General features: G+C 36.0%; 8 protein-coding genes, 2 long non-coding RNA genes, 1 other non-coding gene and 1 pseudogene across 13 annotated transcripts; 2 read left to right on the forward strand and 10 right to left on the reverse strand.

Moving 5' to 3' along the window:
• Positions 1-1,034: 1,034 nt before the first annotated feature.
• Positions 1,035-2,926, forward strand: LOC107782615 (uncharacterized). Of its 2 annotated transcripts, XM_016603514.2 has the most exons (6): positions 1,035-1,140; positions 1,327-1,575; positions 1,679-1,755; positions 1,941-1,977; positions 2,064-2,175; positions 2,386-2,926. In XM_016603514.2, exons 2-6 carry the CDS (start codon positions 1,329-1,331, stop codon positions 2,798-2,800), a joined length of 888 nt encoding a protein of 295 aa, XP_016459000.1. In that variant the 5' UTR covers positions 1,035-1,140; positions 1,327-1,328; the 3' UTR covers positions 2,801-2,926. The 2 variants fall into 2 exon arrangements, with proteins under 2 accessions (XP_016459000.1, XP_016458998.1); XM_016603512.2 differs by having other exon boundaries at positions 1,065-1,575.
• A 4,568-nt stretch (positions 2,927-7,494) lies between these two features.
• On the reverse strand, positions 7,495-10,952 carry LOC107782617 (uncharacterized). 2 transcript variants are annotated; one of them, XR_001647273.2, is made up of 5 exons: positions 10,855-10,952; positions 10,058-10,221; positions 9,288-9,393; positions 8,038-8,394; positions 7,495-7,718 (listed from the first exon to the last, which is right to left on the reverse strand). It is a non-coding gene; the product is annotated as an uncharacterized LOC107782617 (long non-coding RNA). The 2 variants fall into 2 exon arrangements; XR_001647274.2 differs by having other exon boundaries at positions 10,058-10,216; positions 10,855-10,947.
• Positions 10,953-12,114: 1,162 nt separating this feature from the next.
• Positions 12,115-12,188, reverse strand: TRNAI-AAU (transfer RNA isoleucine (anticodon AAU)). Its single transcript has one exon. It is a non-coding gene; the product is annotated as a tRNA-Ile (tRNA).
• Positions 12,189-25,079: 12,891 nt separating this feature from the next.
• On the forward strand, positions 25,080-29,164 carry LOC107820270 (ammonium transporter 2). The gene is made up of 4 exons (XM_016646530.2): positions 25,080-25,794; positions 26,580-26,865; positions 27,403-27,506; positions 28,441-29,164. Exons 1-4 carry the CDS (start codon positions 25,153-25,155, stop codon positions 28,876-28,878), a joined length of 1,470 nt encoding a protein of 489 aa, XP_016502016.1. The 5' UTR covers positions 25,080-25,152; the 3' UTR covers positions 28,879-29,164.
• Positions 29,165-29,396: 232 nt separating this feature from the next.
• On the reverse strand, positions 29,397-32,767 carry LOC107820269 (uncharacterized). The gene has a single exon (XM_016646529.2). It carries the CDS (start codon positions 32,757-32,759, stop codon positions 29,754-29,756), a length of 3,006 nt encoding a protein of 1,001 aa, XP_016502015.1. The 5' UTR covers positions 32,760-32,767; the 3' UTR covers positions 29,397-29,753.
• Positions 32,768-60,527: 27,760 nt separating this feature from the next.
• LOC107811355 (putative mitochondrial protein AtMg00820) lies at positions 60,528-60,944 on the reverse strand. Its single transcript, XM_016636262.1, has one exon. The coding sequence runs from the start codon at positions 60,942-60,944 to the stop codon at positions 60,528-60,530; it is 417 nt and encodes a 138-aa protein (XP_016491748.1).
• Positions 60,945-66,605: 5,661 nt separating this feature from the next.
• On the reverse strand, positions 66,606-67,985 carry LOC142178252 (uncharacterized). The gene has a single exon (XM_075247582.1). It carries the CDS (start codon positions 67,983-67,985, stop codon positions 66,606-66,608), a length of 1,380 nt encoding a protein of 459 aa, XP_075103683.1.
• An 882-nt stretch (positions 67,986-68,867) lies between these two features.
• Positions 68,868-69,284, reverse strand: LOC142178253 (putative mitochondrial protein AtMg00820). The gene has a single exon (XM_075247584.1). It carries the CDS (start codon positions 69,282-69,284, stop codon positions 68,868-68,870), a length of 417 nt encoding a protein of 138 aa, XP_075103685.1.
• Positions 69,285-74,975: 5,691 nt separating this feature from the next.
• LOC142178254 (ATP-dependent DNA helicase RRM3-like) lies at positions 74,976-78,495 on the reverse strand (annotated as a pseudogene).
• A 113-nt stretch (positions 78,496-78,608) lies between these two features.
• LOC142178255 (uncharacterized) lies at positions 78,609-80,479 on the reverse strand. The gene is made up of 5 exons (XM_075247585.1): positions 80,410-80,479; positions 80,273-80,305; positions 79,980-80,171; positions 79,645-79,891; positions 78,609-79,551 (listed from the first exon to the last, which is right to left on the reverse strand). The coding sequence occupies exons 1-5, from the start codon at positions 80,477-80,479 to the stop codon at positions 78,609-78,611; spliced, it is 1,485 nt and encodes a 494-aa protein (XP_075103686.1).
• A 6,116-nt stretch (positions 80,480-86,595) lies between these two features.
• LOC142177963 (uncharacterized) lies at positions 86,596-87,336 on the reverse strand. The gene is made up of 4 exons (XR_012706489.1): positions 87,212-87,336; positions 87,038-87,122; positions 86,819-86,954; positions 86,596-86,734 (listed from the first exon to the last, which is right to left on the reverse strand). It is a non-coding gene; the product is annotated as an uncharacterized LOC142177963 (long non-coding RNA).
• A 3,915-nt stretch (positions 87,337-91,251) lies between these two features.
• Positions 91,252-93,837, reverse strand: LOC107780860 (receptor-like protein 35). The gene has a single exon (XM_016601463.2). The coding sequence runs from the start codon at positions 93,544-93,546 to the stop codon at positions 91,564-91,566; it is 1,983 nt and encodes a 660-aa protein (XP_016456949.2). The 5' UTR covers positions 93,547-93,837; the 3' UTR covers positions 91,252-91,563.
• Positions 93,838-144,179: the final 50,342 nt, after the last annotated feature.

Below are 144,179 nucleotides of genomic sequence, written 5' to 3' on the forward strand. Positions count from 1 at the left end.
CTAAATTGGATGGGCCAATGAGACAATTAAACGAGAAAGGGAGATTTTGGAAAATAAATTAATAAAAGCTGCAATATTCATGTTGGAATCTTTTGATAATGATATTATATAAAAATTGAAATTTTTTAATCTTCATTAGGGTGGTCCCAAGACTTGTTTCTATAACTAAAACGACAAGAGTAACAAAAATTTTACCCTGAACTTAATTGGACTCAATCAATAAACAAGAGTATTTTAAAGTTTTACTGGCCTTTGTAATCAGAAAGTGGTGGAGAGTTATGTTTTCAATGGTGTTGAAGCAGTCCACAAAATTGCCTAAGTACTTGTTTCAGAATTTTTACGCAACACATTTAATGTATATTCCAATTAGTATCTACTATAGCTGTATTTATAAATAGGTTAAATTTAAAGTGTTATGGAATGATATACGAAAATATTTTCGTATGACCATTATTTTTCTTCTAAAACTATTTTGTACATTTTTCAGTGTTTCTTGAGTTATTAAGGTAAGTTACTTATACTAATCGTAGAATGTGTTGGTATGTGGTATGGAGATAGTGTTTGGTGATAATTTTAGTATTAATTAAACATTATTAATATTTACGTCTGTTTAAGAAAGTGTTGTGGAGTAAGAGTCAAGATAGTCAAAATAGTCCTATTGAAAAATGAATTATTCACGTAAATTAACTTTGTTCATTGGTTGGAAATATTTTCAACAACCACAGAATAAAAAAATGATTCAGGGAAGACATTTTGGACCATATCAAACAGAGGCCGAGCTGCTTTTCTACAGAAGCTGTACAAAGAAGAGCTGGTCTCACATGATTAGTTTCATATCTTTTTTTCCTTTTTTTTTTTGCGTCAACATATATGTGGATTTACGTGAATCCAATAGCTATATATATTAAAAATTATTAAATATCTATAAATATTTGACCGTTGATCTAATTATTATTGTATATTTTTACTTGAGGTAGCACGAAATAACTTATACACTTCAAATTCTAGACTCATCTCTATAGCGTACTTATTACATCATGGAGGAATGGTTGCATTTACTATATATTCATATGCATGAAGAGTTAGATAGATAATTGGAGAGAGAGAGAGAGAGAGAGAGAGAAGTTTTCAATCTTCTAGGTGAAGTCCAGGGTTTGATTTTCAATTGTTTCTATGTAGAATATTTTTCTTGTATAGTTAAGTTCACTTCAAATAGAAAGAAGAACAAGTAAAGTTGTGCAGTTTACATAAGTCATAAAAAATTTGATCATAGGCGATGCATTTACTTTTTTCTTTCTTTGTTCCCTATTTGTAATTATATTCTAGGAATGATGGAGGATAGTGATGACACTGTATGTTCCAAGAGAAGCCCTAATTATTCAGAAAAAAATGAAGAAGAGGGCAATAACAGCTCGATCAAATTGCCTAAGGATGGAGGAAGTTCAAGCAACAGTAGTGTTGAAGTGGGCGAGAAGGTGAGGCCTTATGTTCGATCCAAGATGGTTAGACTTCGTTGGACAACTGATCTCCATCGCCGTTTTGTTCATGCTGTGGAAAGACTTGGTGGACAAGAAAGTAAGTTTCTACAATTTCCTTGATTGTTTTTTTGGAATTTTCTGCTTTTATTCACCTTTGTTTAAATGTTTATGTTTCTTCTTTTCTTTCTTTTTTGGCGCAGGAGCAACACCCAAATTAGTTCTTCGATTGATGGACATAAAAGGACTCAACATTGCTCATGTCAAGAGCCATCTGCAGGTAAATTTAGGTGCCTAGCTAGAACAAAACCAAGTATATCTAAAAGATTTCGTCATTCATATAAATTCAAGAAACAAATAATAAGGTTATTTTCAATGAATATAAAAAGTTTTATATAACTGCTTATCCTTTTATTTTTATTTTTCCGATTAGTATGTTTTCTTATCTTGGTTTGTTTCTAATAGATGTATAGAAGCAAGAAGATTGATGACCCAACACAAGGTATGCTTGTTATCCGATCCTTTTATCTTTTTAATTTTTAAATTTAGGGGTAATAAATTCACTAATTTCAATTCCTTACCTCACAGGTGTTGCAAATCATCACAGGCTTTTTATGGAAGGTGGAGATCCAAACATCTACAACTTGAATGAACTCCCAATGCTCCCAACCTTTAATCAAAGATTCAATTCCACTTTTAGGTATGCAAATTTATTGTGCTCATTATAGGCTTCTTACCTTTCCTTTTGCTTTTCTAATGGGCGCACAACAACAACAACAACAACTGCGCCTGAATTTCAAGCAAGTTGTAGACGGTTGCCTATATGAATCTTTACCGTTTATGTCGCTCTATTTAAGTTCGTCTCAATCCAAATTAAACTGATATGAGATATTTTTACTCTTTTACCCAGATATGGAGATGCTTCAAGGAATTGTCTACAAAGCACAGCTGAGAGGATTTTTGGCAATAATCATAGTAGGGCAGTTGATCAAGATTCCATTACTGGGATTCCTTCTTTCATTAGTGAAAGATCCACTTGGAGAATAAACGAAATGAAAAAGCTAACTCCATTATTCCAGAGAGCTGCAAAAGCTAAAGCAAGATTGAGTCTTTTGAAAAGGAAGGCTATAGATTGTGACCTAATTGACCTGAATTTATCTCTAGGAGTAAAGCAAAAGAATAACAGCCACAATCATGACGATGGGAGTACCATATCATTGTCATTAACCTCAGCAATATCTCCTTCAAGATTGAAAGAAGATGCTCATTGTGCTACAAAAGAAAATGCAAGAAGAGGGGCAAGTACTCTGGATCTGACTCTATGAATGGGACATGATTCTAAGTGAGATCTTGAGGTACTTGTTTCTGATTAGAATGCATTTTGTTGAGAATCTCTTAATATGTACCATTTACCAAGGTAATATTACTAGTCCACAATAGTATTTGTTCTAGTATCTTTGTCAATACTCTCTTCGTTCCATTTTATTTTAAGCTATTTTCTTACTAGTCTGTTTCAAGAATCTTTGTCAATACTTTGTTCGTCCCATTTTATTTGACACTATTTTCTTACTAGTCTGTTTCAAGAAAAATGATACATTTTTATATTTCCTGAATATGAAACTTTTATAACCATACAAATATTATATTATATTTTAGATCACAAGTTTCAAATGTCCTATGACCACACAAATATTATAGGATATTTAAGATCATAAATATTATAAGTTCTTATTTCTTTTTTAAATTCCGTATTAATCAAACTATATCAAATAAATTGAGACAAAAGGATTATTTGTTTTGCTAGTATATTACTTCATCTTTTTGGGTGCTTCTCCAAATTACAAAGATTATCTTTAAGAAGAAAGTGACAAAGTGAATAAGGGATAGGATGACCAATCTTGATAGGAGGAAAGTTATGGGTACTTGTGCAGGAATAGTGTCTAAACCTTTGCATAAGGGGTGTGTAAGTTAACATGAAACTATTCCCTTCTGCTGATAATAATTCCAAAATACTAAGTAACCTACAAAATTCATCTTTCCAATCTGAAACTTCCAAGGAAAATAAAAAAATTCTTTCAAAGACGGTTTTTGTTGCTCGAGCCGTGACTATTGGAAGAGCATTTCTTGGGTCAGAACATGATGTTTGTATGGAAAAGGACAAAATATTCAACCACATGGTACTTCACTTCTGAAGTTGTAATTCCAAGATTACAGGTAATGTCAGCAGGAATCTTTCTTATATATAATACATTGCCTCTTATATGGACTCAAACTTCATGAATACCATATAAGAGAAACAAAGAATTTCTTTGAACAAAGGGTATTGACTGTGATGGCAATTTTAAATATATCCATGGGCGAAGAATCTCAGCTTACCATGTCAAATCTTAGCTAACCAACATTAATACTCCCTATATGTCTTACTTCGACTTGACATGAAGTTTAAAAATATATAAAAAAAAATTGATTCTTGTGGTATTAAGCTAAAGGTGTGCATATCAAAAATATCCTTTGATGTGAAAAAATAAAGTTGATTTTTTGGAAGAGTAAAAATTATAGATAGTTAGAAGAGTTTCTAGAAAGTTATGGAGTAATATCTTTAATATTTGTTGTACTTAAGAAATATCTAGATATTCTAGAGTCTTGGATATTTAAGGAAGATATTAGTAGAAGATGATAGAATTGTCTAGATTAGTTTTGTATCTAGAATTATCCCTAGATAAGTATAAATAGGAGTAGTCTTAGGCATTTGTAACGAAGCCAAAAAAATCAAAAAAGCCTTCTTTCCTAACAAAATTTTCCCCTCCAAAACTTTCCTTATCTTTTCAAAACTTCCTGTTCTTTAGTTGAATCTTCCTATTTTTATTTAACGATCCTGGGCTAGCATAAGATCTCCAAATAATACTTTTCTTCTGCTATTCTTCACATGGTATCAGAGTCAAAGTTGGCTTCTAGATATATTTGCAAGGTCGGGTTAGTGGTTGATTCAACTGGTTTCTCTAAATGGATTTGGGTGATCGTGCTAATGGACTGGGGATGGAGTTGTTGAACCAGTTCAACTACAAGGTATGGAAGACTTGTATGGAGTCATACCTTGTTGGTGAGGATTTGTGGGAAGTTTTCAATGGGAGTAACACAAGTTCTCCTGCTAACGCACCGAAAAATAGCAATGCGCATAAGAAGTGGAAGCAGATTAATGTGAAAGCGGAGTTTATCCTAAAGAGGTTTATCTCTCCTAATTTATTTGATCATATTATAAGGTGTAAATCAACTCATGAATTATGGAGGACCTTCGATCGGCTGTTCAACAAGAAGGATGAAGCTCGGCTACATATTTTGGAGAATGAGTTAGCTAACACCACTCAAGGTAATCTCTCTACCGCCGAGTATTTTTTGAAGGTTAAAAATTTGTATTCCGAAATTTCTCTATTGAATTCGGACCAGACTATCTCTGAAGTATGAATAAGAAAAATTATTATCCGTGGTTTAAAGCCAAAATATATTCCCTTTGTTACATCGATTAAAGGATGGGTTCAACAACTATCTTTGGAAAAAATTGAGAATTTGTTGTCGTCACAGGAGCTACTAGCCAAACAGATGGTTGGTGTATCTATCAAAGAAGGGGAAGGAAATTCTCTTGTCGCCGATAAGAGGAACTTTAAAGGGAAATCAAGAGATAACATGCACTTTCTATCCTCAAGTGGTTTAAGCTCGCCAGGAAAGAAGGGGAGTCTTCCAGTAACGGTAAAAAGACTTTAAAATATTATAGTTGTGGTAAAGTTGGACACATAAGAAGATATTGTCGAGCCAAAGAGAGCAATATGGCTCAAACCAAGAAAGCTGGTGAAGAAGAAGAAAAAGAAGAAGACTGGGGAAAGTACTTTGCAGCGGAGACTCTATCAATAAATGACATGGCTTCAATAAATTTTGAAAGAGACTGGATCGTGGATTCAGGATGTGGACACCATCTCACTGGACATCAATCCAAATTCTCCACCTTTCGTGAATACAACGAATATGATGTCATTATTACAGCAGATAATACAATCCATAATGTGGAGAAGGAAGGCACTCTTGTGATCAACGAGAAGCAAAAATACACTATCACCCTCAACAGTGTCTTTCATGTTCCAGGTATGAAGAAAAATATTTTCAATTGCAAATGTTGTAGATGCTGGAAACTATTTGCTATTTGGCCCACGTGATGTGAAGTTTCTCCGAAATATTAAGGTGCTCAAGGGAGATATCATTCACTCAGGAAGAGAGTTAATGATTTATATGTCTTATCTGCCTCTAATTCATATATTGAGAAGATGAGTAGCAATGATAACACACATCTTTGGCATGCTAGACTTGAACATCTTAGCATGGATAAATTAAATATAATAAAAAGATTGCCTAACTTAAGAAATTTTGGTGGAGGAGAGGTTTCTGAAGGATATCAATATGGAAAGGCACATCGTCTTCCATTTGACAGATCCTTGTCAATGTGCAATGCCCTACTAGAACTTATTCAAAGTGACTTGATGGGGTAACGAGAACTCCTTCATTCTCCGGCTATTCTAATTTATATGCTAATTTTCATTGATGATTTTACTAGATTCACTTGGGTTTGTTTTGTGAAGCACAAGTCATAAGTTTTCAATAAGTTTGTGGAGTTCAAAGAAACAGTTGAAGGCGAACTCGATTCCAGAATAAGGCAGCTGCGAACTGATAATGGCAGTGAGTTCATTTCAGATGAATTTCTTTCCTTTTGTCGTCGACATGGCATTAAAAGAGAACTCACATGGACTAAAAGTATGTCATTCTTTTTTGTAAGAATACTAGCTGCGATAAGCCCGGGCTGTGGCCGGGCCCAAACTCACGGAGAAAAGTGGTCCTTTTGTTTTAATTTTTGTGACATTTTTTGTTTCTCAATAGTCTATTTGATTAACCTTTAAAATTAAATAGAATTAGATCAACAGAATATTCTAAAATTAAAATGCAGATATTTAAACACTATATGAAAAAATCACAGTTGCAATTCTATAAGAAAATATTTTTAAAATCTCGATCAAAATTTATATAATTTGAATTTCGAAAAAAACGAATTATGCCACACCAATTGAGTTAGGGAGTAATACTTTTGTTTGGAAAAGAATAATTTGCATCACGTTCTTAAGTTTCCACCAAATTTCTTATTCCACCAAATTAACTAAATTTCTGTATATCTTGTTTTGATATTTGACACGGGCAAAAGCTGAGAGCATAATAAATGTGCTCCCTCGGGTCCGTTATAATTATCATATTTATCTCTTGCACACCCCTTAAAAAAATATTAACTAAAAGAATAATTTGACTAAGTTATCCTTATTTATTTTTTGATCTTAAATACTTTTCTTTCTTTCATCAAATTTATCTCTAATGTGAAGAAAATTACTTTCTCCCTCAAACTATTTTTTGTGTTTCTCTTTCATATGTCTCTTCTAAATATTAATTAGGAGTTTTTTTTTTTATAACTATTTTACTCTTATTAATTATATCTTAAAATATAATATCTGTTCATTGAATATTTAAGCTATCTATGCGTCTAATTGAGGTGTTTGCGGTCTTCAAGAACAATTACTACTAAGGTTAAAAAGGAAAAAATAATTAAGTTGTCTTGAACTTATAAAATAACAAATAATTTAAGACAACTATTTTTTAAAATCTCAACAGTTAATTTGAGAGAAAAGAAAGTAATTAATCCTATTGATTTTTAGACTATCAAACACTTACACTACCAATTTGTTTGTAGTAAATCATGACAATAAAATGAACTGAAAATAGTACTTTGATAGAGTAAAGGACTACTAAGGACACGTGGCTTTCAAATGTGCTCCTCAAACCTCTGCTCTTGTTGTGGAGATAGGAAAATACAACATGTTGGGCCGTGTTCGTCTTTCCCTTTCGTACACCCAACTCCCGTTTCTAATATACACGGGCCCAACACAGTTAACATACGTTTCTGAATTCTTCTAGTAAAAAATTATACACAACCTTTTGAGAACACCATATTATTGCATGATATAAAAAATTATTTCATGTACCATTAGTAAGTTATAATTACACAAAATTTGAAAGTTTAAAAACCAAATATATCTTCTAAAGTTAATGCAACACTGTGTTCTGTCAATCTGAAACCGTCATCTGTTTGAAATCTCAAATAAATGTGATGAAAGCTTTTTAGGATAAGGTAGAACTTTTTCTCCTTTGCTAGAGTACCTGCAATGCATTTCAAATAAAAATTATCCAAACCTTTTTTTACATTATATGTAGGAAACAAACCAAACAGTTATACGGTCTTAAGCCAAACATCATTCTGAAAGAACCAATATCACAAAAAATTTAACTTGACAGTAAGAATTAGAAATGCACATGGTCAAAGCAATACACAGACCAATATTTTATGTAAAACACTAAATAAAGCTTCTTGTTTATTCCTCCTTTTTTATCATCATACAAACCAAAATCACATTTTATTTAATACCACTAAAACCATGGAAAAGTAAGCTGGGAAGTTATAGATTTAGGCAAGCCTCACCTTCAACCAGAGCTCTATCCCTTCCCACTAACAAAGAGAGAAACAATGCCCTCTCAGTTATCAAAGTAATTCAAAATCCTCCGTCTCTTCCATGGATGAGGAAGGCTCTTCTTGTACACCAATTTTACTTCTTCTCCATTTTCTAGCTCTATTGACTTCCAAGCAGATCAAAAGCTCAATAGTTCATGGCCCACCCAAGAACCATACAGCCTCCAATGTTGCAACAGCTTATTCCGAGTAAGGTTCAGAGATATTGTCTATGAAAACACAAGAGTAGTTCATATAGCTGATAATTCCACAGAAAAGCAACAGTTCTAAAGAAGAAATCTTCTCATGAGTAGAGGTGTCTTGTGAGCTCTGCTATATCAAAAGACAATTGTTAGTTCCACTCACGCTACTACTCCTTGAGGCATGCAATTTCGGAAGGTCCCTCGATGTTAAGAGTGTCACATGATAAGTTAGTTCGAGCAAGTAGGCAGTATGATAATTTCACTATATGAACACTATCGTCAAATCTTTTCCATCTTCTTCTTTAGTTTCACTGTAAATTTGTGGTTATACAATGAAAGTGTGGTTATACAATGAAAGTTTAACGACGTATTGATTAGTAAACTAAAATTGAACCACAGATACCCTCTCCCCAAGGTCAACTATATGTGACTTCCGCGAATCTGGAGAAGTTTTTCCAAAAATTGAGAGCTTGAAACATCATTAGGCAGTTATATATGCTGGTAATCTTTTTTTTATCCTTTATGCTATTTTTTCCTCGTTCACTTTTCGAAATACTGTCCCACTTTATTTAGATCCTGAGATTTAAGTCCATTTCTTTTTTATTTTCTTTCCTTGGAAAAATCACCCCTTGGCAGAAACAGATTTGTTGATATTCTACAGAATCAAATCAAAGTACAGGAAACGGTCTCCATATGCGCATGCTCAACGTAGATAGTCCATCTTGGATAAAAGAAAAGAACCAATAGAGAGCTGCAAGACATAGTTAATGGAAGATAGTCTCAAAGGAAACTAAGTGTTTAAGTATCAAAACCAGCTCCATTCTACCACATTATTGTAGAATAAAGAGACAACAATGAAAACTACGCCTTAGTTCCAAACAAAGTTGGGATCGGTGAATATTATACGACAAAGACAATATCTCCAAAAATAAATTAGAAATATACCAATACATCAAGAATCAAGAGCAAAAGAAAAGTAGTGCATGTACTTGTATGAAGAAGTAAGGTTAATGCATTGACCTTTTAATAAATTTTTTGCTCGTTTTTCCCTGGAAGACTAAATTAGACATTGACAGTGCTGCTGCAATTTCAGAACGTCTGGGCTCCACGAAGCCAATAAATCTACCTTCAATTATAATCCAATCACCCAATCAAATAAATTAGATATTTAAAGAAAAGATGTTACCGTAGAAGTTGGTATATTCAAAGACTCAAGTAAGGTGAGACCTTTTATTATACTTGGTAACAATTGTATTGATCATGAAAATAAAGACCACAATTGCATTTGAGCACCACTATCTTAGTAAATAATTAACGAAGGTACAAGTTATATAATTCTGCACTTCGTTTTCAATGTGCTTAATCACAGAAAGAGTTGATTCTTTTTACAGTTTGACCTTCAAGCATAAATTTAGGCTCCCCCACGATTTAATATTAGCTACACAATCAAATTTAAGAAAACTTAATGTAACAAATAGAAAAAATATAGTTCTTCTGAATGATAAATTTCAGTCACAACTGATCATCAGCTAGAGGAGCGCGCATCAATCTCTTCCAATATTGGCAGAAACTGATAAAAAGGCCATGCTACTTTGCAAATTTTACTTCACCATAAATTCCGAAAAAGCAATAGAGCAAAATGCACAAACAACTAAATTCATTGTTTAAAGACAGAAGGCTGCAATTGAAAGAGAAATTGCCATATATCTAAAATTGACTTGCATGCAACTTCAGGGAATCTCTAGAAAACAAATAACACCTACAATCGTTAATGATTCTAAAAGGCTCACCTTGCACTTTTGTCTCAGAGAATCTCTGCAGCACCGTCGTCATCGGACGAACTCAAAATATCAGGAGTAACATCACCAGAAGTTTTTCATCTCTAGCTATGGAATTTCAATGACTTAGTGTCAAAGGAGTCGGCTTTCTTGGCCTTTGGGTCAGCAGAACTAAACTAATAGAAATAAGAAAGAGAAAAAAATTAAAAGAAATTGATAGAGACAATCAAGAAAGATGAAGTGGAGGAATGAGAGAAACAAATGAAAATTCAATGAAATGCAACAAAATGTTGTTACCATGTCGACCATGGTAACTACATGCTCCCAGAATCCACCCGTGGAAGGTCGAAATACAACGCATTGTTACTTCACAGGGAAATAATCAAAACTTTTCATCATGAATTAGATCTTTACCAACACGTTTAATCTCAATATGGCGTTCAATTCTTTGGACCAACTCTGAGGTAAAACTTTGATTGAATGCTCAAAACCTTAAGTTCTAACCCTAGGTCAAATTACCAAATTCCTTAATGAAAATATAAGGCAATTGAAATTAGTTACAATTAGTGACATGCATGAGCAATTTCTTGCTAGAAATTCATTCAGAAGAATATAAACTATTATATACCCAACAATCCAAATTACCAACAAAGGAACTGAACCAAAATAAAGAAAAATTATCAAAACAGAGAGTTCAATCCAGAAAATAAATAGAATAAAGATAGACAAACATTGAAATAGTGAGACCCATATTCTAATTACTGATAAAAAGGTGCAAGAAGCAAAGAGAGATTGCAGAAAAAACTCACCAAAGCGAAAAGCTTCACTGAAAGAGTGGAGTAGAAAGAGGAGGAGAGGAAATGTGAAAATGGGAATGGAACGAAAATGAGAGAGAATAGTTCTAAATGTGTTACTATGAAAATTTGTGTAATTATATATTTAACCCTAATTATAAGCATAATTTCAGGTATACCCTTGTTCGTATACCCTTGTTCGTCCCCCAAGTCCCGTTTCTATATTATATTATAAAAAGTATGTCATTCTTTTTTGTAACATAGACTAAAAAAGCAAGACACATAAACTACTGAAACAAAGGGAGTATCTAGTATTGGTGTTGCCAATTCTCACGAGGCCATTGGATACAAGTAACAACTGAGTTTTCCTCTACGTGCCATAGAGAAGGAAAATAATGGTAGTATTCAAGTCCATTTAATCAACAAATCATGTATTCACATCTTTTCTGGATATTCAATCATTTGGAAATGTCTCTGACTAAAGAAACCATCAGCATTACGAAGCATATGTTCCATCTAGATTCATTTTTTTAAAGGAATTTCAGCGAAACTAAGTTTCATCCGTGATTACTTTACTAAAAGCTTATGCATTTCTTAAGAAGCTTTCAAAATTCAACAAGTAATCCTACTGGAAAAGTGATCAACACTCCCCAAGTGATTGCATAAACAAAAGCTTTTCATATTATTTTGATTTTAAAGAAGTAATGAGTAACCAAGTTAAAATATATACTGCATCGTTGTTACCAATTGACACTCATACGCACAAGGAAAAGGTTTGGTTTTTCACTCAAATATGTTGCTAATTCATAGGTGTCTGTTCTTCGATCCAAACTGGTAATTCACTGCATTAATTTTAGTAGTTTCCGCGAGTATTAATGAATCTACAGTGACATAGCTCCAGACATGGGCTTCTTCCCTACATTATATGGCTAGCCGGATGTTTATAGCAATAGGGTACCATTACTTAAGTAACTCGGCACTTGGGCATAGTATAGGTTTGCCACTTAATCCACTATCAATGTATCAATGGTGGTGTAAATATTTTCTTTTAAAAAAAGCATCAGATTTGAAAATCCACACCTTTGTATATACGAACTGCTTAGGCTGTATCAAAAACGAACTGCTTAGGCTGTATCAAAAACGAACTGCTTAGGATTTCATTCCGCCCCTCATATTGCAAAGAGAAAAGTAACAAATTAATGGTGGAAGAAAACATTGGAGGAGTGGAACCGTTTTATCTACCCACTCTTCGGCCAGAACAAAAAAGAACATTTTTGGCCCATGCAGGTCTCAAACCTGCGACCTTCGCGTTATTAGCACGACGCTCTAACCAACTGAGCTAATGGGCCTTTTACTTTAAGTGTCAATTTAATTCTACATAACCGCATCGTATTGTTGGTTGCCATCGAAGCTTGCAATATTTTAGTACTTTTGTGAGACTAACAATACTTTAATAGGGAATGTTATAAATTTCAAAATTCAATTGATCATCCAATAATATCAAAGGTGACTTTAGTTATCAAATGATTGAAGATCGAGTTGGATTCTATTTTCTTATTTGGAATTTGGAAAATGAGATGGAAATCTACTCCTTAATTTTATTGATGAACGTACTAATCTTGTTGTTATGAACTTATGATACATATCGCCGAAGCCCCACATGTATGTAAATAGTTGATTCTCTAATAATCAAAAGTCTGGAGCAAAAACATTTCATGTACAGATGATAGGTTTTGAGAGTTTATAAGTGGTCGAACTTTATTCTAACTTCACTGATTCATTAAGAAGTTGGTCCGGCGGCGGGTTCACTAAAACACTACTTCATGTTCAGATTATGTATACATAAGCACAAAAAAATAAATACAAAATTAAATCTATAATATAATTTAATGACATTTCGTAATTAAGATCTGCAAAATGGGCATGACGACAGTTACTTTTTTTGACTTGGCATGTGAGAGACATAGTAAAATTCCTCGTAAGAATCCTACAGAATTACTTTGTATTGCCGTCTGACTTAATAATGAACAAACAAAGCCAAAAACAAAAAAGGATAAAAAAGAGAGAATAAGATGGTTGATGCACCTAGTCGATCACAAATTGATGTATTAACTGAGCAAATATAACAGCATATATGCTAGAAAAATTTTCTTACACCGTCTTGATAATAAATTTAATCTAAACGACATAGCTTTGAAGCCTTAATAAATTATATTCTCACATATAGTACAGAACATTATTGATAGCCTCAAATTTATTCCCCATTTTGAGTGATAGGACTTAGGAGCCACACATCGACGCAAGTTCTTGTCCACTAGGCTAATTAACAAAATTACAGACTGTGAGTAAATCAGTTTCCCGGAAAGATTAAGAACAGCCTCAAATTTATTTACACGACAAAGAAAATAACTGAGTCTTAGTATGCCTTAAAACAATACTCCAGAATATGGAGTCATTTCGAGAAGACCTAGGAACGACTTAAATATATATTTTCAACAATCAGATTTTTAGCGAAGTTTAATCAAAGGCTCTATGGGGGCTCATAGGCATAAAACAGATAATATTTGAAAACTATTACAAGAAAATATGAGTTCCACACCTGGTACGTGCACTATCAATCTCACTTATAGTCTGTTTGGTCAAACTTCTAAAAAAATATTTTTTTTTCCTTTTAAAATTGAAGTGTTTGGCCAAACATTTAGAAGAAAAAAAATACTTTTGAGTAGAAGTAGAAGCAGTTTTAGAGAAATAGAGTAGTTGATCTTCCCAAAAGCACTTTGAGAATAAAACACTAAGAAGCTTGGTCAAACACTAATTGTTGTTCAGAAGTGCTTTTTGAATTAATTACCTAAATACAACCTGCTTCTCACTAAAAATAATTCTAAAAAAAAACGCTTTTGAGAAAAATCCTTTTTCAAAATAAGTTGATTTTAGAAGATTGGCCAAATAGGCTATTAGGGCGATACAAGGGCTTACTTGACATGGGAAAACGTTGGTGGATATGTCGATGGAACGACCTCCTCCGGTGGATTCATGTTGGATTTGGCAGTACAATTGAGATGTAAATGCTTCATACACAGCAATAAAATCATAGACAATAGAAAAATGGTAAAGAGCAATACAAGTACGAGCAACATAATTTGGCCATGAAGAGCAAAACTATGATTTCCAGAAAATAGCAGCCTATCATCCTTCCCTGAAAATCCATCTGGAGCTATGGATGGTGTTTCTTGAAAGGAAGACATTTCAGCTTCGTCACTTTTATTTAAATACGTAACTGCTTATTATAATAAATCAGCTCCAACAAGCTTCTTATTCGTCTAATCCAAACGGGCTAGCTCAATAATTATGAAGAATTTATTTGGTGTACCTAGTAATTATTATTTCTTGGTACTCATTAGAGATAAAATATAAGTGCAGCTCTAGAGATGGTGAGGTTATTATAATGTTCTAGTTTCTTGGCTTGTCATGCAGTGGGATGGTTTATCATGAGTTTTCCATTTTCTTGAAATAACAACTCATCTGATTTTGACGCAACTTGGAGGATTTTCAGAAAGAATATAGTCTGAAATAAAATAAATATAAAAGAAGAAGAAGAAAGTACGTGAAAGTGGTTTCATTAATTAAAATTTAGGAAAAGGACTAAAAGGAGGTCAATGTCACCATAGAATTGGGCCATGATAAGGTACGTCAAAGCAATATGATTTCTACTGCTGTATATGGTACTAAGGTATCAGACAAATGCGGGAAATATATATATAATGAAATATCAAATCTGAAGCTTGGATGTCGAGAAAGAAAACAAGACAGAGAAGAGGAAACTGATGTTTCTAAACAAATTTATGTACACACGGTAGCTAACATCAAACCTTTCTATAACAGCCCCATTTATTATGATATTTTTTGACTGCTACAGTAAAGTATTGTTATATAAACGTACATTATAACATAACGGGAAAAAATAATTCCAAATAAAACTTGACCGTTATAATGAAATGTTGTAATAGAGGATAATTGTTATAGAGAAGTTTGACTGCATCTAAAAATATCTACCTCATTACAAGTCCCGTATAAAATATTAAAAAAAATAATCCTACAAAAATCTCATATATTTTTCTTTTATTGATTAAAAAATTATGTTACTTTTTAATGATCTTCTATTTAAATGGTCATATAACTAAAATATCATTTATAATGAACTGCAAAAACCAAATTTTACCACGATACTATAGCTGAAATAATAAGATACAATATCATTTTTTCTTGCTACAAAATTAGACGCAGGATGTTAACCTCTATATAAATATTAGGGCAAAGATTACTATTATATATATATATTGTATATTTTTCGGCTATATTTCGAGAGCTGCTGAACAGTGTTATTTTCCCTAAATATTGACTTGGAGGTTTGGACTAATTCTAATGGGCTGCTTCACTGGGCTGCTTCAGCTGTAGGCCCAAAACAGCTTCGCCATATCTTGTGGGCTGGCCACGTTTCTTTGAAAAAATGGCATAGTATGACAACCCATCAAGAGAATTGATAATTTTTTAGCCTTCTTTTATGTTTGGCAAAGGCAGCACCAAAAAATTAGAATTACATAGCCAAATCCTTAAAAACCCTAGTTCCTTATTTATTCTCTCTCCCCGTATATCTTCTTCACTTTCCCCATATTTCTTTTTCAATATTTTCTTCTTTTCTCTTCCCGTATTCTTCTTAAAGTTGTACAACCCCATCAACCAACTCATTGCTTTCAAACGAATCACTCAGCAATTCAAATTACTAAAATACATTCCATCGAAAAGCTTGTTGAATACACCATCAGATCCTTAAACGAAGAAATACACATAATCAGGAAAGAGAATTTCTTTAGGCTCAAGTTCAAAAAATACAACACTACTTCACTGGGGCTTTTCAGTCAATGACCTTAATAATGATATTATGACGTGAATTATATATGAAAATAGGCTCACTCCAAGACATTCCCTCTTCTTCTCTTTCTTTTTCAAGAATCGGATTCCAATTTTTTTTTCCTCTTTTTTTAATTGTGGGAAAAAAAATATGTGTGTTTGAGATGGTGTACATCTATGTATATCACCATGTATACCTATGTGTATATTATATTATATATCATGATATACATTATTGGAATTGGTACTATAAGGTTAAATCGTTCAATTTGATTTTAAGAGGGCGAAATTCATTCCGAATAAACTTACTTCAATTTTGTTCGTGATCTAAGAAGGAAAATAAATTTTTGATATAACATGTTTAGAGCAAGCTGTGAGAGTAAATAATTTTTTGATATACAAAGAAGAAAAATAAATTCTTGATATACACAAGGAAGGAAAACAAATTTGTGATATCCATTTTGGTATACACATATTCGATGTGTTATACACTACGGTATATAAATAATATAATTATTTTTATGTGATATATATACATTGATATAGAGACAACAATAAATTTTAAACAACAATATTTATAATTTTATATTTTAGATAAACAAAGAATGAAAATAAAATTTTATATACATTTTGATATACACAAAGAAATAAAAATAAAGTGTGGTATATACCTTTTTATTGTGATATACATTTATTGGCTACTTGGTGCCAATATTTAAAAGTAGGGTTTTTTTCTGCTAATTATGTGAGTATGTTGTCATACCATGCCAAAAACCACTTTTCTTTGTATCCGGACCGGAGAATTCGAAAAGGGATTTTTACCTTCCTATACTACATATGAAACTTTATTACCCTCCCTAATCAAGTTTTGTTTAATTACATGGCCATATATAATTTACCAATTATATACAAATTAGTTTTAAATGAGTATCCCTTTAAATTAGGAATTGAATAAGGATTCGGTTATTTCTCATCCTTGTTCTCTGTTTCTCCGGCGCTCTCTCTCTCCGTCTCTCTCTCATACGCTCTCTCTCTCCGTCTCTCTCTATCTCTCATTCTCTGTTATTTTCTCAATTTTTCTTCCTCTGATGTTCTCTACTTTTTATCCTTTCATGTTGTATATATTTTTAATAGAATTCATCAATGAATTTCAATCGTTTTACTATAAAGTTTTAACTTATCAATTTTCTTTCATGTGTGCATAATTGGTGTTCAAATTGAAATTGCCAATCAATAAATTTTGAAGGTGTTTGACTCTCCACCATTGACAGCCATTAAAAAGCTTTGAAGCTTTAAAATCGAATTTGGGTTTTCGAAAAATCATTATTTGTTTGGATTGGGTGTTGTTGCAAATAATTAAAATTATTGTTTGGAGTTTATACCTCAATTTTGAGGGTGTTTGGTGAAGATTAGACTTGATTTTGGCTGAATTTCAGATTGAAACTCGAAGAAGAAGAAGAAGAAGAAGAAGAAGAACACGCGACATACAATATTCTTACGAAATTGTAGTAAATTATATTATAATTGTATGTAAATTATATTCTGTTACAGTTATGTATTATCTAAGGCAATTTCTTGTAAATTATATATATATATATATATATATATATATATATATATATATATATATATATATATTTATTTGAATGTTGTATGAAAGTTGAAAAATAGTTGTATAATGTATGAATTGTTGTATAAAATTTGTATTTATATTATCAATACTATATTTTTACATAAATTTATTAATATGTATCAAAATTGTATTAAGAGAGTAAGTTTTGATTGGAATTTTAGAGAGGAAGAAGCACACACCACATACAAAATATATACAAATCAGATACAAAATATACAAAAGATATATTGTATAAAATTTGCATGAAAATTATATTTAAATTGTATGATATTGTAGTTGTATTCAACTGGGTAAGAAGGATGTATAAAAGTTGTAGATAAGTTGCATATTGCATAATTAGTTATATGAAACTTATTTTTATTATGTATGTTGTTGTAGATATTTCAAATTTTGTATTAAATTTGTATGAAATTTATTTTTAATTTATATGATGTTGTACCATGCATTATTCTTTTCTTAAAATAGGTAATTATGACAAAGAGAGAGAAGAGTATAATGTATTCAACAGCTTCTCAATTTGCAGCTTTTTCTTGTCAAGGTTGTTGAAGTTAATACTACTTCTCATTCTTTAGCACAATTAAGATCTCATCAGCTGCCGCAATTACAATGTTGAAGGGTTGTTCTCCACACAAAAGATACTGAATTATAGAAAGCATGGTTTTATAAGCAGTCCTAGTTCCCTTTGTTTTTGGTTGGTAAACTCCCCATCCTTCCTTTGTTTCCAAAGTAAGAACACTTTTTTCATGAATCCTCCGTCTCTTCTCAGTGGGCTCAGAGACAAATGGATATTTTCGTTCCTTCTTCTGAATTTTCTTGGGAGGCTTGCTCCTATAAACTCGATCCCCATAAGTTTTGGGGGCAATTCTTCCATATAGAGACTCTGCTTCACTAGAGGTTGAATTGTCCAATATGTAATTGTAGGTTTTCATTGGCTTGGTGGTTAACACCAGGAATAAGGTTATGTACGATTTCCTCTTCATTTTGCTATTTTTCGACTTTTAGTATCTTTATTAGAATATATTGTGCAAATGTTATAGGGTTCAGGGGTTGTTTTGTGTCAGTGTCATTTTATTTGGTAATTGGCTTTATTAGTGCAGTTTCTCTATATTAATTTCAATACTCCTGTGCTACATAATTATAAAGTTGAATTTGTTCTTATTGTTAATTATAATACTCTTGTGCTTCATTATCATGGAGTTGATTTATTCGTATTATTTGTTGTAATTTCAATTACAGATTGGGCTAAATTTGCTGCTTACTATTTATGTCTGAATAAGGGCCTAGAAGTGGAAATTTCTTTGAGATGACTACTCCAACGGGTTCAGGAAACATAAAGCTTAGGAAGAAACTAAAACGGGAGCTGTTATTGCCACCATCAGTTACTCAAACGTGGCGTGATGACCCAAAATATTATCTTTAAATTTAATAATTAATTATGTGATCTAAGAACTATTTACCATTACTCGACTTACGTGCGCAGCCCGTAAAATTTTTCGGAAAATTTTCAGGTAAAAAATGGATTAAAATATGAATTAGATGTTTAAAACACAACTGAGTTGACTTTGTTCAATACTTTGAGAAAACGGACTCGTATCAGTATTTTGACAGTTCTGGTAGGTCCATATCGTGAATTGCGACTTGGGCGTATGCCCGAAATCAAATTCCGAGGTCCCTAGCCGAAGATATGGAATTTTGATGAAAAATTTAAAGTTTAAGTTCAAATGGTGACCGGATATCGAATTATGTGCAAACGACCCCGGAATAGAATTTTGATGATTCCAACAGCTCCGTATGGTAATTTTGGACTGAAGAGCGTGATCAAAATTTTATTTGAAAGTCCGTAGTGAAATTAGGCTTGAAATGGCTAAAATAGGAATTTAAAGTTTGGAAGTTTGATCGGAGAGTTGACTTTTTGATATTGGGGTCGAAATTCGATTCTAAAAATTTTTATAGCTTTGTTTTGTCATTTATGACTTGCGTGCAAAATTTGAGGTCAATTGGACTGGATTTGATAGGTTCCGGTGTTGTTTGTAGAAATTGAAAGTTTCAAAGTTCATTAGGCTTGAATCTATGTGTAATTCGTGATTTTAGCGTTGTTTGATGTGATTTTAGGTTTCAAATAAGTTCGTATGATATTTTAGGACTTGCTGGTATATTGGGTTGAGGTCTCGAGGGCCTCGGGTGAGTTTCGGATGGTTAACGGATCAAAAACGGTACTTAAATAGCTGCTGCAATTTTCTGTTGAAAATGCTGTCAAAATCGAACTTCCTGAGGATCAAAGGCAGGCTCGAGATCCATGATCGATGGCAGGCTCGAGAGCCATGATCGAAGGCCACTGATCGAAGGCCCAGGATCGAGAGTTATGACCAAGGTCAGTGATCGAAGGCCATAAAGATCGAAGCCATGATCGATAGCCAGGATTGATGGCTGTGATCGAGCCCCAGGGTCGAGGGCTATAATCGAAGCTATGATCGAAGGCCATGACCGAGGTCCATGATCGAGGACCATGATCGGACTCCCCATGATCGGACTCCCATGATCGAGGTCCAGGATCGGACCCCACGATCGAGGTCAGCCTGGTCAGATCCGTAAGTTATAAAAACAGGGGGGCTTTGTCCCATTCGCCATTTTTAACAACTTGGAGCTTGAGCAGATGCGCTTTTTGATATATCTTCAAGGAAAAAAATTGGGGTAAGTGTTCTTAACTCAATCTTGGTTAGATTACCCGAATCCATCACTGTTTTTAACATTTAATTGGTGATTTAAGTTGGAAAAATTTGAAAACCCTCTTGGATAGATTTGTGGATGTGAGGGTCGAATCGTTATTGGAATTTAGTCATTTTGATATGGTTAGACTTGTGGTTGAATGGACGTTCATATTTCGTAACTTTTGCCGGATTCCGAGATGTGGGCCCCACTGGCCATTTTTGAATTAATTTTAGATTTTTAAATGAAAAATGTAGTATTTTCTTATAGAATTAATTCTATAATTTTTGTTGACTGTATCGAATTAATTATGACTAAATACGAGTCGATCAGAGTCGAAAAATCGAGGAAAAAGCATAATACTTGACTAAATTGGAGCAAGTCGAGGTAAGTGACTTGTCTAACCTTGTGTGGGGGAAATTTTCCCTATAATTGATATTAATGTGATTATTGAAATATGTTGAAAGTGGTGTACACGAGGTGACGAGTGTGTACACGGGCTAAATGTGACAGATTATATTTTTAAATTGTGTAGATCATTGTTGCGCATTTATTAAATTATTTTATCTTGTTATATTCTTCATCATTGATATGTGATATATATTTTTAATTTGTTTGCCTTTTTTCTGCTAATTGTTTTACCTGTTTAATTGAAACTTGGTTTCTTTTATACTGTGCATTATTTGAAGGTTGATTTTCTTTAAATTAAATATTATTAATATGAAGTATTTGACATTTTTAAATTTTATATTGAAGCAACGTATTAAAAATTTAAAATATTATTTTCCTGAATTATTTATTCTTGAATATTTTCGTAAGATTTTTTTGGATTATTCTGGCATGAGCCGTGAGCTCTTTATTATTGAAAAATATTGTTGTTGATTTTTTTGTGGAAAATTAAAATATTGGGCACTTGAGGTGCAAATTGTGATATATTGTGATATTGATACGCATGCGGTAGTATAAGGTCTGGGTATTGAAACGCATGCGGTGAGATAAGGGTGGCTTGATACGCGTGGCTAGTAGGGGTGACTACTAAAAGTCATGCGGTGTGATAAGGGTGGCTAAAACGCGGGATGCTATTTCGGGAAAAATATTTTCTTTAAATAAATTGTGAAGGCTCTCGCGGTGATATAAGAAAATGAGATATTGTGAAATTATTTATAATTTGGGACTACGAGGCGGTACCTCGGTAGTGCCCTTGTTGATATTGATTTATGGCCATAGTTCCTTTCGATTAATTGTTGTGATTTTCATAAAGTTGAAGGAAATTCTGTTTTGATTCCACGAGATATTATTTGTAATTATTTGGTGTCATTAAATATGACATACTATTTGATTCATTTCCAATGTCATTCTATTTTACTACATTGATAAACATTTTACCATGCCATTATTATATTCCAGTAGGGCCTCACCTGACCTCGTCACTACTCTACTGAGGTTAGGCTTGGCACTTAGTAGGTACCGCTGTGGTGTACTCATACTACGCTTCTGCACATCTTTTTGTGCAGATCCATGTACATTTTACCAGCCTAGACGTCAGTGAGTTACCTGCGCACAGAGACTTCGAGGTATATCTGTCAGCGTCCGCAGACTCTGGAGTCCCCTTCTATCATTTTATGTTGCTTCCTTATATTTTTTTTAGACCTTGACATATAGAGACATTGAGAATAAATACTTAGAAACTTGTGATTTATTTCTACCGGGTTTTGGGAGTTGAAATTGTTTGAATTGTAGTTTATTTATTTCAGATATTTATTATTATTCCGCATTGATAGGCTTACCTAGTATTAGAGACTAGGTGCCATCATGACATCCTACGGAGGGAAATTGGGGTCGTGACACGTGGTTAACACCATTATTCCCTCCAGTTATGCTTTTTTCCAAGCAAAGAATCTCCTAATTTAAGTCACTAATAATGGATTGTATATAATTTGTGAGTAATCCTTGTTTAGGATGGGTAATATACAAAATTAGAACAATTTTAATAAATAAGTTTCAAATATTGTATAGTAAGGAAAAAATCTCACTCGAAAATTCTATAATCTACCAATCAAATAACGCAACACCAAAATATCCATCAGCACGATTAAATACAAACTATTCACAAATAAATGTTATTTTACGGTTTAAGTAAGTTAAATGTTTATTTCTTTTGCAGTGATTTTAGGTTTTAGATTTTAGATTTTAGGTTTAGTGTTACATTACAATTTGTTTTAAGTTTAATTAGCTTTTTTAGTTGACATGGAAAATTCAGAAGAATATTATATATCGAGACCATTCCAATAATTTTATTAACAACCAATCAAACAATACGTACCACCAAAACATACAGCACCTCGAATCACAAACCATTCAATGATCATCCCCACTCCAATCAAACCATTCAATAGTCATTATTTGTCGTTTTGATTATTCATTAATTACCAACACCTAGAAGAGAAGAAGCTAGAAGAGAAGACCAGCTACATTTAGGTGATTTGTTTAGTCCTATATTTGTGAAAATGAGTCGAGCACAATAATATACATGTCGTGCTTAGATACGCCTCTTATCTATTATGTCGGCTCAAAATTTATAATTTACAAAATTTACACTAAGATATTAAATTAAAGAGGACTAGGTACCTAATGCGGAGAAAATTAAATGCATATAAAAAGCAAAGTAAAACTGAAGAAGAAAACTTTTCAAACATATTGAGTACTATATTCTACCAAAGTCACATACCACTTTTATTTTTTTTACTCTCTCTGTTCCAATTTATTTCAATTTATGTGAATCTGTTTGATTGAGCACGTAGTTTAAAAAAAAATAATTTTTTTAGAATTTGTGATACTAAACAATTCAAAAAGGGCCTAGAATATTTGTGTGGTTATAAAAACTTTTCATTAAGGGTAGAATTGTAAGTTTAAGCAAAATTATTTTCAAATTTAGAAAGAGATCATTCTTTTTGGAACAGACCAAAAAAAAATAGGTTCAAAAACGGAAGTAGTACGATAATAACTTTTCTCTTTTTCTGTTGTCTCAAAATAAAAGATAATCGTATGGCCTCATGTTTTCCCTATCTAATGCTCTATTTTAATGATTATATAATTATATAATTAGAAAGCAAGAATTATTATTATTTCAAACTGAGAAAAGTTTACGCAAGTCAGTATCGATTACTCAATCGTTGGCAAAGGATAACTAGTAGGAATGTTCCTTAAAAGAATAGTCAAAGCAAATGTACAAAATTTGACTTCTCAAATTGAAGCTTCCTCATCACTTTCATTCTTCCGATTCCACACCTGTCTGCGTAGCAGTGAGGGTCCACGACTACTTCATCACTCTTTCTCACCAATTTCTAAACTTATTCTAGCAGTTGTGCATATATATATATATATATATATATATATATATATATATATATATATATATATATATATATATATATATATATTTTAAGAAAATGTGTTTGTCCATAAAATTTTGTAAGTTTTGAATTTTTTTAAAATTTTGTAAGTTTTGAATTTTTTTTTGAAAATTCAAAATTTTCAAAATAGGTTTTTTTCTCACTCACAAATTACAATATTTTTTCAAGTGAAATGTATGTCCAAATATAATTTCAAATTTCAAATACTATTTTTCAACTTAACTTCAAATACTACGTTTTTTCCTTCAAAAATTATAATTTTTATGTCCAAAACGCCTACTTATTCTCAGAGGCGGAGGCACAAGCCGGCTTACGGGTTCAACTGAACCCAATAATTTTTGCTCAAACAGTATATTTGGTGTCTTGAATTTATAAAATATGTATAAATATTAAATCTAGAACCCAGTCATTAATACTTGAAATTGTGATCCTAAAATGCAGAACTCATAAGGTTAAAATTCTGTTCCGCCTCTACTTATTCTATTACTTACCTAGAACTTTTCTATATTCTCATATGCACCGGCAGTGTAAACAATTTTTCATCTATTATTTATATATGCAACTTAACTTGCTAAAACAAGCTGTTATTTTATTGCAAGTTACCATATTGAATTGCTTTGAAGAGAAATATGGTAACTTTAGCCAACTTAATTTGATAATAATGTAAGAAATTTATACGCTATTATTGTATAGAACTTCAATTATATTCGGGGTTTGCTCGTGGGTCAAACGACTACGTCCTCACACTTTCGCACCAAATTTTGTACTTACTCTAGTAACTTACCTACCATTTTGTTTACGTCCTAAAGAATTGGAATTATATACACTAATAGTTTAAAATATTTTATACGTTTAATAGGTCAAAAAGTTTGTTTACTATTTTTCAGATTATCGTATATATCGACTTGATGTAAGAAATTAGTACTCCCCCGTTTCTATTTATGTGTAAGAAAGATTTTTTTTTTTGAAACTTTATAGTATGAAACAAATAATAGATATTTATGTAGTTATAAAATAACCTCGTTAAGTATAAAATTGGAAGTTTAAGATAAAATTAATTTAAATATAAAAATATATCCTTTTTTTGATCATGAACCGAAAAGAATATACCACATAAATTAAGAGTATATGTTATTGTAAAACAATGTAATTAACCTGGTGATTAAAAAACTTATAAACAACGAGTGTCCAAAATTAAGAGGATGTTTGGCCAAACTTCTAAAATCAACTTATTTTGAGAAGTATTTTTTATCAAAAACTTTTTTCTCATATGTGAGAAGCAGTTTGTGTTTGACTAACTAATTTAAAAAATACTTTTGAACATCAATTAGTGTTTGACAAATCTTTTAAAAAGTATTTCTAAGTGTATTTTCCTCGAAAGTGCTTTTTAAAAAGTGCTTTTGAAAGAAGCTATTACTTTTTCCGCTTCTCTAAAACTGTTTCTTCTTTTATTCAAAACTTTTTTTTTTTTCTTCCAAAAGTTTGGCCAAATATTAAAACATAAAAAAAAAAAAAAAAAAAAATGTTTTGGCCTTGAAAGAAATCTGGCTATTAGTCAACTCTAGTTTCTCCACTTAACAACACATTGATATAAAACAGAAGAAAAGACATAATTTGATGAAGAATTATTGAGGCCTCTCTGAAACAAAAGCCATGTCCATACCAGGAGCATATCAAACAGACTTACCTGCAGTACCGCCATGGCTAAACAAAGGCGACAACGCATGGCAAATGACCGCCGCGACCCTCGTCGGCCTTCAAAGTATGCCCGGACTCGTCATCCTCTACGCTAGCATAGTAAAGAAAAAATGGGCAGTTAACTCTGCTTTCATGGCTCTTTACGCTTTTGCAGCAGTTCTCATCTGTTGGGTTTTAGTTGGCTATCGTATCGCCTTTGGCGATAAGCTTTTACCCTTTTGGGCAAAAGGGGCTCCAGCTTTAGGCCAAAAGTACTTAATCGGACGTGCAAGAGTACCTGAGACAACACACTATTATAGCAATGGGAATATTGAATCTCCTATGCTTGAACCTTTTTATCCTATGGCTGCACATGTTTATTTTCATTTCACTTTTGCTGCAATTACGATGATTTTATTAGCTGGTTCTGTTCTTGGTCGTATGAATATTAAAGCTTGGATGGCTTTTGTTCCTCTTTGGCTTATTTTTTGTTATACGGTTGGAGCTTTTAGCCTTTGGGGTGGTGGTTTTCTTTATCACTGGGGTGTTATTGATTATTCTGGTGGCTATGTTATTCATCTCTCTGCTGGAATTTCTGGATTCACTGCTGCTTATTGGGTAATACAGCCTTCTAATACCATATTTTTTTTCTCTTTTCTCTCCTTGATTCCTTCTATATAACTCTGTTTTACTATGTTATGACACATGATTGGCCGAGTATCCAAAATTTAAAAGTCAAAATTTTTCCTAGTTAGAGTGATCAGTTTATTAGGAGTGGGTATGATTTAGAGGTTGATTCACAATTTAAATTTGATGAATTTGCACTATCTTTTACTACTAATTAAACTCATTACATTTTGATAATAATATGTTCAATTTTTTTTATGTAAGAATTTTAGTGACTTTTTACATATATATATATATATATATATATATATATCCGAAAAGTGCTTCAGTTCAGCCTGTTGATCTCATGCTCCATCCAATTTTAAAAAAAATTGTATATAAGTATACATGGTTCGAACTGAAAGTAATTGATTATGTTCAACTCGAAATCGACTCCTCCTCTTATTCTTGTTTCCTATATATGTTTCTCCAACATTTATATATGTGGAAGAATAGAGTCTTATAGACTTTTGAAGTTCCAAAATTTACCAATTAGTGTTATTGTTCTTTCTTGCCATTACTCACTCTTTAATCGCATTTCCAACCGAATGCCTATCGGAAACAGTATCTCTTCCCTTTCAAGGTAAAGGTAAGATTGCGCATATCTTACCCTTCCCAGACCCCACTGTGCGAAATCACTGGATTTGTTGTTGTTGTTGTTGATGTTTGTTTGTTATTGTTCTTTCTTAATCTTCTATTAGTTATCTTACTCAATTGGTTGGATATATTGATCTCAGGTTGGGCCAAGATTGAAGAGTGATAGGGAAAGGTTTCCACCAAACAATGTGTTGCTTATGCTTGCAGGAGCAGGGCTACTTTGGATGGGTTGGTCAGGTTTCAATGGAGGAGCACCTAATGCTGCAAATGTAACTGCTCCTTTGGCTGTTTTAAACACAAATATTTCAGCAGCTACTAGTCTTCTTGTTTGGACAACCCTTGATGTTTTTTACTTCGGCAAACCATCGGTCATTGGAGCTGTTCAAGGAATGATGACTGGCCTTGCCTGTGTAACTCCTGGAGCAGGTAATTTCAATTCTTTATGATGCTAAAAAAAAAAGACGAGTTCAAGTTCTATATACTAACTGGCCGTATTTAGCTCGTAAACACTAGTCAGGAGACTCACGAATTTCTCCTGGCGGAAGCGGATCGTCTGTAGCAACCACGACACGAATTAGTGGTCGCTGGGAATCATCACAAGACAAATGAAATCCCTTGTTTCCACAACCTACCAATCTCTTCGATGAATACAAAGAATATATAATCTTAGCCGTCTTTAGTCTAGTGAAAAACGTCCATTTTCAACACCCATAGTGATGCTTATATATGCTCGTACTAGGATTTTAGAAGGTGCAGTAGCTAATGGGTTAACAAACTAATTAGCACCTCTTATGGGTGGACCCGACCTAATAACAATTTTCCAACACTAACAATATAAATGATATTTACACCCCATAATGTCAGGTAATTAAAGCTACATCTCTATGATTAGATTAATTGATATCCTGATAAAAACATAACTAAGCTATTATAATATGTTCTTATTATTGCTTGTTGATGTAGGAGTGGTACAAGCTTGGGCAGCCATAGTAATGGGAATGCTTTCAGGTAGCATTCCATGGTTTTCCATGATGATCCTCCACAAAAAGTCTGCTTTTCTACAGAAGGTACTATATATTGTACTTTAGTATTCCATTCTAAAGACTTATCCTAGAAAAAAATATAATAAAGAATTTAATATTTCATTCTAATGACTTGTCCTAGAAAAAAATAAAATAAAGACTTGACTTAGAGTTGGTAATTGTATTCATATATGGTTGTTGAAATTGAATAGTCTTATGTCAAAATAAGTTGCTATATCCAACTTTCCCCTGTCCCTACGACTCTTACCATGTCATACTCGAATGAAGGAGAAAAGTAGGTCAGCACTAATTAAGTACTTCACGTGTGAACAAGGCGGAGTCAGCATTAGCTACAAGTTCAGCTTGAACCAATAGCTTTAGCTCATATACTTTATTTGTGTTAAAGAAGTTTATTGAATATGGATAAATAGTCTATTTAGAACCTAATAAGTATTATGGTCTAAAATCCAAAAACTAAAAATCCTAACTCAGCCTCTATGGACAACTTTTTATTTTATTTTATTAGGTACACAAGCAAAATCTATAGTATAACAACACCCATCATACTCCACTCCGTTTACTTGCTGGTCCAATACTTTAAGTCTATTGTGACCATTGGAAGATATTTGTTCACACCGGATATTTAGGTCAAATCATATTAATTTATCATGTTTAAATGATAAATCAAGTAAAAAAACATGTTAATTAGTCATAGTTTAATGATAAAAGTTTATGCGCAGACACATGTGAAATAGGATTTAGCTTTTACACAGTACAATATAAAGAAATTTTACCCAATTAGTGTATCTTAAACGGTTGTTGACCGTCTTATTTTACTAGTTGCTAATCCCACTTGTTATAGACGATTACCAAATAGTTATTTTTTAAATCATAACATGATAGTATACAAATTCTTTTACGCAGCAAGTGTAGCAGATTGTGTATCTGTGTTGATAATTTCGTTGTTGTATAACAACAGGTGGATGATACACTGGCTGTGTTTCACACACACGCTGTAGCAGGACTTTTAGGCGGTTTATTAACTGGTCTTCTAGCAGAACCAACTCTTTGTAGTATTATTCTTCCAGTGAGCAACACAAGGGGTGCATTTTATGGTGGAAATGGTGGAATGCTTTTCCTTAAGCAAATAGTTGCAGCTCTCTTTATCATTGGTTGGAACATAGTTGCAACGACAATAATTCTGCTCGCGATAAGGTTGTTCATCCCGTTAAGAATGTCAGATGAGCAGCTAATGATTGGGGACGACGCGGTACATGGAGAAGAAGCCTATGCCCTTTGGGGCGATGGCGAGAAATATGATCCCACAAGACATGGTTGGCATGGCTCAGATTCTCCACAAGAAACAATACCAACTGGTTTTGTCAATGGAGCGCGAGGAGTAACAATTAATTTATAATTAACATGTTACATCGATTGACAAGGACTTCAAGACTTTAGTTCATACATTTCTCCATTGGCATTTCATTTGGCGCCCTGAGACACATACGTCTAATGGTTTACGCATTACAGGATTAGATTTGTATATTTTATATTTTATAAGGTGCATATGGAAATTAGTGGAATTTTAGAGAAGGCATCTGGTTGTGAGTAAAAGTGAGTGCAAGATATCCTGTAAATATCCTTGAAATCCCCTCAGTTTGTACACTATTCCTTTTTATAGGATATTTCATGATTTGCGGTTCTGTAATATTCCCATTCCCTTAGGCCTTAGCTATTATTATCATTCCTTTTTTTTCCTCCTAAATTCTCAATCATCACATTTAGAAGGGGCCGAAGTTCTGAGACTTTGATCTGAGTAGCTTTGGTACTTCATTTCTTCAATAACAAAACTTTAAGAAAGTGTTATTGGTTAACCTTTCTATTTAACCAGCTAGCTAGCAAAATCAGAATAAAGTAAAAGAGCTAATTTGTTTTACAGAAGCCAAGTAGCTGAAAAATGATAAACACGTCGTCATCACAATCCTCTGAAAATTATTCCTTAAATTCTAAATTCAAACACCCATTCCTCAGTAGGCACTATGTCTACGTGGAGGAAATTCAAGAAAACAACCCCTTCCCCATACAGAAAACAAAGCAAAAACAATATGAACAAAGTATTATAAACTCCTTCAAACAGAATGTAAAAGATCAAACTTCAAAGCTTTTATAGTTATACTTATCTTGACCTCCTTTGGTTTGTAATCCTGCCACTCTTGTTGTGCTGACCAAAAATTCTGAAGAGAAGCCCGTCAACGAGCTCATTGTATCTTTGGCTATACAAAAGAAGCCAGGTTACGATGCGAGCTCATTGTATCTTTGGCTATACAAAAGAAGCCAGGTTACGATGCCAAAACACGCAAATGATCCCAAGGCAAAACTTATGTACTTCTCATCAATTTCATGTTCAGAATGGCTGCTAGGTCGTGACAATCCATTCACTTTGGTGTCACTACATGTTTTCTTTAAAGGAAAATCACACAACCCCGTGTTCCCTTCAAAGGAATCTGCTGAGAACGTCTGAAGTTGGTTGCCTCTTGGAATCCTACCAGAAAGTTGATTAAAAGATAGGTTCAAGAAAGAAAGGAATGTGAGACCTACAAGCTCATCTGGAATTCTCCCACTTAACTGGTTAACTGAAAGATCTAAGGATCCAAGTTGAGCCAACTTTCCAAGGGCCTTTGGTATTCTTCCCATCAAAGCATTGTATGATAAGTTAAGAAGGTAAAGCGATTTGAGATCACCCAATACATCTGGTATTTCTCCTTGAAGGTTATTGTTAGAGAAATCAATGGATGTAAAAACTTCAAGAATATTCACAATTTCCATCTCCCAACCTTTGAGAGTTAAAGTAACTCTGGCTTGATAATATATGCTCAAATGTTCAACATTCAAGTACTCGTGCTCGGGCTTTGGATTGCTACTCTGCATCATGCCTTCCCAGTTCGAGAAGTATTGTGGTATCAGAGCTCCCCTGAAATTATTGGAAGAAATATCTACAATTTGAAGCCTTGACCAGGTTTGATTCGCTATAGGACACTGGAGATTCCCATTGAATTTATTCGACCTTAAAACTAAGACATGCAAACTGGGTAATTTCGACAACATGCATGGGAATGTATCTCGAATCTTGTTCTTTCCAACGTCCAAAACCTTCAAAAATGCACATCTTTCCAAGGATCTCGGAACTTTTCCTTCTAAATTATTGCTGCTGAGGTCTAAAATTTGCAAACTGCAACTCAATGGAAATGTATCAGGAATACTTCCACTTAGATTGTTTCTACCTAGATTCAGTACCTTGAAATAGTCAACTTTTTGGAATAGACATGGAGGTATTTTGTTGTTTAAGGCGTTGTTTGACATATCGAGGATTAAAAGCTGATCAAGATTGCATATGGTAAAGGGTATTGATCCGGTAAATCTATTATTGGCAAGTGAAAAGTAGACAAGAGAAGTAGAGAGGACGGGGGGATCTCCTTTGATTCTGTTGGAATGCAAGTCAATGATCTTAAGAGTGGTAGATATGGGGTAAGGTTTTTCAAGAGAATCCAAGAGATTGTAAGAAAGATTCAAATGAAACAGATCTTCATTTCCTACTCTCCAAATCCACCTTGGTATTTCCCCTTGAATGTTGTTGACTGAAAGGTCTAATTCTGACATCCTCGACTGGTTTTTAAGATCCGGAAACTTCTGCAACTTGCAAAAGGCCAATCTAAGTACTCTCAATTGGGGAAAGGGAAAGGATGTCGAATTACTGTCTTGTACATCAATTCTCAAGTTGTTGTAAGAAAGATCAAGCACGGTTAATCTAGGAAGCCCCTTGATCATTTCGATACTAATGCTCCCGCCAAACGAGTTGGACAAAAGTATTAGTTCTGAAAGCCTTTTGAGTTTGAAGATAGACCGAGGGATCGATCCATTTAGATGGTTATTGCTCAAATCAAGTGTTTCCAGAATAGAAGAGGATGCATTCACAAATTCATGGAGTTCTCCACTGAAGTGATTATTCTGAAGTTGAAGTACCTGCAATGAAGGGAGGGAAAGGAGAAATGATGGTACTGTCCCACTGATGGAATTCTTTTCTAACTTTAGATAACCAAGGTCTAAAAGGCCTTCAAAATGAGCAAAAGAAAGTGGACCTGTTAGATTGTTATGAGAAAGGTCAATGTAATATAGCTTCTTTGCCTTATGAAACAGTGGGATTAAACCAGTAAAACTGTTGAATGACAAGTCTAAATAAGATAGGTTTGTGAGATTTTCCACTGTTAATGGAATATGTCCACTAAAATTGCATGCACGTATGTCAATCCTGGTCAAGGTTGTGAGGTTAAAAATTGAATCTGGAAGTGAACCGGTGAAACTCGTGTAGCTAAGGTCTACATCCCTTAATAAACCATCCCTCGGAAATTCAGGTAAAATGCCAGTGAGGTTTTCATTATCATATAAATCAAGCTCCTGTAAAGTTGGTATTTGAAAGATTTTACTTGGAAATACACCTCGCAAGTTGCACTTACTAAGACTGAGAGTTGTCAATTTTGTAAAATTTGCTAGAAATTCTGGAACGACAGTGGATAACATGTTATAATCGAGATGAATGATTTCAAGGAAACGAAGATTTACAAGGGCGGGATCAAGAGGTCCTGAAATGTCACAACCTATCATGCTTAACACTGTTAACTGAGGGAGAGATGAAGATAAAGCCGAGCACCAATCACTCCCCTTCAATGAAATGTTCACGCCGTTAAGATAAAGTTCTCTAAGATTTGATAGGTTTCCGACCAATGTTTTCAGATCTGGGCTGTCAAGCTTTAACTTGATGCTAGAAAGGTCAAGGAACACTAACTTTGTCAATCTTGACAATTCCATTGGAATCTGCCCAACAAAACCAGCATATGACAAATTCAGGTACGTCAAGTTTGTGAGCTTATAAATTTCTGTTGGTATTTGAATAGAGTACAAGTAATTATAAGCCAAATTCAGCTTTTCAAGATACTTAAGATCAAATAGACTGGCTGAGTTCTCAAATCCAGAAGAAATTGTTTCGTCATCCACTTCCAGAACAAGCACATGACCTTCCTGATCACAACTTACACCTGGCCACTGGCAACAGTCCGCGTTTTGATCCCACCTGACTAGTTTGGTTGACAAAGAAGAATCGAAGGTAAGGCTATTCTTGAGTTTAAGCAACAAGGATTTTTGATCCCCCGAACATTGGCCATATACTCCAGAAATATTAATACTGATCAGAAATACCACTAGTGTGGTGATGAAAAAACGTTGTAGCAAGAGTGCTATTTTCATAGTGAGGCAATAATATGAAGTGTAGTAATGAAATTTAATGATAGGCTGCCTTTATATAAATAGAATCAGGGGGTGACAGATAATCTTGCCCGGCACTCGCAAAGAAATATGAAGCAAAAGACAAGGAATAAGCAACCAAAAGCAAGGAGTTGCTGATTTTTTCAAAAATTCAAGACAGCATCACCATTTTTTCTTATTTCAGACATTTTTAAGTCTGAACAAAGTTGATGTTTCTGTTTTTTCTCTTCTTTAGTCCTTAGTCTCTAACAAGACAAATTCCAATTTGGTTTACTCTCTGTAGTTTTCTGTTGACTTGATTTGTGCATGTGCAAGTCAACCTAAAGGAGTATCATGCATGAAACTTAATTATTCTTAATTAGGTAGAGGAAATAATGGTTTTCTTGAATCGAAATGACAGTAATAATGTACATATTACATGCAAATCACATAAATACCATGTATTGCTCCCAAACTATTTTAATTCTATCACTTAAATTACCCTCCTTTCACCCATAAGCAAATACTACTCCCTCCGATTCAGAATATTAGTCCTCTTAAAAAATTGAATTAGTTATAGAAGGACAGCAAAATGTTGATTCTGTCACAAAGTAGGAGTAACACCTTAAAACTAGCAGAACAACAATGACGGGAAATGGACCAATACCAACTGATTTCCAGACATTTTAGAAGTTGCCTCTCAAAGCCAATCATTCAGCTACTCGTTTGATGGATTTTAGCCTGTTTGAATTTTCTGATAGTCGAAGTCATAACATTATATTTCATTGCTACTTCACCTAGAGCAGGGTAGAGCAAATAGAATGGAACACTCATACTTTGAGTTAGAATACTCAGATTAGCTGCCATATTTCCAGGGAAATTAAATCTGAATATTGCTAACCCTGGAAACACCTAACACTCCAATTTCAACTAGGATACACCTATGGACCAAATATCATGAAGGATTAAACTTATACGCACTGGCAGTGTAAAATTTACTATCAGTGTATTTTAACAGGTTATAGCATGTCGCCTGCCTTAGTTTTGCTGTCAGTAAGACAATTCAGCTATGAACTGGAAGCCTATCTTATGCACTGATCAGTGCGAGGGGTGAGAAACAATTTAAAGGTGAGGATGAGAACAAAATGATTGGATTAATTCCATTACCTGAATATAAGCAGGTTCACATCTACAAAACAATTGTGAACGATGTGGAGAAAAAACACACACAAAAGATTGAATTATCAAAACCGCTATTAGAACTGCTTTTAGAATCATACATTTGCCAGAGATGAGGTGAAGAATACAAAAATAAGTCATTTGAGCATATTTAGTCTTAACTTAGTTCTAACCAACACTTCTATAAGGTTTAAACCTGTATGTTTACTCAGTCATCAGTACGCAGTCAAAAGGGTAATACTTAATCTGTTGGTAGTTGAATGAATTTGACTAAAAAATAATCTCTATTGCACCTAAAAATTGTGTATTCTGTGCCAGTTTTTTTATTTAATAGTGCAATTGGTTCCTAGAATTTCAACTCCTTATGCACTATTCACAATAACCTGCCGATTGGCATGGCGTAGTTAGTTAAACTGAACTGATATTTGGAACAACGATCATCTACTTTTCATAAACAATAAAATATTTGAGGTTATATAAATTAACAAAACTAAGATTTTGATCTAGCTTGCTACTTAATTTCTTCAGTAACAGAACTTTCAGCAGGTGTTATTTCTTAACCTTTCTTTCTAAACAGCTAGCTAACAAAATCAGAATAAAGTAAAAGAACTTGTTTATTTAGTAGGAATCCTAATAACTGAAAAATGATAATCACATTGTCATCCCAATATTCTGAAAATTATTCTTTAGATTCAAACTTCAAATACACTTTCCTAAAAACATTCAACAGGCACTAATTTCACACTAAGAAATCTTAAGGAACACATCCGGCCCAGGCCTTTACAGAAAACAAAGAAAAAGAACAAAGTTAATTGAGTTTTATGAACTCCTCCAAACATTAATGTTGGCCCAAGAAAGAGAATAGTTTTGAAGATTGACAAAAGAACTCAGATATGAACCAAGTCCATCACTGGCAGACATAGACACCGGCAGAGTCAAGGCACGTGAGGTGCACATGCAGGAGATAAGCGTATTCTGGTAGAATGAGATATCTCCTGATCGAAAAGATTGCAAAAACGATAAGGAGAAGGACTCCTTATTCAGTAAGAACAGTATCTAAGATAAGGAAGGATTTAGGAGTTGAGTTTAACTAGAACTCTTCCACCAAGGAAGAGTAGCATTAGGATTCTAGTTAATTCTTTATCTACTAACTCCTATATATTGCAGAATGTTCTTATTGTATAGTGACGCACAAAACCAGAAGTTAAGCAAGAATTGAGAGACAAACAGCGAGGCACTTTTGCAAGCAGTTCGAGTGATATTTGAGTGTGCGAATCTGACGCTACTTGAACCAGCTAGAAAAACCAGTTCCAACTGTTGTCTTTTAGTCTAGTTATTTATAGTAGGTGGTTTTAACTTGTACCTTTTTTAGCTTAATCTAGAAGCGTCTGTAATAGGTACTTTGTATTTTCAAGTTAGAGTTAACTTGAAGTTTGTCGCAAATAGCTAGAGGCTAGTTTGCTACAAAGGGTTAGAGGTAATCCTAGGTTTATAAAAGAGTATTTATAAATGCTGTTTTGGCTCACTGATTTAGTAAAGAGTTTTGGAAAAATCCTACTGGGAAGTAGGTCATGTTTTTTTCACCTTTTGAGCCAAGTGTTTTTCACGTAAAAATCTCTGTGTTATTTATTTTCTGTACTTATTATTCTGCAACAGTAGTAATTGGAACACATAGAAGAACTAGGTCCTTCTATAATCTGTGCACGCGAAAAATTAGACACCACACAAATCACCCCCCTCTTGTGTGGTATTGACGTATAAAACATCAATTGGTAACAGAGCAGGCTATCCTTGAATAGGCTAACAACTTAGGAGAAGATCAAGATGAGTGTACCACCTGAAAACTGGGAAGGGCAATCCAGGCCACCACTCGTCAATGGCCAGTACTACTCCTGGTGAAAAACTAGAATGAGAGACCACATCATAGGAGAAGACTATGAACTATGTGACATTATCACAGATGGTCCATTGGCTACCATGAAGATAAATGCCGAAGGAGAAGAGGTCCCAAAAATAAGAGCTGACTACACTGCTGACGACTTAAGGAAATGGGAGAAGAATGCTAAGGCCAATAAATGGCTTGTGTGTGTACTTGGTCCAGACGAGTATAACAGAATTCAAAGTTGTACTACTGCTAAGGAGATTTGGGACACCTTACAAGTGGCTCATGAAGGAACTGCTCAGGTGAAGAGGTCCAGAGATACTTTACTATATTCTCAATATGAGAATTTCTCTATGAAGGAAGGAGAGACTATCCAAGAGATGTATACAAGGTTCACCACATTGACTAATGAACTGAAGTCTCTTAGAAGGACTCTTCTTGAAGAAGACAAAGTTGAGAAGATTCTGACTAGGGTTCTACCAGTTTCTTGGGAAAGAAAAATCACTGCAATTCAGGAAACTAAGAACGTTGCAACTCTTAGGTTGGATGAGCTAATTGGAAATCTCACTGCTTATAAACTTAGAAGGCAGACCATGAAGATGGATGTGCCTAAGAAGAAAAGGAGTATGGCACTCAGAATCACTGAAGGTGCTGATCTGGAGGAAGATGAAATGGCTATGATCACCAAGGATTTCAAGAAATACCTTATGAGAAGAAAAGGTTCTTCAAGAGGTGGAAATTACAACAAAGCAAGGGTTCCTGAAAAAATGACCAATAAGGGCTGCTATACGTGTGGGAAGACTGATCTTCACATCAAGAACTGCCCTCAATGGGAAATTTATTGGAAGAAGGAAAGATCCGAACGAAGGAACAGGAAGAAGGAACAAGTTCATCCCAAGAAGAACAAAGGATCAACAAAGGTTATGGTTGCTGCTTGGGGAGAAAGTTCAGATGAGGAATCATATGATGAAGATGAAGATGAACAAGCACTTATGGAAATTGGAGAATCAGATGAGGAATCTGAGGTAAGTATAATTCATCTTAAAGACAAGATTAAGTTTTTGTCTAAAGAAAAACTCTCTGAATTATTGCGATTTCATTGATGAATCTGAGCTAATAAATAAAGAAAAACAACAACTGTCTAAGGATTGTGTGATTTTAAAAGTAAAGTGTAAGAACCTGGAGCTCAGAGTTAGTGAGACTGTGAGTGAAAATACTACTCTGAAGAACCAGGTTCATACATTTGAAGCAAATGTTCTTGAGTTAAAATCTGAAAATCTAAAACCGAAACTAGGAACCAGTAAGAAGACAATTGATTGCACACAACTAACTTTAGAAGAAAATTTAGGCAAACTGAAAGATGAGTTGTATAGGAAGAATGAGCAGGTAAGAGTGCTAAAGGAGGATCTAGGCAAGGTCAAGCATGAACTAGACAAAACTAGAAAATGGAACAGGTCCTCCGATGCTTTGTCATGGCTACTGGAACATCATAGTAGCAATAGAAGAGGATTTGGCTTTGGGAATCAGCTACCTAAGTGGGACCCTAAAAGCAAGTACCTCACTCTTTCTGATAACAAGATTTGTACTCACTGTGGTAAGACTGGTCACTATAAAAGTGAATGTAACGCAAAAGAAAGGGCTAGTCAAAAGAACAAAATTTTGTTCAAGGGAAGAATTGGTTACCAAGTTGGGCTAAAAAGAATTTAATTCATCCTTTTGCTTATAGAAAGGGACCCAAACTAGTTTGGGTTCCTAAGACTAACCCCTGATTTCCTTTTGTAGGCTCAAGTGAAGGGGAGCAGCCAAATATGGTACATGAACAGTGGCTGCTCAAAGCATATGACAGGAAGCAAGGACCAGTTCCTTTCACTTGAGGACCTCAAAGGAGGAAATGTCTCCTTTGGAAATGGAAAGAAAGTTTAAATCATTGGGGTTGATAAGGTAGGTAAGGATGACTCTCATTCCATTGAGAATGTCTACTTGATAGACGGCTTGAAGTATAGCTTAATCAGTGTGTCACAATTGTGTGATAGAGGTAACTTGGTAGCATTCACCTCTACTAAATATTTTATGATAAATCTTATCACTAACAAGATTGTTTTGCAGGGTAAAAGAGTGAATAATATATATATTATAGATCTGTCCACACTCTCAGAGAATGAAATAGCTTGCTTAAGTGTGCTGGATTGTGATCTCCTCCTTTGGCATAAGAGGCTTGGACATGCAAGTCTAAGTCAACTCAACAAATTAGTCTCCAAGGACTTGGTGATAGGACTGCCTAACATTAAGTTCAAGGAAGATAAAGTTTGTGAGGCTTGTGCAAGGGGGAAGCGGGTAGGATCCTCTTTTAAATGCAAGAAAGTAGTAACTACCACCAGAACGATGGAACTGGTTCATATGGATCTCTGTGGTCCAATGAGAACATTAAGTAGAGGTGGTAAGAGGTATGTGATGGTTCTTGTTGATGATTATTCTAGGTTTACCTGGACACTATATTTAACATCTAAAGGTGAAGCATTTGACATGTTCACTTCCTTTGTTAGAAAAACTGAGAAACAATTAGGAAATCAACTTGCATCAATTAGGTATGATCATGGTACTGAATTTGAAAATGCTAAATTCGCTGAATTTTGTGATGTGCATGGCATAGATCATAATTTTTCTGGCCCTATAACTCCACAACAAAATGGAGTAGTTGAAAGAAAGAATAGGACTCTTGAAAATATGGCTAGGACTATGCTTCTTTCTAGTAAGCTGCCCCACAACTTCTGGGCAGAAGCTATATATATTGCATGCTATATCATAAATATGTGCATGACAAGACCTCTAGTAGAGAAGACTCCCTATGAGTTACTTAAAGAGAGAAAATCAAACATATCCCATCTTAGGGCATTTTGATGCAAGTGCTTTATGCACAACAATGGTAAGGACTCCCTAGGTAAGTTTGATCCCAGAAGTGATGAGGGAGTATTCTTGGGATATTCTTCACATAGTAAAGCTTATAAAGTTTATAACAAAAGAACTATGTGTGTTGAAGAAAGTGTACATGTGGTTTTTGATGAAACTAACATTCTTTTTGAGAGACAGGAACAAGATGATGAAGCAATTGGGCTGGTTAAACACTTAAATGAAACCACAACCCAGGCTGAAGCATCTCTGGAGGAAGGAATAGGTGATAGAACATGTTCATCTATCCCCGACAACATAACAAGGGGGAATAGAACAAAACAATTCTCAAACTTCAGTGGAACCGGTACCTGAACGTGTTCCACAACAACAAAGTTTATCAAAGTTTATGAACCAGCTAGATGAACCAGTTCCAACTATTGTCTTTTAGTTTAGTTATTTGTAGTAGGTGGTTTTAACTTGTACCTTTTTAGCTTTATCTAAAAGCGTCTGTAATAGGTATTTTGTGTATTCAAGTTCGAGTTAACTTGAAGTTTGTCGCAAATAGCTAGAGGCTAGTTTGCTACAAAGGGTTAGAGGTAATCCTAGGTTTACAAAAGAGTTTTTGTAAATGCTGTTTTGGCTCACTGATTTAGTAAAGAGTTTTGGGAAAATCCTACTGGGAAGTAGGTCGTGGTTTTTTTACCTTTTGAGCCAGGTATTTTCCAAGTAAAAATCTCTGTGTTATTTTTTTTCTGTACTTATTATTCCGCAACAGTAGTAATTGGAACACATAGAAGAACCAGGTCCTTCTATAATCTGTGCACGCGTAAAATTGGACACCACACAAATCACCCCATCTTGTATGGTATTGACGTATAAAATATCAATTGGTATCAGAGCAGGTTATCCTTGAATAGGCTAACAACATAGGAGAAGATCAAGATGAGTGTACCACCTGGAAACTGGGAAGGGCAATCCACTGCTAGGCCACCACTCGTCAATGGCTAGTACTACTCCTGGTGGAAAACCAGAATGAGAGACCACATCATAGGAGAAGACTATGAACTATGGGACATTGTCACAGATGGTCCATTGGCTACCATGAAGATAAATACCGAAGGAGAAGAGGTCCCAAAAACAAGAGCTGACTACACTGCTGACGACTTGAGGAAATGGGAGAAGAATGCTAAGGCCAATAAATGGCTTGTGTGTGTACTTGGTCCAGACGAGTACAACAGAATTCAAAGTTGTACTACTGCTAAGGAGATTTGGGACACCTTGCAAGTGGCTCATGAAGGAACTGCTCAGGTGAAGAGGTCCAGAGGTACTTTACTATATTCTCAATATGAGAATTTCTCTATGAAGGAAGGAGAGACTATCCAAGAGATGTATACAAGGTTCACCACACTGACTAATGAACTGAAGTCTCTTAGAAGGACTCTTCTTGAAGAATAGAAAGTTGAGAAGATTCTGACTAGGGTTCTACCAGTTTCTTGGGAAAGAAAAATCACTGCAATTCAGGAATCTAAGAACGTTGCAACTCTGAGGTTGGATGAGCTAATTGAAAATCTCACTGCTTATGAACTTAGAAGGCAGACCATGAAGATGGATGTACCTAAGAAGAAAAAGAGTCTGGCACTCAGAATCACTGAAGGTGCTGATCTGGAGGAAGATGAAATATCTATGATAACCAAGGACTTCAAGAAATACCTTATGAGAAGAAAAAGTTCTTCAAGAGGTGGAAATTACAACAAAGCAAGGGTTCCTGAAAAAATGACCAATGAGGGTTGCTATACGTGTGGGAAGACTAATCATCACATCAAGAACTGCCCTCAGTAGGAAATATTTTGGAAGAAGGAAAGATCTGAACGAAGCAACAGGAAGAAGAAACAGGTTCATCCCAAGAAGAACAAAGGATCAACAAAGGTTATGGTTGCTGCTTGGGGAGAAAGTTCAGATGAGGAATCATATGATGAAGATGGAGATGAACAAGCACTTATGAAAATTGGAGAATCAGATGAGGAATCTAAGGTAAGTATAATTCATCTCAAAGACAAGATTAAGTTATTGTCTAAAGAAAAACTCTCTGAATTATTGCTTGATTTCATTGATGAATCTGAGGTAATAAATAAAGAAAAAAAATAACTGTCTAAGGATTGTGTGATTTTAAAAGTAAAGTATAAGAACCTGGAGCTCAGAGTTAGTGAGACCGTGAGTGAAAATACTGCTTTGAAGAACCAGGTTCATACATTTGAAGCAAATGTTCTTGAGTTAAAATATGAAAATCTAAAACTGAAACTAGGAACCAGTAAGAAGACAATTAATTGCACACAACTTACTTTAGAAGAAAATGTAAGCAAACTGAAAGATGAGTTGTATATGAAGGATGAGCAGGTAAGAGTGCTAAAGGAGGATCTAGGCAAGGTCAAGCATGAACTAGACAAAACTAGTAAATGGAACAGGTCCTCCGATGCTTTGTCATGGCTACAGGAACATCACAGTAGCAATAAAAGAGGACTTGGCTTTGGGAATCAGCTACCTAAGTGGGACCCTAAATGCAAGTGCCTCACTCTTCCTGATAACAAGATTTGTACTCTCTGTAGTAAGACTGGTCACTATAAAAGTGAATGTAACGCAAAAGAAAGGGCCAGTCAAAAGAACAAAAATTTTGTTCAAGGGAAGAATTGATTACCAAGTTGGGCTAAAAAGAATTTAATTCATCCTTTTGCTTATAGAAAGGGACCCAAACTAGTTTGGGTTCCTAAGACTAACCCCTGATTTTCTTTTGTAGGCTCAAGTGAAGGGGAGCAACCAAATATGGTACATGAACAGTGGCTGCTCAAAGCATATGACAGGAAACAAGGACCAGTTCCTTTCACTTGAGGACCACAAAAGAGGAAATGTCTCCTTTGGAAATGGAAAGAAAGTTGAAATTATTGGGGTTGGTAAGGTAGGTAAGGATGACTCTCATTCCATTGAGAATGTCTACTTGATAGACAGTTTGAAGTATAGCTTAATCAGTGTGTCAAAATTGGGTAATAGAGGTAACTTGGTAGCATTCACCTCTACTAAATATTTTGTGATAAATCTTATCATTGACAAGATTGTTTTGTAGGGTAAAAGAGTGAATAATATATATATTATAAATCTTCCCACACTCTCAGAGAATGAACTAACTTGCTTAAGCGTGCTGGATAGTCATCCCCTCCTTTGGCATAAGAGGCTTGGACATGCAAGTCTAAGTCAACTCAAAAAATTAGTCTCCAAGGACTTGGTGATAGGACTGCCTAACATTAAGTTCAAGGAAGATAAATTTTGTGAGGCTTGTGCAAGGGAGAAGCGGGTAGGATCCTCTTTTAAATGCAAGAAAGTGGTAACTACCACCAGAACGATGGAACTGGTTCATATGGATCTCTGTGGTCCAATGAGAATATTAAGTAGAGGTGGTAAGAGGTATGTGATGGTGCTTGTTGATGATTATTCTAGGTTTTCCTGGACACTGTTTTTAACATCTAAAGGTGAAGCATTTGACATGTTCACTTCCTTTGTTAGAAAAACTGAGAAACAATTAGGAAATCAACTTGCATCAATTAGGTATGATCATGGTACTGAATTTGAAAATGCTAAATTCGCTGAATTTTGTGATGTGCATGGCATAGATCATAATATTTCTGGCCCTATAACTCCACAACAAAATGGAGTAGTTGAAAGAAAGAATAGGACTCTTGAAAATATGGCTAGGACTATGCTTCTTTCTAGTAAGCTGCCCCACAACTTCTGGGCAGAAGCTATATATATTGCATGCTATATCATAAATATGTGCATGACAAGACCTCTAGTAGATAAGACTCCCTATGAGTTACTTAAAGAGAGAAAACCAAACATATCCCATCTAAAGGCATTTAGATGCAAGTGCTTTGTGCACAACAATGGTAATGACTCCCTAGGTAAGTTTGATCCTAGAAGTGATGAGGGAGTATTCTTGGGATATTCTTCACATAGTAAAGCTTATAAAGTTTATAACAAAAGAACTATGTGTGTTGAAGAAAGTGTACATGTGGTTTTTGATGAAACTAACATTCTTTTTGAGAGACAGGAACAAGATGATGAAGCAATTGGGCTGGTTAAACACTTAAATGAAACCACAACCCAGGCTGAAGCATCTCTGGAGGAAGGAATAGGTGATAGAACATGTTCATCTATCCCCGACAACATAACAAGGGGGAATAGAACAAAACAATTCTCAAACTTCAGTGGAACCGGTACCTGAACGTGTTCCACAACAACAAAGTTTATCAAAGTTTATGAACCAGCTAGATGAACCAGTTCCAACTATTGTCTTTTAGTTTAGTTATTTGTAGTAGGTGGTTTTAACTTGTACCTTTTTAGCTTTATCTAAAAGCGTCTGTAATAGGTATTTTGTGTATTCAAGTTCGAGTTAACTTGAAGTTTGTCGCAAATAGCTAGAGGCTAGTTTGCTACAAAGGGTTAGAGGTAATCCTAGGTTTACAAAAGAGTTTTTGTAAATGCTGTTTTGGCTCACTGATTTAGTAAAGAGTTTTGGGAAAATCCTACTGGGAAGTAGGTCGTGGTTTTTTTACCTTTTGAGCCAGGTGTTTTCCAAGTAAAAATCTCTGTGTTATTTTTTTTCTGTACTTATTATTCCGCAACAGTAGTAATTGGAACACATAGAAGAACCAGGTCCTTCTATAATCTGTGCACGCGTAAAATTGGACACCACACAAATCACCCCATCTTGTATGGTATTGACGTATAAAATATCAATTGGTATCAGAGCAGGTTATCCTTGAATAGGCTAACAACATAGGAGAAGATCAAGATGAGTGTACCACCTGGAAACTGGGAAGGGCAATCCACTGCTAGGCCACCACTCGTCAATGGCCAGTACTACTCCTGGTGGAAAACCAGAATGAGAGACCACATCATAGGAGAAGACTATGAACTATGGGACATTGTCACAGATGGTCCATTGGCTACCATGAAGATAAATACCGAAGGAGAAGAGGTCCCAAAAACAAGAGCTGACTACACTGCTGACGACTTGAGGAAATGGGAGAAGAATGCTAAGGCCAATAAATGGCTTGTGTGTGTACTTGGTCCAGACGAGTACAACAGAATTCAAAGTTGTACTACTGCTAAGGAGATTTGGGACACCTTGCAAGTGGCTCATGAAGGAACTGCTCAGGTGAAGAGGTCCAGAGGTACTTTACTATATTCTCAATATGAGAATTTCTCTATGAAGGAAGGAGAGACTATCCAAGAGATGTATACAAGGTTCACCACACTGACTAATGAACTGAAGTCTCTTAGAAGGACTCTTCTTGAAGAATACAAAGTTGAGAAGATTCTGACTAGGGTTCTACCAGTTTCTTGGGAAAGAAAAATCACTGCAATTCAGGAATCTAAGAACGTTGCAACTCTTAGGTTGGATGAGCTAATTGAAAATCTCACTGCTTATGAACTTAGAAGGCAGACCATGAAGATGGATGTACCTAAGAAGAAAAGGAGTCTGGCACTCAGAATCACTGAAGGTGCTGATCTGGAGGAAGATGAAATATCTATGATAACCAAGGACTTCAAGAAATACCTTATGAGAAGAAAAAGTTCTTCAAGAGGTGGAAATTACAACAAAGCAAGGGTTCCTGAAAAAATGACCAATGAGGGTTGCTATACGTGTGGGAAGACTGATCATCACATCAAGAACTGCCCTCAGTAGGAAATTTATTGGAAGAAGGAAAGATCAGAACGAAGCAACAGGAAGAAGAAACAGGTTCATTCCAAGAAGAACAACGGATCAACAAAGGTTATGGTTGCTGCTTGGGCAGAAAGTTCAGATGAGGAATCATACGATGAAGATGGAGATGAACAAACACTTATGAAAATTGGAGAATCAGATGAGGAATCTAAGGTAAGTATAATTCATCTCAAAGACAAGATTAAGTTTTTGTCTAAAGAAAAACTCTCTGAATTATTGCTTGATTTCATTGATGAATCTGAGGTAATAAATAAAGAAAAAATACAACTGTCTAAGGATTGTGTGATTTTAAAAGTAAAGTATAAGAACCTGGAGCTCAGAGTTAGTGAGACCGTGAGTGAAAATACTGCTTTGAAGAACCAGGTTCATACATTTGAAGCAAATGTTCTTGAGTTAAAATATGAAAATCTAAAACTGAAACTAGGAACCAGTAAGAAGACAATTAATTGCACACAACTTACTTTAGAAGAAAATGTAAGCAAACTGAAAGATGAGTTGTATATGAAGGATGAGCAGGTAAGAGTGCTAAAGGAGGATCTAGGCAAGGTCAAGCATGAACTAGACAAAACTAGTAAATGGAACAGGTCCTCCGATGCTTTGTCATGGCTACAGGAACATCACAGTAGCAATAAAAGAGGACTTGGCTTTGGGAATCAGCTACCTAAGTGGGACCCTAAATGCAAGTGCCTCACTCTTCCTGATAACAAGATTTGTACTCTCTGTGGTAAGACTGGTCACTATAAAAGTGAATGTAATGCAAAAGAAAGGGCCAGTCAAAAGAACAAAAATTTTATTCAAGGGAAGAATTGGTTACCAAGTTGGGCTAAAAAGAATTTAATTCATCCTTTTGCTTATATAAAGGGACCCAAACTAGTTTGGGTTCCTAAGACTAACCCCTGATTTCCTTTTGTAGGCTCAAGCGAAGGGGAGCAACCAAATATGATATATGAACAGTGGCTGCTCAAAGCATATGACAGGAAACAAGGACCAGTTCCTTTCACTTGAGGACCACAAAAGGGGAAATGTCTCCTTTGGAAATGGAAAGAAAGTTGAAATCATTGGGGTTGGTAAGGTAGGTAAGGATAACTCTCATTCCATTGAGAATGTGTACTTGATAGACGGCTTGAAGTATAGCTTAATCAGTGTGTCACAATTGTGTGATAGAGGTAACTTGGTAGCATTCACCTCTACTAAATATTTTGTGATAAATCTTATCACTGACAAGATTGTTTTGCAGGGTAAAAGAGTGAATAATATATATATTATAAATCTGTCCACACTCTTAGAGAATGAACTAACTTGCTTAAGCGTGCCTCCTTTGGCATAAGAGGCTTGGACATGCAAGTCTAAGTCAACTCAACAAATTAGTCTCCAAGGACTTGGTGATAGGACTGCCTAACATTAAGTTCAAGGAAGATAAAGTTTGTGAGGCTTGTGCAAGGGGGAAGCGGGTAGGATCCTCTTTTAAATGCAAGAAAGTGGTAACTACCACCAGAACGATGGAACTGGTTCATATGGATCTCTGTGGTCCAATGAGAACATTAAGTAGAGGTGGTAAGAGGTATGTGATGGTGCTTGTTGATGATTATTCTAGGTTTACCTGGACACTGTTTTTAACATCTAAAGGTGAAGCATTTGACATGTTCACTTCCTTTGTTAGAAAAACTCAAAAACAATTAGGAAATCAACTTGCATCAATTAGGTATGATCATGGTACTGAATTTGAAAATGCTAAATTTGCTGAATTTTGTGATGTGCATGGCATAGATCATAACTTTTCTGTCCCTATAAATCCACAACAAAATGGAGTAGTTGAAAGAAAGAATAGGACTCTTGAAAATATGGCTAGGACTATGCTTCTTTCTAGTAAGCTGCCCCACAACTTCTGGGCAGAAGCTATATATATTGCATGCTATATCATAAATATGTGCATGACAAGACCTCTAGTAGAGAAGACTCCCTATGAGTTACTTAAAGAGAGAAAACCAAACATATCCGATCTTAAGGCATTTGGATGCAAGTGCTTTGTGCACAACAATGGTAATGACTCCCTAGGTAAGTTTGATCCCAGAAGTGATGAGGGAGTATTCTTGGGATATTCTTCACATAGTAAAGCTTATAAAGTTTATAATAAAAGAACTATGTGTGTTTAAGAAAGTGTACATGTGGTTTTTGATGAAACTAACATTCTTTTTGAGATACAGGAACAGGATGATGAAGCAATTGGGCTGGTTAAACACTTAAATGAAACCACAACCCAGGCTGAAGCATCTCTAGAGGAAGGAACAGGTGATGGAGCATGTTCATCTATCCTCGACAACATGACAAGGGGGAATAAAACAAAACAATTCTCAAACTTTAGTGGAACCGGTACCTGAACCTGTTCCACAACAACAAAGTTTATCAAAGTTTATGAACCAGCTAGATGAACCACTTGTAACTGTTGTCTTTTAGTCTAGTTATTTGTAGTAGGTGGTTTTAACTTGTACCTTTTTAGCTTTATCTAGAAGCATCTATAATAGGTACTTTGTGTTTTCAAGTTAGAGTTAAATTGAAGTTTGTCGCAAATAGCTAGAGGCTAGTTTGCTACAAAGGGTTAGAGGTAATCCTAGGTTTACAAAAGAGTTTTTGTAAATGCTGTTTTGGCTCACTGATTTAGTAAAGAGTTTTGGGAAAATCCTACTGGGAAGTAGGTCGTGGTTTTTTCACCTTTTGAGCCAGGCATTTTCCACATAAAAATCTCTGTGTTATTTATTTTCTGTACTTATTATTCCGCAACAGTAGTAATTGGAACACATAGAAGAACCAGGTCCTTCTATAATCTGTGCCCGCAAAAAATTTGGACACCACACAAATCACCCCCCTCTTGTGTGGTATTGACGTATAAAACATCAATTGGTATCAGAGCAGGTTATCCTTGAATAGGCTAACAACTTAGGAGAAGATCAAGATGAGTGTACCACCAGGAAACTGGGAAGGACAATCCACTGCTAGGCCACCACTCGTCAATGGACAGTACTACTCCTAGTGGAAAAAACCATAATGAGAGACCACATCATAGGAGAAGACTATGAACTATGGGACATTGTCATAGATAGTCCGTTGGCTACCATGAAGATAAATGCCGAAGGAGAAGAGGTCCCAAAAACAAGAGCTGACTACACTGCTGACGACTTGAGGAAATGGGAGAAGAATGCTAAGGCCAATAAATGACTTGTGTGTGTACTTGGTCCAGACGAGTACAACAGAATTCAAAGTTGTACTACTGCTAAGAAATTTTGGGACATCTTGCAAGTGGCTCATTAAGGAACTGCTCAGGTGAAGAGGTCCAGAGGTACTTTACTATATTCTCAATATGATAATTTCTCTCTGAAGGAAGGAGAGACTATCCAAGAGATATATACAAGGTTCACCACACTGACTAATGAACTGAAGTCTCTTAGAAGGATTCTTCTTGAAGAAGACAAAGTTGAGAAGATTCTGACTAGGATTCTACTAGTTTCTTGGGAAAGAAAAATCACTACAATTCAGGAATCTAAGAACATTGCAACTCTTAGGTTGGATGAGCTAATTGGAAATCTCACTGCTTATGAACTTAGAAGGCAGGCCATGAAGATTGATGTGCCTAAGAAGAAAAGGAGTCTGGCACTCAGAATCACTGAAGGTGCTGATCTGGAGGAAGATGAAATGGCTATGATCACCAAGGACTTCAAGAAATACCTTATGAGAAGAAAAGTTTCTTCAAGAGATGGAAATTACAACAAAGCAAGGGTTCCTGAAAAAATGACCAATGAGGGCTGCTATACGTGTGGGAAGACTAATCATCACATCAAGAACTGCCCTCAATAGGAAATTTATTGGAAGAAGGAAAGATCTGAATGAAGGAACAGGAAGAAGGAACAGGTTCATCCCAAGAAGAACAAAGGATCAACAAAGGTTATGGTTGCTGCTTGGGGAGAAAGTTCAGATGAGGAATCATATGATGACGATGGAGATGAACAAGCACTTATGAAAATTGGAGAATCAGATGAGGAATCTAAGGTAAGTATAATTCATCTCAAAGACAAGATTAAGTTTTTGTCTAAAGAAAAACTCTCTGAATTATTGCTTGATTTCATTGATGAATCTGAGGTAATAAATAAAGAAAAAAAAAACAACTGTCTAAGGATTGTGTGATTTTAAAAGTAAAGTGTAAGAACCTGGAGCTCAGAGTTAGTGAGACCGTGAGTGAAAATACTGCTTTGAAGAACCAGGTTCATACATTTGAAGCAAATGTTCTTGAGTTAAAATATAAAAATCTAAAACTGAAACTAGGAACCAGTAAGAAGACAACTGATTGCACACAACTTACTTTAGAAGAAAATGTAAGCAAACTGAAAGATGAGTTGTATATGAAGGATGAGCAGGTAAGAGTGCTAAAGGAGGATCTAGGCAAGGTCAAGCATGAACTAGACAAAACTAGTAAATGGAACAGGTCCTCCGATGCTTTGTCATGGCTACAGGAACATCACAGTAGCAATAAAAGAGGACTTGGCTTTGGGAATCAGCTACCTAAGTGGGACCCTAAATGCAAGTGCCTCACTCTTCCTGATAACAAGATTTGTACTCTCTGTGGTAAGACTGGTCACTATAAAAGTGAATGTAACGCAAAAGAAAGGGCCAGTCAAAAGAACAAAAATTTTGTTCAAGGGAAGAATTGGTTACCAAGTTGGGCTAAAAAGAATTTAATTCATCCTTTTGCTTATAGAAAGGGACCCAAACTAGTTTGGGTTCCTAAGACTAACCCCTGATTTCCTTTTGTAGGCTCAAGTGAAGGGGAGCAACCAAATATGGTACATGAACAGTGGCTGCTCAAAGCATATGACAGGAAACAAGGACCAGTTCCTTTGACTTGAGGACCACAAAAGAGGAAATGTCTCCTTTGGAAATGGAAAGAAAGTTGAAATCATTGGGGTTGGTAAGGTAGGTAAGGATGACTCTCATTCCATTGAGAATGTGTACTTGATAGACGGCTTGAAGTATAGCTTAATCAGTGTGTCACAATTGTGTGATAGAGGTAACTTGGTAGCATTCACCTCTACTAAATATTTTGTGATAAATCTTATCACTGACAAGATTGTTTTGCAGGGTAAAAGAGTGAATAATATATATATTATAAATCTGTCCACACTCTCAGAGAATGAACTAACTTGCTTAAGTGTGATGGATAGTGATCCCCTCCTTTGGCATAAGAGGCTTGGACATGCAAGTCTAAGTCAACTCAACAAATTAGTCTCCAAGGACTTGGTGATAGGACTGCCTAACATTAAGTTCAAGGAAGATAAAATTTGTGAGGCTTGTGCTAGGGGGAAGCGGGTAGGATCCTCTTTTAAATGCAAGAAAGTGGTAACTACCACCAAAACGATGGAACTGGTTCATATGGATCTCTGTGGTCCAATGAGAACATTAAGTAGAGGTGGTAAGAGGTATGTGATGGTGCTTGTTGATGATTATTCTAGGTTTACCTGGACACTGTTTTTAACATCTAATGGTGAAGCATTTGACATGTTCACTTCCTTTCTTAGAAAAACTCAGAAACAATTAGGAAATCAACTTGCATCAATTAGGTATGATCATGGTACTGAATTTGAAAATGCTAAATTTGCTGAATTTTATGATGTGCATGGCATAGATCATAACTTTTCTGGCCCTATAACTCCACAACAAAATGGAGTAGTTGAAAGAAAGAATAGGACTCTTGAAAATATGGCTAGGACTATGCTTCTTTCTAGTAAGCTGCCCCACAACTTCTGGGCAGAAGCTATATATATTGCATGCTATATCATAAATATGTGCATGACAAGACCTCTAGTAGATAAGACTCCCTATGAGTTACTTAAAGAGAGAAAACCAAACATATCCCATCTAAAGGCATTTAGATGCAAGTGCTTTGTGCACAACAATGGTAATGACTCCCTAGGTAAGTTTGATCCTAGAAGTGATGAGGGAGTATTCTTGGGATATTCTTCACATAGTAAAGCTTATAAAGTTTATAATAAAAGAACTATGTGTGTTTAAGAAAGTGTACATGTGGTTTTTGATGAAACTAACATTCTTTTTGAGATACAGGAACAGGATGATGAAGCAATTGGGCTGGTTAAACACTTAAATGAAACCACAACCCAGGCTGAAGCATCTCTAGAGGAAGGAACAGGTGATGGAACATGTTCATCTATCCCCTACAACATGACAAGGGGGAATAAAACAAAATAATTCTCAAACTTCAGTGGAACCGGTACCTGAACCTGTTCCACAACAACAAAGTTTATCAAATTTATGAACTAGCTAGATGAACCAGTTTCAACTGTTGTCTTTTAGTCTAGTTATTTGTAGTAGGTGGTTTTAACTTGTACCTTTTTAGCTTTATCTAGAAGCATCTATAATAAGTACTTTGTGTTTTCAAGTTAGAGTTAAATTAAAGTTTGTCGCAAATAGCTAGAGGCTAGTTTGCTACAAAGGGTTAGAGGTAATCCTAGGTTTACAAAAGAGTTTTTGTAAATGCTATTTTGGCTCACTGATTTAGGAAAGAGTTTTGGGAAAATACTACTGGGAAGTAGGTCGTGGTTTTTTCACCTTTTGAGCCAGGTATTTTCCACATAAAAATCTCTGTGTTATTTATTTTCTGTACTTATTATTCCGCAACAGTAGTAATTTGAACACATAGAAGAACCAGGTCCTTCTATAATCTGTGCCCGCGAAAAATTGGACACCACACAAATCACCCCCCTCTTGTGTGGTATTGACGTATAAAACATCAATTGGTATCAGAGCAGGTTATCCTTGAATAGGCTAACAACTTAGGAGAAGATCTAGATGAGTGTACCACCTGGAAACTGGGAAGGACAATCCACTACTAGGCCACCACTCGTCAATGGACAGTACTACTCCTAGTGGAAAAAACCATAATGAGAGACCACATCATAGGAGAAGACTATGAACTATGGGACATTGTTATAGATGGTCCATTGGCTACCATGAAGATAAATGCCGAAGGAGAAGAGGTCCCAAAAACAAGAGCTGACTACACTGCTGACGACTTGAGGAAATGGGAGAAGAATGCTAAGGCCAATAAATGACTTGTGTGTGTACTTGGTCCAGACGAGTACAATAGAATTCAAAGTTGTACTACTGCTAAGGAATTTTGGGACATCTTGCAAGTGGCTCATTAAGGAACTGCTCAGGTGAAGAGGTCCAGAGGTACTTTACTATATTCTCAATATGATAATTTCTCTATGAAGGAAGGAGAGACTATCCAAGAGATGTATACAAGGTTCACCACACTGACTAATGAACTGAAGTCTCTTAGAAGGACTCTTCTTGAAGAAGACAAAGTTGAGAAGATTCTGACTAGGGTTCTACCAGTTTCTTGGGAAAGAAAAATCACTGCAATTCAGGAATCTAAGAACATTGCAACTCTTAGGTTGGATGAGCTAATTGGAAATCTCACTGCTTATGAACTTAGAAGGCAGGCCATGAAGATGGATGTGCCTAAGAAGAAAAGGAGTCTGGCACTCAGAATCACTGAAGGTGCTGATCTGGAGGAAGATGAAATGGCTATGATCACCAAGGACTTCAAGAAATACCTTATGAGAAGAAAAGGTTCTTCAAGAGGTGGAAATTGCAACAAAGCAAGGGTTCCTGAAAAAATGACCAATGAGGGCTGCTATACGTGTGGGAAGACTAATCATCACATCAAGAACTGTCCTCAATAGGAAATTTATTGGAAGAAGGAAAGATCTGAACGAAGGAACAGGAAGAAGGAACAGGTTCATCCCAAGAAGAACAAAGGATCAACAAAGGTTATGGTTGCTGCTTGGGGGAAAGTTCAGATGAGGAATCATATGATGAAGATGGAGATGAACAAGCACTTATGAAAATTGGAGAATCAGATGAGGAATCTAAGGTAAGTATAATTCATCTCAAAGACAAGATTAAGTTTTTGTCTAAAGAAAAACTCTCTGAATTATTGCTTGATTTCATTGATGAATCTGAGGTAATAAATAAAGAAAAAAAACAACTGTCTAAGGATTGTGTGATTTTAAAAGTAAAGTGTAAGAACCTGGAGGTCAAAGTTAGTGAGACCGTGAGTGAAAATACTGCTTTGATGAACCAGGTTCATACATTTGAAGCAAATGTTCTTGAGTTAAAATATGAAAATCTAAAACTGAAACTAGGAACCAGTAAGAAGACAACTGATTGCACACAACTTACTTTAGAAGAAAATGTAAGAAAACTGAAAGATGAGTTGTATATGAAGGATGAGCAGGTAAGAGTGCTAAAGGAGGATCTAGGCAAGGTCAAGCATGAACTAGACAAAACTAGTAAATGGAATAGGTCCTCTGATGCTTTGTCATGGCTACATGAACATCACAGTAGCAATAGAAGAGGATTTGGCTTTGGGAATCAGCTACCTAAGTGGGACCCTAAAAGCAAGTACCTCACTCTTCCTGATAACAAGATTTGTACTCACTGTGGTAAGACTGGTCACTATAAAAGTGAATGTAACGCAAAAGAAAGGGCCAGTCAAAAGAACAAAAATTTTGTTCAAGGGAAGAATTGGTTACCAAGTTGGGCTAAAAAGAATTTAATTCATCCTTTTGCTTATAGAAAGGGACCCAAACTAGTTTGGGTTCCTAAGACTAACCCCTGATTTCCTTTTGTAGGCTCAAGTGAAGGGGAGCAGCCAAATATGGTACATGAACGGTGGCTGCTCAAAGCATATGACAGGAAGCAAGGACCAGTTCCTTTCACTTGAGGACCTCAAAGGAGGAAATGTCTCCTTTGAAAATGGAAATAAAGTTGAAATGATTGGGGTTGGTAAGGTAGGTAAGGATGACTCTCATTCCATTAAGAATGTCTACTTGATAGACGGCTTGAAGTATAGCTTAATCAGTGTGTCACAATTGTGTGATAGAGGTAACTTGGTAGCATTCACCTCTACTAAATATTTTGTGATAAATCTTATCACTCACAAGATTGTTTTGCAGGGCAAAAGAGTGAATAATATATATATTATAGATCTGTCCACACTCTTAGAGAATGAACTAACTTGCTTAAGCGTGCTGGATAGTGATCCCCTCCTTTGGTATAAGAGGCTTGGACATGCAAGTCTAAGTCAACTCAACAAATTAGTCTCCAAGGAATTGGTGATAGGACTCCCTAACATTAAGTTCAAGGAAGATGTTTGTGAGGCTGGTGCAAGGGGGAAGCGGGTAGGATCCTCTTTTAAATGCAAGAAAGTAGTAACTACCAACAAAACGATGAAACTGGTTCATATGGATATCTGTGGTCCAATGAGAACATTAAATAGAGGTGGTGAGAGGTATTTGATGGTGCTTGTTGATGATTATTCTAGGTTTACCTGGACACTGTTTTTAACATCTAAAGGTGAAGCATTTGACATGTTCATTTCCTTTGTTAGAAAAACTCAGAAATAATTAGGAAATCAACTTGCATCAATTAGGTATGATCATGGTACTGAATTTGAAAATGCTAAATTTGCTGAATTTTGTGATGTGCATGGCATAAATCATAATTTTTCTGGCCCTAGAACTCCACAACAAAATGGAGTAGTTGAAAGAAAGAATAGGACTCTTGAAAATATGGCTAGGACTATGTTTCTTTCTAGTAAGCTGCCCCACAACTTCTGGGCAGAAGCTGTAAATATTGCATGCTATATCATAAGTAGGTGCATGATAAGACCTCTAGTAGAGAAGACTCCCTATGAGTTACTTAAAGGGAGAAAACCAAACATATCCCATCTTAGGGCATTTGGATGCAAGTGCTTTGTGCACAACAATGGTAAGGACTCCCTAGGTAAGTTTGATCCCAGAAGTAATGAAGGAGTATTCTTGGGATATTCTTCACATAGTAAAGCTTATAAAGTTTATAACAAAAGAACTATATGTGTTGAAGAAAGTGTACATGTGGTTTTTGAAGAAACTAACAATGTTTTTGAGAGACAGGAACGGGATGATGAAGCAATTGGGATGGTTAAACACTTAAATGAAACCACAACCCAGACTGAAGCATCTTTGGAGGAAAGAACAAGTGATGGAACATGTTCATCTATCACCGACAATATGACAAGGGGGAATAGAACAAAATAATTCTCAAACTTCAGTGGAACCGGTACTTGAACCTGTTCCACAACAACAAAGTTTATCAAAGTTTATGAACCAGCTAGATGAACCAGTTCCAACTGTTGTCTTTTAGTCTAGTTATTTGTAGTAGGTGGTTTTAACTTGTACCTTTTTAGATTTATCTAGAAGCGTCTGTAATAGGTATTTTGTGTATTCAAGTTCGAATTAACTTGAAGTTTGTCGCAAATAGCTAGAGGCTAGTTTGCTACAAAGGGTTAGAGGTAATCCTAGGTTTACAAAAGAGTTTTTGTAAATGCTGTTTTGGCTCACTGATTTAGTAAAGAGTTTTGGGAAAATCCTACTGGGAAGTAGGTCGTGATTTTTTCACCTTTTGAGCCAGGTGTTTTCCAAGTAAAAATCTCTGTGTTATTTTTTTTCTGTACTTATTATTCCGCAACAGTAGTAATTGGAACACATAGAAGAACCAGGTCCTTCTATAATTTGTGCACGCGAAAAATGGGCACTACACAAATCACCCCTCTCTTGTGTGGTATTGACGTATAAAATATCAATTAACAACATGCAGGTTTATCTTAGAACACATAATTTAAAACATTGAATTTAAATTCTAATAGTCATACTGCAACAAATTTACTTGCCTTTTGTTCTACATCAAACCTTAACTTACCTTGACCTCCTTCGTGTTTTATTCATTCCACTCTTTTTGTGCTGGACCCAAAATTCTGAAAAGTAGTCTATCAACTAGTTCATTGTATCTTCGGCTATGCAAAAGCACAATGCCAAAACTCACAGAAGATCCCAAGGCAAAACTTATATATTTCCCATCCACTATATCATGGTCTGACTGGCTGCTAGGTTATGGCAATTCATTCAGTACTTTGGTGTCACTGCACGTTTTTTTTAAAGGAAAATCGTGTTGGGTTTTTAAGCTTGATTTAGCTTAAAAGAGGGTGAACGGGAAATGAAGGGAAAAATGAAAATTTGATTTTCACAAAGTATATTGGAGGGGGAAAGCTCATTTGTTGAGTATATATATGATTACACTTCTTCTAGCTCTTAAAGAGTTGAGAAGAAGCAACAAAATTTATTTGTCTATTTACGTAATAGCCGTTTTACGCGAACGGTAATATTGAAGATTTGCACCTTCTTATTTAAACCCAACCTGCTGGCTATATATCTCCTCTTCCTTTCTGCATTGTTTTCTTACAAAACAAACAACGTACGTGTGATTTGCTGCGTGTTAATTCGCTGAAACACTGGGGTTTGAAGTACCACTACACCAGTGTGTAATCCGTTCTATCCTGGGAGGAAATAATCCACACCCTCAGGTACTAGGAGTGGATTAAGTTTCTCAAGAAAATACTGTCAATTCAATGGGCTCGAATTAAATTCTGTTTCTTCTACATTTTTGTTTATACGTTGTTTTTCTTCTCCAGAATTATTTTACAAATACAGTTTACTAACAAGCTTAAGGAACTTAATTTTATATTCTGTATTTGTGTTATACATACTGTTCTGGAGACTAAAACATGCGTGATTTTCTACTCCCGTTTTGGAGATTAAAGCCTTTGTGGTTTTCTACTCCAATAGTAAACGTATATTCTGTTTTGGTTTATTATCTGTTATTTGGAGATTAAAATTCTAGCGATTTTCTACTCCATTGGAAATTACAATCTATGTGATTTTCTACTCCAGTTTTATTCGATTTGAAGATATAAAAACTTCGCCGTATATTAAATATTTGTTTGTGTTATTCTTTTACAGAAATGATGACTTGTTCCTATGGTGACTGCCAATTCATCGACAAGCGGAACAACACCTGCATTGGCACAGACACGGCAGAAAAGCCCAAAATTATTTTTGGGATTGATTTCAAGCGGTGGCAGCAGAAGATGTTCTTCTACTTGACGAATTTAAGTCGGAAAATACAAGGGGGAGGGGTGAATTGTAGCCGATTTTAATTGCTTAGTTGACTGAGTGTGAATTTAGTCGACTAGACTTTATACAATGTTTGACTTCAGTAGAGTAAAATGAAAAGAACATAAGGTAAAAGAGACACAACCGTTTTTATACTGGTTCAGTACCGGTGTGTTACCTACGTCCAGTTTCCTTGGGTCACAAGGGTTCTCTTAGATCTTTGATAAATATTTGCAGTAGTAATGATATTGTGAACGTTCACTACCAACGTTGTACAATAACTTTAATGCTTTGTATAGTTGACACAACTTTCTTTATGTGTTCTACCTCTTCCTATCTTTTGAGATATTTGTAGATTCAAGAATACAATGTTTGTACTAAGGATTAGAAAGGCTTAGAAACAGATGTTATAGTTGTGTATTTAATCCTTGAGTTTGCCAATCTTCTTATAGGAGAGTTTTGAGAGCCGTTGTAGATTGATCTTTGATTGAGACCACAATATTCTAATGATATTTGACCCAAGAGGTGCCTCCGATTCCTTCATGAGAGATGAGCTAGATTCACTTAAGTGCTTGCTTTCCATACCCGAAATCCAGGGAGTGATTTGTGGTTATTACACTTGATTTGTTTCACTTTATTTTTGATAGCTTTAAGGAAAAAGGACAACACTCAAATTGTCTTCCATTATGTTGTGTTTCCCTTCCATTTTGAATCTCCTGATTTACTACAATCATGTCTTCCATGATATCGTTTCACTTTGTTTTGGATCTTCCCGAATTACTGCAATCAATAAGACAAAGTGGGTAAGTTAGATTTGTTCTATTGTCATCATTGAAACTTAAGTGTGACAATCTCTCCCTTTTTGATGATGACAAAACAAAAAAAAAATTAAATAGAGTAAAACAGAGTGTACTTCCCTTTCATAGCTTAAGATGCATGCTCCCCCTGAGTTTTTGCTCTGGTTGCTTTATTTTATCTTCCTTCATGTTTTATCCCCCTTTGGCATCAATCAAAAAGAAAAAAAAAGTGCAGATAGAACAATCATAATAATATAGGTCACAAGTAAACTAGTTAGGATAGTAACGTTTATGCCTTCAACAGAGGCATACTATGATGGTTCTTACAGACCAGCGCAAAAAAATACCAAATGAACAAACTAAAGACAAGCAGGGAACAAAAATTGTTTTAAAACACACACACACACAGTGCCTTTGTTTCTCCCCAGGAAGTACTTCAGGGTATTTATCACTTTGGTGCAGAAAAAGTCATAAGAGGTATCAATTTCTTTGGTGATTTTGTTCATCTTTTCTGTCATGGAGTTGAAAGCCCTGATTCCTTGCCTCCTTGTAGCTCCTATGTCAATCCTGAGCTTAGCCACATCTTTGCCTGTTTCTTTGGTGACTTCCCTGATCTTGTCCACTTGTTCTTTCATTGTGGTGAGCATGATTTTTATCTCATCTAGACTTTACTGAATATGCTGTAGGTTATTTGTGGTAGTCGACAAAGGCTCTATTGGTTCAGTGGGTGCTTCAACTTGTACTGAAGCACTTTCAACCTTGGCACGCATGACCCATCCGTTTTCATTTAAGGTGTAACCCATCATAGCAAATGTTGTCTTATCATAAGTGCTTGTAATTTGCTTAGGTGAAAAATGTGCCAAATCAACCTTCATGACTTCAAGTATATGAGATGAGCAAGCCATAAGGTAAGCAATCAGCAGAAGAGGATATATCCATGATACTTTCGAGCATATACTGAAGAATCCATACAAACCAGTCAAGTCTTTTATTGTTCACAAGACAGTAAAGAACGAATATGTCTCTAGTAGTCAAAGTGCCGAGAGACCCAGTCCTAGGAAGCAGAGTAGTAGCTATCATATGGGCTAAAATACGGTGTTCAAACTTGAAATTTTTAGGACCAATGTCAGGAGGGTTTTCAGACATAAAGGCTTTTGCTTCTTCTAAAGAAACTTCAAAGTCTTTAGGCTAGGGATTTTGTACAAAGACATCATAACAATGAAACTTAGCAGAGAATATCTTTTCAAATTGATAGGGATCAAGAACAATCCGAGTGCCTAACACCATTGATTCTAAGTCATCTTTGTCAGTAACAAACAGATTTGCATAAAACATCCTTACAGGCTCTTCATATACAGAGGTTCCAATAGTATCAAATAGAGAGGAGAGACGTTGAAAATCAAAGATAGTAATTACATCACAGTGTAAACTTTTCATAAGAGGAAGACTTACAGAGCGTCCATAGGCCATAGATTTAGACTTATAAGACTCAAACCTTGATTTTTCACTTGGTCCGTAGAAGATCAGTTTATCCGCTGGCCCAAAATCTGAGCTTTCCACTTTCACTTTCTTGCATGCAGGCCTTTTAGGGGTTTGCTCCATGGGACTTTTTCCTTCCCTTTTTTGACTAATATGAAGTTCCTCTGATGATTCACTGCTTTCATTATCGGTTTTGATAAAGTATGAATCAAGAGATGATTCAAGGTCAACCGTTTCTTCAGGATTTTGGATTTTCTGAAATCGTCTGCTTTGTCTTGAGGCGGTCGATGATGAGAGATTTATTTTTTCCATGGTAGAGAAATTTTGTGAGAAGTGATGGAGAATGAGAGAGAAAAGGGCTATTTATCTAATCTCTTGAGAGGTTGAAGAGGTGCACCGGTTAGAGGAAAAGGTGAATCCAAATGGAAATGACCCTTTTGGGGAGTTGCTTCGGCGACACCAGTGTAATAATAACACCTACATCAAATTAATACATTCACCAATTAAGCAGACCAAGAAAATATTTTATAAGGATATGAAGGATTTCTTCACCAAATAGATATAATACCAATCTTTTTACGCAATATACAAAATCTTTATTCCAAAAGAGGTTTTGTAAAAATATCAGCAAGTTGCGATTCAGTATTTATGAATTCTAACAATATATCACCTTTTGCAATATGATCACGAATAAAATGATGTTTAATTTCAATGTGTTTTGCCCTAGAATGATGCACATATTTTTTTGACAACACATATAACACTTGTATTATCACAGAATATAGGAGTAGAGGTAAAAGATAAATCATAGTCTAGAAGTTGATGCATGATCCAAAGGACTTGTGTACAACAACTCCCTACAGCTAAATATTCTGCTTCAGTAGTTGATAGAGCAACATAATTTTATTTCTTACTATGCCATGAAATTAGAGCATTTCCCAACAATTGGCATGTGCCACTAGTACTTTTCCTATCAATCCTATCACCTGCAAAATCTGCATCTGAAAAACCTTTTAAAGCAAAATTGTTAGAATGAGCATACCATAGTCCTAATTCAGTGGTCCCAATGAGATATATAATAATACGTTTAACTGCAGTAAGATGAGATTCCTTTGGAGCCGACTGAAACCCTGTACACTTACATACACCGAACATTATGTCTAGTCGACTAGCAGTTAGATATAATAGTAATCCAATCATTCCTCTATACATTGTTTCATCCACATTTTTTTCATTTTTGTCTTCTTCAAGCAAAGATGTTGGGCTCATTGGAGTTCCAATAGACTTTGCATTTTCCATGCCAAACTTTTTTATGAGTTCCTTGGTATACTTGGTTTGGCTAATAAAACTCCCTTTTGAAAATTATTTGATTTGTAATCCAAGAAAGAATGTTAGTTCTCCCATCATGCTCATTTTAAATTCTTCTTTCATAATATGAGTGAATTCTTTACATAATACAGGGTTAGGACTTCCGAAGATGATATCATCAACATAAATTTGAGTAATAAGATTACATTTATTTGAGTGCTTAATAAACAAGGTTGTGTCGATATTACCTCTTTTGAAGCCTTGATTTAGAATAAAGGAGCTTAGTCTTTCATACAAGGCTCTAGGAGCTTGCTTGAGTCCGTATAGAGCTTTAGACAACTTGAATGCATGGTTTGGGAAGCTGGTAGTTACAAAACCAGGAGGTTATTTCACGTATACTTCTTAAGAGATATATCCATTTAAGAACACACTTTTTACATCCATTTGAAATAGCTTGAATTCTTTATGAGCAGCAAAGACAAGTGGTATTCGAATGGATTCTAATCTTTCTACAGGTGCAAAATTTTCATCGTAGTCCATTCCTTCTTGCTGAGAGTAACCTTGAGCAACTAGCCTTGCCTTGTTACAAACCACCTGACTAGACTCATTTAGTTTATTTCTGAAGACCCATTTAGTTCCTATAGTGGAAGTGTTTGATTGTTTTGGAACAAAATCCCACACTTTATTTCTTTCAAATTGATCGAGTTCATACTTCATAGCTTTGACCCAGTAGACGCCTTTAAGGGCTTTATCAACCTTTTTTGGTTCAAGTTGTGATATTAAGGCCATGTGAGAGTTGAGCTTCTGGTAGTGATACATTCTTGTGGATTTCCAATGATGAACTTGTGAGGATATCCAGGTTCACTTTTCCATTCATTTGGAATATTTGTGATTGACTGTTCAGTAGAAGATGGTTCCTGGATTTCAATGTGTTCTTCAGTTGACTGATTTTGCTAATCAGTCGACTGATATTGACTATCTTTTCCTGCAACAACAAACTTTGGAACAATAGAGATTTCCTCATCTTCAGGAAGTTTTACATTCCTTAAGTGAGTGTTAGTATCTACAAAAACAACATGAATGGATTTCTCAATGCAAAGGTTATTTTTATTAAAGACTCTATATGCTCTACTTGAAGGAGAATAACCAAGAAAGATACCTTCGTCACTTTTTGGATACCATTATTGTGAATGAAACATTTACATCCAAATGGGTGGGAAGTAACTGATGTTGGGTTTCTTACCATTCCACAGTTTATATGGAGTCTTTTTGAGAAGGGGTCGAATCAGACATCTAATGATAATATGACATGCAGTACTTACAGCTTCCGCCCAGAAGTGGTGAGGTAGAGAGTTTTCCACAATCATGGTTCTTGCCATGTCCTGTAAAGTTCTGTTCTTATACTCTACCACTCCATTCTGTTGAGGTGATCTTGGCGAAGAGAAGTTATGAGATATTCCTTGATCATTACAAAAGTTTTCAAAAACTCTGCTTTCGAACTCTCCTCCATGGTCACTTTTGATAGTAAAAATGTAATATCCTTTTTCACGATGTACCTTCTTACAAAAGATTTCAAAATTCTTTTGAGCTTCATCTTTATGACCCAGAAACATAACCCAACTAAAATGAGAGAAATCATCTACGATAACAAAGGCATATTTTCTACCACTAATGCTAGCAGTTCTAGTTTGACCAAACAGATCCATATGCAGGAATTGAAAAGGTTTAGTAGTAGATACAATGTTTTTGATTTTAAAGGATGATCGAGTTTGTTTTCCTAATTGACATGCATCACAAATATTATCTTTTGAAAAATCTAGTTTTGGAAGACTAATGACAAGATCGAGGTTAGAGATTTTTTGAATAATATGCATGCTAGCATGGCTTTCTGTGTGCCATACCCAAGGATCATTAATCATAGAATCTAGACATATTTGATTACCAAGACTGTCCATGTTGCATATAGTATATACATTTTTGTCTCTATTTTCAGAAAGAATAACTTTACCTAATTCGTCTTCAATAAGCCAACCAGATTTTTTAAAACGAGCCTCATAGTCATTGTCGCATAGTTGACTGATACTGAGAAGGTTGTAACCAAGTTCATCAACTAGGTATACTTCGTCTACATCACATGTTGAGCTGAGATGGACTCTTCCAACTCCAATTATATTCCCTTTTGATTTATCTCCAAATGTGATAGTTCCTTCATCGAATTTGGTGACTGTTTTGAACACTTGTTTGTCACCAGTCATATGACTGGAACATGTTCTATCAAGATACCATTTCCCTTTTCTATTCCTCTTGCGTTGTTCCTGCAATAAAAAATTAATTGTTCTTAGTACCCAAGCTTGCTTGGATCCTGAATGGTTAGCATTCTGAGTGTTAGCTTGACTTGAGGCCTTGGGTCGCCAGAACCATTTCTTGTTGTTTTTAAGCCTGCAATGGTTAGAGGAATGACCAAATTTTCCACAGTAGATGCATAAGGGGTTATTAGAATTTTCATAGCCTTTCTCTGTTTTAATTCTATACCTGCAATGATTAGATTTGTGCCCACTTTTACCATAAAGAATACATGAAGAAGTATTTCTAGTTGTAAATTTATGAGAAACATATTGATTTGATTTAACAGAACTATGACTAGCGGATTTTCGTAATCCACTCAGTTGAAGTTGAAGTTCATTAACTTCCTCTTGAAGCATATCCCTCTCAATTTCACATACTTCTAATTTTAACGCCCAATCTTTCTTTTCTCTTTGAATTTTTCGAAGTTCATTTAGAACTTTCTCCATATCTGCAAGAGCAATGTCGATAAATTCTTAAAGTTCATGACAATTTGGACATGTAGGAAGACGTACCTCACTTGTACCTTCGTCAGCCATGAGACCAAGTTCACCTGAGTCTTCATTGCTATCATCATTGATGACCATGAAGCATATGTAGGCAATTTCTTCTTGATCAGATTCTTCTTCATCACTCCAAGCTCCAAAAGATTTCTTCTTTTGAAAGTTTCTACTAAGTTTCTTTTTCAGTTCAGGACATCCTGCTTGGATGTGTCCATGTTTCTCACACTCACAGCATCTTTCATCGTTTTTGTCGTTATCATTGTTCATCTTATCATTTCTGAAGTTTGATTTGCCTCTTCTGCTGTATCTGTTCTTCTTCATCATGTTTGTTATCACTTTGAAAAGCATAGCAATGTTCATATCATCTTCTCCTCCTCCTCCTTCTTCTTCTTCTTCTACTTCTTCTTCTTCTTCTTCTTCTTCTTCTTCTTCTTCTTCTTCTTCTTCTTCTTCTTCTTCTTCTTCTTCTTCTTCTTCTTCTTCTTCTTCTTCAGCCACAGTTATTTTGAATGCGTCTGTCTTCCTTTTTTCTTGTTGAACTTGCCTGCCTAAATGTATTTTTTCAAATGATATTCTAATGATACTAGTATACTTACCCACGCGATGCGCGGATAGTTTTAAACCAAAAAGAGCATAGAGAAATATTAGAAAGAGATATATATTGCAAACTATATTTATTGGCTGCATTAAAAAAAATTAAACGAAAAGAAAAATAGGTGAATCCTATCGGGCTATCTCTATGAATTTGTTGTTAGGGCTATCTAAAGATGTTCATATGAAATGAAGGGTCATTTGTTTCCTCAACAAATGTCTTTTGAGTAAATGTCAGCCTCAGGTTGTGTGCCGTAGTCCTCAACTTCAAATTATTTGGTCCGACTACAAAGTAGTTCATACGATATAAGCGAAGTTCATGTATCTTGTTCCTAAAAAACTTAACAACATACTTTCCGATTGAAGCATATATACGATCACCCTACAAAATCAGATTCCTTATTAGTGCACAATTATGAAGCCAACAATTATAAGATCGTATATACTGTCATAAGTGCCTAAAGTTGTCCTCAAGATTTGATGTCAAAAACCTGATTGCTTTAGTTTTTGAGATATCGTGTAACTATCTGACGCAACAGTTCAATACAATGACAACAGATATTTACCTTAAGTATCTCATTTGTTACCCCTAGTCTTCCAGCTGCTAATGTAGCCCCACCAGCAAGAAAGCTGGAATGATGATATATTTCTCTCTTCTTCTGAAAGGCATTATAATAACAAATATTTCACATTATTAAAAGAAAAACAAACCTTTTTTTGCAGGATAATAATCAAAAAAGCATTTTCGCAGTAACTTTTACCACTCACCTCGGCTGCATAGAGTTTTTTGAGTTGCTCATTACAAAAATCCATTTTGCCTCTAGCAACCCATTGGTTGTATCAAGACGATTTCCAGTGTGTTTTTGCACAATTTTCCCTTGCGCCACTATATATTCATAATGTTCTCTCTTGCTGAGAACAGAAAGAAAACGATGAATAATTAGAGCTAAATGGTAATATCAAATAATGAAAGTAAAGAAATTATACAGAGTTTACTCCTTGACTTAACAGAAAAAAATACATATTGTCTCCTTTTTTAATCAAGGATAAAAGGAACATATGGAACATGCCATAGAGGTAATTAATAGTAGTAGTGTATAATAGAGCAGATCATATATATATAAAGAAAAACCAATGTCTGTGCATGTATATGAGAAGCCATTTGTATATTGATGCTAAACATTATGATTTGCATTGCAATAAGTGACAAAGATTTTGCACATTCTGCCAAAGATACTTAATACATTATTTCTAAAGCTTAGATCATGGACATTCTTTGAGGTCAACCTTTTTTCCATCTCCATGATTCCTACTTCGAAAACTCTTCAGAAGTGTAATGTGTTCCACATCTGCTTTGAGAAAGAATAGTTTGGCTGCTTCATGTCTAATAATTTGATGCTTATTGATATCTTTAACAGACCTGGATAGTGCATCAGTAGTATTTTTAGTAAGTAATTGACCCAATACATAATTGACTTCATGTTTTACTAAAGCAGTGTTTCAAGTTACAGATTCTTTATTCGTGTCCAATATTATTGTAATGTGAAAAAAGAACAGAATAACAATGATACATGCCCTGTTCTTCTTTAAAAATAGCATTCCTCAAGTCTTAGACAGAGGAAGAAGTAGAAGGACCAGATGGTTTGTGGATAGAAAGTGTGATAAAACCATTGTTCAGGAACCGTTATTAGTTATTACATTCTTCAACTCTTTCATTTGTCTGACAGACTATAACTTGTTTTTCTGAACTATTGAGCTGGAATTGCAGCAAAACTTGTTTATATCAGGAAAATATTACTTTATAAACCAATTACATGAAGAGTGTGAAGAATAATAAGAATAAAAATGAAATGTAACGCACTTACATTGCGGATGTCATTAAATTTTAAGAGAATAACACAACATTAAGAGTAACTTAATTAAGAAGCCATTTTAGCAGTTATTTTAAGTAAAGCTGTCAAAGAGAAGAAGAATCATTCTTGACCTTTATGGGTAAAATGAAAAAACAAAATACACAATTTAAAAAAGAATGAGGCCTCACCAGTCAATGACAACCACTTAGCCCAACAACATATTTGACAACTCCCTGAAGCCCGACCAAAACAATCTTGGTTCTGTTGTTTCTAGTCACAATAAATTTGGTGTGTCTCGGATGAACAGACAGTTCCTTATCACCACTCTCTGCACGGAAAGGCGATAACACCCGAGATAGACATAGTTGAGCCTCCAGTATTTTGCACGTCTAAACAACTAACTAATCACAATGAATTTAATGAAGATAACAATAAAGATCAGTTTAGGTTAGGTACTGTTACTCTGCCACCAAACTGCAGAGCTCTACATGATGAATAATCCTTTCTCCCATGCTCCTCATGTCGATCAGATAATCAAATAACAATTTTTTCTAGCCATGAGAACAAATTAACAATTCGAACATTAATTGGAGAAGTCATCAGTAATGTAATAGTGACTTTGATCATACATTTCCTGCCAAAGTAAGAAAGAACATAATGGAATAATGAAGTAGTAGAACTTAGGAATAAGCATATTGAGAAACAATCTTGTTGTATCACACCAATAAAAGACAAACAAAAAAATTAGTAGGTCGATTAGTAGTCAAAAAAATGAGTATATGGAAACATCCATAATTTTATTTTAGCCAGCCAAAACATATTACAGTTGATGCAATATCACAAAATCCACTTGATGAATTACCTTATTCAAATCAATTTTGTACATGACGTTCACTGCTTCTTCACCAATGCGATGTAAGAAGTAACGTTATTCCATGTTATGGCAGATGATGACCAATATAGAGAAATAGGAAAATATTTTTAAAAAAATACCGAAAAGTAAAGCGTACCTATTACATGTTTCAATAGAGAAATAGGAAAATATTTTTAAAAAAATACCGAAAAGTAAAGCGTACCTATTACATGTTTCAGAAATCACATCAACAGGAACTTTTTGCAGTTGGTTAATGAATCTCAGCAACAAAAGTAGTACTTAAACCTCCAAAAAGATATTGATTATCTTTCGAGTGTCAGACTAAATTTCGAAAAACTTCTTTAAATACAACATTTGTAGCTTCAGTAGTTATTTGCCCATCATCATCACAAACCAAAATTTTTAATCCTTTTCTGCTTGTCACCCGAGAAAGAGCAACATATAGTTGTCCATGTGTAAAAACTGGTTTCTTCAAAAATAATCCCACGTGACACAATGACTGTCCTTGACTTTTGTTGATTGTCATGGCAAAAGAAACAATGATTGGAAATTGTCTTCGCTGGAACTTAAATGGAATTCTAGCATCAGATGGAGTCAATGTCATTCTTGGAATAAACACTTTCTGTCCAGCCATCTGTCCTGCTAAAACCTTGGCTTCAATGACTTGATTTTCAAGTTTAGTTATGATCAACCTTGTTCCATTACATAATCCTGCTGACTGATCAATATTTCTTAATAACATTACTGGAATACCAACCTTTAGAGTAAGAGCATGATTTGGAACTCCAGAACATTTAATTGTATTTAAGAATTCAGGAGTGTGTACATGTTCCAGTGCTGAATAAGTATTGTCAGAGCTGCAGATTGTATCAGAACTCAAATATGATTTCTCAGAACTTTGATTAAGCGAAATCATATATTCGTTGACTGATTCCACCATATCAAGAGTTGGTGTAAGAATGGCTCTCTGCTGGAGGTATCCTATATCATTGCAACGACTGTTGAAATCCGGATATGTACTTTCTACAATTGCAGATGTTGGATCAACAGATTGTTTTATCAAAAGATCATCTGGTATTTGGACTTTTTCATTGCCATCAACAGAAGTACCAACTATACCATCGCCAATTGCCAAAATCCAATCTGAAAAAACTCTCAACTCATCTAGATGTGTCCCTATTTCATTACCTTGCAATCTCATATTCTTTGTTAACTTTAAGAGTTGACAGTGAGGCCACAAATAAGAAGAATTGAGAGAAGCATTAACAATATCTTGCCTACTTCCTTTTGGAATGACAGGTAATATTTGTCTGAAGTCACCACCAAGAATAATTGTTTTACCTCCAAATGGTAGGTGTAAATTGGATGCATCTTTAAACCTAAGAATATCTCTTAAAGTTTTATCAAGAGCTTCAAAACAATATCTATGCATCATGGGTGCCTCATCCCAAATAATCAACTTTGCCTTAATAATTAAATTTGCTAAAGGAGTACCTTGCTTGATATTACATGTTGAATCTTCAGTTACATTTAGAGGAATCACAAATCTTGAATGAGCTGTTCGACCACCTGGTAACAACAGAGATGCAATCCCGCTAGATGCACATATTTTTTTGACAACACATATAACACTTGTATTATCACAGAATATAGGAGTAGAGGTAAAAGATAAATCATAGTCTAGAAGTTGATGCATGATCCAAAGGACTTGTGTACAACAACTCCCTACAGCTAAATATTCTGCTTCAGTAGTTGATAGAGCAACATAATTTTATTTCTTACTATGCCATGAAATTAGAGCATTTCCCAACAATTGGCATGTGCCACTAGTACTTTTCCTATCAATCCTATCACCTGCAAAATCTGCATCTGAAAAACCTTTTAAAGCAAAATTGTTAGAATGAGCATACCATAGTCCTAATTCAGTGGTCCCAATGAGATATATAATAATACGTTTAACTGCAGTAAGATGAGATTCCTTTGGAGCCGACTGAAACCCTGTACACTTACATACACCGAACATTATGTCTAGTCGACTAGCAGTTAGATATAATAGTAATCCAATCATTCCTCTATACATTGTTTCATCCACATTTTTTTCATTTTTGTCTTCTTCAAGCAAAGATGTTGGGCTCATTGGAGTTCCAATAGACTTTGCATTTTCCATGCCAAACTTTTTTATGAGTTCCTTGGTATACTTGGTTTGGCTAATAAAACTCCCTTTTGAAAATTATTTGATTTGTAATCCAAGAAAGAATGTTAGTTCTCCCATCATGCTCATTTTAAATTCTTCTTTCATAATATGAGTGAATTCTTTACATAATACAGGGTTAGGACTTCCGAAGATGATATCATCAACATAAATTTGAGTAATAAGATTACATTTATTTGAGTGCTTAATAAACAAGGTTGTGTCGATATTACCTCTTTTGAAGCCTTGATTTAGAATAAAGGAGCTTAGTCTTTCATACAAGGCTCTAGGAGCTTGCTTGAGTCCGTATAGAGCTTTAGACAACTTGAATGCATGGTTTGGGAAGCTGGTAGTTACAAAACCAGGAGGTTATTTCACGTATACTTCTTAAGAGATATATCCATTTAAGAACACACTTTTTACATCCATTTGAAATAGCTTGAATTCTTTATGAGCAGCAAAGACAAGTGGTATTCGAATGGATTCTAATCTTTCTACAGGTGCAAAATTTTCATCGTAGTCCATTCCTTCTTGCTGAGAGTAACCTTGAGCAACTAGCCTTGCCTTGTTACAAACCACCTGACTAGACTCATTTAGTTTATTTCTGAAGACCCATTTAGTTCCTATAGTGGAAGTGTTTGATTGTTTTGGAACAAAATCCCACACTTTATTTCTTTCAAATTGATCGAGTTCATACTTCATAGCTTTGACCCAGTAGACGCCTTTAAGGGCTTTATCAACCTTTTTTGGTTCAAGTTGTGATATTAAGGCCATGTGAGAGTTGAGCTTCTGGTAGTGATACATTCTTGTGGATTTCCAATGATGAACTTGTGAGGATATCCAGGTTCACTTTTCCATTCATTTGGAATATTTGTGATTGACTGTTCAGTAGAAGATGGTTCCTGGATTTCAATGTGTTCTTCAGTTGACTGATTTTGCTAATCAGTCGACTGATATTGACTATCTTTTCCTGCAACAACAAACTTTGGAACAATAGAGATTTCCTCATCTTCAGGAAGTTTTACATTCCTTAAGTGAGTGTTAGTATCTACAAAAACAACATGAATGGATTTCTCAATGCAAAGGTTATTTTTATTAAAGACTCTATATGCTCTACTTGAAGGAGAATAACCAAGAAAGATACCTTCGTCACTTTTTGGATACCATTATTGTGAATGAAACATTTACATCCAAATGGGTGGGAAGTAACTGATGTTGGGTTTCTTACCATTCCACAGTTTATATGGAGTCTTTTTGAGAAGGGGTCGAATCAGACATCTAATGATAATATGACATGCAGTACTTACAGCTTCCGCCCAGAAGTGGTGAGGTAGAGAGTTTTCCACAATCATGGTTCTTGCCATGTCCTGTAAAGTTCTGTTCTTATACTCTACCACTCCATTCTGTTGAGGTGATCTTGGCGAAGAGAAGTTATGAGATATTCCTTGATCATTACAAAAGTTTTCAAAAACTCTGCTTTCGAACTCTCCTCCATGGTCACTTTTGATAGTAAAAATGTAATATCCTTTTTCACGATGTACCTTCTTACAAAAGATTTCAAAATTCTTTTGAGCTTCATCTTTATGACCCAGAAACATAACCCAACTAAAATGAGAGAAATCATCTACGATAACAAAGGCATATTTTCTACCACTAATGCTAGCAGTTCTAGTTTGACCAAACAGATCCATATGCAGGAATTGAAAAGGTTTAGTAGTAGATACAATGTTTTTGATTTTAAAGGATGATCGAGTTTGTTTTCCTAATTGACATGCATCACAAATATTATCTTTTGAAAAATCTAGTTTTGGAAGACTAATGACAAGATCGAGGTTAGAGATTTTTTGAATAATATGCATGCTAGCATGGCTTTCTGTGTGCCATACCCAAGGATCATTAATCATAGAATCTAGACATATTTGATTACCAAGACTGTCCATGTTGCATATAGTATATACATTTTTGTCTCTATTTTCAGAAAGAATAACTTTACCTAATTCGTCTTCAATAAGCCAACCAGATTTTTTAAAACGAGCCTCATAGTCATTGTCGCATAGTTGACTGATACTGAGAAGGTTGTAACCAAGTTCATCAACTAGGTATACTTCGTCTACATCACATGTTGAGCTGAGATGGACTCTTCCAACTCCAATTATATTCCCTTTTGATTTATCTCCAAATGTGATAGTTCCTTCATCGAATTTGGTGACTGTTTTGAACACTTGTTTGTCACCAGTCATATGACTGGAACATGTTCTATCAAGATACCATTTCCCTTTTCTATTCCTCTTGCGTTGTTCCTGCAATAAAAAATTAATTGTTCTTAGTACCCAAGCTTGCTTGGATCCTGAATGGTTAGCATTCTGAGTGTTAGCTTGACTTGAGGCCTTGGGTCGCCAGAACCATTTCTTGTTGTTTTTAAGCCTGCAATGGTTAGAGGAATGACCAAATTTTCCACAGTAGATGCATAAGGGGTTATTAGAATTTTCATAGCCTTTCTCTGTTTTAATTCTATACCTGCAATGATTAGATTTGTGCCCACTTTTACCATAAAGAATACATGAAGAAGTATTTCTAGTTGTAAATTTATGAGAAACATATTGATTTGATTTAACAGAACTATGACTAGCGGATTTTCGTAATCCACTCAGTTGAAGTTGAAGTTCATTAACTTCCTCTTGAAGCATATCCCTCTCAATTTCACATACTTCTAATTTTAACGCCCAATCTTTCTTTTCTCTTTGAATTTTTCGAAGTTCATTTAGAACTTTCTCCATATCTGCAAGAGCAATGTCGATAAATTCTTAAAGTTCATGACAATTTGGACATGTAGGAAGACGTACCTCACTTGTACCTTCGTCAGCCATGAGACCAAGTTCACCTGAGTCTTCATTGCTATCATCATTGATGACCATGAAGCATATGTAGGCAATTTCTTCTTGATCAGATTCTTCTTCATCACTCCAAGCTCCAAAAGATTTCTTCTTTTGAAAGTTTCTACTAAGTTTCTTTTTCAGTTCAGGACATCCTGCTTGGATGTGTCCATGTTTCTCACACTCACAGCATCTTTCATCGTTTTTGTCGTTATCATTGTTCATCTTATCATTTCTGAAGTTTGATTTGCCTCTTCTGCTGTATCTGTTCTTCTTCATCATGTTTGTTATCACTTTGAAAAGCATAGCAATGTTCATATCATCTTCTCCTCCTCCTCCTTCTTCTTCTTCTTCTACTTCTTCTTCTTCTTCTTCTTCTTCTTCTTCTTCTTCTTCTTCTTCTTCTTCTTCTTCTTCTTCTTCTTCTTCTTCTTCTTCTTCTTCTTCTTCTTCAGCCACAGTTATTTTGAATGCGTCTGTCTTCCTTTTTTCTTGTTGAACTTGCCTGCCTAAATGTATTTTTTCAAATGATATTCTAATGATACTAGTATACTTACCCACGCGATGCGCGGATAGTTTTAAACCAAAAAGAGCATAGAGAAATATTAGAAAGAGATATATATTGCAAACTATATTTATTGGCTGCATTAAAAAAAATTAAACGAAAAGAAAAATAGGTGAATCCTATCGGGCTATCTCTATGAATTTGTTGTTAGGGCTATCTAAAGATGTTCATATGAAATGAAGGGTCATTTGTTTCCTCAACAAATGTCTTTTGAGTAAATGTCAGCCTCAGGTTGTGTGCCGTAGTCCTCAACTTCAAATTATTTGGTCCGACTACAAAGTAGTTCATACGATATAAGCGAAGTTCATGTATCTTGTTCCTAAAAAACTTAACAACATACTTTCCGATTGAAGCATATATACGATCACCCTACAAAATCAGATTCCTTATTAGTGCACAATTATGAAGCCAACAATTATAAGATCGTATATACTGTCATAAGTGCCTAAAGTTGTCCTCAAGATTTGATGTCAAAAACCTGATTGCTTTAGTTTTTGAGATATCGTGTAACTATCTGACGCAACAGTTCAATACAATGACAACAGATATTTACCTTAAGTATCTCATTTGTTACCCCTAGTCTTCCAGCTGCTAATGTAGCCCCACCAGCAAGAAAGCTGGAATGATGATATATTTCTCTCTTCTTCTGAAAGGCATTATAATAACAAATATTTCACATTATTAAAAGAAAAACAAACCTTTTTTTGCAGGATAATAATCAAAAAAGCATTTTCGCAGTAACTTTTACCACTCACCTCGGCTGCATAGAGTTTTTTGAGTTGCTCATTACAAAAATCCATTTTGCCTCTAGCAACCCATTGGTTGTATCAAGACGATTTCCAGTGTGTTTTTGCACAATTTTCCCTTGCGCCACTATATATTCATAATGTTCTCTCTTGCTGAGAACAGAAAGAAAACGATGAATAATTAGAGCTAAATGGTAATATCAAATAATGAAAGTAAAGAAATTATACAGAGTTTACTCCTTGACTTAACAGAAAAAAATACATATTGTCTCCTTTTTTAATCAAGGATAAAAGGAACATATGGAACATGCCATAGAGGTAATTAATAGTAGTAGTGTATAATAGAGCAGATCATATATATATAAAGAAAAACCAATGTCTGTGCATGTATATGAGAAGCCATTTGTATATTGATGCTAAACATTATGATTTGCATTGCAATAAGTGACAAAGATTTTGCACATTCTGCCAAAGATACTTAATACATTATTTCTAAAGCTTAGATCATGGACATTCTTTGAGGTCAACCTTTTTTCCATCTCCATGATTCCTACTTCGAAAACTCTTCAGAAGTGTAATGTGTTCCACATCTGCTTTGAGAAAGAATAGTTTGGCTGCTTCATGTCTAATAATTTGATGCTTATTGATATCTTTAACAGACCTGGATAGTGCATCAGTAGTATTTTTAGTAAGTAATTGACCCAATACATAATTGACTTCATGTTTTACTAAAGCAGTGTTTCAAGTTACAGATTCTTTATTCGTGTCCAATATTATTGTAATGTGAAAAAAGAACAGAATAACAATGATACATGCCCTGTTCTTCTTTAAAAATAGCATTCCTCAAGTCTTAGACAGAGGAAGAAGTAGAAGGACCAGATGGTTTGTGGATAGAAAGTGTGATAAAACCATTGTTCAGGAACCGTTATTAGTTATTACATTCTTCAACTCTTTCATTTGTCTGACAGACTATAACTTGTTTTTCTGAACTATTGAGCTGGAATTGCAGCAAAACTTGTTTATATCAGGAAAATATTACTTTATAAACCAATTACATGAAGAGTGTGAAGAATAATAAGAATAAAAATGAAATGTAACGCACTTACATTGCGGATGTCATTAAATTTTAAGAGAATAACACAACATTAAGAGTAACTTAATTAAGAAGCCATTTTAGCAGTTATTTTAAGTAAAGCTGTCAAAGAGAAGAAGAATCATTCTTGACCTTTATGGGTAAAATGAAAAAACAAAATACACAATTTAAAAAAGAATGAGGCCTCACCAGTCAATGACAACCACTTAGCCCAACAACATATTTGACAACTCCCTGAAGCCCGACCAAAACAATCTTGGTTCTGTTGTTTCTAGTCACAATAAATTTGGTGTGTCTCGGATGAACAGACAGTTCCTTATCACCACTCTCTGCACGGAAAGGCGATAACACCCGAGATAGACATAGTTGAGCCTCCAGTATTTTGCACGTCTAAACAACTAACTAATCACAATGAATTTAATGAAGATAACAATAAAGATCAGTTTAGGTTAGGTACTGTTACTCTGCCACCAAACTGCAGAGCTCTACATGATGAATAATCCTTTCTCCCATGCTCCTCATGTCGATCAGATAATCAAATAACAATTTTTTCTAGCCATGAGAACAAATTAACAATTCGAACATTAATTGGAGAAGTCATCAGTAATGTAATAGTGACTTTGATCATACATTTCCTGCCAAAGTAAGAAAGAACATAATGGAATAATGAAGTAGTAGAACTTAGGAATAAGCATATTGAGAAACAATCTTGTTGTATCACACCAATAAAAGACAAACAAAAAAATTAGTAGGTCGATTAGTAGTCAAAAAAATGAGTATATGGAAACATCCATAATTTTATTTTAGCCAGCCAAAACATATTACAGTTGATGCAATATCACAAAATCCACTTGATGAATTACCTTATTCAAATCAATTTTGTACATGACGTTCACTGCTTCTTCACCAATGCGATGTAAGAAGTAACGTTATTCCATGTTATGGCAGATGATGACCAATATATATATATATATATATATATATATATATATATATATATATATATATATATATATATATATATATATATATATATATATATATATATATAAAATAGAGAAATAGGAAAATATTTTTAAAAAAATACCGAAAAGTAAAGCGTACCTATTACATGTTTCAGAAATCACATCAACAGGAACTTTTTGCAGTTGGTTAATGAATCTCAGCAACAAAAGTAGTACTTAAACCTCCAAAAAGATATTGATTATCTTTCGAGTGTCAGACTAAATTTCGAAAAACTTCTTTAAATACAACATTTGTAGCTTCAGTAGTTATTTGCCCATCATCATCACAAACCAAAATTTTTAATCCTTTTCTGCTTGTCACCCGAGAAAGAGCAACATATAGTTGTCCATGTGTAAAAACTGGTTTCTTCAAAAATAATCCCACGTGACACAATGACTGTCCTTGACTTTTGTTGATTGTCATGGCAAAAGAAACAATGATTGGAAATTGTCTTCGCTGGAACTTAAATGGAATTCTAGCATCAGATGGAGTCAATGTCATTCTTGGAATAAACACTTTCTGTCCAGCCATCTGTCCTGCTAAAACCTTGGCTTCAATGACTTGATTTTCAAGTTTAGTTATGATCAACCTTGTTCCATTACATAATCCTGCTGACTGATCAATATTTCTTAATAACATTACTGGAATACCAACCTTTAGAGTAAGAGCATGATTTGGAACTCCAGAACATTTAATTGTATTTAAGAATTCAGGAGTGTGTACATGTTCCAGTGCTGAATAAGTATTGTCAGAGCTGCAGATTGTATCAGAACTCAAATATGATTTCTCAGAACTTTGATTAAGCGAAATCATATATTCGTTGACTGATTCCACCATATCAAGAGTTGGTGTAAGAATGGCTCTCTGCTGGAGGTATCCTATATCATTGCAACGACTGTTGAAATCCGGATATGTACTTTCTACAATTGCAGATGTTGGATCAACAGATTGTTTTATCAAAAGATCATCTGGTATTTGGACTTTTTCATTGCCATCAACAGAAGTACCAACTATACCATCGCCAATTGCCAAAATCCAATCTGAAAAAACTCTCAACTCATCTAGATGTGTCCCTATTTCATTACCTTGCAATCTCATATTCTTTGTTAACTTTAAGAGTTGACAGTGAGGCCACAAATAAGAAGAATTGAGAGAAGCATTAACAATATCTTGCCTACTTCCTTTTGGAATGACAGGTAATATTTGTCTGAAGTCACCACCAAGAATAATTGTTTTACCTCCAAATGGTAGGTGTAAATTGGATGCATCTTTAAACCTAAGAATATCTCTTAAAGTTTTATCAAGAGCTTCAAAACAATATCTATGCATCATGGGTGCCTCATCCCAAATAATCAACTTTGCCTTAATAATTAAATTTGCTAAAGGAGTACCTTGCTTTATATTACATGTTGAATCTTCAGTTACATTTAGAGGAATCACAAATCTTGAATGAGCTGTTCGACCACCTGGTAACAACAGAGATGCAATCCCGCTAGATGCAACAGTTAACACAATATCTCCTCTAGATCTTATGGCAGAAGACAGAGTTCTCCAAATAAAGGTCTTGCCTGTTCCTCCAAAACCATATAAAAAGAAAAATCCACCTTTGTCTTCATTCACATCTCTTATTATTTTTTCATAAACTGACTTTTGCTCATCTGTCAAATTCTTTACTAATTGTTGATGTTCCTCCACCAAATCGCGTTTATTATAACGCAATTCATCCCGTATTAATCTATTACTGTTGTCAACTTCTTCCGTATTATAAACAGGCCTTGGCATTGTTGGAAAATCCTGAAAACTTCTTCCACAACCTTTCAAAAAATTTTTAAGCTTTTGCAAACAGCGATTTTTCAATTCTTCATCTGTTAGGTCAGCTTCTGAAATAACATAAAAATATAAAATAATAAAATACAATTAAATGTTAAAGTTTAGTTTAGCCACATGAGATTAATAATAAGATTAATGAAAAATTATAGTGTTCAATAGTAGTTTACATGAATTTAAAGCACATTTAACGTACAAAGAATTTGAAGGAATAATATAGTCCAAACCATGTAGTTCATTTTATTTTTAAAGTGTACTAATAATGTGAAGATGCATTTTATTATTCATAATGTATCAAAAAAGTCAGTTTTGATATCCAAAAATAATGAATTGAAATATTTTCAATTAAAGTAGAGAATGCATAAGAGTGATTTTAGGCTTTTCCGAAGCTTTAGGGCATTAAATACAATGCATTAATTTTTTATTAGTATTTATGTCTGGAAAGTGCATTAATTAGTACCAATATTATTCCTATGATCTAAAGAAAACACTATAGTAAAAAGACATAAACATAACAAAATATTGTTTAACGAACCTTAAGTTCTGGAATGAATTTTGTATGAAGTTGAAAAAAAATATAAAAAGCAATGAACAATAAGATTAATATGAATGAAGTAATTAAAAAGAAAATTAATTAATAAAGTTAAGCAAATCAGCCATCCTTCAGAAGTATCATATCATAACTCGAAATTGTAAGCATTAAATAAGTACCTGGGTGATCCAATATTCTTCTTTCTTCATGAAGGATATCTTCTGATAGTAAATGCCATGTTGCTTGCCAAACATTTTCTGGACGTGACATTGAATTTGATAAAAGTAGCATAGCAAATAATTGCCTAAGATATGATGCCATTCCCCAATTACTTGCTTCCATTATAGCATCCACGTATTCCTTGTCATCGTCTAATAAACCCAGAGTATAACATGCATCTCTAAAAGTCTCATGATCACAACCGTTGATATTTTTTAAATCCTCATAGCTCTTTGGACCTTTAATGACATTCAACAACAATCTAAGGTAATATTGCTCGCCAGATCCAGGTGGAACAAAGAATATTCTCCCAATAGAAAATGCAGATGTTCTTCTTTTTTCCCATCTTTTTAGATTTTGTTTCCACACAAACTTTAGAGGGAATTCTGCATAAGTCAATTCTCTTGCTTCAGGAAATGTCTTATTAGCTTCAAACCAGCTTAAAAACATAGATTCCTTAACGGTTGGTCTATTGACAACTGCATCAATTGGATCATCATCCGAAAATATGACTGTCTGATAATTTGGTAGGTGAAAAGATAGCCTTTCTACCGATGGTTCTCTATGGTGTATTGGGAATTTAAAAATTCTCCAAGCAGCTTCACAAGGTGATATGTATCGGCAATCACAATACATATTTATTTCATCAACGACCCCCGAGTCTTCATTATTTACACTTTGAGAAAAAGCTGCGGTGACACGATCATTTCCTTTATTAACATACTTAAATAAGTACTTAATGGATCGTGATTGATTACACCACTCCACGTTAATATGTGCACCATACTTCAATAATAAAAATCTATTGTGTGGTACAACATACCTATTATCCAAGTCAATACCTACTCTCTTTGCAGTTCTACCATCATCCCTTCTTCTATAAATTGGATATCCATCTTCATCAATTGTGGTTGATGACACAAATTTTTTTGGAAAGTGCTTTGTGCATCTACCATTTTGCATGCACGGAGAAGATTTTCTAGCAGTACCACAAGGACCATGCATCATGAAATTTGTAACAACATTATAATAATAAGGATCTACTTTTTTATCTGGTAATTCTGCTGAAATTATTCCATCAATATCTCCGACATTTGGGTATTTATTCAGAAGAAAAAGCAAGATGTGTGCATGAGGCAAGCCTCGCTTTTGGAATTCAACTGTATAAATCACTGAAGAATAAAGATATAATTAGATCATTAAGTTTATATATTAGTTATTTTTAATATTAGCATATAACAAAATTAATGTAATAATGTAATAATTTTCTAGAACATAAAAATTGTACCTGCTTTTACTTCTCCAAAAACTTTATTGTCGCGTAGATCCTTTATCATGCGATCCAGCTTGATTTTGAAAACCCTTGTTAAAATGTCGGGACGATCTTCTGGAGATAATCCCCTACTCTCCACAAATCTAGTAATCTCTGGCCATTTTGGGTTACAAGTAAATGTGATGAACAGATCAGGGTACCCCGCCCATTTGCAAATTGCCATGGCATCTTGATAATTTTGCAACATGTAGCGTGCACCTCCCGTAAAGCTGGAAGAGAGTATAACTCTTTGTCCTTGAGAAGAAGGTTCTATGTCACCATGTAAAACAACATCTTGTAACCCTTTATAAAAGTGTGCTCTCAATTGTTTTTGATGAAGCCTAATGAACCTCAATCGAGAAGATTCCATCATTGTATAACCATCTACCAAGAATTGCTGAAATAATCTTCTAGCTGACACAATTGTTGGAACTTCATCCTTCCTTTCTTGAATTTTATATGATAAGTACTCACGCGTGCTAACACATTTCCTTCCACTGGTCGAATCATCAATATCATTTAAAGGAATATCTTCTCGGTATCCGTCTTCACCATACGGAAATAGTAATGGATATTGCAAACCTAAGTATGCTGCATTTAATTCATTTACCCTTTGTAGTTGTCCAGATTGGCTTTCAACTATGATATCTCTGTCAGACCTTGTTTGTTCAAAATCTCCAACGATCAAAGCAGCTACCTCTGAAACTGTTGGTAAATTGTATCTTCTTCCATCAGAGCCTCTTTTCCCTATCAATCTAAGTCTAACATTTGAGGTCCGGTCTGTTTGAAATTGATCTCTTACCATTCTAAATGACTTTGCAAGAATATTGTTGTCATCAAGCATTTGCTTCAACTCATTCACAATTTCAGCATGAAGTTGATTGTTCATTTCACCACGGCTGTAAAGAAAAGTATTGAATTCAACTAACAATGTATGTCTTATAAAAAATATAATTTAAAAATATTTTGAGTAAGCAATTGTCTATGCTAACCTGATAGCATGAATTCTATTTTCCACCTCATTTTCTGTATCATAGATATACAATTGTGCAAATTTTGGAGAAGATCCCTCCGGAGGCAATAAGCTTCCAATCTGATGATAATTTTGCCCAGACAATCTGAATGTTCTAGGTCCCTTTGTTTTGTTGACAGAAAAATCCACCTTTCCTCCCATTGATGTAAATGCAAATATAGAATTATATGTTCGAATGTTCTCTCTGAAATGTTTGCTTTTTGCACCTTCATGAAATTAGGTTTGGCTAAAGCAGATATATATATGCAAAAATTATAGTGTCATTATTTTAATTAAATGAATTTATCTATTAACCTGATCCAAACAATAAATCCTTCAAAATCGAAGGAGGCTCCTTTGGATTTGGTAGCTTGATTTTTCCACGACCACAACACAAAGTGAAAACTGGTTTTTTATTTTTATACTTCTTGTCAACTCTTTCCTCGAACCAGAAATATGCCCCACAATATTCACATTCATAATTGGCATCTCCTATATCCCAGTATTCTAGTTTTATGAGAGTAAAATAAAGAGATAAAGTTAAAGTACTTATTATATAGAAAGTAAAATTATGTTGTATATGTAACTTTAAAATACGTCATACTTACCTTCATTGGTCATCCAGCTCTCTACTTCATCATCTATAAATAATAATAATTAGATCTTAAAATTTGAAATTTAATATATTTGGAACTGTTAATACATTTTAACATTATCGAACATTGATGAGTTTATATGTGAATACCTTCAAATACATCGTCATCTTCATTTGCATCATGAATTTGTACGTTGGATTGCATATGACCTTGATGCATAAATTAAAAATTAATAAACTTGTATGTATGACTATGAGTTGCGGTGAGTTAAATGGCATACCTGGTATATCACCATCAATATTGTCATCTTCAAATTCTAAACATAAATATTAATTGTTAGCCTTTTTTTCAATTTCATATTGAACAAAAAGTATAATGCAATACTGAATTTGAAATTATAGGGGTGCATTTAAAATAATGAAAATTGCAAAAGTAGAACCCAAATAAAAAATAACTCATAGAAGTAGAATTGTAAAATAACAAACATGTTGTACTTGAGAAAATAAAGAGAAGCAAATAAATGGCAGCAAATTAAAGTTTAGTTTTTTAAATAATTCTGTTGCCCATAAAGTTTCGCATATAAGTTATACGTATATAAATTAATAACTTCATTATTTATGTGGAGATGTATATAGCGGCACAAATAATTGACTTCCTCAAATTTCAAAAATAAGTTAAATAACTTAAACATAAATATTTACCTTGAAATAATGGTATCTCATTTAAATCCGGTAGAAGATGTTCTTTCTGCAAATTTGAACTCGACAAACCATATCGCAAATTATGCTCTGGCATTGATTTTGGATATTGTGCTTGAGAATAAGAAGATGAAACTTGTCCACAACTCTTTATGGGGGTAGTACGAAATCAAGGGAAATTTAGACGATTTGTTATATCCGTTAATGATTGTTTTGTTTTCCCTTTTTGAGAAGCATTCCCTATGATAGTAGTATCAACAAATTCTGTAAACCATAAAATAAAAACAAAAAAACTAATTGTTAGAAGTGGAAAAAGATAGGAAAACTATCAAACCAATATTTATATCCTAAATTCTATGTAAACAAACTTAATATGTAGCATTTTTTATATTTCATGGTCAAGAAAAAGTATAAGTTTATTGCAATATTGACCTTGAAAAAATAACTCTATAGCTGGTTTAACTTAAAAAATAACTCTTGATTTTTGTGTTTTAACAGTGTCACCGTTAGTTTCAACCTCATTCCATTAAGTTAAACTAAAGGTAGTACCTTAGCAAACTTATGAAATTAAAGATGGTCAAGAGTATATATAGAGGTCAAATACAAACCGACTCCCATCAATAAGGTTTAACTTTGGCTAAAATCTCGCATTACAAACATGAACTAAATCTTACTTCGCCTCTAATTAGTCATACTTCCAATGAAACTGTAAACCCCCTATCAAACAACATGTTATATTAGATGGCCAACAAAACTTCATTTAAAAGTATTCTAAAGATTAAGCCTAATCAACCAAACAAATATTTTTAAAAAAAAAATAAACATCACAAAAGAGAAGATAAATCGCTTAATAAAATTTTCAAAAGTAGAACGACAAAAAAGAAAATTCATACAAAATAATAATTCTATAATTATAACAAACATGTTGTACTTAATAAAATAAACAAAAGCAAATAATGGCAGCAAATTAAGCTTTTATTTTATAAATTATTCTACTGGCCAGTCCATTACGCATATGAGAAAAAAGTATATAAATTAAAAAAATTTATATTTTTGTTGAGATTCAGTATAGCGACACAAAAGTTTGACTTCCTCAAATTTTCAAAATAAGATAAAACTAAATTTACACAAATATTTACCTTGCAATAATGGTAACTCATTTAAATCTGGTAAAAGATGACCGCTTTGCAATTTTGAAGGCGACAAATCATATCGCAAATGTTGTTGTTGCATTGAATTTGGATATTGTTGTTGAGACTGAGATGATGAAACTTGTTCACAAATCTTTATGGGTGCAATACATAATTGAGGGGAATTCAGACGATTTGTTATGTCCGTTAATGATTGTTCTGTTTTTCCTTTTTCAAAAGCATTCCGTCTGATAGTAGTAGAATGGATAAAGTCTGTAAACCATAAAATAAAAAAACAGGTAACTGTTATAAGTGGAAAAAGGTTGGAAAACTATCAAAACCAATATAATGAAATAATCTATAGGATGTTTAAGGACAATAACTATCATTAAAGGTTAGTATATAAGAATTGATATGCTGATTAGAATTGTGATTTTTCTCTACTTGCAACTGAGTAAAACAGGTATAAAAGGCACTAATAAAGACGACAAACCTGTACGACTAATCATCAAAAATACTTAAAAATTACAAATGCTCTAAAATTTTAAAAATGCATAAGATGCACGGGATGGGTAAACATATCAAAAATGATAAAACATATGACATAATTATTTTAAATTTGTGCAATGATATATCAAATAATGCATATTCGGAAGAAAGACCATACACAGCATAATAGAGAGTACTATGGTGTAAGGATCAGAAAATACGTCGATATATAGGACACATGTTTTTTAAAATTATACTTAAATTTGAGAATCTAATGCATCTATGAAACTGAACAAATAGTAGAACAAAAAGATTTAGTAAGAGACCGAATTTACGTCCAATTGTTTAAAGAACTGCAAAATTACTCATGATCTATATAATGTTAAAATTTCATACCGTTCGAGGAAAATTTAGCCTGTTTCTGTTTCTGTATGCATATTCGATTTTTTCTTGCGAGTTTTTTCTGTTCTTCCATGTCAAAGTGCCGTAAAAACTGAATTTGTTGCGAGAAGTTGTAGAGTCTTTTGCAAAAGTAAAGTGGAATTTTGTAGGGCTTCTTGGCAACCCCTCAGTCTGTTGATTCCAAAGCAAAAAAAACTCTATTTTCTTCTGATAGTGTAATTCAATATCGAAAATTTCTGAAGCAACCACAACAGGGTTGACTACAACAATTTTAGAAGAAAAACTACTGTAGACAAACGTAAAAGCATGAAAGCGCTGGATACATATCAAAAAAATTGGCTGACGTTGAGGTAGGCAGGAGTTGAAAAATTGGGGTGAGAAACTGAATTAGGTTTGAGAAGTTGAAGAGTCTTCAAGAAAAGCTAAAACAGAGAGCAGTTGACGATAACAGGGCATATCTGATGCGCCTCTTTTTCCTTTATATTTATTATTTTATTTTGTTTTTTTATTTTATATCTTTTTTAGTGCAGTAGTATTTTTAGTTTACTGTAAGTCCCAAAGACAATTTTTTAAATATATTTTCGAAATAATTAAAAATTAAAGTACAACAGGAAACTTAATTTTTATATTACCAATATATTTTCAACTGATTGAAGAATGAGTTAGCCCATTGTTATTAATTCTTAGCAAGTTCTAACTCTTACCAAATTCTCACTTTTACTAATATTGTGAATATTTACAAATCGTTATGTTTATGTTTGTTTATCCATAGGAGAGACGAAATTCGTCTCCCATGTTGCATATTTTAAAGGCGGTGTAGGTTGTGAAATTTGATCGTAAGAGCATGTTTGGAATATGTATGGTTTTTTCCTTTTTCTTATCTTGTTAACATATCGCACATATGCTCTAGTTATATGTGATGTAATATCATAAGAAATTCAATATTTTTGGATTTTCAGGTTGCCAAATAGAAACATAATGGCTAAATAGTCTTCAGATGAAGAGAGGTAAAATTTGTAATTGTTGTTGTTCATTTGTCGTATGAGAAAATCGTAATGGTTATGCAACTGGTGGTGGGTGGGGCTATTGTTCCTGCACTATTTGATACCCCAAGAATGAGTTGGTTGAAGAGTTTGAAATCCTCATAGAAGAGTTTGGAATACCTTGCAAATTTATAGAAGGTTATCTAGTGATGACACATTATCGATGCTATAATTCATCTAACTTTTGTCTTCATAGATATGAAGACAGTTGTTCGTGAATATATAGCAAAAGGCTTTAATAATTCCGTGGGAAATTTTACACATATACCATTCTGTCCAAATCCATGAAAATGGTTGGATTTGGACAGAATGTTCTTCCACTTTGTATTGGCTTTATTGGCTATATGGTTTATTTTTTTCATGGTTTTCTTTCAATATCATTTGACTTACTCTATATTCATGCTTCAGGTTGGTGAAAGAGTCATAAGTGCTTTTAAAGGGTATAAAGAATCTGAGAGTGCCTTGCCTCACATGGACTTACAAATCCAACGTATTCCATTGATTCCAGCGACGTCCGAGATGATATTTTTGGAATACTTGTCCCCTGTCCTTTTCAGATTATATAGTAATTCTTGGCCTGTTTTTTTACTACCTTTGTTAGTTAAATTGAAGTAATCTGCTCATCAAGAGTAACGTCCCTTTTTTTTTGTGGCCAACGTGATTTGCCTTTGTTGTTGTTGTGATGTATAAACGCTAATCTACATAATCACATCTCAATTTATGCAGACTACAGGAATAGAAATGTTCTGATTCAACTTCAAGTGCACAAAGTGCTCTGCAGAGATTAATTTGAGTTGATTTAGTTTCCTTTTTATGGAAATGTTGAAATTGCGAAGCACGATAATTGGAAGCAAGAAGAAGATAGGAAGGCTCTTCAATTCTTGAAGGTATTTAGCATCTTTATTTTGGAACCTAAAGAAGCATGACATTTTTCTTGGGACAGACTAAAAAAAGGTGTACCACATAAATTGAGATGGAGAGAGTAATTTATGTTATTTTCTGAAAAAGGTTCTTCTTTGGGGTAGGATTGTTGATTTTTTGCTTATTGTGAATATGCTAATTTCGAACGATAAGCATTGTCTGTGGATTACAAAAAATCCAGCCAAAGTAACATGAAATAATTTTAGTTCTTGAAAAAAATATTGAGAAATCAATATCTGAGTGTTGGTTGCAAGTTCCTAACAACAGTTGCTCCCCATTATGCTTTGCTTTGGTATCTGATTATCTACTAAATGCTTAATAGAAATGTTCTGATTCTACTTGAAGTGCACAAAGTGCTCTGCAGAGATTACATATAAGACAGATAGAAAATTTTCTGACAGCAAAGAATGAGACAAAAATGAAAGCACAACCAATAATGAAGCAGATAGCAAATCTCTGAGGCTAGCAAATCTCTGAGGCAACAGCAGCACATTCATTCAACATAAGTAATAATTAAATTCATGATTAATAAAGATAATATGAAGTTGCATAGGTAGAGTCATTTCACCAGATCACATATCAACAGCAGCACATTCATTCGACATAAGTACAAAATATACAATTGCATAGCTAAAGGCATTTCAGTAAAAGCAATCAGAGATTCTTTTCTTTCTTAACGACTCTGCGAACCTTGTTGCTAGAGAGTTGAGAATTGAAGTCGTCATCTGGTCCTACTGCTGATGCCTTATTAGCGGATCTAGTCTTCTTGTCATACGTCTTCAAAGGAGATATTTTTGCATTGCAAGCATCACCATCTTCTAACACGGACGATCCACTTTCTGATACGCTTTTCTCGATGGGAGTTTGCAAAACAGACTTCAGCTGAGTTTCGGCCATAAGATCCTTCCAAAAATAAAAACATTTAATAGCAGTTGGAGAGCAATACTGTTGCTAGTTGCATAATTTTGACTCATAATTGTTAACTAAATAAATAATGATGTAAAAGTTTAAATTTCATAAAATTTACCCCGAAAAGCTTATCTCCACTTGAGCTTTGTCCATCAAAAAACTGTGGATCCTGTTAAACAGAAAGAAAAAAGAACATTCATTCATCCTATGAATGCAAAATTATTTATACCTAAATTTTGTATGAGGAGGTTTGTGAGTAAAAAATGTTTACAGTGATAGTATCATCGAATAAACTGTGATTGTATTCCTTTAGAAGGTCATCATCATCAGCTTAAGAACTTTGTAGACTTCGACCTGTGACTCAATATTCTCTTGCTTAACAATAACCTTGAACATGAATTTTTTATAAAGAATATCGTCCAGTTCACTTGGATAAGAACAGTCAGCATCCGCAATTGAAGTCTACACCAAATTTCATAGGTTAGAAATATTATAATTGATAACTAAATTAAGTTTAGTATTATACCTCAAGTAATCTTTCCTTAAGTTCTTTTGCGGACTTCCCTATAAGCTGCATAGCTTCGCGATTCCAAAGCAACAATGAGATAAAAGCGGTTCCATCCATAACACGAACTTGAAGCCTATACCTGCAACTCAATTTTGATTAACCTTATGCATATTTTTTATAGATAGAAGAATTTAAATATACATAAATAGTAATTACCTGTGAGTAAATGAAAATTCTTCTTCATTGCATTTCTTACAAAAGTATTTATTTTCAACTTTATCAACCTTTCTACTACACTTGTTGCATGCCAAGTATGACCATCCCTGGTCAAGTTCCAAATTAACCAATTTTGCCGCAATCCAATAGCTACATTCCTATTTAACAAAAATAAAAAATTATTGTAAATGCAAAACAGAAAACATAAGATAAATATAATTGACAAAGTAAATTAAACTCACTTGCGTGCACTGAACTAAATCCCTTATAGTTTTAAACAGTACAATTCCTTTGTCTAACTCATCTCTAACAGAGTAACTTTGCTGAGAACTTGTTTGAGTGATTCGCTCAAAGTTTGATTGACGTGCTGCAAGTAATCTGCATAAGTCAAAAATTGTAATTTATAAATACTATTGTTATTTTTTGTGTACATATAGAAAAGGATTATACACTTGAAAAACCTGGATTTAAAGTCAATAGATTGCGGCAACGTAGAATTTATCCATATCTTTGTCTGATACCAACAGCTACGCACTGAGTAATTACCTGTGTATCAAATGAACTATAAATATAAATTTGAAATTTAAAAATTTTTATAAACTAAAATTCAAAAATACATGTAATTTCTGGTAAACCTCGAAATTTTTGAGCTTTCATATGCTGGAAAACAACAATCAAAGGCTCATCAGTAGATTCATTCAAGTGATGTTGAATTTGATCCACAAGTTCGCTCCATAAGGTTGCCAAAATCCTGTTCCTCCTATACGTTTCATGGTAAGATTAATAAACACATATATAGGTAATTTATTATAAAGTATTGTTTCTATTTTTGAATTACTTACTGATCATCTTCGAGCACAACATTAATAAAGACACTTTGGTTGTCTCCTTGCTTGTAGGTCTTAACATCTTCATAGGTCACACCCTGACCAACAACATCTATAAATATAAAAGTTAGTCACATAGTTTTACAAATACCATTAGTTCATTAAAAATGAAAAAAAGAATTACCGAGTAATTCTGTCTGATCGACATCATATTGATTTGTTAGTTGGTCAAAAGAGCGCAAGTTAAAGATGTTCATATGAAATGAAGGGTCATTTGTTTCCTCAACAAATGTCTTTTGAGTAAATGTCAGCCTCAGGTTGTGTGCCGTAGTCCTCAACTTCAAATTATTTGGTCCGACTACAAAGTAGTTCATACGATATAAGCGAAGTTCATGTATCTTGTTCCTAAAAAACTTAACAACATACTTTCCGATTGAAGCATGTATACGATCACCCTACAAAATCAGATTCCTTATTAGTGCACAATTATGAAGCCAACAATTTTAAGATCGTCTATACTGTCATAACTGCCTAAAGTTGTCCTCAAGATTTGATGCCAAAAACCAGAATGCTACAGTTTGTTCTATATCAATTATGAAGCCAGCATTAATTAATAGACAGAAAGAGGAATACTTGTACTACACATATTTCATATATAAGCGTAGTTTCTGTATGTTCATCCGTTGATAGTCTAAGCACAGTCGGTTCCATATCACTTAAAGAACTGTTTATATGGAAGTAAAAATTATTGGAGCAACTTCCTAGACATTTGAGTAATGCGGAAGAATGAATTTTCATATAGAATGCGAGTACTTTACGAAGTTTAAACCTATGAGAAAGTTGAATATGTTACCTTAGAATCCTGTAAAACCAATTCAATTGAATACGGTATTTTCGGCTTAAAGCGATCCGGCATTACCCACATTCGAACAACTCTAACTTTGAGATTCCATTGCATCGAGTTGCCTGAAATTTGTTTGATATCATGAATTTGTGTGGCCATATTTGCAAATCAATTGTAATCAGACTGGTATACTGAGTAGATAAAATACGAAGTTGAAAAGGTTTTGAAAATATACAGCGCATAAATCATGCAGTTATGTATGTGTAGATAAAATAGAGATTTTTGGTTGGAAGCCCACGTTTGGGAGCACGATCAGTCGTGGAATAGAAGAAAAACTACTGTAGACAAATTGGGGTGAGAAACTGAATTAGGTTTGAGAAGTTGAAGAGTCTTCAAGAAAAGCTAAAACAGAGAGCAGTTGACGATAACAGGGCATATCTGATGCGCCTCTTTTTCCTTTATATTTATTATTATATTTTGTTTTTTTATTTTATATCTTTTTTAGTGCAGTAGTATTTATAGTTTACTATAAGTCCCAAAGACAATTTTTTAAATGTATTTTCGAAATAATTAAAAATTAAAGTACGACAGGAAACTTAATTTTTATATTACCAATATATTTTTAACTGATTCAAGAATGAGTTAGCCCATTGTTATTAATTCTTAGCAAGTTCTAACTCTTGCCAAATTCTCACTTTGAAAAATTATTCGTCCTTTTTTTTTAAACTTTTATTTATGTATAAAAAAAACTAATTGAAACTTTGACACGGTAGTTGTTGAGTAAAATAGGGTCAACTAAGAAAGTGGGAGGATTCTTTTTATTTTTTAATAACAGCCAGCCCAAATAAGGGGAAGGAAATTCTATTTCTAATAGGCAAGTGTATCAATAAGAATAACTGCAAAAACAAAATCGTGGAAGGACTGGAAACAAAATCGTGGGTCGATTGGAAGTTTTTTATATTTTTTAAATTTAACTTTATTTTGTTGATTTGTAGTTTGAATTTGAAATTCCAATTATCTTGGAGAGTTGTCCTAATTTTTTACATGTGTTAGAATTGTGGGTATTCCACTTGTCAGCCTAACATGGTTTTGCCTTTGTTATTCTATATAGATAGACTTTTTTAGTGCAGTAGTATTTATAGTTTACTATAAGTCCCAAAGACAATTTTTTAAATGTATTTTCGAAATAATTAAAAATTAAAGTACGACAGGAAACTCAATTTTTATATTACCAATATATTTTCAACTGATTGAAGAATGAGTTAGCCCATTGTTATTAATTCTTAGCAAGTTCTAACTCTTGCCAAATTCTCACTTTGAAAAATTATTCGTCCTTTTTTTTTTAAAACTTTTATTTATGTATAAAAAAACTAATTGAAACTTTGACACGGTAGTTGTTGAGTAAAATAGGGTCAACTAAGAAAGTGGGAGGATTCTTTTTGTTTTTTAATAACAGCCAGCCCAAATAAGGGGAAGGAAATTCTATTTTTAATAGGCAAGTGTATCAATAAGAATAACTGCAAAAACAAAATCGTGGAAGGACTGGAAACAAAATCGTGGGTCGATTGGAAGTTTTTTTATATTTTTTAAATTTAACTTTATTTTGTTGATTTGTAGTTTGAATTTGAAATTCCAATTATCTTGGAGAGTTGTCCTAATTTTTTACATGTGTTAGAATTGTGGGTATTCCACTTGTCAGCCTAACATGGTTTTGCCTTTGTTATTCTATATAGATAGATTTGACCCAAGAGGTGCCTCCGATTCCTTCATGAGAGATGAGCTGGATTCATTTAAGTGCTTGCTTTCCATACCCGGAATCGAGGGAGTGATTTGTGGTTATTGCACTTGATTTGTTTCCCTTTTGTTTTATGGCTGTGTTTCCCTTCCATTTTGAATCTCATGATTTACTGCAATCATGTCTTCCATTATATCGTTTCACTTTGTTTTGGATCTTCCCGAATTACTGCAATCAATAAGACAGTGGGTAAGTTAGATTTGCCCTATTGTCATCATTGAAACTTAAGTGTAACAAAGTCTATAGAAGTTCATTAAAGAAGTTGTTCATGTTCAGCGTGACGAAACTTCAGAAAATGAACGCTTTCTCGTGACTGAGGCGTGGAAGTATTTTGATTTTTTGTGCATGAATTATATTCTTAACGGACTGGAGGACGATCTGTATAACGTCTAGAGTAATGTGGAGACGTCAAAAGAACCGTGGATTGCGCTTGAAAAGAAATTCAAAACTGAGGATGCCGGGTTGAAAAAAATTGTTGGCGCAAAATTTTTGGCCTACAAAATGGTAGATAGCAAGTTTGTTATTATCCAAGTCCAGGAATTGCAAGTGATTATTCACCATCTCCTTGGAAATTGTTTCATTGTCCAGTTCTAGAACAAGCACATGACCTTTCTGATCACAACTTACGCCGGGGCACTGGCAACAATCAGTGTTTTGATCCCATCTGACCAGTTTGATTGACATAGAAGAATCGAATGTAAGGCCATTCTTGAGTTTAAGCAACAAGGCCTTTTGATCGCGCAAACAATGGCCAAACATGGGAGAAATATTAGAAATAATCAGAAACACCACCAACACGACGATGAAAGAAATCTGTAGCAGGAGTGATATTTTCATAGTGAGGCAATATTATAAGTGCAGTAATGAAATTGAATGATGAATTGCATTTATACAAATGGAATCAGGGGCAACAGATAATCTTGGCCGGCACTCGGAAAGACAAGGAATGAGCAACTAAATTGAATGATTTGCTCCAATTTTGATTTTTGAAAAGGTCAAGACAGTATATCACCATTTTGTCTAATGAGGTCCTACCTCAGATGTTTTAAAATCCAAACAAAGTTGATGTTTCTGTCTTTTTCTTTTAGGCATTGCATGGGTGAGGACGGCTGTTCTTTGTCTCTACTGTAGTTCTTAATCTCCAACTAGACAAATTCCAATTTGGTTTAATTTCTCTGTAGTTTTCTGTTGACTTGGGTTGTGCATATGCAAGTCAACCTAAAATGTCAATCACATAAGGTAAGATCGGAAAACTTCCCATAATTTACTTTGTCTGAATTTACACTACTTGAGCTTGTAATAGACAGTGACATTAAAATAGGCATAATTCCACGTAGAGGGAATGTAAGGAACATCCCCTTCCCCATACAAAAAACAAAGAAAAACCAATCTGAAGAGTATTATATATGAACTCCTTCATACCACAGAAAGTACGTAAAATATCTTACTTCATAGCTTATAGTCATACTGCTGCAACTTCCTTGGCCTATGTACTTTACATTCTACAACAAATTCCTTAACTTACCTTGACCTCCTTTTGTTTTTATTCCTACCACTTTTTTTGTGCTGACCCAAAATTCTGAAAAGAAGTCTATCAACAAGCTCATTGTATCTTTGGCTATACAAAAGCAGCCAGGTTACAATGCCAAAACACACAGAAGATCCCAAGGCAAAACTTATATACTTCCCATCAATTTCATGTTCAGAATGGCTGCTAGGTTGTGATAATTCATTCACTTTGATGTCACTGCATGTTTTCTTTAACGGAAAATCGCACAACCCCGTGTTCCCTTCAAAGGAATCTGCTGAGAACGTCTGAAATTGGTTGCCTCTTGGAATCCTACCAGAAAGTTGATTAAAAGATAGGTTCAAGAAAGAAAGGAATGTGAGACCTACGAGCTCGTCCGGAATCCTCCCACTTAACTGGTTAACTGAAAGATCTAAGGATTCAAGCTGAGTTAACTTTCCAAGGGCCTGTGGTATTCTTCCTGTCAAAGCATTGTGTGATAAGTTAAGAAGGTAAAGCAATTTGAGATCTCCCAATACCTCGGGTATCTCCCCTTGAAAGTTATTGCAAGAGAAATCAATCGACGTAAAAATTGCAAGAAGTTTTACAATCTCTATCTCCCGACCTTTGAGAACTACAGTTACTCTGTCTAGATAGTACTTGCCATAGTTGAAGACTTCAACTCTCAAGTACTCTGGCTCTGGAAATTTGCTACTCGGCATCATTTTTTCCAAGTTTGAGAAGTATTGTGGTAGCAGATATCCGTTGAAATTGTTTGAAGCAAGATCTATAATTTGGAGCCTTGGCCATGTTTGATTAGCTATAGGACATTTGAGATTCCCATAGAACATGTTCGACCTCAAGACTAGGACATGTAAATTAAATAATTTCTTCAACATGCATGGGAATGTATCTCTAATCTTATTATTTCCAATGTCAAATACCTCAAGATATGCACATCTATTCAAGGATCTTGAAACTTTTCCTTCTAACATATTGTTGTTGAGGGATAAAATTTCCAAATTGCAATTCCGCGGAAATGTATCAGGAATAAGGCCACTTAGCTTGTTTCTACCTAGATTCAACACCCTGAGATGGTGAATCTTTTGGAATAAACAAGGAGGTATTCTGTTGTTAATGGAGTTATTTGACATATCAAGTAACTGAAGCTGATGTAGATTGCATATCGAAGTTGGTATTTGTCCCGTAAGTTTACTATTAGAATGCAAGTCAATAACCCTCAGAGTGGTAGATATATTATAAGGTTTTTCTAGAGACTCCAGGAGATTGCATGAAAGATTCAGATATTTTAAGCCTCCATTTCCAACACTCCAAATCCAGCTTGGTATTTTCCCTTTAATATTATTGTCCGAAAGGTCTAATTCGGACATATGGGACTGGTTTTTAAGGTCTGGAAAATTCTGCAACTCGCATGAAACCAACTTCAGTACTTCCAACTGGGGAAAGAGAGATGAGGTTGAATTACTACCATGTATATCAATTCTCAAGTTGTTGTAAGAAAGGTCAAGGGACACTAACTTTGTCAATCTTGACAATTCCATTGGAATCTGCCCAACAAAACCAGCATCTGATAAATTCAGGTATATCAAGTTTGTGAGCTTATAAATTTCTGTTGGTATTTGAACAGATTTTAGGTCATTATAAGCTAAATTCAGCTTCTCAAGATACATAAGATCGAAGAGACTGCTTGAATTCTCAACACCACCAGAAATTGTTTCGTTGTCCAGTTCGAGAACAAGCACATGACCTTCCTGATCACAACTTACACCTGGCCACTGGCAACAGTCAGTGTTTTGATCCCACCTTACTAGTTTGGTTGACAAAGAGGAATCAAACGTAAGGCTATTCTTGAATTTAAGCAACAAGGCTTTTTGATCCCCCAAACATTGGCCATATCCTCCAGAAATATTAGAACTAATCAGAAGTACCACCAGTGTGGCGATAAACGAAAACTGTAGCGGGAGTGCTATTTTCATAGTGAAGCAATAATATGAAGTGTAGTAATGAAATAAATGATGAGTTGCCTTTATATAAATGGAATCAGGGAGACACTCCTAACTTCTCACTATGTGGGATTACATTGGGTATGTTGTTGTTGTTGAATCAGGGAGACACAGATAATATTGGCCGGCACTTGCAAAGAAATATGAAGCAAAAGACAAGGAATAAGCTACGAAATTCATGAATGAGTTGCTGATTTTTCAAAATGTCAAGATAGCATCAAACATTTTTTCCTACTTCAAACGTTTTAATTAAAGTCCAAACAAAGTTGATGTTTCTGTCTTTTCTTCTAGGCATGGGTTGGGTGAGGACCGCTGTTATTTCTCTCTTCTTTAGTCCTTAGACTCCAACAATGACAAATTACGATTTGGTTTACTCTCTGTAGTTTTCTGTTGACTTGAGTCTTGCAAGTCAATCTAAAGGAATGTCGTGCATGAAACTTATTTTTCTTTCTTTTGTTTTTGAGCTTCTTTGGTGAGGCTGAGTAATTGGAACTAATGGTTTTCTTGAATTGAAAGGACAGTAATACTATATCTAATGCATGTAATCACATAAGGGTTAGATCTGAAACAGTTTCCCATAATTTACTGTCTCTGAATTTACTCAACTTGAACTTATACGTACGTAATTCACAATGATACATTAGGAAGTCTTTACACAGAGCATATTTTGATGCCTTGCAATGCATTGTTCCTTCTCCACTTTATTAACAAGGTATTTTGTTCTCTCTTATTTAAGGGGGATTTAGAAAATATACACACACATACATATATAAGAGTAAGAAGAATATATGCTGAGTGATAGGTAACAAGCAAAAAATTGGGAAAATTTTCATCTGTTTACTAATTGTCTAATGTACATCTTTTATCGAAAATCCTGAAAAAATAAAATTTTAATGATTGCAAGCTTGTTGTAACTCATATTGATTCAAATGTTCACTCATTTCTTGTTCAAAATGAAACTGATGTGATAAATCAAAAGAAACATGCTAGCTTAATTAGAAGATTAATTGAGATATGTGACTGATTGCATACGACATGATATATATTGCATATGCAGTAGGAGTATTTAGCGGATTTACAAGCAAGGTAATGAACATTGATATTATGCCACAACGAGAGTTATAAGATATCTACTTGGTGCCAAAACCTATGACTTATTTTATAAAAATATCCGGCTCGAAGGCTTTTATGATGCAGATTGGAAGAGTGAATCCTACTTAACTACTAGTTATATTTTTATTTTGGGGTGGTACTATTTATTGAAAATAAAATAAAAAACTAATTATTGCTAACTTTACTGTCGAGTCAGAACTAATTGCTTTAGCTTCAGTGAAGAATGAGAATTGATTGATAGATTTTTTTTAAATACCTTGTTTGGAAAACTATTTTTCCTATATTAATTTATTATGATAGCACCATTACAACTGATAGAGTACAAAACCATTATTACAACGGTAAACCCAGACAAAAACACAGTATTTTGAGATCATATTTAACAAGTGTTTAATGTTTATTATGTTAAATCTTATAATAATCTTACAGATCCACAGATCAAAGTCTTAGCAAGATAAAGGATCTGGAGCATATCGAGGGAGATGGGGTGAAGCCCATAAATTCATAAGTCGTATATGAAGAAACTTAACCTAAGGAGTACAGATCCTATAACCAGGTTTAATGGGAAGAACGAATCACATTACAACTTATTTTAAGATGCACTAATATAGTTTTATATCCCTACCTACAGTGTGAGTGCATTTATCCTGTAACGATTTGTGAATGTTGAGTCTATAAACTCTTAATAAAAATATAGCTTGTATGAGCAGGGTGTTGGAGTTACAGAAGCACCTTTGACAGATTTCACCTATGTGAGTGTGGAAGTAGGCTGCTTCCCATGAGAATAGGGCTCATTAAAAAAAAACACTCATGAAAACTAGGATAGTATAATAGCTATAATGTGCAGGCTAATAAAGCTCATGTCAATACCTTGATGATTATGTGTAAGTAGTGATCTTTATTTCTCTTAAGCACTCATAGCTCAAGTCTGATACCACTACTAACTTGGAGTAAAGATCGTTATTTTCCTAACTTGAGGTTTAATATAAAGAATACCTTCATTATTTGTAACATAGGTTCCAAAAATCAGTGTCCTTAAATTTCATCAACGTGGTAATCTTACTTTTTTAAGGAATAGTCACCCACTTGAAATATTTTAATTTTTAATTCGATACAATACGCTTTTAGAGAGTTAATTTAACTGTTCAGACTCATTCGAGCAGATTTTCTTTTCAGAAAACACTTCTCTAAAGCATCATTCACCTCTACTCTAAAACTTTTCACGACACAATAACATAGACATAACAGAAATATTCATATAACACAAATATAAAGCAAAAATTTGACTAAGTACGAAGTGGATTGATTCCACAATAACTCATTCAGTTCTTAGCTATAATATCTAGTTGAAATCTAGATGTAGAATTTCTTAAATGCCAAAGATCTAGCTAGCAAGTTGAGGAATATCAGACCATTAATGAGAATCAACTTTCATGAATTTTTATATATAAAAGTCACATCCAAACCTCTAGTACAAAAACTCAAAACCTTAAAGTGCATCATGTAAAAATTTTACCATCATATAAAAGTTTTATCATCAAGGCATGAAACACCCCTTTTATTTTTTTATCCTTAAAGTTTTTATATCTGAAATTCTTTCCACTATTTTGCTGATACAACCTTCAATATGACGGCCATTGAATATCAGATTCAACTATTTAGCTGATTTAATGCCTCATATAATAAAAATTTCACAGTCTAGTAGCAAATATATAAAATATCAACCCTTAGAGATACATAATACCAACAAATCTATTAAGGCAAAAAGATAAAAATAAATACTTTAAGTGTCTCCAAAGAGAGGATAAGATGTATCAACGTTGGAATTTTCCATTGATCGTGAATCCAAAGACTTCTTCTCTAAGTTGGGTATTGAAGTTTAAGGTATCAGAGATGCTTAGAGAGCCCCAACACTAACTTGGGATGATTAGTAGAGAACCTTGAACCGCAACCCTAATATATCTAACCCTCTTGGTCACAACATGTAAAATCACTTTTCCGACGAACTCAGAGGGGATGTATTCAAGAAAATTAATACTAAAAATGAGTAAGTTGTGTTGCATAGAACACCCTCCTACAAAATCCATAAAGGATTGTGCTGACCTTGGTGGACCATTGAAAAAAAAATCATAGACAATGACTGATGGATACAAGAACCACCAATACATTGATAAGACATACGTTAGGACTACTCTTCTAGTATCAAGAGGGACAGAATAATCATCAAAACACACTCGAGAAACATACTTAAATGGTTTGACATCTTTGATTCTTCGTGCTCTGTAATAAATATCTTCCCGATTCCCCAACAAACTTAATATAAAGTATGGAAAGTTATCGATTTTTGTAATGAAAGTATGAAGTTTTATCAATTCTTGGAAAGATAGTAATGATGGTTTGTGGATTCTTGAAAAAGATATGACTATGCATTCTTGGAAAAAAGTTGTAAAGTGGGATTCTTTCCAAAGTGAAAGAAAAGTTTACACAAAGTTAAACGGCTAGTAAACTTTGTATGTTTAGACTCTTCAAAATTTTGAATTGTTATACATTAAGGTGACATAGGCTAATTAAGACAATTTTTATAGACTAAACATGTAAACTCTACAACACATAATAAAATGTATAAAATATAATAAAGACTTTGTTACATAATAATAATTTTTTTGGCAAATTAAATAATAATTATAGCTAACCTTAATTCTATTTGTTAACCTAAGATGCAGAGAAAAAAATATCAGCCATGAATAATGAAAAATCAAAGAGAAAATCCGCCAGAAATTCAACCCGAAAGATATAGAGAATATCTACCTTGAGCGTAAATATCCTTCTAGGTTAAAGTATTTCGAGCGTAAATATCCTTCTACCTTGAGAATATCTACCTTGATCCACCACTGACTCTGGAATAAAGATCGTTATTTTGCTAACTTGAGATTTAATATAGAGCATACCTTCATTATTTGTATCATAGGTTGCCAAAGATCCGTGTCCTTAAATTTGTTCCATGTGGTAATCTTATATTTTTAAGGAATAGTCAACCACTCGAAATACTTTAATTTATAATTCGGTACAATGCACTTTTAGAGAATTAATTTAACTGTTTAGACTCATTCGTGCAGATTTTCTTTTCAAAAAATACTTCTCTAAAGCATCATTCAACTCTAATCCAAAAAATTTCAGGACACAATAATATAGACATAATAGAAATATTGAGATAACACAAATATAAAACAAAAATTTGACTAAGTAAGAAGTTGATTGATTCCATAATAACTCATTTAGTTCTTAGCTACAATATCTAGTTGAAATATAGATGTCGAATTTCTTAAATACCCAAGATCTAGCTAGAATGTTTCAACTTGCTTGGAATATTAGAGCATTAAACAGAATCAACTTTCATGAATTATTTTTTTGGGTAAATGCCACATCCAGACCTCTGGTACAAAAACTCAACACCTCAGTGTAACTAATAGAATAAGAAAACTAAAACTATTTAAAGATTTACTATTATGTAAAAGCTTTATCATCAAGGCCTGAAACACCCCTTACATTTTTTTTCGATCCTCAAAGTTTTTATATCTGGAATTCTTTCTACTATTTTGTTGATACAACCTTCAATATGACGGCCATTGAATATCAGGTTCAACTATTTAGCTGATTTAATATCATATAATAAAAATTTCACAGCCTAGTAGCAAAAATATAAAATGTCAGACTCTTAGAGACATATAATACCAACAAATCTATTAAGGCAAAAAGATAAAAATAAATACCTTAAGTGTCTCCAAAGAGAGGATAAGATGTATCAACGTTGGGATTTGCTATTGATTGTAAATCCAAAGACTTCTTCTCTAAGTTGGGTATTCAATTTTAAGGTATCAGAGATGCTTAGAGAGCACCAACACTAACTTGGGATGATCAGTGGAGAACCCTGAACCGCAACCCTAAGATATCTAAGCCTCTTGGTCACAACATATAAAATCACTTTTCCGACGAACTCATAGGGGATGTACTCAAAATATTAATGTTAAAATGGGGAAGTTGTGTTACTGTCACGACCCAAAATCTCACCTGTCGTGATGACGTCTATCTCAATACTAGGCAAGCCGACAATCTCAATAAAATACCATATCTTTTAAATTTAAAAACATAATACTTAATTTCAGCGGAAGAGATCTCACAAGTATAATTATAAACACTTCCAAAACCCGGTGTCACTGAGTACATGAGCATCTAAATGATAATAAAGTCTGACTGTGAAAAATACTGGCTGAAAATATAGAACAGTACTAAAAAGCTGAAAGGAAAGAAAGTCAAGGTCTGCAGACGCCAAGCAGCTACCTTGATAATCTCCAACAGATAAAACCCCAAAAAACTAGCAACCGCCGTGTCCGGAGGTACCTGGATCTGCACACGAGGTGCAGGGTGTAGTATGAGTACAACCAACTCAACAAGTAACAATAATAAATAAGGAACTGGAAGTAGTGACGAGCTTTATAGTTCAGTCCAAATATAGTAATTTTAAACATAATAATGTAAGCATGCTTTCAAGTTCAACATTTAAGCCCCAAACAGTAATTTCATGTCAAGTTCAACTGAAACATAAGATAATATCTCTCAGAAATTTCCAAACAATGATATATGATAGGTGAAGTGCAACCATAATGAAATCATATGCATCCTCTCAGGACCACAGTCACTCAACCATTTCATTCACTCATCACTTATCACTCGCACTCAGTAGATACCTGCGCTCACTGGGGGTGTGTACAGACTCCGGAGGGGCTCCTACACCAAGCGTTATAATCCTCACGGACAGTTCACGTGCTATAGTATAATATCTAGATCTGCACGGACAACTCACGTGCTGCACCGAAAACTCACGTGCTATAGTATAATATCTATATCCGTACGGACAACTCACGTGCTATGGTATAATATCTCACAATCAGGCTCTCAATCTTACTCAGTCATAAATCTCTCCAGTGTCTCGAGCTTTCAGTGATCATGCAAATCAGCCCAAACAACAATAATGTGATGCATCAATAATAAACAATAGAGACTGAGATAGAATAAACAAGTAAACTGTGACTGAGTACAAAACAATAAATTAGCAGATAATTCAATATGTGCACGACCTCTGTAGGTCCCTACAATGCCAACACATAATCTAAACATGATTTGTATTTCAATTTCTCTACTACATGGAGAATGTACAGATAACCACAGATTATTCAACTACACAGTTCCATGGAATTTGACCAAGTCACAATTCCTACGGTGCACGCCTACACGCCCGTCACCTAGCATGTGCATCACCCCCCAAACTGACCATATAACATATAATCCGGGTTTTCATACCCTCCGGACCAAATTTAGAACTGTTACTTACCTCAAACCGTGTAATTCTCTATTCCGCTATGCCTTTGCCTCGTGAATTGGCCTCCAAATACCTCGAATCTAGCCACAAATAATTTCATTCAGTCAATAAAATTTGTTGGAATTAATTCCATAAGAAAATACTAATTTTCTAACAAAATCCGAAATTTAGCTCAAACATCACTCGTGGGCCCCACATCTCGGAACCCGACAAAATATATAAAATCCAAAAGCCCATTCAACCACGAGTCTACCCATACCAATTTTACCAAAATCCGACCTCAACACGACCCTCAAATCTTCAATTTAAACCAAGAGGGTTTTCTAAATTTTCCAACTTATTTCACCCATTAAATGTTAAAAACAACCATAGGTCCGGGTAATTTAACCAATATTGAGTTAAGAACACTTACCCCATTGTTTCCTATGAAAATCTCCTAAACATCACCTCAATCCGAGCTCCAAATCGAAAAAATGGAAAATGGGCCCATTTTTAGAACTTAAACTCTCTGCCCAGTCATTTGCTCTACGCGGTCGCGGACAACCATACGTTATCATGAAGCACAATTTTCCACAACCCAGAAAAGACCTTACGCGATCGCGGTGTCCTTCACGCGATCGCGATGAATAGGATCCCAGCTCTACGCGATCGCAGCCCTCTTCACGCGATCGCATAGAGCAAATGCGTGACCCAGCTTCCTCTCAAGTTCCCCTATACGAACGCAGAATTTCCCATGTGTTTGCGTAGCACATTCAGGCCCAACCTGTGCGATCGCAGTTGACCTCACGCGATCGCGAAGAACAAAAATAAACACTGCCTCAACAAGCCTACGCGATCGTGGGTGCCTTCACGCGATCGCATAGAACAAATTTCACTTCTGCCCAAACAAGCCTATGCGATCGTAGACCTTCTCACGCGATCGCATAGAAGGAAACTAGTGATAGAAAACCAGCATTTTTATCAGTTTATCAAGTCCACATTTCGATTCGTTAAGCATTCGAAACTCACCCGAGGCCCCCGGTGTAACGACCCGACCGATCATTTTGAGTTCTAGCATGTCATTTAGCAGTTTAAGACCATGCATAGCTTCACTTCAGGTATTATGACTTGTACGTGTGGTCGGAATTGAAATTCAGAAAGTTCGGAGTTGATTTGGAGAAAAAACAATTCTAATTTCGGAAGCCTTAAGTTGGATGAATTGACTAAACTATGAGTTTTGAGTAAACGACATCGGAATCGAGATTTGAAGGTTTTAACAGGTTTGTATGATGATTTTGGACTTGGGCGTATGTCCGGAGCGGATTTTGGATGATCCGGGAGCGTTTCAGCGCCTATTATGGAAGTTGGCATTTTGTAAGAATTTCATAGATTTGTGCTGAAGTGCATTTCAATGTTATCAATGTCCGTTTGGGATTTCGAGCCTGGGAATAGCTCTGTATGGTGATTCTGATCTTAGGAGCATGTCCGTAAAGTTATTTGGAGGTCCATAGGTCATTTCGGCATCAATTGGCAAAAAGTTGGAATTTTGGATGATTTTTGAGAAGTTTGATCGGGAGTGAACTTTTTGATATAGGGCCGGATTTCAATTCCGGAAGTTGGAATAGGTCCGTAATGTCAATTATGATTTGTGTGCAATATGTGAGGTCAATTGGACGTGATTTGATAGGTTTCGACATCGATCGTAGAAGTTTGGAATTTCAAAGTTTATTAGGTTTGAATTGGAGGGTGATTCATAATTTCAATGTTGATTGGCGTGATTTGAGGCCTCGACTAAGTTCGTAAAGTATTTTGGGACGTGTTGGTATATTTGGTTGAGGTTCTAAGGGCCTCGGGTGGATTCCGGATGGTAAATGGATCAAGTTAGAATTTTTGAAGAGCAGTTGTTGCACCAGGCTTCTGGTGTAACCACACCTATGGAGGGCTAGCCGCAGGTGCGAGCTCGCATAAGCGGCCAAGTGTTGGCAGCCCAGAAGTCGTAGGTGTGGACGAGAGGGGTGCAGATGCGCGACCGCAGAAGAGATCCAAGGACCGCAGAAGCGGGATCCAATGCAGGTGCGGCGCATGCACCGCAGAAGCGGTCTCGCAGAAGCGAGCCGCTAATCGTAGAAGCGGACAAGCCGGCTAAAGGGGAAATCCGCATCTGTGAGGTTATTTCCGAGTAGTTTAGGACTTAAATCATGAATTACTTGTGATAATTGCATCGTTTATTGAATTGTTAATAGAGATTGAACATCCTAGGTGTTAATATTATAATAACTTCTCATTCCGGAGGTTCATAAGAAAATGACCTCCTTTCTTGTTGAGCGGGCCGAACGCCTCGGCAGTATAGATGCATCTATGGATCGTGTTGCACGTCCCTCGACAGTGTACACGACACTCTGGATCGGGCCGTACGTCCTCGGCAGAAATTGTGCTTAATATTAATAATAATAACTACACGATACTTGAACAATAATTGCAACTTGTAAAGCTATTTGATAAATTGGAATTTTTATTGGAATTTAAGGAATTAATTATTTCTCCTTGTCAAGGAATTTATTGTTGTTCTTATAAATCATGTTTATTGAAATATTTATATTTCAAATATTATTGACCCATAGTGAGTGTCAAAGTCAACCTCTCGTCACTACTTCTTCGAGATTAGGCTTGATACTTACTGGGTACACGTTGTTTACGTACTCATGCTACGCTTGCTGCACATTCTTGTGCAGGTACACATATGTTTAGTGATCTTTTGGCGCATCTGTTGCGGGGACTTACGGTGAGCTGCACTTCCATGTTACGAATCCACAGCGTACAAAGTCTCCATCACTGTTATTTACATACTCCTGTCTAATTTGTATTTCGGACAGATGCTGTATTTTATTTTTCTTCCTAGTTGATGCTCATGCACTTGTGACACCGGGTTTTGGGGGTACTTATGGGCTGTTCAGTATTGTAGTTGTGAAAATATTTCCATTTATTCTGTAAATTTTATCTCTTACTATTTAATTGAAGAAAATTTCGATTCAAAAATAATAAAAAGATTAATTACATTAATTAGTCAAGGTTGGCTGGCCTGACAGCGGTGTTAGGCGCCATCACGACCTTTAATGGATTTTGGGTCGTGACAATATGGTATCAGAGCACTAGGTTCACGTAGGTCTCACGAGTCATGAGCAAGTCTAGTAGAGTCTTTTGGATCAATACAGAGACGTCTGCACTTATCTTCGAGAGGCTACATGACTGTTAGGATCACTTCCCTTCATAATTCCTCATCATGCGAATTAATTCCTTTGAGGCTTATGCCTTCTTTTACTTCTTATTCAATCTTATGCGATGTGAAGCGCTTGTTATAAATTGGGAATCAAGGAAGTTTAATGGTACTACAGATGTGGTACAGGGCATTTCTCCCTGCGTATTTGATTGAGCTATTGTCGTCGCCTTGCGGAAGGCCGCTCTGTTGTTTCAGCTCAGTATCAGTATTACTTATGGTTTTGAGATTGGGCATTGATTGTTATGACAATTCGTACGTTGCTATCGCACAGTGTTGTGTAATGGTAGGATGCTTGTATATGCGTCGAGGCAGTGAATGACTTGAAAAGAGGTTTTACTCGGTGCATGATTCAGAGATTCCGTATTTTATTTTTGGCGGAGAAAAGACAATCGGACTACGAATGCTCAGGTTTAGGTCAATGGGGTAACGAGACTTGGTATTTTCGAGCGTGATGGAATTTATCATCTGTGATGTGGTGACGTCGTCCTTGATGGAATGTGTTAAGTTCGCTGGTGTTATGGTCCTCTTTAATTCGCCTTTGGGGTAGAGTATTGTGAGTGGTGCCGGGGAAGCGGCTGTTAGGGGTCGCAGTGTGCTGTAGTTCAGAATCGAATCAGTGATCCTAATATTGATGTCTCAAGGAAGATGATCTTCGGGATGTTTAAAGTTGGTGGCGATCTATTAGTTCAAGTGATACAGAGATAAATATTGATTTAAGGCAACAACTGGGCAGCGAAGGATGAGGAAGGACATGTGGGAGGTGTCTCGCGGTGGTTAAACTTCTAGAAGGCCAAGCGTGAGAAACAGGAGTCGAGTAATTTCTTAAAGGAGTGAGTTTGACCAAAGTGGGAGAGTGGTAGAGTAGCATATGGGTTCTGTGGTAGAATGACTATACGCCTTAAGAAAAGTTTGGAGTGATTTGGGATTCATGGTGGACAGTGACTAGGTCTACAGACTTAATTTGGAATGTTGGCTGTTATACTGGGGAAAGATGGGTGCGGCAGAAATGAGTTTGCTTGATATGAAGAGGAATGCAACATGACTTTGGATTGGAATGTATTGTCGCACCTTTAATTGATATCCATGAGGAGTGAACGGACTTGTACAGTTGGTGAATGAGCACAGGCTTAGGATGGTTTATTGGTTTCGTGGTAATTGTCCTCGGTGCAGCGTGGTTGGAGGATGTTGGCATGGAATTTCCATAGGTGGGATATCTCCTGTGAGCAGGTTAGCGGTTGCGTGGTGTTGATGGAGCTTCTACAAAGAATTTTTCTAGCTACCCAGTAATATGTGAATGTGGTTAGTGATTCAGAATGTTCATGAAATGTTTAACATAAGGATTTCGAGGAATTTGGTGGGCCAATTATGCGAGATCATGTCAATAGGGTGTAAGGAGTCTTGGTGGGTTCCAAAGTTATGCGATTGTAGCTTCAAGCTAAGTGGGAGAGCCCCACTGTCTACGATTGGATTGCATGGTTGTCTACTTGTGAGGATTCTGGTTATCTGCATATTGGTGAGTTATTACAAATAAGGAAAGAAAACGTCAGTGGTAGTTTGAGCGAAGGATTGGAGGAATGTGTGCTACACTTGGGCTTTATCAGTTCATGTTCAGTTTTGAGAAGACTCAGGGTTTATGCTTCATGTGGAGGTGATGTACAAGGAAAGTGATCCATCCGGGTGCTTCTTTGAGAAGGTGTTCATGTGCTAGCAGGGCCTTGGAGTTTGATTATAGTTGAGACCAAGTCAGAGTGAGTGACTCTCAATAACGGTCTTAGTGGATTCAAAAATTTAAGTGCGGTGCCTAAGGATTTCGATTCCGTAGTATGGTTAAGCATCGAGCTTTTGCGGCAGAGTATGAAAGAGGCTTGGAGTGTTCTACGTTATCTTAGGGTTGCGGAGTAGCATGGGAGGAATGGAAGAAAATGACTTCGGATTCATAGAGGAATTATCACAATGGGTGTACCAGTTGAGGAGCACAAAGAGGGTATGAGATAGTACGTGGGTTTTGAGGCAATGTGGGCTCATGAAATGGAGTCACTCGGGGCGAGTGCGGATTGAGTTCGATATAATTTAAATGGAGCTATTGTTATTTCTATGGTAAGTCTAGGGTAAAATTAGAAGAAGTCGGATCGGTTAGCAATGGTTGAATTGGCAGGATGGTGGTAATGATCAGTTCCTTCAGCGTGTTAAGTTATACATGTGGTTGGTGGCGGTACGTGCGAGGCCTGACGGCCGCCGTAGTTGACTTTATTTGGAGGCACTAAAGTATTATGGCCTGTTATAGGTAGATGGATCCCGGAAGAGTTATGGTGGTTTAGACCACTACTTGAGGATTGTATTTTCTGCGGTTATGGGAATTCAGTCGCGTGTTGCAATGGTTCTCTTGAAATGCGTTAAGTAAAAGATTGCTATGTGATGGAATTTTTAGTCTATTAGTGGTTCAGGAGTCGTGATGAAATTCTTGTACTCTCATGTATTGGTATGTTAGGTGCAGTGAGCGGCATGGGAATTGGGAGTTGAGGATCAAGGTTACAGTTTGGTGTCGACAAGAATGTCAAGAGCTCGGATGAGCAGGAAAAGATTTAGATGGTTAGAGTAATCTGGTATTGTCTTTAGCGTCACCTGAGATCGGTGTTATGTGTAAGAGGCTTTAAGTACTGATCGCGGATTCCTGATTTGCCTTACATCATTAGTGTGGCCGGTGGTATGGACGTGCGGACTAGTTACCTGGTGCGGAAGATCGTGGGAATGTATCCCACGGAAATATTGTATAAGTGTGACATGTAGTTACTTGATTGATGAAGATTTAGAACCAAGTATGGAGATTGTGGTACTATCGCTAATGTGTGAATTTATTCCCGAAGGGCGCTCAATTTATTTGGTTTGGGAATGTGGAAGTTTGTTTTGGATTTGACAGTTGTTCTTGTGTGTCATGGGAAAAAGGGTTATTGTGGATCCTTGAAAGGTTATTAGCCCAGTGCGGTATGGTCAGAATCGACTTGAGGTCCGTGGATGGATCTAAATATGAATGTGGGCTCTATATCAGGCTAGATGTGTTCATTTCGGCATAACGTTGTTTTCGGAGTGGTCTTCGGGCCTTGGATGCTATTTCTATTGTCGGCCCTTCCGTGTGGTCTCTATTGCGCCATGTGGGCTGTGAGGCGGTTTGATTATTCACACTCGTATTGAGATCCCGTATAGTTTGTGGTGTTATATGAGCAGGATGGCTCTCGATATGCAGATTATTTATTGCACCTTAGTCGTGCTTGAGTTTTGTAGCGTATGGCACTATCTGTCTCCCCAGGGATGGTATTGTGCACTTGGCGTGCTTGTGGTTGACATTCGGGTATTTCGTAGGTATAAGCATTTTGGCTTGATGGGTACTTCCCTATTTATTGTCATGTGCGGATCGGGTGGCACGCCGCCACGAGTATGTTATTTGGATCGGGTTGCACGCCACAACGGTATCATTTGTGGATTGGGGTGCACGCCGCAACAGTGTGATGTTGAGTGCAGTTCCCCATATCTATTCTTGCGTGTCTTATTTATCATGTTCTGAGAAAGGTTCATAACACCTTTTCAGTTGTTTAAATTGCTACGTGGGTTGAGTAGTTCCTTCCAGAATCGTTTTTCCTTATGTATCACATTCGAGTTTGTAGCTTGTTGGCACATTGTGGCATCATATGAGATTTTTGGCAGTATCCGAGGTGGTTTATTGCCTGAGCAGCTTATGGTGGGTTAGGCGAGATCTTTGGACCTGGGATCAGGGCGATTAGTTTTATATGAAGCATATTAAAGAGTAAATATCATTATTTGGTTCATAATGAGGTAATGGTTCTTGTCAAGAGGAGAAACTCAATGATTTATTGACTAGGCAGTTGGTTATGAATCTCTACACATCTCTCCTGTCGTGGCAGCATTGCAAGAGTTAGAACAAGACTTATATGTGTCTTGATGTATGTTGTGGGCATCGGATTCATGGAATTTCGGCTACTGTTATCGAAGGATGTTATTACGGTCATGTGAATTATGCGGTGCATGGTGTGAACTCAACAAAGGTATGCAATCATATATTAATGCATCGTGTAGTGATTGAAACTGTGTTCGTATGTTGGAAGCATGCCTAGTAGAGAATTTCGGATGTTGGAATTTGGCTCTCAGGCTTATTTGCCTAAATAAAAGGGGAGGGTCTTCAGATTTGCTCGAGCTAATGTTCTCAACTGAGTTGTGGTAGCACGGGTAGGTGCACGAGGGTTAAACAATGTTTTCAGACAACTCCAGAGCAGTTCTTAGCACGTTCGAGGACAAACGTATGTTTAAGTGGGAGAGAATGTAACGAACCGACCAGTCGTTTTGAGTTCTAGCGCATCATTCGGCAGTTTGAGGCCGTGAGTAACTTCACTTCAGGTATTATGACTTGTATGTGTGGTCGAAATTATAATTCAGGAAGTTCGAAGTTGATTTGGAGAAAAAAGAAATTCTAATTTCGGAAGCCTTAAGTTGGAGGAATTGACTAAAGTATGAGTTCTGAGTAAACGACCTTGGAATCGGGATTTGAAGGTTCCAACAGGTTCGTATAATGATTTTGGACTTGGGCGTATGTCCGGAGCGGGTTTTGGATGACTCGGGAGCAATTCGGTGCCTATTATGGAAGATGGCATTTTGGAAGAATTTTATAGATTTGAGCTGAAGTGCATTTCAATGTTATCAATGTTCGTCTGGGATTCCGAGCCTGGAAATAGCTCTGTATGGTGATTCTGGTCTTAGGAATTTATTTGGAGACCCGTAGGTCATTTCGGCGTCAATTGGAGAAAGTTGAAAATTTGGATGATTTTTGAAAAGTTTGACCGGGAGTGAACTTTTTGATATCGGTGTCGGATTCCGATTCTGAAAGTTGGAGTAGGTCCATAATGTCAATTATGACTTATGTGTAAAATTTGAGGTCAATCAGACGTGATTTGATAGGTTTCGGCATCGATCGTAGAAGTTTGGAATTTCAAAGTTCATTAAATTTGAATTGGAGGGTGATTCATAGTTTCGATGTTGTTTGGCGTGATTTGAGGCCTCGACTAAGTTCGTAATGTGTTTTGGGACGTGTTGGTATATTTTGTTGAGGTTTTGAGGGCCTCGGGTGAATTCCGGACGGTAAACAGATCAAGTTTGGATTTTTGAAGAGCAGCTGTTGCACCGGGCTTCTAGTGTAACCGCACCTGCGGAGGACTAGCCGCAGGTGTGAGCTCGCAAAAGCGAGCCCAAAGCTCGCAGAAGCGGCTAAGTGTTGGCAGCCCAGAAGTCCCAGGTGCGGACGAGAGGGGCGCAGATGCGCGACTGCAGGAGCGATCCAAGGACCGCATAAGCGGGATCCAACGCAGGTGCGGCGCATGCACCGCAGAAGCGGTCTCGCAGAAGCAAGCCGCTGATCGCAGAAGCGGACAAGCCGGTAAAGTGGAAAGCCGCATTTGCAAGGTTATTTCCTGGTTGTTTAGGACTCAAATCATGAATTACTTATAATAATTGCATCTTTTACTGAATAGTTAATAGAGATTGAACATCCTACATGTTAATATTATAATAACTTCTCATTCCGGAGGTTCATAAGAAAATGACCTTCTTTCTTGTGGATCTGGCCGAATGCCTCGTCAGTATGGATGCATCTATGGAGCGTGACGCACGTCCCTCGGTAGTGTACACGACACTCTGGATAGGGCCGTACGTCCTCAGCAGAAATCGTGCCTAATAATAATAATAATAATTACACAATACCTTGATATTTTAATTGCAGCTTGTGAAGCTAATTGATAAATTGGAAATTATTGGAATTTGAGGAATTAATTATTTCTGCTTGTCAAGGAATTTATTGTTGTTCTTATAAATTATGATTTTTGAAATATTTATATTTGAAATATTATTGACCCATAGTGAGTGTCAAAGTCAACCTCTCGTCACTACTTCTTCGAGATTAGGCTTGATACGTATTGGATACACGTTGTTTACGTACTCATGCTACGCTTGCTGCACATTTTTGTGTAGGTACACATATGTTTAGTGATCTTTTGGCGCATCTATTGCGGGGACTTACGGTGAGCTGCACTTCCATGTTACGAATCCGCAACATACAAAGTCTCCATCAGTGTTATTTACATACTCCTGTCTAATTTGTATTCCGGACAGATGCTGTATTTTATTTTTCTTCCTAGTTGATACTCATGCACTTGTGACACCGGATTTTGGGGGTACTTATGGGCTGTTCAGTATTGTAGTTGTGAAAATATTTCCATTTATTCTGTAAATTTTATCTCTTACTATTTAATTGAAGAAAAGTTCGATTCAAAAATACTAAAAAGATTAATTAAATTAATTAGTCAAGGTTGGCTGGCTTGACAGCGCTGTTAGGCATCATTATGACCTTTAATGGATTTTGGGTCGTGACACCCGGGACCTCAACTAAATACACCAACAAGTCCTGAAACCTCATACGAACTTAGTTGAAACCTCAAATTACATCCAACAATGATAAAACCACAATTTGCACACGGATTCAAACCAAAATTTGTACACAAGTCATAAATGACATAACAGACGTATTCAAATTTCCAGAATCGGATTCCGACCCCGATATCAAAATGTCAACCCCCCGGTCAAACTTTCCAAAAATTCAACTTTCGCCATTTCAAGCCTAATTCCTCTAACGACCTCCAAATAATTTCCTAGACACATTTCTAAGTCCAAAATCATCATACGTAGCTATTGAAATCATCAAAATTTAAATCCGAGGTCGTTTACACATATGTCCACATCCGGTCAACTTTTCTAACTTAAGTTTTCAATTATAAGACTAAGTGTCTCATTTCACTCCGAAATCCTTCCGGACCCAAACCAACTAACCCAGTAAGTCATAAAATAACTGTAAAGCATAAATTGAGCATTAAATGGGAGAACGGGGTTATAATACTTAAAACGACCGGCCGGGTCGTTACATTCTCCCCCTCTTAAACAAACGTTTGTCCTCGAACGAGTTTAGAATCATATATGGAGTCTCAATTAGGTGTGGATATTTGCTCCGCATCTCCTGCTCAACCTCCCATGTAGCTTCTCCGACTGGCTGGCCTCTCCACTGTACTTTAATTTCACGACCCAAAATCTCACCTGTCGTGATGGCGCCTATCTCAATACTAGGCAAGCTGACAATATCAATAAATCACCATATCTTTTAAGTTTGAAAATATAATAATTAAATTCAGCGGAAGAAATCTCACAAACACAAATATAAACATTCCCAAAACACGGTGTCACTGAGTACATGCGCATCTAAATGAATATAAAGTCTGATTGATAAAAATCGCTGTCTGAAATATAGAAAAATACAATAACTAAATAAGAAGGGAATCAAGTCTGCGGACGTCAAGCAGCTAACTTGATAGTCTCCAACAGAAGTAACTCCGAAATCTAGCAGCCGTCGTATCCGGAAGCGCCTGGATCTGCACACGAGGTGTAGAGTATAGTATGAGTACAACCAACTCAATAAGTAACAAGACTAACCTCTGGGCTAAAAGTAGTGATAAGCTCTGCAGGTACAGTCCAGTATAAATAATGGTACAAAAATATAGGCATGCTTTAAAGTTCAACAGTTAAACTCAGTACAAGTGAAATGGATCAATACTGCATGATATGAGGAATATGACATCTCAGTAGAAAGGCCTCATGTAAATACTGGTCACAAATTATTCGGTCACTCAGTATTGTGTATGGCCAATCCAGCCCAGGGATATTCTGTCCTGTATATATATACACATCGACTGACAGTCAGTCACTAAGTACTGCATAAGGCCAATCCAACCCTGGGGTAATTTATCCCCAATGTAAATGATACAGACAAGATCCATGTCCAGGGAAAATTCATCACAACATATAAGTAAGTAAGGCAAGTCCACGCCCTGGGAAGTCCATCCCGAATATATATAATCATCTACACTCTGGAGGGGCTCCTTCAGCCCAAGCGCTATATAAAGCCGATATGGCCTACTGCAGCGTGCAATCTGATCCCATAATAATAATAAAGCCTATAAGGCCTGCTGCAGGCGAGCAGCCCCCGATCCATATAGTAATAAAGCCTATAAGGCGTGCTGCGGCGTGCAGCCTGATCCTATAATAATAATAATAATAATAATAATAATAATAATAATATATAAAGTCGATATGGCTTGCTGCAGGCGGGCAACCCCGATTCAATAAATATCCTCACAATGGATGAACATGACTGAGTATGAAATGTATATTTTAAAATAATTAATTCAATAGCAACATGACCCTATGGGTCCCAAAATATCGGCACATAGCCTAAACATAATCTTTATTACGAGCCTCAGCTCAATTCCTCTAACACGTGTGGCATGTTCAGATAATAACATGATTCTTTAACTTTGCAACTTCACAGGATTTATTCAAGTCAATTTATATGGTGCACGTCCACACGCTCGTCAACTATCTTGTGCGTCACCTCCAAATAATTTATACAACACCAATTCGGGGATTCATACCCTCAGAACTAATTTTAGAAGTGTTACTTACCTCAAACCGTGTAATTTCTCACTCTGTTATGCCCTTGCCTCGAGAATTGGTCTTCGAAAGCCTCGTATCTAGTCACAAATAATTCGATCCAGTCAATAAAAATTACTGGAATTAATTCCATAAGAAAATACAAATTTTCCAACAAAATCCAAAATTTAGCTCAAAAATTGCCCGTGGGGCCCACGTCTCGGAACCCGACAAAAGTTATAAAATCCAAAAACTCATTCAACCACGAGTCTAACCATACAAATTTTATCAAAATCCGACCTCAACTCGATCCTCAAATCTTCAAATTAAACCAAGAGGGTTTTCTAAAATTTTTCAACTTAATTCACTAATTTAGTGATAAAAACAACAATAGATTCATGTATTTAACCAAAAGTCAGATTAGGAATTCTTACCCCAATATTTTTCTTGAAAAACTCTCAAAACATCGCCTCACCGGAGCTTCCTTGGTACAAATATGAAAGAATGAGACGAATTTGGACTTTATTCTAGTGCACAAGGGTTTGTTCTTCGCGTTCGCGACCCTCCCCTCGCGTTCGCGATGAACAAATTCTCCAACAGCCATTTTCAAACTCTTCTCATACAGCCTCTAGTATAATGGTCATAACTCTTTGTACAAAACTTCAAATGATGAATGGTTTAACGTTCTGAAAACTAGACACCAAGGGCTATAACTTTTATTTGTTGCTTATCTCCCAATTCCTTATAGATTGCGAGATATAAGCTTCCAAAGTTAGCCTTGTGCAACGGAGATTTCCAAACTCTTCTCAGACAGCCTGTAGTGTATCTACCATAACTGTTTGTACACAACTCCAAATGATAAATGGTTTACCTTTCTGAAAACTAGATACAAAGTCTACAACTTTCATTTTTAGATTAGCTCCAAATTCCTTATAGATTGCGAGATATGAGCCTCCAAAGTCAGACGACGGACAACAAAAGTTCCTTCTTCGCGAACGCGAGAGCCTCTTCGTGAACGCGAAGAACAAAGTCCCAACAACAAAATCCTTCTTCGTGAACGTGAGAGGCTCCTCGTGAATGCGAAGAACAATACCAGAACCAGCAACGAGCAGCATCAAAACACCCAAACTTGGTCCAGAACCACCCCGAATCAAACCCGAGGCCCTCGGGACCCCGTCCAATCGTACCTACCAGTCCCAATACATAACACGAACCTGCTTGAGGCCTCAAATCACATCAAACAACACTAAAAACATGAATCACACATAGATTCAAGCCTAATGAACTTTGAAACTTCTAATTTCTACAAACGACGCCGGAACCTATCAAATTACGTCCGATTGACCTCAAATTTTGCACACAAGTCACAAATGACATAACGGACCTAGTCAAATTTCCAGAATTGAATTTTGACTCCGATATCAAAAACTCAACCCCCCGGTCAAACTTTCCAAAAATTTGACTTTCGCCATTTTAAGCCTAATTCCTCTACGGACCTCCAAATAATTTTCCGGACGCGCTCCTAAGTCTAAAATCACCATACGGAGCTATTGGAATCATCTGAATTCAAATCCGAGGATGTTTACACATATGTCCACATCCGGTTAACTTTTCCAACTTAAGTTTTCAATTATGAGACTAAGTGTTTCATTTCACCCCGAAATCCTTCCGGACCCGAACCAACTAACCCGGTAAGTCATAAAACAATTGTAAAGCAAACAATGAGCAGTAAATGAGGGAACGGGGTTATAATACCCAAAACGACTGGCCGGGTCGTTACACTTTACTGATGCTATGTTCTTTGACCTCAGTTTTCAAACCTGCAGGTCTAAAATAGCCATCGGCTCCATATCATATGTCAAATTACCATCCAGCTGCAATGTACTAAAATCCAATACATGCGACAGATTCCCAATATACTTTCGGAGCATAGATACATGAAACACTGGATGAACACTTGATAGACTAGGTGGCAAAGCAAGTTCATAAGCCACCTCTCCAATATTCTTAAGTACCTCAAAAGGCCCAATATATCGAGGGCTTAACTTGCCCTTCTTTCCGAACCTCAACACACCCTTCATAGGTGAAATCTTTAGCAGAACCTTTTCCCCAACCATGTAAGCAACATCACGGACCTTCCTGCTAGCATAACTTTTCTGTCTAGACCGCGTCATGCGAAGCCGCTCCTGAATCAATTTAACCTTCTACAAAGCATCCTGAACCAAGTCAGTACCTAATACCCTAGCCTCACTTGACTCAAACCAACCGTCTCCTATATAAAGCCTCATATGGAGCCATCTAAATGCTTGACTGGTAGCGATTATTGTAAGAAAACTCTGCGAGTGGCAGAAATTGATCCCAAGAACCTCCAAAATCAATAACACAAGCGCGTAACATATCCTCCAATATCTGAATAGTGCGCTCGGACTATCCGTCCGTCTGAGGGTGAAATCCTGTACTTAGCTAAACCTGTTTACCTAATTCTCGCTGCACTGCTCTCCAAAACTGTGATGTAAACCGCGTGCCCTGATCTGAAATGATGGACACTGGCACACCATGTAGGCGAACAATCTCGTGGATATAAATTTCAGCCAACCGTTCCAAAGAATAAGTAGTACCAATTGGAATAAAATGCACGGACTTGGTCAATCGATCCACAATCACCCAAACAACATCAAACTTCCTCAAAGTCCGTGGAAGGCCAACTACGAAATCCATGGTAATATGCTCCTATTTCCACTCCGAAATTTCAAGTCTCTGAAGCAATCCTCCCGGCCTCTGATGCTCGTATTTCACCTGTTGACAATTTAAACATCGAGCTACAAACCCAACTATATCTTTCTTCATTCGCCTCCACCAATAATGCTGCCTCAAATCCTAATACATCTTTGCGGCACCTTGATGAATGAAGTACCGCGAACTGTGAGCTTCCAGAAGAATCAACTCATGCAAACCATCTACATTAGGCACACATAGCCTGCCCTGCTTCCGTAATACATTGTCATCTCCAATAGTGACTTCCTTGGCATCACCGTGCTGAACCGTGTCCTTAAGGACAAGCAAATGTGGGTCATCATACTGGCGCTCTCTGATGCGATCATATAAAGAAGACCGAGAAACCACACAAGCCAAAACTCGATTCGGCTCGGAAACATCCAATCTAACAAACTGGTTGGCCAAGGCCTGATCATCCAAGGCTAAAGGCCTCTGTGCTACCGGTAAGTATGCTAAGCTGCCCAAACTCTCCGCCTTATGACTCATGGCATCGGCCAACACATTGGCCTTTCCGGGATGATAGAGAATGGTGATATCATAATCCTTAAGCAACTCCAACCACCTTCGCTACCGCAAATTAAGATCCTTCTACTTAAACAGATGTTTAGGGAGATCGGTATAAACCTCACAATGGACACCATACAAATAATGCCGCCAAATCTTCAAGGCATGAACAATAGCTGCTAACTCAATGTCAGTGGACCAGATAATTCTTCTCATGTACCTTTAACTGTCTGAACGCATAGGAAATTACCCTACCGTCTTGCATAAGCACTGCGCCGAGACCAATACGTGACGTGTCACAATACACAGTATAAGACCCTGAACCTGTAGGAAACACCAATACTGAAGTTGTAGTTAAAGTTATCTTGATCTTTTGAAAGCTCTCTTCACATTCATCCGACCACCTGAATGGAGCACCTTTCTGGGTCAATTTAGTCATAGGCGATGTAATAGACAGGAAACCCTCCACGAAGCGAAGATAATAACCGGCCAAGTCGAGAAAACTCCGAATTTCAGTAACTGAAGATGGCATGGGCTAACTCTGAACTGCCTCAATTTTCTTCGGATCCACCTTAATCCCTTCGCTGGACACTATGTGTCCCAAGAATGCTACCGAACTAAGCCAGAATTCACATTTAGAGAATTTGTCATATAGTTTCTCCTATCTTAGTCTTTGCAATACAATACCCAAGGCTACGTGAGTACACCAGGATATCATCAATAAATACCACGACAAATAAGTCAAGATACGGCTGGAATACGCTATTCATCAGGTGCATAAATACTGATGGGGCATTGGTTAGCCCAAATGACATCACAAGAAATTCATAGTGACCATAACGAATTCTGAATATTGTTTTTAGAATATCCGAATCCCGAATTTTCAACTGGTGATACCCCGATCTCAAATCAATTTTGGAGAATACCCTCGCTCTCTGAAGTTGGTCAAATAAATCATCAATACGCGAAAAAGGATACTTATTCTTGATTGTAACTTTGTTCAACTGCCTGTAATCGATACACATTCGCATAGTACCATCTTTCTTTTTCACAAACAGAACCGGTGCACCCCAAGGTGACACACTAGGCCTAATAAACCCCTTGTCAAGAAGTTCCTGAAGTTCCTCCTTCAATTATTTTAACTCAGCTAGTATGATACGATACGGAGGAATAGAAATGGTTCGAGTGCCCTACAACAAGTCAATACCGAAATCAATATCCCTGTCGGGCAGCATACCCGGCAGGTCTGCAGGAAATACATACAAAAATTCTGTAATTACCGGTACTGAATCAATAGTAGGAGTATCTGCATCAACATCTCTCACCAAAGCCAAATATGACAAACACCCTTTCCCAACCATACGTTGGGCTTTCAAATAAGAAATTACCATGCTGGGAACATGAAATAAAGAACCTCTCCATTCGACCTTTAGCAACCCCAGCATTGCTAACGTCACAATTTTTGCGTGACAGTCTAAAATATCATGACATGGAGACAACCAATCCATACCTAGAATTACATCAAAATCAACCATACTGAGCAGTAAGAGATCAACTCTAGTCTCCAGTCCCCCAATGGTTACCACACAAGACCGATATACATTGTCCACAATAATAGTATCGCCCACCGGTGTAGATACACGAACCGGTGAAACTAAGGACTCATGAGGAATATCTAGATAATGAGTAAAGTACGATGATACATAGAAATAAGTAGAACCAGGGTCAAATAATATTGAATCTTCCTTGTGGCACACTGAGACAATACCTGTGATCACTGCATCTAAAGAAATAGCATCTGGTCTGGCAGGAAAAGTATAGAATTGGGCCTGACCACCACCTGATCGGCCTCCCCCTCTTGGGAGACCCCTAGCTGACTGAACCGTACCCCAAGCTGGGCGGGTGGCGTAACTGCTGGTGCCATCGGCCGAGAACTCTGCGGTGGAGCCCTACTCAATAGCCTAGGACAATCTTTCTTGTAATGACCAAATTCTTTGCACTCGAAACAACCCCTCGTTTGACGGAACTGCTGCTCCTGATAACCCGAGGAATTACCTGTAGAAGCCCGAGTGGACGAGGCATGATGAGAGCTCTACTCTGGTAGTGCACTGAATGAAGACTGGTCTGAGTGAGCACTATAAGAACCATGGCTAGCTGATGCACCACGATGAGCTGGACGAGTCGTCTGAGCGGGCCTATAAGGGTGACCCCTGTTGTGGTAGGACTGTCCCCCAGAAGGTATCCCACCAAAACCGCCCGAACCTCGAGGCTACAGACCACCTCTATATGTCGAGCAATGTCAACCACCTCATCAAAAGTGGCACCAGATACCCTCTTTATAGTCATAAGCAATCATAGCTGATACATGAGGCCATCAATGAACCTCCTAATCCTCTCCCTATCAGTGGGAACCAACCAAACTGCATGACGAGTCAGCTCAGAAAACCTCATCTCATATTGGGTCAAAGACATGCCATCCTGTCGAAGTTGCTCAAACTGTCTGCGCAGCTCCTCCCTACAAGACTGCGGCACGAACTTCTCCAAAACGATAATAGAGAACTCCTTCCATGTAAGTGGCACTGCACCGACCGACATACGCCTCTCATAAGCCTCCCACCATCTAAAAGCAGCCCCAGAAAACTGAAAAGTAGTGAACAAGACCCCACTGGTCTCCAGAATACCCGATGTCCGAAGCATCCACTGGCACTTATCTAGAAAATCCTGAGCATCCTCTAATTCAGCACCGCTAAATGATGGATATCAAAGCCTCCCAAATATCTCAAGTCTTCTCTACTCATCATTTGCCATAACAGGGACTACCGGGGCCTGAGCGGCTGCAACTGGCTGGGCTGGTAGTGCCCCCAATTTTGAAGTCCATGTACTACCTGATCTGAAGTGCGGGCAATAGGGGTATGAGTACCTCCCCCGACCTGAGAAGTGGCAGGTGCGGCTTGAGCCGAAACCACTTGAGTAAGACCAGTGCAAACTGTCAATATCTAGGTCAAAGTCTCCTGAAGACCTGGAATCTCAATGGGCACAGCTGGTGTTACACCCCATATTTTCGTACGTAAAAGTACGCTATAAGTAAATTGATATAAGCTCGGAATGAGATGTTACATCCGTACATTAAAATTTCATGGTAAGTTAAGCGACATAAGTTCAGAATGAGATTATTTTGGGATTATAAGTATTATGTTATTTCACACAAGTGATAAGTAAATTCGTGAAGGTGAGAGGGTAAGCAAATCGAAGAAGATGCGTTTCATCGAAGTTTGTAAATTTGAGATAAAATACGGTCCAAGCTATAATACCTGATATTTATGGACTAGTACTATACAAGGTACTATATGACCGTAATAATATGATGTATAAAGTATATTAAAAATGAGTAGTATTTTAAGTAATTTGAGATAATTCTTAATTATGCGGGAAATTGGTTAATTATTAATTAATGGGTGATTAATTTAGGATCTTGGATAAGCCTAAAAGGCCTTAACGTGGCAGCATGTGTGGACATTAAATTAAGCCTAAGGTGACTAACTATGTTGTGAGGCTAGGTGACATCCCTAGAGGAAATCTTGGCTAAAGCCTTAAACTCAAATTCACAAAGATTTGGAGAAGGCAACGTGAGTGCTTCAACCAAAAGACATGAAAGACTTCACAAAAGGTATGTTGAAGGCAACGTGAGTCTTTCAAGCTAGTTACGTTGAAAGACTTATGCTAACAAAAGTCATGTGAGATTTTGATAAAATTCACAAAGGACATATATATTTATCTTCATAGCAATGTAACTAGCTTCAGCAAGAGATTCTCACAAAACTTCTTAGCATAATAGCAATAGGATTTTGCGATTCTAAGGGAGTACAGTGTAAACCATCTCAAGAATATCACACGGATTTTTTCCTACTCCAGGTATGTTAAGGATAAGCCCTTCTTTCTTTTGGCATGATCTATACGACACAAACGAAGCGAGAAAATGCACAACTTCCATAATTGGCTCTATTCGTAGAAATACTAGGGGTGTCTATATTCTTGATTCCCCATGTGAATTATTATTATATCTTCTATTTATGGGTCTCAGAAAATACGTAAATTGATAAAGTTTATTTCATGATTTTAATCAAAGGTATAATGGTCCTATTACGTTCCGAGAGATTTTGATGTATTTCATATGCATTTTATTCATTTATACATGTACATTGACCCATGACCAGATGGCGTTATATACGCGTATATATGTATATTATATGTATATGGGATATGGAAAAAGGTTACGGCGTTATATACGCACCACCACCTGATCAGCTGGTATACGTTGATGATTTTCCCACAGTGATCGAATGATATGATGGGATGCCCTCAGAGGCTTGATGATGCTATGAACGCATATACCAATGCATGGTATGACATTTATATACATATGCATGACATTATAAAAATGAAATGATTCACAGAGCTATGCAGACGTACATGTCGAGTCTTTTACTCCTTGTTTCTCTCATATCTATTATTTACTGATTTTCATCCCTTACATACTCGGTACATTATTTGTATTGACGTCCCTTTTGCCTGGGGACGCTGCATTTCATGCCCACAGGTCTCGATAGACAGGTCGAGAGTCCTCCAAATAGGCGATCAGCTCAGCGGAAGATGTTGGTACACTCCATTCATTCCGGAGTTGCTTATGTGGTCAGTATGATTAGGACGTGTATTGATTATTATGGCGGGGCCCTGTCCCGACCTTTATGACATTTATGTACTCTTAGAGGCTTGTAGACATATGTCGTGTACGTGAAAGGTTGTACGGCCTTGTCGGCCTATATTTTGAGTTTATAAATGATGATGTTGGCCTATTAGGCCCGTATATCACGTGTATATGATGATGTAATAAGAAAGATACGTTACGTTGGTAATCGGTTGAGTAAGGTACCGGGTACCTGTCGCGACCCATCGATTTGGGTCGTGACAAAAGGGGTATCAGAGCAGTTTTGTCCTAGGGAGTCTACAAGCCGTGTCTAGTAGAGTCTTATTTATGGGTGTGTTGTGCACCACACTTATAAGCGGGAGGCTATAGGGCATTTAGGACTGTCACTCTTTCTTCTTACTCTAGATCTTGTGGTAGAGCTCAGTTGTAAGATCTCAATTTCCTAAACTCTATCTTATTCATAATACGATGATACCTACATCCAGAAAGATGGTTGGTAAGAGATATAGCTGTGTAATAGTTGCGTTAGAGGAACCCGAGTTTGCATCAATCCTTTGATGGATAAATGTGAGGTCTTCAGCAGAACATGTGTGTACCTTATGTGTAAGCTTCTTGATAAGGAGTCTTAAGGCAAGAATATCTATCCACCTCTATGGTGAAAGGCAATGAGAGATTCAGAAGATAGATACAAGCTTCAACAAGTAAAAGGAGCAAGATGAGAAGGGTACGAGGTACCCAGCTAATGAAGATTATTGCAGAGGAATATAAGCCTTTTGAGTAGTATAAGAAAAGGCAGGATATCAAGATCTATTTGGGGTTAGGGTAACCCAAAATGGTGGATGGATTGTTAGCATTAGTTGACATTTCTGAAGGATATTGCAAAGGTGCTAATAGATATCCTTGTGAGACACCCAGATGGTGCACTCTAGAATATTACAATTAGATGTGAATACTAGCATGATCAAAAAAATTTAGAAGATAGGCACTGAAAGCTTGGAAGGGATAAATATTACCTTAGTGTGGCTCTTATCCCTAGTAGAGCAAGAATGTTAAGAAACCTGAAGAGCCACTGGATGCAGAGCAAAGGGGAGCTAAAAGCAAAATGATGTCTTGTTGAAGTTTTCTTAATAAAGTAATAGACATAAATGTTAGCGGGAAATAAGAAGAGAGTTAATGAAGCATTATGAGTAAGATGTGATACATGGATGACAACAGTAGATAAAAAAGATGATAGTATTACAGAGTCTATAGTCAAGTGAAGTAAAATATGAGAGGTGACATGCCTTGAGACAACAAAAGAGTATAGGCCATAAAGTCATATCCTCATTTCGAGAAATAAGTTCGTGACTCCAACGTCATTACCAAAAGGAAAAGTTAGACCCCAGAGTAATAAGAAATTAGTATGGGCTGGTGAACAAGATAAACTAAGCATGAATTAGGGACTGAGTGATTGGATAATAGTCAGCATCATGAGAATTTCAGATTTCGTTCCAGCGATAATAGAGTGGACAACAGAAGAAGATTCATGAGAAATTTAGAGAATGGTCATTCAGGAAGACGCTTCCCTAAAGCAAGCAATGTGAGCAAAGTTAAGCTTAAGAGACTGTATGTGCCGGTTACACTAAGTGTCACCCTCATGACTGAGGAATTGCGTTATCCTTGATATAGAAGGATTGCCGCAAGGCGAGTAAGGGTCATCGATGATTTGGAAAGACGCCATAGATGAAGAGGTAAAATATATATATATATAGGTAGATCCTCGTGGATCCAACTCCTAGTACTCCCCTAAAAAGGGAGGAATATGGAGTGATGTGACATTAAGTCAGAATTAAGTGGTTCTAGTAACTATGGATTAATAAAGGAAGAATGTGATAAGAATGAGAAAGGGATAAGATTGCACTTATTCAAATCCTACATATATGCTACGATTCCAGAACATTATGCAAACATGACGTCAAGGAGAGGAGGTAAGGGTTCCTGCCTGAGATGTTATTAATAGAAAAGGAGCCAGTGCGGGACGTAAGTTAAGATAAAGGAAATGACCCATAAAAGATTACGCAGAATATTGATATGAGAATGAGCCAATGAGTAGTTAGTAGTTGATTCAGAAAGAGCCTAGTTATGGCTAGACAAGAGGATACAGACAAATCAACAGATCGTGCAAGATAAACATAGTTAACCCCAACATGGGGAATTCAGTCTCGCAGATATAACATTGTAATACTTGAGAAATATTCAGATAGGAGTCGGGGTAGTTAAAGGTACCGTATGAATGTTATGGAAATAAAAGATAGTCTCACTGGGAAGACAGTCAAAATTTCAGTTCAGGAGCAACCCTACAAGCACAAGGGCGCGGAAATAAGTAACTACGAATAATTATAGGCAAGGAAGAACATCAAAAAAATTTTCAAGTATACGATGTAATAAGCTCGCAGCTTCACAAGAGTTAGAAGGTCTTCCCTATGTACTACAACAAAAGACTAGCTAAGGAAATAAGGAAGAAGGCTTCAACCTAAGCACAGTGACCTAAAGAGGAAATGGTCTTGTAAAAACAGTCTCACTACAACATTGCATGCACTCCATGAGAAAGTGGCACCTACCATGGCTAAGGAACGGGAAGAAAAATCAAAAGTAATATTCGAGACCATGTGAGTTGCACAAAAATTCCGGCATGCATGGGAACTAAGATAAGCTAAGTATACACGCAACAGAGGGGCAGAAAGACCAGGAAAAGTAATAGCTTATGTTTAAAGGAAGCTGAGAGGGAACGAAAGGGATTATGCACTTAAGACTTCAGAGTGATATCCACGCACCATATATGTTGACATTCATACAGCCGTAGAAGACTCCGGTATAAGTTAAAAGAAAGAATTGAGCTTAGGGTATAGACAAAGGATTGAATTATCAGAAGATTGTATCATGGATATTCCATAGCGCCCATGAAAGGCTAAAGCAATAAATAATACCGTGAGCCACAGATCAGAAGATAGCTTAAGCCTACATAAAGGCTGATCAGAAGGAAGAGGAAACTAAAGAGTTACATCAACCAAGTAAATCAGGAGTCTTATTATTGGACCCAGAAAATTATAGAAATTGTGATTGAGGACACTGCAGAATCACTCTTAATATCAGAGGTACGAGAGAGATAGTACAACAACCATATTCTATAATGGCTCTACGATAAAGCCAGTTAGAAAAGTACTAGCCTCATAAGAAGTCAGTATGAAGCTCCCACCAGATTGTGTATACACCATAGGCGCAAGTATTATAAGAAAGCTTCAAGTTGTGGATGTGAATTATACCTATGTGGAAGGGAGGTCATGAAAGAGATAGAAGATGTGATGCGAGATTTTAAGGTAAGTAAGGTAAAGGTGAACAACGTACGAGATACTCAAATGCAGAAGATCGTGAATAGTCCATACTTCGGATAGAAGGCTAGAAGCACTGGGATTCAGTATCCAAGAATGGTAGCGGCATTGTCAGTGGCGTATCTTCCAGCCTATGGGTTCTAGGTATAGAGAGGCCTAGTCAAGATAGTAAAGAAGAGTAGAGACGATGTGATGTCTTGCTTGATATTCCAAAATAACATAAGGAAATATGTGGTGTAACCGATTTGAAGGAAGGTTGCGAGTAGTATAAATGAATATGTGTAGGTCGCAAGCTAAAGTATGGTAAAGCGACAAGGTTTTAGGAAGACATGAGTAAGGATAAGAAAGAGAGAGTGAGAAGGTGACGAGAATGGATAAGTCCTAAGGATTAAGCCCATGAAAACAAGAAGAGCTGATAGTTTCTCTAAATTATACCAATCTCAGTATAGCCTGAATGAACTCAAAGGAGTCTACGACTAGTAGAATTTAGAAGAGATGAAATGCTGCCCTGGTAAGAGAATGAGGGTGTAATTATGATAAATAAAGGGAGTTCAAGAATTGTACAAGATTAAAATACCCACGTAAGTGAATCACATTGGGATGCTATAAAATACGGTTATTGAAGTACAGTATCGCCGCTAAGTGGATCAGGAAAATCAAAGATTTATGCATATGGGATAAGCAACAAAGGTAACCTGGAGTTTGATAGCAGACCTCAGTAACGATAAATCGAGGTAAGAGTTATGGTATAGTATGACCTACCTAGATACAGTAAAGGCATACTGATGAATAACTAGGTCTATGAAATAAGATATAACAATATTCTTAAGTTCGACAAAGTACCGAGCGAAAAACTTCAGTATACCTATAGATGCCTAGAGAGACATCTTATTAAGCACTGTATATGTTTACCAAGTGAGGCCTAGAGATTGGCTAAAAGCTGGAGGAAAGAGGAGAGAAGTGTCGCATAGGCGCGCATACAAAGTTAGAGTCGTACAGGCTGCATGAAAGAAGGTAGCAACAGTTACGAGATTGGAAGAATTCCGACCACAGATTGTGGTGTGAGAAAGAGGCCTAAAAGGGGGGAATGCCCTGGCCTTTGGATTTATTCAAAAAACAGTTGCCTAAATGGCAAGAAGGGTAAAAAGTATTCGCAAGATCTATGGGTTATGAAAACGATAAGTGCATCACTCAACATTCGAGGACAAATGTTCCAAAGGGGGGAATATTGTTACACCCCATATTTTCGTACGTAAAAGTACGCCATAATTAAATTGATATAAGCTCGGAAATGAGATGTTACATCCGTACATTAAAATTTCGTCGTAAGTTAAGCGATATAAGTTCGGGAATGAGATTATTTTGGGATTATAAGTATTACATTATTTCAAACAAGTGATAAATAAATTCGTGAAGGTGAGAGGATAAGCAAATCGAAGAAGATGAGTTTCGTTGAATTTTGGCAATTTGAGATAAAATACGGTCCAAGCTATAATACCCGATATTTATGAACTAATATCATACAAGATACCATATGACTGTAATAGTATGATGTATAAAGTATATTAAAAATGAGTAGTATTTTAAGTAATTTGAGATAATTCTTAATTATACGGGTAATTGGTTAATTATTCATTAATGGGTGATTAATTAGGATCTTGGATAAGCCTAAAAGGCCTTAACGTGGCAGCATGTGTGGACATTTAATTAAGCCTAAGGTGACTGACTATGTTGTGAGGCTAGGTGGCATCCCTAGAGGAAATCTTGGCTAAAGCCTTAAAATACTCAAATTCACAAAGATTTGGAGAAGGCATCGTGAGAGCTTCAACCAAAAGCCATGAAAGACTTCACAAAAGGTATGTTGAAGGCAACGTGAGTCTTTCAAGCTAGTTACGTTGAAAGACTTATGCTAACAAAAGTCATGTGAGATTTTGATAAAATTCACAAAGGACATATATATTTATCTTCATAGCAATGTAACTAGCTTCAGTAAGAGATTCTCACGAAACTTCTTAGCATAATAGCAACGGAATTTTGCGATTCTAAGGGAGTACGGTGTAAACCTTCTCAAGAATATCACACGGATTTTTTCCTACTCCAGGTATGTTAAGGCTAAGCACTTCTTTCTTTTGGCATGATCTATATGACACAAACAAAACAAGCAAATTCACAACTTCCATAAATGACTCTATTCATAGAAATACTAGGGGTGTCTATATTCTTGATTCCTCCTGTGAATTATTATTATTATATCTTCTGTTCACGGGTCTCAGAAAATATGTAAATTGATAAAGTTTATTTTATGATTTTAATCAAAGGTATAATGGTCCTATTACGTTCCGAGAGATTTTACTGATGTATTTCATATGCATTTCATTCATTTATACATGTACATTGACTCAGCGGAAGATGTTGGTACACTCCATTTATTTCGGAGTTGCTTATGTGGTCAGTATGATTAGGACATGTACTGATTAGTATGGCGGGGCCCTGTCCCGATCTTTATGATATTTATGTACTCTTAGAGGCTTGTAGACATATGTCGTGTACGTGAAAGGTTGTACGGTCTTGTTGGCCTATGTTTTGAGTTTATAAATGATGATGTTGGCCTATTAGGCCCATATTTTACGTGTATATGATGATGTAATAAGAAAAATACATTACATTGGTACTCGGTTGAGTAAGGTACCGGGTGCCCGTCGCGGCCCATCGGTTTGGGTCGTGACAGCTGGTGCCTGAGCTGGAGCAACTGGTGGTACTACAGGTGCTGGTCCCACTATGGTACGAGCTACACCTCGATCTCTACCTCAGCCCCGGCCTCTACCATGACCCCGGCCTTTCGCGGCCCTAACTGGTGGCACTGGTGGCTGACCATCCGATCCGGTAGTACGTGTCCTCACCATATATGAGAGAATAGAATAAGAGAAATTTAGTTTCCAGAATCAATAAATTCGCACGACAGAATAATACAAAGTGAAATTTTCCTAAGGGTTCGGCAACCTCTCGAAGATAAGTACAGACGTCTCCGTACCGATCCACAAGACTCTACTAAAGCTACTCATGACTCGTGAGACCTATGTAACCGAGGCTCTGATACCAACTTGTCACGACCCAAAATCTCACCTGTCATGATGACGCCTATCTCAATACTGGGCAAGTCGACAATCTCAATAAAATACCATATCTTTTAAATTTGAAAACATAATACTTAATTTCAGTGAAAGAGATCCCACAAGTACAATTATAAACACTCCCAAAACCCCGTGTCACTGAGTACATGAGCATCTAAATGATAATAAAGTCTGACTGCGAAAAACACTGGCTGAAAATATAGAACAATACAAAAAATTGAACGAAAAGAAAGTCAAGGTCTGCGGATGCCAAGCAGCTACCTTGATAATCTCTAACAGATAAAACCCCGAAAAACTAGCAACCGCCGTGTCCGGAGGTACCTGGATCTGCACACGAGGTGCATGGTGTAGTATGAGTACAACCAACTCAGCAAGTAACAATAATAAATAAGGAACTGGAAGTAGTGACGAGCTTTATAGTTGAGTCCAATTACAGTAATTTCCAACATAACAATGTATGCATGCTTTCAAGTTCAACATTTAAGCCCCAAACAGTAAGTTCATGTCAAGTTCAACTGAAACATAAGATAATATCTCTTAGAAATTTCCAAACAATGATATATGACAGCTGAAGTGCAACAATAATAAAATCATATGCATCCTCTCAGGACCACAGTCACTCAACCATTTCATTCACTCATCACTCATCACTCGCACTCAGTAGGTACATGCACTCACTTGGGGTGTGTACAGATTCCGGATGGGCTCCTACAGCACAAGCACTATAATTCGCACGGACAACTTACGTGCTATAGTATCAATATTTGGATCTTCACGGACAACTCACGTATTGCACGGACAACTCACGTGCTATAGTATAATATCTATATCGGCACAGACAACTCACGTGCTGCACGGATAACTCATGTGCTATAGTATAATATCTGGATCTGCACAGACAACTCATGTTCTATAGTATAATATCTCACAATCAGGCTCTCGGCCTCACTCAGTCATAAATCTCTCTAGTCTCTCGGGCTCTCAATGATCATGCAAATCAACCCAAACAACAATAATGTGATGTATCAATAATAAACAATAGAGACTGAGATAAAATAAACAAGTAAACTGTGACTGAGTACAAAATAACAAATTAGCAGATAATCCAACATGTACACGACCTATGTGGGTCCCTACAGTGCCAACACATAATCTAAACATGATTTGTGTTTCAATTTCTCTACTACATGGAGAATATACAAATAACCACAGATTATTCAACTACACAGTTCCATGGAATTTGACCAAGTCAAAATTCCTACGGTGCACGCCCACACGCCCGTCACCTAGCATGTGCGTCACCTCCAAAACCGATCATATAACATATGATCCGGGGTTTCATACCCTCAGGACCAAATTTAGATGTGTTACTTACCTCAAACCGTGTAGTTCTCTATTCCGCTATGCCTTTGCCTCGTGAATTGGCCTCCAAATGCCTCGAATCTAGCCACAAATAATTCGATTCACTCAATAAAATTTATTGGAATTAATTCCATAAGAGAATACTAATTTTCCAACAAAATTCGAAATTTAGCTTAAAAATCGCCCGTGGGGTCCACGTCTCGGAACCCGACAAAAGTTATAAAATTCGAAAGCCCATTCAACCATAAGTCTACCCATACTAATTTTATCAAAATCCGACCTCAACACGACCCTCAAATCTTTAATTTAAACCAAGAGGGTTTTCTAAACTTTCCAACTTAATTCACACATTAAATGTTAAAAACAATCATGGTTTTGGGTAATTTAACCAATATTGAGTTAAGAATAGTTACCCCATTGTTTCCTCTGAAAATCTCCCAAAAATAGCCTCAATCCGTGCTCCAAATCAGCAAAAATGGAAAATGGGACGAAGTCCCATTTTCAGAACACGAACTCTCTGCCTAGTCATTTCCTCAACGCGATCGCGGACAACCATACGCGATCGCGATGAATAGGATCCCAGCCCTCTTTACGCGATCGCATAGAGCAAATGCGTGACCCAGATTCCTCTCAAGTTCCCCTATGCGAACGCGGACGCGTTCGCATAGCACAGACTGGCCCAACCTATGCGATCGCGAAGAACAAAAATCAACACTGCCTTAACAAGCCTACGCGGTCGCGGGTGCCTTCACGCGATCGCATAGAACAAATCTCACCTCTGACCAAACAAGCCTAGGTGATCGTGGACCTTCTCATACGATCGCATAGAAGGAAACCAGTGACAGAAATCCAGCATTTTCAGCAGTTTACCAAGTCTGAATTTTAATCCGTTAAGCATCCGAAACTCACCCGAGGCCTCCGGGACCTCAACTAAATACACCAACAAGTCCTAAAATCTCATACGAACTTAGTTAAAACCTCAAATTACATCCAACAATGGTAAAACCACAATTTTCACACGGATTCAAGCCTAATGAACTTTGAAATTTTCAAATTCTACCACTGACGCCGAAACCTATCAAATCACGTCTGATTGACCTCAAATTTTGCACACAAGTCATAAATGACATAACAGACCTATTCAAATTTTCAGAATCGGATTCCGACATCGATATCAAAAAGTCAACCCCCCGGTCAAACTTCCCAAAAATTTAACTTTCGACATTTCAAGCTTAATTCCTCTGCCGACCTCCAAATAAAATTTCGGACACGCTCCTAAGTCCAAAATCACTATACGGAGCTGTTGAAATCATCAAAATTCAAATCCGATGTCGTTTACACATAAGTCCACATCGAGTCAACTTTTTTAACTTAAGTTTTCAATTATGAGACTAAGTGTCTCGTTTCTCTCCAAAATACTTCCGGACCCGAACCAACTAACCCGGTAAGTCATAAAATAACTGTAAAGTATAAATTGAGCAGTAAATGAGGGAACGAGATTATAATACTTAAAATGACCAGCCGGATTGTTACAGTTACATTGCCCCTGATGCATAGAACACCTTTCTACAAAATCCATAAAGGATTGTGCTAACATTGGTGGACCATTGAAAGAAAAATCATAGACAAGGAGTAATGAATACAACCACCAATACATTGATAAGACAAACGTTAGGACTACTCTTTTAGTATCAAGAGGGACAGAATAATCATCAAAACACACTCGAGAAACATACTTAAATGGTTTGACATCTTTTATTCTTCACGCTCTGTAATATAGAGAGTTACCGATTCTTGTAATGAAAAGTATGAAGTTTTATCAATTCTTGGAAAGATAGTAATGATGGTTTATGGATTCTTGAAAAATTGATGACTATGCATTCTTAGAAAAAAGTTGTAAAATGGGATTCTTTCCAAAGTTGTGGAAGAAAAGTTTACACAAAGTTAAATGGCTAGTAAACTTTGTATGTTTAGCCTCTTCAAAATTTTGAATTGCTATACATTAAGGTGGCATAGGCTAATTAAGACAATTTTTATATACTAAACATATAACCTCTACAACACATAATAAAATGTATAAAATGTAACTAAGACTATGTTACATAATAATAAAAAATTTGCCAAAATCTAGGGCACCCCTCCTAAATCTGGGGCAATCCCTCACCATATGGCAAGTGTCGCCACACTCAAAAAAAGCTCTCGGAGGGCATGACTGCTGTGACTGGCTCGGGCCAGGTCTGCTGGACTGGTCACTGGGAACACCCCGTGCAGGAGGCACACTAGATACTGACAGTACATAATCAGGCTCATGGGGTCTAGAAGGGGATGGAACACCACTGGCGGCTGGAAGAGATGAATGAATGGGGTGACTCACATAACCCCTACCATGGAGAGCTGCTGGGGCACGAGCACTAGAATAAGAACCAGTCTCTCGAGACCTCTTGGCCTCTCTCTCCTCTCTATCCCGGGAAATCATGCCCTCCAATCTCCTGGCGATACTCACAACCTGCTGATAAGAAATATCCATCTCCAACTCCCTGGCTATACTAATCCGGATACTGGGGTGGAGTCCCTCAATAAACTGACGAAACCTCTCTCGAACTATGGCAACCAAGGCCGGTGCATATCGTGCCAAATCATTGAAATGATATGTATACTCTGACAGAGTCATAGCACCCCGGCACAACTGCTCAAACTCTACGCGCCATGCGTCCCTGAGGCTCTGAGGGACATACTCACTCAAAAACATATCCGAGAACTGAGTCCATGTAAGTGAAGCTACCTCAGCCGGACTACCCAACTCATAAGCATGCCACCACTAATAGGCTACTCCTCTAAGCTCTAATATAGTAAAAGAAACCCCACTCGACTCTGCTACACCCATAGTACGAAGAATACGGTGACAATCCTCCAGAAAACCTTGGGCATCCTCTGACACCAATCAACTGAAGGTAGAAGGTTAGCACTTCTTGTACCTCTCAAGTCTGAGCTGCTCCGCCTTAGAAACTGCTGCCCTAACCTCGGGCTGAGCTGGAGCTACCGGCTGCATCGGTATAATCTCTGGAACCTGGTCGACCTGAACCCGCTGCTCTGGAGTACCGACGACGGGAGTCTGTGCTCTTACCCCGGCCTGAGATGTGGAAGGAGCAAGTGGAATCAATCCAGCCTGAGCTAAGGTGCTGAACATGCTCAGAAACTGGGCTAGAGTCTCCTGAGGGGCAGGTGCAGCAACAGGTACCTCAGGTGCCTGCTCTCTAGCTGGAGCTACTGGGGGCTCCTCTGTAGCAGCTCGTGCGGGTGCTCTGGCTGCACCGCATGGACATCCTCGGCCTCTACCCCGGCCCCGGCCCCGGACTCTCGCGGCTCTAGAAGGGGGCGCGGGTGCTGGTCATCAGATCCCCTTGTACGTGTCCTCACCATCTGTGAGAGAATAGAATACAGAAGTTTAGAATTTTGAAGTCAACAATTTCGCACGACAAGGAATCAAAGAAGTGTAATTTTTCTTAATAGTTCTATAGCCTCCCGAAGATAAGTACAGACGTCTCCGTACCGATCCGCGAGACTCTAATAAAACGGTTTGTGACTCACGACACCTATGAACCTAGAGCTCTGATACCAACTTGTCACGACCCAAATGTCCCTCCGAGACATGTCATGACGGCACCTAGTCTCTACGACTAGGTAAGCCTAATAGATTGTGGATATATCAATAATGGAAGCAAAACTAAACAGCTAACTACATTAGATACTGAATAACCAATAATAATGCTGCTCGGCATATACAATAACCATAACACTAGACGGACACAGTTTCCAAAAACCCAAAACATCATGAATCATAAACTACAGAAGGAAACCTACTATCTCTATACATCAGAGTCTAACAAAAGAAATACAGAAGATAATGGATATGGGGAAGAGTAGAAAGGGACTCCGAGCTCTGCAGATGCGGCAGATGTACCTTGAAGCATCCAAAGTTATCTCAACTCACTGATAATGCGGCTGGTAAGAAGTACATGGATCTGCACACGAAAAATATGTGCAGAAGAATAGCATGAGTACATCACAATGGTACCCAGTAAATGCCAAGCCTAACCTCGGTCGAGTAGTGACGAGGTCAGGTCAGGCCCACTGGTAAATAATAAATAAGACAGGAGAATATACAGTATAATAAGAGACTAGAATTTAACAAAAAGAAACACAACAAGGCACCAATACAAAACACATGGGTAAACAGTAAGGGATCTCCCGAGATACCGTCTCATAGTCCCAAAATAAATATGCAGAGAGAACTCCCAAGGTACTGCCTCGTAGTCTCAAAAGTAAATATACAGGGAGAACTCCCGAGGAACCGCCTCGTAGTCTCAAAAGTAAATGTGCAGGGAGAACTCCCGAGGAACCGCCTCGTAGTCTCAAAAGTAAATGTGCAGGGAGAACTCCCGAGGAACCGCCTTGTAGTCTCAAAAGTAAATATGCAGGGAGAACTCCCGAGGAACCGCCTCGTAGTCTCAAAAGTAAACACACAGTTAACAACAAGATTTCTACAGTTATACTGGTAAAGAATAAGAAAAAATAGGGGATTAACTAGGCATGCTTCACAGAGTTCAAATAAGCAGTTAAAGCACGTAGACATGGGATATTAGACTAAACAGGATAACTACACATATTGGGATAACTTAAATAAGAATGAAAACAGACTAATACTCATTTAAACGGTATAACTCAAATTAAAGGAAAAATAGGTTGCTACTCAGTAAAATAAATTGAGTTTTATAACAAATAGCTCATGTACGTACTCGTCACCTGACGTACACGGCGCTCACATATCACAACAGTACCAAAACCTAAGGGGATTTCCCCCACACAAGGTTAGGCAAGCCACTTACCCCGAACCAAGCTCAAATCAATCCGTAACAATGCTCTTTTCACGAATATCCGACTCCGAATGGCCCAAATCTAGCCCAAACCAATTACATATCATAAATATGACTATACAAAACTAATCTAGTTAATGAAATCAAAGCGAAAGTGAAAAATTAGAAAATCTCCCCAAAAGGTTTCCTCGGGCCCATATCTCGGAATCGGCTAAAAGTCACAAAATACGAATACTCATTTACTCACAAGTCCAACCATACAAGAATTTCTCAAATCCGACCTCAAATCGCCTTCCAAATATCAAAAACTTAGTCTAGGAAGTTTCTACCATTTTTACCCAATTTCCAACTCAAATCCTTAATTAAAGGGTGGCATCAACTATAGATTAATGAGATATAACCATAAAAGAGTTAAGAATCGTTACCCACAAGATTCGTCTAAAAATACGTCGAAGTTTCGTCTCAATCCGAGTTCTCTAGGTCCAAAAATGGAGAATGAAATCAAACCCTCGTACTTAGCCCTTTTCTGCCCAGAGGTTTCGCACCTGCGGGCCAAGAATCGCGCCTGCATCACCGCACCTGCGGAATTCCCATCGCAGGTGCGGATTCCACTTAAAAAATCTACGTCTGCTTTTGCGATTAAAGGGTCGCACCTGCGGACCCATGTCCACTTCTGCAGTCTTCTTCCGCTCCTACGGGTCGTTGAGCGCTTCTGCGGGCATCGCAGATGCGACACCTCCTTCGCACTTGTGACCCCACGAAGCTCCTCTCCTCTCTACTTCTGCGCTTGCCTTTCCACACTTGTGATCCCGCACCCGCGGTCTCTCCAATGCAGGTACGAAAACACCAGAACTCAGATAGCTTCAACAATTGCATAAGTCCAAAACTCAATCCATTAAGCATCTGAAACACACCCGAGGCCCCCGGGACATCAACCAAACGTACAAACTAGTCCTAAATAACTATACGGACTTAGTCGAGTCCTCAAATCACATCAAACAACGCTAAAAACACGAATCACACTCCAATTCAAACTTAATGAACTTGAAACTTTAAATTTCTACAACCGATGCCGAAACCTACAAAACCATGTACGATTGACTCTAAATTTTGCACACAAGTCATATTTAACATTACGGACCTATTCCAACTTTCGGAATCAGATTCCGACCGCGAAATCAAAAAGTCCACTACCTGTCAAAATCTTCAAAAATTCGTCCTTCGCCATTTCAAGCCTAAATGAGTTATAGACCTCCAAAACACAATCCGGATACACCCCTAAGTCCAAAATCACCCAACGGAGTTAACGGAACTGATGAAACTCCATTCAAGAGTCGTCTTCACACAGTTCCGACTACAGACAAAATTATAAGACTTAAACTTTAGTTTAGGGACTAAGTATCCCAAAATACCTTAAAAACCAAAATAAAACCTCCCGATAAGTCACATAGCTGAAATAGATACGGAAAAGGCAGTAAATAGGGGATCAGAGCTATAACTCTCAAAACGACTAGCCGGAACGTTACAATTCCACAATAACTCATTTAGTTCTTAGCTGCAATATCTAATTGAATTTTAGATGTAGAATTTCTTAAATACCCAAGATCTAGCTAGCAAGTTTCAACTTGCTAGGAATATCAGAGTATTAAACAAAATTAACTTTTATGAATTTTTTTATGTAAATTCCACATGTAGACCTCTAGTACAAAAACTCAACACCTCGGTGCAACTAATAGAATAAGAAAACTCCAACTATTTAAAAATTTACTATTATGAAAAAGTTTTATCATCAAGGCCTGAAATACCCCTTTCATTTTTTTCCGATGCTCAAAGTTTTTATATCTAGAATTCTTTCTTCTATTTTGCTGATACAACCTTCAATATGACGACAATTGGATATCAGATTCAACTATTTAGCTGATTAAATGCCTCATCTAATGAAAATTTCACCGCCTAGTAGCGAAAATATAAAATGTCAAACCCTTAGAGACACATAACACCAACAAGTCTATTAAGACAAAAAGATAAAAATAAATACTTTAAGTGTCTCCAAAGAGAGGATAAGATGTATCAACGTTGGGAATCGCCATTGATTGTAAATACAAAGATTTCTTCTCTAAGTTGAGTATTCAAGTTTAAGGTATCAGAGATGCTTAGAAAGTCCTCAACTAACGTGGGATGATCAATGGAGAACCCTAACGCAACCTTAAGATATCTAACCCTCTTGGTCACAACATGTAAAATCACTTTTCCGACGAACTCAGAGGGGATGTACTCAAGAAAATTAATGCTAAAATGAGGAAGTTGTGTTGCATTGTACCTGTTGAATAGAACACTCCCCTACAAAATCCATAAAGGATTGTGCTGACATTGGTGGACCATTGAAAGAAAAATCACAGACAAGGACTAATCGATACACGAACCACCAATACTTTAATAAGACAGACGTTAGGACTACTCTTTTGGTATCAAGAGGGAATAAATAATCATCAAAACATACTCGAGAAGCATACTTAAATGGTCTCACATCTTTGATTCCACACGCCTCTATATATTTGTAATAAATATCTTCCCGATTCTCCAACAAACTTAATATAAAGTATGGAGAGTTATCGATTCTTGGAATGAAAATTAAGAAGTTTTATCAATTCTTGGAAAGATAGTAATGATGGTTTATGGATTCTTGAAAAAGTTATAACTATGCATTTATGGAAAGAAGTTGTAAATGGGATTCTTTCTAAAGTTGTGGAAGAAAGGTTTACACAAAGTTAAACGGCTAGTAAATTTTGTATGTTTAGCCTATTCAAAATTTTGAATTGCTATACATTAAGGGGGCATAGGTTAATTAAGACAATTTTTATATACCAAACATATAAACTCTACAACATATAATAAAAGGTATAAAATTTAATTAAGACTTTGTTATATAATAATGAAATTTTTGCCAAATTAATTCTATTTGTTAACCTAAGATGTAGAGAAAAAAATTATCAGCCATGAAATAATGTAAAAGCAAAGAGAAAATCCACCCGAAATTCAACCCGAGAGAATCTAGAGAATATCTATCTTGAGCGTAAATATCCTTCTAGGTTAAAGTCAAAATTCCTGTTTGATAAAATATGAGTGTGATCCACTACTAACTCTGGAGTAAAGATCGTTATTTTGCTAACTTGAGATTTAATATAGAGCATACCTTTATTATTTGTACCATAGGTTGCCAAAGATCTGTGTCCTTTAATTTGTTCCACGTGGTAATCTTAGATTTTAAGGAATAGTCAACCACTCGAAATACTTTAATTTATAATTCGGTACAATGCACTTTTAGAGAATTAATTTAACTGTTTAGACTCATTCGTGCAGATTTTCTTTTCAAAAAATACTTCTCTAAAGCATCATTCAACTCTAATCCAAAAAATTTCAGGACACAATAATATAGACATAATAGAAATGTTGAGACAACACAAACATAAAGCAAAAATTTGACTAAGTAAGAAGTGGATTGATTCCACAATAACTTATTTTGTTCTTAGCTAAAATGTCTAGTTTAAATTTAGATGTAGAGTTTCTTAAATGCCCAAGATCGAGCTAGCAAGTTTCAACTTGATAGGAATATCAAAGCATTAAATAGAATCAACTTTCATGAAATATTTTTTTGGGTAAATGCCATATCTAGACCTCTATTACAAAAAAACTCAACACCTTAGTGTAACTAATAAAATATAAAAACGCAAACTATTTAAAGATTTACTATTATGTAAAAGCTTTATCATCAAGGCCTCAAACACCCCTTACATTTTTTCCTGATCCTCAAAGTTTTTATATCTGGAATTCTTTCTACTGTTTTGCTAATACAACCTTCAATATGACGGCCATTGAATATCAGATTCAACTATTTAGCTGATTTAATGTCTCATATAATAAAAAATTTACAGCCTAGTAGCAAAAATATAAAATGTCAGCCTCTTAGAGACACATAACACCAACAAATCTATTAAGGCAAAAGATAAAAATAAATACCTTAAGTGTCTCCAAAGAGAGGATAAGATGTATCAACGTTGAGATTTACCATTGATCGTAAATCCAAAGACTTCTTCTCAAAGTTGGTATTCAAGTTTAAGGTATCAGAGATGCTTAGAGAGCCCCAACACTAACTTAGGATGATCAGTGGAGAACCCTGAACTGTAACCCTAAAATATCTAAGCCTCTTGGTCATAATATGTAAAATCACTTTTCCGATGAACTCAGAGGGGATGTACTCAAGAAAATTAATGCTAAATGGGGATGTTGTGTTGCATTGTCTCTGTTGCATAGAACACCCTCCTACAAAATCCATAAAGGATTATGCTGACATTGGTGGACCATTGAAAGAAAAATCACAGACAAAGACTAATGGATACAAGAACCACCAATACATTGATAAGACAGATGTTAGGACTACTCTTTTAGTATCAAGAGGGACAAAATAATCATCAAAACACACTCGAGAAGCATACTTAAATGGTTTGACATCTTTGATTCTTCGCGCTGGGTAATAAATATCTTCCCGAGCCCCCAACAAACTTAATATAAAGTATGGAGAGTTACTGATTCTTGTAATGAAAAGTATGAAGTTTTATCAATTCTTGGAAAGATAGTAATGATCGTTTATGAATTCTTGAAAAAGTCATGACTATGCATTATTGGAAAAAAGTTGTAAAATGAGATTCTTTCCAAAGTTGTGGAAAAAACGTTTACACAAAGTTAAACGGCTAGTAAACATTGTATGTTTAGCATCTTCAAAATTTTGAATTGCTATACATTAAGGTGGCATAGGCTAATTAAGATAATTTTTATATACTAAACATATAACCTCTACAACACATAATAAAATGTAATTAAGACTATGTTACATAATAATAAAATTTTTGTCAAATTAAATAATGATTATACCTAACCTTAATTCTATTTGTTAACCTAAGATGCGGAGAAAACAATTATCAGCCATGAATAATGTAAAAGCGAAGAGAAAATTCGCCAGAAATTCAACCCAAAAGAATCTAGAGAATATCTACCTTGAGCGTAAATATCCTTCTAGGTTAAAGTCACAACTCATATTTGATGAAATAGGAGTTTGATCCACTACTGACTCTGGAGTAAATATCGTTATTTTGCTAACTTGAGGTTTAATATAGAGTATACCTTCATTATTTGTACCATAGGTTGCCAAAGATCCGTGTCCTTAAATTTCTTCCACGTGGTAACGTGATATGTTTAAGGAATAGTCACCCACTCGAAATACATTGATTTTTAATTCGTTACAATATATTTTTAGAGAGTTAATTTAACTGTTCAGACTCATTCGAGTAGATTTTCTTTTCAAAAAAATACTTCTCTAAAGCATCATTCAACTCTAATCTAAAAAGTTTCAGGACACAATAATATAGATATAATAGAAATGTTGAGATAACACAAACATAAAATAAAAATTTGACTAAGTAAGAAGTGGATTGATTCCACAATAACTCATTTAGTTCTTAGCTACAATATCTAGTTGAAATCTAGATGTAGAATTTCTTAAATACCCAAGATCTAGCTAGCAACTTGCTAGGAATATCAGAGCATTAAACATAATTCACTTTTATATTTATTTTTTTTGGTAAATGACACATCCAGACCTCTAGTACAAAAACTCCACACCTCGGTGCAACTAATAGAATAAAAAAACTCAAACTATTTAAAAAATTACTATTATGTAAAAGTTTTATCATCAAGGCCTAAAACACCCCTTTCATTTTTTTTCCATCCTCAAAGTTTTTATATCTAGAATTCTTTCTATTATTTTGCTGATACAACCTTCAATATGACGACCATTGAATATCAGATTCAACTATTTAGCTGATTTAATGCCTTATCTAATGAAAATTTCACCGCCTAGTAGCGAAAATATAAAATGTCAAACCCTTAGAGACACATAACACCAACAAGTCTATTAAGGCAAAAAGACCTTAAGTGTCTCCAAAGAAAGGATAAGATGGGGATGTACTCAAGAAAATTAATGCTAAAATAGGAAAGTTGTGTTGCATTGTCCCTGTTGCATAGAACACCCTCCGATAAAGTTCATAATGGATTGTGCTGACATTGGTGGACCATTGAAAGAAAGATCACAGACAAGGACTTATCGATACACAAACAACCAATACTTTGATAAGACAGACGTTAGGACTACTCTTTTAGTATCAAGAGGGATAAAATAATCATCAAAACACACTCGAGAAGCATACTTAAATGGTGTGACATCTTTGATTCCTCGCGCCTCTATATATCTGTTATAAATATCTTCCTGATTCCTCAACAAACTTAATATAAAGTATGGAGAGTTAACGATTCTTGGAATGAAAATTATGAAGTTTTATCAATTTTTGGAAAGATAGTAATGATGGTTTATGGATTCTTGAAAAAGTTATAACTATGCATTTTTGGAAAAAGTTGTAAAATGGGATTCTTTCCAAAGTTGTGGAAGAAAGTTTTACACAAAGTTAAATGGCTAGTAAACTTTGTATGTTTAGCCTATTCAAAATTTTGAATTGCTATACATTAAGGGGCCATAGGTTAATTAAGATATTTTTTATGTCATGACCCAATTCCATCATAGGCTGTGATGGCACCCAACACCATTGTTAAGTAAGTCAAGACCGATCAAACTAATGGTTTTCCATTTAAATAAATTATTGAGTGGATAACATTTCCTCATTTGTTAAAAAGATTTAGAAATTTGCAAATGTGACATAATTAAACGGAAACAAACAAGTACTGATCGTAATCATGTATACAAAACCAAAATCATAAGTCTACTAGTGTATGTACCAAGACCTGGTGTCACAAGTATATGGGCAATCTAGTAGAATATACAAAAGAACACTAGCCTACCGTCTGAAAGGGAATAGACAGAAAAATAAAACATAAGGGAGACTCCAGCTGCTGCAGAACGGCTCGGAAGGCAACTCACCGTGAAGTCTCGAGATGGGGATCAAATCTGCACACCAGACTAGTAACCAGATGCACCTGCCTCAGATCCTGTACAATTAAGTACAGAAGTATAGCGTGAGTACATAAATAATATGTACCCAGTAAGTATCTAGTCTAACCTCTAAGAAATAGTGACTAGGGGTCGACCCTGATACTTATTAGGGTCAATAACATGATAATATGAAATTATAATTAAGCATGACATACAACAATAACACTCAGAAAAAGAAATAACTGAACAAGTCTTCAGAAATATTTAAGAGCTTGAATCACTTCCTTCCTTTACAACATATGATAACACAAACAATGAATTTATACCAATTATGAAAGGAACTTCGAGTTCTATTATCACACGCGAATACCACCGAGGACATTAGGCCCGATCCAATATAAATGTAAATTGTCTATTGCCGAGGGTCGAACGGCGAGAACCATAGATGCATCTATTACCCCTCTCGCGAATCATACATGCGACGCGATCAAATATAAATTTATCAATAAATCATAACCCTTTCTTGATTCTTTTTAAAATAAAAACAATTCGACTTGAAGCTTTTAAATCCTTAAAAATCCTCAACTCAGTTCCATTTGATACAGTTAACAAATATAATCAAATAACGGTGTCCACAAGTATGGTATAAACCTAAAACTACCCGGACATAAACATGAATAGTAGCAACGTACGGACTCTCGTCACTTCGTGCATATGTAGCCCCTCACAAATAACAACACATATTAATTAAGTTCACCTGTGGGGTAAGTTCCCTCTTACAAGGTTAGAAAAAAGACTTACCTCGTCTCAAAGTTTACTTTCCAATTCAAGAATGTGCTCAAACCTCCAAATTTGATGCCAAACGACTCGGAACTAGCCAAACATAAAATAAATCGATCAATCTATGCTCAAAAGTTCATATCTCCACTGTTAAAGTGATTATCCAACCAAAATAGCAAGATTCCTAAAATTCACCCCCGGGCCCACATGCCCGGATTTTGGAAAATTTTGAAGAATGTTGTTACCCATAACCTTAGGAACATAATATATGATTTTTACTAAGTTTCATAATCATTTTTGTAGTAAAATTTCATTTTTTTATTAAACCCTAGGTTTTTCATCTCAACCCATGATTTCTACCAATCTTCATGTGGAAATCTACCCATACTATATGTACTGAACTTATATTTAAAATAAATTACTTACCTCACAAAGTTAGGTCGAAATTCCCTCCTTAGAAGCTCTCAAATCGCCCAAGAGTGGAAGAAAATGTGATAAAAATGGTCCTAACCCGTAATAAATGAGACTCACTGCCTCTAGCGGTTTTCGCACTTGCGGTCATAGGGTCGCACCTGCGCCTTCGCTTCTGCGGACAAGGGTCTGCTTCTGCAGAAATTCAGTAGGCCGACTGGGATCTCTTCAACAGACGGGTACCTGCTTCTGTGGTCCCGCTTCTGCAGAGGATGGGCCGCATCTGCGGAACCTGGGCTGCCCTTCTTTGGCCCGCACCTGCGAGCTCGCACCTACGGCTAACCAAGCGCAGCTGCGGTTTTGACAGATCTGGTGCATCAGCTGTTGCTCCAAATTCTCATCTCGGCTCGAGCCTCGTCCGATTGACACTCGGGGCCCTGCCCGAACATACCAACAAGTTTGGAATCATAAAACGGACTCGCTCGAACTATCGGAACGCCCTAAACAACATTAAAACTAAGAATCGCACCCCAAAACCAATTGAATCAAACTTAAGAACTTCAAGTTCTTCAATTTACTTCCAATGCTCCCGGTTCATCCAAAATTCGATCCAAACATACGCCCAAGTCCAAAATTATCATACAAACCTATTGGAACCACCAAATCTCGATTTCGAGGTCGTTTACTCAAAAATATTGACCGAAGTCAAACTTGGCCTTTTAAGCTGTAACACTCCTCAAATCTATAAAAGTTTCAAGACACGCTAAATATAGAATTTAATTTATTTTTAATCTTAAATTATACTTCTATTACGAACTTAAACCCTTGTGATTGATTTTTGAGTTACTTTTCTATTTATAAATAATTAGATATACAATTAGAGAAATATTAATAATTTTAATATTATTAATTATTTAAAGTGGGTATCATTAATTATTAGTTAAATTAAATTTAAAAAAGGGCCTAAAGCCCATAAAATGGGCTATTGGAAAACAAAAGACTTCAAGCCTTAAGCAAAACAGAACCAAGTACAGAAATGTAGTGTGAGTACATAAATAATATGTACCCAGTAAGTAGCTAGTCTAACCTCTAAGAAATAGTGACTAGGGGTCGACTCTGATACTTACTAGGGCCAATAACATGATAATATGAAATTCTAATTAAGCATGACATACAACAATAACACTCAGAAAAAGAAATAACTGAACAAGTCTTCAAAAATATTTAAGAGCTTGAATCACTTCCTTCCTTTACAACATATGATCACACAAACAATGAATTTATACCAATTATGAGAGGAACTTCGAGTTCTATTATCACACACGAATACCACCGAGGACATTAGGCTCGATCCAACATAAATGTAAACTGTCTATTGCCGAGGGTCGAACGGCGCGAACCATAGATGCATCTATTACCCCGCTCGTGAATCATACGTGCGACGCAGTCAAATATAAATTTATCAATAAATCATAATACTTTCTTGATTCTTTTCAAAATAAAGGCAATTCGACTTGAAGCTTTTAAATCCTTAAAAATCCTCAACTCAGTTCCATTTGATACAGTTAACAAATATAATCAAATAACGTTGTCCACAAGCATGGTATAAACCTAAAACTACCTAGACATAAACAGGAATAGTAGCTACGTACGGACTCTCGTCACTTCGTGCGTACATAGCCCCAAACAAATAACAACACATATTAATTAAGTTTACCTGTGGGGTAAGTTCCCTCTTACAAGGTTAGAAAAGAGACTTACCTCATCTCAAAGCTTACTTCCCAATTCAAGAATGCGCTCAAACCTCCAAATTTGATGCCAAACGACTCGGAACTAGCCAAACATTAAATAAATCGATCAATCTATGCTCAAAAGTTCATATCTCCACTATTAAAGTGATTACCCAACAAAAATTGTAAGATTTCTAAAATTCACCCCCGGCCCCACACGCCCGGATTCCGGAAATATTTGAAGAAAATTGTTACCTATAACCTTAGAAACATAATATATGATTTTCACTAAGTTTCATAATCATTTTTGTGGTAAAATCTCATTTTTTTTTATTAAACCCTAGGTTATTCATCTCAACCCATGATTTCTTCCAATTATCATGTGGAAATATACCCATAGTATATGTACTAAACTCATATTTAAAAGAATACCTCACAAAGCTAGGCCGAAATCTCCTCCTTAGAAGCTCTCATATCACCCAAGAGTGGAAGAAAATGTGATAAAAATGGTCCTAACTCGTAATAAATGAGGCTCACTGCCTCCGGCGGTTTCTGCACCTACGGTCATAGGCCGCACCTGCGCCCTCGCTTATGCGGACAAGGGTCCGCTTCTATGGAAATTCACTGGGCTGGTTGGGATCGCTTCAGCGGACAGGTACCCGCTTCTGCGGAGGATGGGCCGCATCTGCGGAACCTGGGCTGCCCTCCTTTGGCCACTTCTGCAAGGCTTGGCCCGCACCTGCGAGCTCGCTCCTGCGGCTGACCAAGCGCATGTGTGGTTTTGACAGATCTAGTGCATCAGCTGTTGCTCCAAATTCTCATCCCGGTCCGATCCTTGTCCGATTGACACTCGGGGCCCCGTCCGAACATACCAACAAGTTTGGAATCATAAAACGGACTCGCTCGAACTCTCGGAATGCCCGAAACAACATTAAAACTAAGAATCGCACACCAAAACCAATTGAATCAAACTTAAGAACTTCAAGTTCTTCAATTTACTTCCAATGCGCCGAAACATACTTAAACTACTCAGAACGACACCAGATTTTACATGAAAGTCTTAAATGATATTATAGAACTATTCCCGATCTCGAAATTCTGTTTGGACCTCGATATCACCAAAACCCATTCCAAACCAAGTTTAAAGAACTTTTAAAACCTTCGAGAACCAACTTTCACTATTAGGCGCCGAAACTCTCCCGGATCATCCAAAATCTGATTCGAACATATTCCCAAGTCCGAAATCATCATACGAACCTATTGGAACCACCAAATCCTAATTCCGAGGTCGTTTACTCAAAAATGTTGACCAAAGTCAAACTTGGCCTTTTAAGCCAACCTTAAGGAACCAAGTATTCCGATTTCAACCTGAACCCTTCCAAATCCCGAACTAACCATCCCTGCAAGTCATAAATTAGTAAAAGCATGTACGGGAAGGTCTTACTTAGGGGAACAGGATTCTAGACAGCCAAACGATCGGTCGGGTCGTTATATTCTCCACCTCTTAAACAAATGTTCATCCTCGAACGGGTTTAGAATCATACCTGAAGTGCTGAATAAGTGTTGATATCTACTCTGTATGTCCTCCTAGGACTCCCTGGTCGCCTCCTCGACTGGTTGGCCCCTCCACCGGACCTTTACCGCAGAAATCCTCTTGTATCTCAACAGGCGATCCTATCTAGAAACAA

This window comes from Nicotiana tabacum, chromosome 24 (assembly GCF_000715075.1).
Source record: "Nicotiana tabacum cultivar K326 chromosome 24, ASM71507v2, whole genome shotgun sequence".
Lineage (NCBI taxonomy): Eukaryota > Viridiplantae > Streptophyta > Magnoliopsida > Solanales > Solanaceae > Nicotiana > Nicotiana tabacum.

Excerpts from the sequence above, each read along its gene's own strand:
- LOC142178255 (XM_075247585.1), bottom strand. The coding sequence starts at position 80,479 with ATGCATCAAGGTCATATGCAATCCAACGTACAAATTCATGATGCAAAT. Across the intron at positions 79,892-79,979 it reads GGATTTATTGTTTGGATCAG|GTGCAAAAAGCAAACATTTC; the intron begins GTTAATAGATAA and ends AATTTCATGAAG. Across the intron at positions 79,552-79,644 it reads AATAGAATTCATGCTATCAG|CCGTGGTGAAATGAACAATC; the intron begins GTTAGCATAGAC and ends TTTTCTTTACAG.
- LOC107782615 (XM_016603514.2), top strand. The coding sequence starts at position 1,329 with ATGATGGAGGATAGTGATGACACTGTATGTTCCAAGAGAAGCCCTAAT. Across the intron at positions 1,576-1,678 it reads AAGACTTGGTGGACAAGAAA|GAGCAACACCCAAATTAGTT; the intron begins GTAAGTTTCTAC and ends TTTTTGGCGCAG. Across the intron at positions 2,176-2,385 it reads AGATTCAATTCCACTTTTAG|ATATGGAGATGCTTCAAGGA; the intron begins GTATGCAAATTT and ends TCTTTTACCCAG.
- LOC107811355 (XM_016636262.1), bottom strand. The coding sequence starts at position 60,944 with ATGTATCACTACCAGAAGCTCAACTCTCACATGGCCTTAATATCACAA.
- LOC107820270 (XM_016646530.2), top strand. The coding sequence starts at position 25,153 with ATGTCCATACCAGGAGCATATCAAACAGACTTACCTGCAGTACCGCCA. Across the intron at positions 25,795-26,579 it reads GATTCACTGCTGCTTATTGG|GTTGGGCCAAGATTGAAGAG; the intron begins GTAATACAGCCT and ends TATTGATCTCAG. Across the intron at positions 26,866-27,402 it reads CTGTGTAACTCCTGGAGCAG|GAGTGGTACAAGCTTGGGCA; the intron begins GTAATTTCAATT and ends TTGTTGATGTAG.
- LOC142178253 (XM_075247584.1), bottom strand. The coding sequence starts at position 69,284 with ATGTATCACTACCAGAAGCTCAACTCTCACATGGCCTTAATATCACAA.
- LOC107820269 (XM_016646529.2), bottom strand. The coding sequence starts at position 32,759 with ATGAAAATAGCACTCTTGCTACAACGTTTTTTCATCACCACACTAGTG.
- LOC142178252 (XM_075247582.1), bottom strand. The coding sequence starts at position 67,985 with ATGCATCAACTTCTAGACTATGATTTATCTTTTACCTCTACTCCTATA.
- LOC107780860 (XM_016601463.2), bottom strand. The coding sequence starts at position 93,546 with ATGAAAATAGCACTCCCGCTACAGTTTTCGTTTATCGCCACACTGGTG.